This window comes from Tamandua tetradactyla, chromosome X, assembly GCF_023851605.1.
Source record: "Tamandua tetradactyla isolate mTamTet1 chromosome X, mTamTet1.pri, whole genome shotgun sequence".
NCBI lineage: Eukaryota > Metazoa > Chordata > Mammalia > Pilosa > Myrmecophagidae > Tamandua > Tamandua tetradactyla.
In genome coordinates, this window is record NC_135353.1 from 75,777,286 (window position 1) to 75,921,464 (window position 144,179).

A 144,179-nucleotide genomic window follows, 5' to 3' on the forward strand; every position below is an offset into this window, starting at 1 on the left:
CCTTAGAATTGTAAACTAGCAACTTACAAAATTCCCCTTTTTAAAAGCAATTCTGATTCTGGTATATTGCATTCTGGCGTCTAGCAAACTAGAACACCATCCCCCTAAGAATTGTCCTATGTGTGTGTGTATGTACTACAATGTAATAAAAATTACCTTATGTAACAGAATTTGCATCATAAAAACTGTTACCATAAATTCATTTCTATAAAATGGTTTCACCTAAACTTAGAGAAATGTCACTGTCTTATTCCCATTGCTGACACTGGCTGGATCCCTCAGGCTAGTAATATCCTTTGAGATGTTCTGAGCTTTCAGAACAACTAGCGCCTGGTTAGGCTCAACAAACACTATCTAATTATGCTAATGATTTTCAGTGACATCACTCATTATTGTAAAGAAAGAAAGAAAAAGAAGAAAGAACTTTAGAGAATAAAACAAATCAGGAAATCCTGGCAATGTGATTTCCTAAAAATCCTGGCATAAGGAAATGGTTTGACATGGTAATCAAGATTAGAGTTGATTTGCAAATTGGCAAGAGGCAGGATGGTAGACACACACACTCACTGGCCTGTTCTAGTCCACCTACCCATGCTACACAATAGCTATGTGTGAGATCATCTCCTTCTTCTAGGCTTCTATTTCCTCTCTTTTAAGATGGGGAGAGTGGGCTAAATTATCTTTAAATCCCTTCCATTTTGAACATTCTACACTGATTTTAAAAACAGGATATTGCAAAGAGGAAGCTTGTGAATCTTTGTGGGTGATTCATCCCTCTGAGTTAATAATCCAGTGCATCAAATTAGCACTTTGTTAATGCTAACCCTCTCACTTGTATAAATGAATATGCCACATAGTAAAGATGGAATAAAAAAACTGGAATCTATTACTGATTCTTCATAAAAGCAGGAACAGATGACTTGCTTCACCCCAACATTTAAACATGTCTGAGGTATTATTACCTAATGAATCCTATAAACTTCAACTAGGTCAAGTCAATAGAGTTTCTTCCTAGATTCTGTCCTGCCTCTTTCTGTATCACTTCTCAATCCATAAAGGAATTGAATCTCACATATTTTATGCAGTTTTAGCTGATATACCTTGATTATTTCTTTCCCTAGAGGACTAAAATGATGGAATTTCAGGTATTATATGATTAAAGATCGTAAGAATAGGGCCTCTTTTCAATCATACCACTAATACCTACCCTGGGCTGCCTAAACTTGCTACTTCTTTAAGCATCCTCTGCCTGTTAGAAATAATGATTGTGGAAGAGTCATTAACTCAGTGTGACCTCAGGCAATTCATTCTAGACTTCTGAGCCTCTGTTTTCTCCTCTGACAAATGAATCAGGTGATAATTTCCAAATTAACTAGTTAATTTTTATACCTTATTTACACATAGTTTGGCATTTTAAAGCCAAATGACAGCAGGGGAGGTATCTTATAATTACATAGGTAAATGTTTGTGCATAGGATCCATGAATAGATAAGTCTATGTAAATCCTAAAAGAGCAATTTCTGACATGTTATAAGCTATGTAAATTTCAGGAGACTATGGATACTGCTTATATGTCATTACTGCACAGGGAGAGAAAGTAATCCACTTATCTTTATTATTACTGCAGCTGTACCCTCCAAAGTGCAAGTGAGAGGGACAGATTTAGAATCTGAATGTGAGACACTCAATACTGAAAGTCTTGGCGGATAAGCCCCAAAGGGCCTGCAATTATTCTTCTGTAAACACTTTCATAAAGTTATTAGATATCCTTTTTCAAAAAGAATGTCTGACAAGGGACACAGCATGTGGTTCAACTCCAGTCATGAATTTGATGTAAGGTTTTCAGAAAATCCACATCAAAGGGCAATATGAGTCTACTTATCAGCTTGCTAGTTTTCTTTTTTTTTTTTTTTTTCCATTGGTCCATAGCATCAAAGAACCGACAGTGCCACCAACTATCAAATCAAAACTACCCCTGATCACTTGTCCCTCCTTACCCCAATTAGTTGTCCCTGGTGGTACTGTGGTACTGTTGATGCCTTCCTGTTAACTATTGGCCATAGCATGCATTTTTAGTTTTCCCTCATATCCCTCTAATATTGACTCTTTGTCCAATATGGAGCCTTTGAAATAGTTCATGTGAGATTTTATTTATAACTAGATTTAATCAGTGGGACACATGGCACTGTATGTTCCTTTTCAATCATATTCACCTTCAATGTGGTGATGTCACTTATAACCCCGCTAATTAGTTACCACTACTTCTATCCCTTCTCTTGCATTTAAGTTCAACTTCGTTAGTAGCCTTTTTCCCATCTCTAACTTTTTTGTACCTGTAGGTCTGCTATATTCTAGTGTAACCTCTGAGATCACCTTTACCAGAGTCATAATAGTGAAATTATGCAGTATCTGTCCTTTTGTGTCATGTGTCAATATGGATGAACCTTGAGAACATAAAGCTGAGTGAAATAAGCTAGCTTTCTTATTTCTACCTAATGCATGTGGTTAATCCCTTGCTTTACTTGGGAACTGCTGGGCAAAATTAAAGATGCCTTCAAACAGAAAGTCCCACTTCCATTGATAGGTTTTGGACATTCAATTTGTTTTGGTGATAATGCCTTAAAAATAATACCATAATAAAATAAGTGCATAAAGATGACAAAGAATTTATAGATAAGAACAAAATATTTTAGAAGAATAACTCTTCCTTGCTATTTATCTATTACTAATAATTGAAAAACAATTAGAGAATATGTAGATGAGGAAACTCTAATATATGAAATAGGAATAACTCATCTTAACACCATCCACAAAACTGAAAAGCAAATGAAAAACTAAGGAAACTATATGTAAAGTATAACCCTAGACTAGGGTTGCTATCTTCAACATAAAAAAAAAAAGTCTCAGTCATTAATGACATAAAGATGAACAAGCCAGGCAAAAATAGGCAAAAGATAGGAAAGAACAATACAAAAAGGAAAAATAAATGGTCAATAAATATAGGAAATAAGTGATAGTGACACTAAGATCGTGTCTTATTAAAGCAACAAATAACATTTTTTATCCATTGAATTTGCAAAGCATTTTAAGAAACAATAGTACTCTCTTCTTAAAGGTACAAGAAAATGGGCACTCACTAATGATTTGTGGGAACAAGAGTAGGTGAAGCCTTTTTGAAGAAAATCCATCAATATTTATCAAAAGCGGTAGAATTTTGCATGTCTTTTCTTCTTAATAATTACACTTATAGGGCTTATACTAAGGAAATGATGTATGTGCACTGAGGTATTATTGCAAGAATACTTTACAGTGATATTTATAACATTAAAAATAACAGCAAACTTACTATCCATGATAGAGAATTCATTAAATAATTACTGTCCATCAATACAAAAGGAACATTATGCAATCATTAAATATGATGCTGAAGAAAAATATTTAATGGTGTGGGAAATATTTATGATATTGCTCTAGTTTGCTAGTTGCTGGAATGCAATATATCAGAAATGGAATGGCTTCTAAAAAGGGAAATTTAATAAGTTGTTAGTTTATAGTTCTAAGGCTGAGAAAATGTCTCAATTACAGCAAGTCAATAGAAATGTCCAATCTAAGACATCTAGGGAAAGATACCTTGGTTCAAGAAGGCTGATGAAGTTCAGGGTTTCTCTCTCAAGTGGAAAGGCACATGGCAAACACAGTCAGGGTTTTTTCTCTCATCTGGAAAGGCATGTGGCAAACACAGGGTCATCTGTTATCTTGGCTTCCTCTCCTGGCTTCCTGTTTCATGAAGCTCCCCGGGAGGCATTTTCCTTCCTCATCTCCAAATGTCGCTGGCTTGTAGACTTTGCTTCTTGTGACTGTGTCATTCTTTGCTCTCTCAGAATCTCTTGCATTCTCCAAAACATTTCCTCTTTTATATGATTCTGGTAAACTAATCAAGACCCATCCAAATGGGCTTAACAACCACTCTTGATTAAATCACATCTCCAGGGGGGTGATCTAATTACAGTTTTAAACATAGGGATTAGAAGAAATGGCTGTCTTTAAAAAATGGGATTAAGATTAAAACATGAATTTTCTAGAGTACACACATCATTTCAAACCAGCATAGATACATTATTAAATGAAAGATCATAATATTTGGTGTCATGTGATTGTGCTGAACTGATTAGTGCTCCCCCATACCCACTTAGAACCCGTGAATGTGGCCTTATTTGGAAATTGGGTCTTTGCAAATGTAATCAAGTTAAGATGAGGTCATAATGAATTAGAGTGGACCTTGAATCCACTATGACTTTTATCTTTATAAGAAGAATGAGACTTAGATGCAAGGATACACAGACACAGAGGAGAGACAGTCATTTGAAGATGGAGGCAGTAATTGGATCTATGTTGCACAAGCTAAGGAGCACCAACAATTATCTGCAACCCATCGAAGCTAGCAAAGGCAGGGAAGGATTCTTCCAAAAAGCCTTTAGAGAGAGCCTGGTCCTGATGATACCTTGATTTCAGACTTCAAGTTCCAGAATCATGAAAGAATATATTTCATTGTTTTAAGCCACCCAGTTTGTGGTACTTTGTTTGGCAACCCTGGAAAACCAATACAGAACTCTCATTTTTAATAACAGAAAATGTGTACATTACACACATGTGCATGTCTTCACCCACAATTCTTGGAGAATATCTACCAAAAAGAAAGGATAGGGGCAGACCACGGTGGCTCATCAGGTAAGAATGCTTGCCTGCCAAGCCCGAGGACCCGGGTTCGATTCCTGGTGCTTGCCCATGTAAAAAAAAAAAAGAAAGGACAGTTAACATGGAGTAGTAAGAGTGCATGCAATATTTATACTTTAAATTGAGTGTCATTTTAGAATTAAAACTTTTAAATATGTATTTTATAACATATGTTAAAACCACTGCACAATAAATGAAATAAATGAAAATTATTAAATTAAAACCAATTCTCTAAACTCACTGTTAAATTTATTAATGTATGGAGCAGACTTGCAGATATTAATTAGGGAAAAAATATAAAGAAAAAATTAAAAACATCTATCCCAAAACATAACCACTGTTAATATTTTGATATATATATTTTTTAGATAGAAAAACATAGATATGATATTTTTATGAATTTTTCTGTACATTTACATTTTAAGCTGTCTTTCCATTAGACTATATATATATAAATCAAATGCATATATAGTCAAATATATATATATATATAGAGAGAGAGAGAGTCAAGAAATGTATGGCCTCATATTATTCTATTATACTCTTTTTTAATTTTATCAATCCCCATTACCATCATTTTTTATTAACTATTAAGAAGAAAACTTGTGATGACCATCCTTATGGATTAATATTTGAATATCATTCTGAATTTTTTCTTAGAATAAATTCCTAACTTTGGAATGACTGCTTTGAGGTACCTGTTAGGTACCTAGGGATTGAATCACAATCCCACACAAGACATGTTCAAGTCTTATCAGAGTTCCTGTGGATAAGCATCTTTGAATATTTTAAAGTGAGTCAGAATGTGGGCTCATTTGTGATTAGGATTCTCAAAGATCCTATTTAAGTGAGGCCAGACTGAATCAGGGTGGGCCTTTATCCATATTACTGGATTCTTTCTAAAGATAGGAAATTTAGACACTGACTGAGAAGCCAGAAGTCAGAGAAAAAAGCAGAAGGAGACTGAGGACATTGACATGTGGTAGAGAACTGCCATCACTAGAATGCTACTGACTCTAGGAAAAAGCATTGCCTTACTGATATCCTGTTTTTTAAGCTCTTATCTCTGAACTGTGAGCCAATAAATACTTTTTGTTTAGACTAAACCACTGTGCAGTATTTGTCATAGAAGCTCTGGAAAACAAAGACAGTATCTAATAAGCCTTGCCAAATTCTCTTTGAGAAAAATCCTACCAATCAACACTTACACTTTAATTGTATCACATTTAATTGTTTCTCCACACCCTTGTAAACATTGCAGATGAACATGCTTATAAATTCTTTGGCTAGTTGAATAGTGACCTTGAACCATTTTTTTCTTTCATCATTTTCCCATACGTGTCTTTTGTTCTTTGTCTTGTTGGGGTACAAGCATTATTCTTATTGATTGATAAAACATACTATATTGAAACTATATATCAATCAGGACTAGCATTAGTATTACTCAGAAGAAAATTGGGTGAATTGTGCTGGATATTTGACTAAGGCATAAACCCCTGGAATAGATGATTTGGAGTGAATATCCACCTCAGCATTTTGAATTTCTGTACTTTTGTTGTCTTCTATAGTACCTTCATTTCTTGAACTAAGGTTAAAGTATTAATGGTAATATTCTTCATTCTTTTTTTATTTTACAAATTTTGCATGTTTTACTTTCTTTTTGAAATACTTTATTGTATTTTCCCAGATATTTTTGTAATCTACCTCCTTATCTAATCTTCTAATGTTTGATGTTAAAAAGGACATTGATGTTTCTGTTAAATACACTGGGCATCAAAATCCAGAGAGAACATGCTGATGTAGATGGGGACATTTAAATGTTCATTGTGTGGAATGCTTATCATAGTACACCAAGAGAAAGATACATTTACCAGATGAGAATTGAGAGAACTGATTGTTCCAAATTCTGGATTAAGGTTAATTTGCAAACCTGTTTTTCTTATCTTTCATGATAATAACTTTACTTATAAAGAGATGGTGGTGAGAACTGAACTGAAGAGAGCCATAAGTAATGAAATGTTTATATAAATTTTTTGAAAGCTTTACTCTTTGAACTGAGCTGTGACATTGCATCTGCTACTTAATACTGCTGCTTTAAAATTAACCTGACAGCTCTTCACATGTTTTTAAGCTAGACTGTCCTGAGTCTTTAGGATGCTATACCAGAGTTCTCACGGGGGCTATGATAACTGAAGAAAGTTGAGTACTAGATTAGTTGTCATATATTTGTAAGTTCATAATGACTTTCATCATGTATCCTGAAAAGAGTCTGATTCTTTTTCCAGATACAGGTAAGAACTCTCTACCAGAAAGAATCATTTGAGAATGAATTCATAGATAAAGCTCAGAGCTGATATGTGATCTAAATAACAATGTCATTTATCCTTTTATAAGTAGCAAGGCGACTCCATTTACCATCTCATCTTAATGAATAAATGACCAATAACAAAAATGAGCTAAAGGAGATCCCATGATTGCTGATATGCATTACTGTGCTGGGAGGGTGACGTGTTCTGACTTCCAGGGAGAAGACATGGAAGCTTGTGTTTGAGACCTCCCCAGTCCTTGCCCTAAGTGTCTCTTCTTTTGTCTTCTTATTTGTTTGTTTTTACTATAATAAGCCTATAATCCAAGGGATTGATCCAACTCTCTTGTCAGCCATGTTATCAGAATATTTATTTCCCTTTCTGAGACTCCTCTGTGCTCAGTAATTGGCTTCTTCAGTTCAGTTAAATGGACGCTTTCAAACGAAAATGATCTGATAAATGACACAGGACATCCTCTTCACAATGCGGGACAGTAGAATTTCAAACAATATTTCTTTCCTATAAGATGCAAGTGATGGACTCTAGTCCTCAGGTCTTGACAAAGCTGTTGTCACAGTGGAAAGAAACTGAATTTCCAAGTTGAAACCTATTACCAAAATGTCATCCATTTGTAGGAATACTGGGGTCATAGCACTCATTTTGACGAAATACTGGAAAGGAACAGGAAGAAAATGTAAATTTTAATGAAAATACTTGAATATTAATTATATGTATTTAAAAAGGGCACAGAACATGCTTATAAAGCAATGTACAATCCCAAATCTCAGTTATATAATTTTTAGGTAGATAAAGAAATGTGTTAATTAAATAAGATCAATACCTAGTGAGTAAAAGAAAGAGAAAAAGAAAGGACAGAGAAGGAGAGAGAACAGATTGGTAAATAAATATAAGTTTCATTGCTAATGCATTTTATTGTTTAAGAAACACTTTTCATAAGCCCTAAGAAAGGGAGAGAAGAAATACAGCAACTGATGAAAGTGTAGAGGTTTAGACATAAATAATTTAGAATCCTGGCCTTTAGCTGATTCTCTGACCTTGGAAAAATTACTCCAATCATCTGAGCCTAAGTATCGTTATTTAAATAATGAAAAATATCAAGCCTATGAACCAGATTTGCTGTGGCATTAAATGAAATAATTACTGGAAAATTCTAAGCACAAGCCCTAAGAGAAGTATTAGGTAGTAAATGATACTGTTACTCAAATTAACCTTATTATTATCTCAATTTATTCCCTTTACAATGCATTTGGGTAGATGTTATTATTATTATGTTTTTTTTTTTTTTTTGCAAATGAGGAACCTGAAGGAAAGGAAATGTAGCTGTCTTATCAAAATTCACTATAGATCTGCAAATGTTGAGATGTGAATTCATGACTCCTGACCTCCAAAACCCTGGTCTTTTTATTTCATAATTCTTTTGCATGGAGGATGGATGGATAAATGAATGAATTGATGATTAATGGATGGATGGAGACCTAAAAAGAGAGCAGTAATAGAGATCTAGTCTCATGCTATAAGGACAACCAAGATACTAACCTAAACAGAGTGATCCAATTTTTAGGTTATTGGGATGATGTTATGTAAGTTTGTTGATCTCATCAGTTTTAAAATATCTGAAGCATCAGCCTTGAAATTCAACTTCATATACCTGTAAATAAAGTGGAGGCATGTACGTTGTGCTTAGGTAGACATATTTAACTTATGTAAGTGATGTTGAACCTTTTACCAGTAGTAGGGTAATCAGACAGTAATTCCAAGTATACTGTATGACCACTATTGGCCAGCTGGAAAGATACTTTATTTCCATAAAGAGTACCAAGAACTGTTACATCAGAAATTCCATCATCTTTGACAACAAGGAAGTCAAATTGAGTTTCCACATCAAAATAATTGCCAATGAGGTGAATTCTAATTCCTGGCTCAGGAATAACCAAACAAATACAGTTTATATTGTTGTCATATACCTCTGGATAATTTGAGAGAGAATAATACTTGATGGTGCAGTAAAGTTGAAGAAACATGAAACTGCAGATGAATATTTTCAAACACTTTTGCAGGTATTCAATGTATTAACAACATGGAACTGGTAATTAACAACTTAGAAAAGAAATCCAAAAGTGCAAACATCTATGACTGTTTAACTATTTTTAAATTGGTAATTCTGGACCATGAAATTTTCTCTTGCCCTAAATTGTAAAAATAATATTTACTATCTTATATAGCAAAACCAGAGCTTATATATAAATATGTAGTTTCTTTTCAGGGACAGCCTTACAGGTAAATGTAACAGTCATCTACCTATGCCATAGGATTTAATAAAAGAGGTTAGAAAAGTCCTTGTTTTGCCATGGGCTTTTCATTCTGTTTTCCTACCTGGTCTGAAATTTACTCTTTTAGAATATCTTGAAAGTAAATAATAGGAGGAATATATTAAAGGCCTACTTTTTAAAGGAAATATGTAGAAGTCACGGGATGTTGAGCTAATAGTTCATGAATGTCCTCATTTTACAGAGGGAGGAACTAAAGTCCAGAGAAGAAAGTGAATTGTCTAAGGCCACACCAAATGGGCATGTAACCTGTGTGGGAGGTTGAGATAGCCAGAGAAAGTTCTAACCATTCTCAAGAAAATAGTAAAAATTCATCATACATCAGCTCCCAGAAGTTTATTGGAATGTCTAGTTTCTTCCTCAAAGGAGAAAAAAAAATTCTTAAAATAGAAAAGGAAAGTCTTAAAGATATGATCCTTCTCTGATCAAGATGGTGGAATGAAACAATTCAGGGTTCTGTCCTCCCACAGAAACTTTGAACAACAGCAAGAAGGTGCAGAAACATCTTTCTCAAAACTCCAGACAAAGTTAAAGCATGGTAGTGATAGGGTAAGAACTGATTCAAGAAAAGTCTACTTAAAAGTATTAGGAAATCATGGCACCCTGACTGGCCCCTCATCCACCACTCACTGGTTTAGTGCAGAGTGACCATGCTCTTAGTGCCGGTCCCTCATTCAATTTCCAGAAGGAGCAAAGTAACATTTATGCATATACTGGGAGCATGTATGTGTGGTCCAATCTCTCTGGTAGTGGTCTGAGGGATTTGCTGCCCCTGAACTTACCCTACATGTAGAAAACATAAAACTTTCTTACAGAAACCTGTGGGAGAACAGTCAAATTGCACAACCTGGGGCAAGGGATGATTAGTTGTAGGATCTAAAGTGCAGCACCCAGGATCATGAAGAAACCATTTCCTCTGAAAGAAGGGACATTCATGTCTGCACAAGTAGAGGAATTCCTAGGGCCACTGTTCATGCCCAAGAGAAGATTCCTGTGGGGAGAAGAGCTGGGAGGTGCATATGCTTTAGTCTGGAGCTATTTCCTGAATTCACTGTATAGATAAGCCCTTGCACAGGTCAATCAGCAAAGACTGGGAAATGTGTTTTCCTTTTTTTCCTTCTTCCTTTATTTTTAGTTAGCCCTTGGCATTCAAGGAATATGCTGTCATAACACCAGCTGTGTAGAAGCTTAAGGAACAGATGCTTCAAAGTCTAAGATTGAGTGATAACATTAAAATATTACAATGCCCAGGTTTCAGCAAAAAGTTACAAAATGTACAAAGAAACATAAGCAATTGTCCAGGCAAAGGAGAAAATAAAAGTATTAGAAACCACCACTGAGAAGAACCAGACCTGGGATATTCCAAGACTGTTTAAATTTTATGCTCAAGGAGCTGAAGAAAAACATGGGAAAAAAACTAAGGAAATCAGAAAAATGATAGCTGAACACAAAGACAATATCAATAAAGAGATAGAAATTATGAAAAAAAAAATCAGGCAGAGCTGAAGTAACAGAAATGTAAAATCCCTTAGAGGGGTTCCGTAGCAGATTGAAGTTGGCAGAAGAAAGAATCAGAGAGTTTCAAGACAGGAAAATTGAAATAATTGGTCTGAAGAGAACAAAGAGAAAAGAAAAAAATAAAAGTGAACAGAGCCTGAAGAACCTGTGTGACAGCAGGAAGAGAACCAATATATGCTTTGTTAGAGTCCTAGAAAGAGAAGAAAGAAGGAATGGGGCAGAGAGAAAAGTCAAAGAAACAATGGCTGAAAACTTTCCAAATTTAAGGAAAGACATGAATATATACAACCAAGACAGTCAACAAACTCCAAACCAGAAAAAGCCAAATAGAATCAAACATGACATATTATAATCAAGCTGTTGAATTTCAAAGATAAAGAGAGAAATCTGAAAGCCACAAGAGAGAAACAAATGTAACATACAAAGCAGCCTTAATAAGATTAATTGCTGATTTCTCTTTGGAAAGCATGGAAGAAGTCACTATAATGACATTTAAAGCGGTGGAAGCAGAAAAAAAAGTGCCAACCAAGAATTCTATATTGGGCAAAACTGTCTTTCTAAAATGAGGAGACTAAGATATTCCTAGATAAACAAAAGTTGAGGGAGATTGTCACCAATAGGTTAGCCCTAAAAGAGATGCTAAAGAAAGTTCTTCAGGTTGGAAGGAAAAGACACTAGCTAATAGCTGGAAACCATATGATGAAATAAAGATCTCCAGTGAGGGTAGCTACATGGGTAAATATAAATGTCAGTACTATTGGATTTGTGGTTTATAACTCCACTTTTTTACTTCCTACAGGATATAAAGGCAAATGCACAAAATGGAATGATAAATTAGTGGGTTTGGACTCATAATTTATGAACATGTAATTTTTGATAAGGACTATATAAAGGTGGGGGGAGAGATGGGTTTAGGAACATATGTGTATAATTTTGAAGTTAAGTTATTTTCAAAGCAAATGAATTTATTATAGATTTAGGAAGTAAAATTTAAGCCTCTGGTAACCACAATGGTAATACTGAAGAACATGTCAACTCATAGAGACAGAAATTTGATACACGTTGCCAGAAGTACCAGGTGTTCTAGTTTGCTAGCTGTAGAATGCAATATATCAGAAATGGCTTTTTTAAAAGGAGAATTTAATAAGTTACAAGTTTACAATTCTAAGGCCATGAAAATGTCCCAATTAAAGCAAGTCTATAGAAATATCCAATCTAAGGCATCCAGGGAAAGACACCTTGATTCAAGAAAGTGGATGGGGTTCAGGGTTTCTCTCTCAAGTGGAAAGGCACATGGCAGAAATGGTCAAAGGTTCTTTCTCATCTGGAAAGGCACATGGCAAACATGGTGTCATCTGCTAGTTTTCTCTCTCAGCTTCCTGTTTCATGAAGCTTCCCAGGAGGCATTTTCCTTCTTCATTTCCAAAGGTCTCTGGCTGGTGGACTCTCTGTTTCTCGTGGCTATGTCATTCTCTGCTCTCTCAGAGTCTTGGGGCTTTCTATTTTGTTGGCTAGCTTTTTCCAAAGTGCTTCTTCTTTTAAAGGATTAGAGTAAAACCAATCAAGACCCACCTGGAATAGGTGGAGACATGTCTCCACTTAATCAAATTTAATACCCACATCTGATTGAGTCACATCTCCGTGAAGATAAGCTGATTAAAGTTTCCAGCATACAGTACTGAATAGGGATTAGAAGAATCCATTGCTCCCACAAGGTTGATTAGGATTAAAACATGGCTTTTCTAGGGTACATAAACCTTTTCAAACTGGCACACCAGGCAAGGAGAATGGAAGGTTAATGCACAATGGGTATATCATTTTTGTTTGAAGAAGTGGAAAAGTTTTAGTAATGGAAGGTGGTAAGGGTACTTCAGTATTGTGAATATGATTAATCTCATTGAATGACATGCTTGAGAGTGGTTGAAATGGAAAATTTATGCTGTTTATATGTTCCCAAAGTGAAAAAAAGAAAGAAAGTAAGAGCTACTAAAAAGACAATGACAATTAAATGCAATATATGATCCTGGATGGAATCTAGTAAGGGAGGAGAACAGGCTCAAAGGCATGGATAAAAAAAATCAGAATATAGACTGTAAGCCTTATACCAATCTTAAGTTTCTTATACTTAACAACTGTACCTGTGATTGCCAAATAAGTGAATATCCTTGTTCTTAAAAGTGCACATGGCAGTGTTGACTTCAATGAGCATGATGTATACAACTTATACTCAAGTGTTCAGAAAATGAATATGCAAATAAATTTATAAATAGCGAATGGATAGATGGACAGATGGTTGAAAGATTGAAAGAATGATATGGCAAATGAGGATGCACAGTTGGTTCAGTGATAGAATGTTTGCCTTTCATGCGGGAGATCAGAGTTAGATATCTGGACCGTGCAGCCACCCCCCCGCCCCCCCCAAAAAACAGAGCCAGAATGATATGGCGAAATGTGACAAAATGTTAAAATTCATGGATCTGGGTATGGGCGGGTAGGGGTATGTGAGAGTTCTCTGTATGAGGTTTGTGTTAGTTTGAAAACATTTCATTTTTAAAAAAATACCTGTTAGCTGTAAATTACCAATACAAAGCAAAGATATATTGAAATGTTTTTCTTGGAAGGTAAAAAGGAGAAAAAAATGAAATGATGCTGAGTACACTTGAAGGCAAGGCAGCGAAAATTATTACATCACAATTGACAGTTTATCTACAAATTTTTAAAATATTATACTTTTTAAAATAAAAACATTTAGGGAGGGCCATGGTGGCTCAGCAGGCAGAGTTCTTGACTGCCATGCTGGAGACCCAGGTTTAATTTCTGGTGCTTGCCCATGTAAAAATAAATAAATAAATAAAAACAAAAATAAAAACTTTTAAAGATATGCTTTAGGAAAAAAAATAGATGAGAAAAGAGACAACTGTATTTCAAAGAATTGGTTAGAGTGTAAACTTGGAGATACATAATGCAGCCTCAGGAAGAGTTTATTACAGCAAGGGAATTATCATATAAGGTACCAATTGAAGTGAAAGGTGATGGGATCAAACATTGTCAGCTTTACAATGTTGTCTAACCCTCTGATCCACATAAAGGAGAACAGGAAGTATATGTATAATTATTTTCCTCAGCTGAAAAAGGATTATTGCTACTGATTTAAAGATGCAGATGAATTTAGGGTAATATGTGGAGAGGGTTCAATTCCATTTCATTTCATACTTGAGTCATTCTCTTCCACTAACGAATTAGGTAGTGAAGCTCACACATTGATTATTCACGTTTGCATTTAATCTAAAAATGAAAACAAATGCAAGAAAACATTTCTCAAAAGAATTTGATGGAGTAAATTAAAGTCGTTTTCAGCTTTAACTCTTGAATGTCCTTGTTTTTATGAAGTTGTCAGAACTTTAATATACAATTTTAATACAGATTTGGCCGACTAGAAAAATATTTTAAATCTGCAGAAACATAGATCAAAGGACAGTAAAAATGCATCCCTTAATTTAATGAGGCTTTAACTTAAAGTAAAAGGAATATATATCAAAACCTTTATTCACTGATTATTCAAGTTCAGTTTAGGGGTAACATTCTGTAGCTTTACATGAATCCATAGTCTATGGTATAATACATAAGAGAAAATACCTGTTTGTAGTAAAAAATATCTATATGTCTTCAAAAGAATTTTGGATTGCTAAAACTATCCATTTGTGTTGTGTTTATAGTTTTCATAATGTCTCCCCTTGGAAAGAAGATTGTCACTTTCTTTTGCCCACACCAATGGGTTCTTTAACAGAGGCCCGTACCATTGATTCAACTGTCTGATAAAATTCAAAATTCCTTTCAGTCTCATTTTTTTCCACAACATATTTAAACGAGCTGCCTCATTTCCTTCTTACTTCTAGTCACCCAATATCTGAAAGATTGCTACCTTTCTATCTTATTCACCATTTAATTTACCCAATATAGGGATTTCAGGTATCACTTCTTTGCAGTCAACTCTTCTGTGACCCTTACATCCTGCTTACACTCCAGATCACTATCTCCAAATGTAAGATCCACAGGTACAACTGGATATTCTACTTGTACTTTCAACATATATCCTTCTTAAACTACTCTTTCTGACTTTCCTTTTAGAGTTAACAGTAAAACCTCTTTACAATTACTCAGGCTTGAATAACACATCACCCACCCTAAACTCCTTTCACTCTGGGCCTTCACATGCATTCAATTTCCAAGTGCTCTTGATTCTCTTTCTCAATCTGCAGCATCAATCTCCTCCTGTTTCCATTGCTAACATTTTGGTTAATTCTCTCATTATTTTCCATCGTGGGCTACTCTAATAGCCTTTTAATTGGTCTGTCACCACTTATTCCTCTTCACTACATTGCCTGCTTCACATATTGTCGAAGTACCCCTTAAAGGAATTCTGATCAAGACATTACCATGGTCAAAGCCTTCAACATCTTCTCTTTGCCAGCAAATAAAGTACTGACTCCTGACTTTGGCATTTAAGGTCTTCTATGATATAGTACCAAACTTCATCTGTTATCATTTCTCTGTATTAAACCCATGCTCCTATGAAATTATGCTACTGACTTTTTGAAAATGACCTATGTTGTATCACTTGCCTTTGTTCATGCTGTGCTTTCTAGCTGGGCTTTTCTTTTCTCTCCATGTAAAAATACTAGCCATTCTCCAAGGTAGATTTTAAATTGATTTCTTCCTTGAAGTCTTTGTTTTAAAGTACTAAACTTGTAATTCTAAAAGAATACTTCAGGAAACAGCGTGGAGAAAGGGTAGACCAACATTATGAAATTGATGTAACCTGTTTGATGACTTGGAGAAATAATATTTGGGGGCCACATAAAGAAATACATGAATGAATTCAGAGCTAAAGGATAAACTTGACCAGGATGGCTTATGTCAGGTATGGCATTCAACCTGTCTCTCTTTTTATCTATGATAGAAACTATATAACATTTTATTTGACCTTAGACTGGGGCATAATTATTCCTAGGAACTTCACCCAAGAAATATGAAACTAATTGGCCTCCTCTGGACTGTGCATTTCCTATTCCCTGCCTGTCCACATGTTTTAAAACCCCAATTGCATTCAGACCTTAGTTCTGTTATGAAACATTTTTCTCTATTCTGTACTATGTATTATAGTGTGTATTTTTCTTGTTTTCCCCTACTGGGCTATAAGATCTCTGAAGAAAAACACAGTCTCTCCAGTGACAGCCCTAGAATTTCTTTACAGGAGGAAGAATTGATGCCAATAAAAAAAAGATAAGTACAATTTTTGCTATTTTTTTTTTCCATTTTAAGTAGTATGGATCTCTTCAACAATTCTCTGGTACTTTGAATTACATACCTGAGTTTAGACATGCTCTTAATCTTAAACCACATCCCTGTGAGTATCAACCCATTGTAAGTAAGATCATTTCAAGATGTTAGTTTTTGTTAAGATATAGCCTATCTGGATGAGGGTGGGTCTTAATCTGGAATGCAGGTGTCCTTTATAAGCAGAAGAAATTCAGACATAGTAGGAAAGCCATAGGGAGGAGCCAGAAGCCAGAAGCCAACACAATCGAGAATAGAAAAGAAAGAGACACCGGCATGTGATGTGGGGTAAAGATACATGCCAAAGAGCCCTAAGGATTGCCAGTAGCCAGCCCCAGAAAGTTACAGACTTTGGAGAGAAAGCATCGTCTTGCTGATGCCTTGATTTTTTACTTATCCTAGCCTCAAAACTGTGAACCAATAAATCCCTGTTATTTAAACCAATCCTTTTTGTGGTAATTGTTTTGGAAACCTGGTAAACTAAGATAAGTTCTCAGATATTTCTGTGTGTGAATGAGATTGATTGAGCAAAGAACATATTCAGAGTAGAAATAATGTTGACATTTATGGTTTACTTTAGATACATTTGTAATTTCCAAAGTATAAATTGAAATTACTCTTTGTTCCTGAAACAATTAAGATCTCTTGGCAATGAAATAGTAAAAAATCTTCATTTCACTTATGTTAATATTTATAGAAAACCTCAACACTCTGTTCTCATGATTTTGGTAATATAACTAGATATGAATAATGTTTTGCTACCATTGCATCAGCTTTGAAACTATAGGATTTTACCATCCTAATGGGGTTCATCTCAATAAAGATTTAAGGAAATAATTTTGCTGTCATTTTGGACATCTTATCATCATCTACTCAAAATATGGCACTAAAATGATGTTTACTTTATACTCATTTACTTTTGGAAGAAATATGAAAAACAAAAGTTTTTGAGAAAAATGGATAATATCTAATGTTTTTTAGCAGATTGTCAACATTTTACCTGCTTCTGAAATAAATTTATGTAGCTAGCTACTATCATATTTATTATATAGGACCTCATAATGTAGCTAAACTATGAAAATATTTTCTTCAGTAATTATCAGTCTGTTTCCCTGTGTGCATGCTTTTTTTCTTAAGTAATTATGTAAATTGGTTCATATAACAAGAACTCTAGAGACAGAGAGGCCTTCAGATGTAATTCATAATCTCTAGCTCCGCTTTGTAATTTCCTTATCTCTAGTCTTCTCTGGTTCAATGAATGTTCAGATTGATATTGAAATGGCTATCATATCCAGCAAAGTCTCTGGGCCTCCTATCTAGTCAAAATAATGTTCAGAAGGAATGAGATGTGTATAGTTTTTATTGTTTTGTTTTGCTTATTTGTTTGTTTTGAAGAGATCCAAGGGAACTGGTTTCTCATTACCTGAGCCAAGTGTGTTATGCAAGCTTTGGTTAAACAAATATACAAACTCATTTCTAAATGAAGGACTTTGCCATTTTTCATTGTCTCTACATATAGGGAATCTATGACCCACTTTCATATCCTGTTTAATGTATTATAAGGTAAATAATTTCTTCTTTATATCTTAATCTTATCTTGATGCCTTTTCAGACTATATTTTCCTCATCAGCCTTTTTGAAAAAGAAGTGACAGTGTCTTTATAATAAATCAAAATAAAAAAGAAAACATGACTGTGTATATGTGATGGTGAGCAATTGTTTAAAATGTGAAGAGAACAATAGGTATTCTATGTCTAATGCCATGTAAACAACTTATTTTCAACATTTAGATATGTCTTTCCTTGGTGAAGAGACTGTAATTCCATTTGCAGTTCTTCCAAACTTCTGTCAATTTATCTAGGCCACATGATTTTATATAGACCAATAAAATACATATATTATGTATTTTATATCAGACACATATATTAGAATCTTCATTCTGTCACTTACTACTAATGTGACATTGATTAGATTACTTCAACTTTCTGTACCACAGTTTTCTCACCAATAAAATTGACATAATAATTCTTATCTCATAACTCTTTTGTTATTCAGTAAATGTTAATTCCTTCTCTTTATCATTCACACTTTTCTGTGTCCTTTCCATTTTTTCCCAATGAAGTCTTAAAAAAATAGTACCGATAACTCTGCAATAATATCTTTCAGTGACACATACACCTTAGAATGTGTGTCATCAGCCTTTCAAATATCCTAAACTATCCTCTTTTCTATTTCTGTTTGAATTTCCAACCTCTCATTAGAAGTCAATCTATTAACCATGCCCTTTAAATAGAAATGGGCAGTTTTATAGTTTTATTTTCATTTGTTTTGCGTAGTTAAAAACTATACACTTCTTACTGTTTGCTATTTTACTTATACAAAATGCATTTCCTTATCAGTTTAAATTTGCATTCTTTTTTCAAAACATTTTACATTTGGTCTCCTCTAAACTAATTTTTACTTTGCCATTCTCATTTATTTTCCATGACTTTGAGGAAATGATATGCCAAAATAGCATTTTGATTTTTTATAGTGGAAATAAAAATCTTTGCTGCAGAACTGTACTAATTACTCTCATCCCCATTTCATGTTAGAGTAATCCAGATAGGCAACTAATAGGTGGTATTGCAATATTATAGAATATGTCCCTTCATTTAGAACTGATTCAACTAAGACTATTAAAATTAATTTTTAACTGATAAAGAAAACTGTAAGGTGGCTAGAATCACAGATGTCAAGGTAGCATTGATGTTAGGAATGCATATATTTTTAAATGACTAGAAGTGGTGGATTACAGATCACTTCAAGAATGCTATAATGAAACATTGCTGTATTTACTTTAGAAGAATATTATTAGCATAGCAATTTTCTAAGAGTAATATTCTCCTAAATTGTCTCAAAAGTTTCAGATAACTCTTCTAATTTTATGGGAAATTGTCATCAAAATTGCATAAACACATATTAATGTCCCAGACATGATAAATACTTTTTAATGAATAAACATTATGTTAAAAGGAGTTATATCTTATTTGAAACTGATATAATGAGTTATGGAGCATTTCAACTCAATACAATGAGTAATGAAAACTTTCAACAGCAATGATGATTGACTATGTCATTAAAATGTATTGAAATTTTAAAAGAGAGACACTAAAATCATCACAGGCACACATTCAGAGTCTACAAGAATAAATCTTGAATTATTTTCCATGCTCTGGCAGAGCAAGAGACAGACGCTACTTGCACAAATTGTTCAGTAGAATCTTAAAAGGAGTACAGCATCTGAATAATTTATTTCCCTATAGTTGTCCAATATTGTTCTACAAAGTGGTATACCTGATGAAATTAACCCATTGTAACTCAACATGTTAATGGTCTACAGTTAATTTTGACTAAATTGTGTGGTACCATTTATTTTTCATTAACACTATAGATTTGCTTTGGCTTTTTAAGATCATTAATGACTGAATATAAAATTGTAGTTATAAAGTAATAAAAATTGGGAAAAGAAACTCTACTATAAAATAACAGTACATTATATCAATTTCAATGATAGGATCAACTAATAAAAACTTTTGCTTACTATAATGAAATTTCTTATATTTATAAGGACAACATTTTTTCCAATTTTAGGATTTTTTTCTAATCTCCCCCTGCTTTTTTATATGGGGTTTTAAATGTTTTGTTCTTCCCTTAATATATATGTGATAAGTGTTTCAATGTTGCTGATGGCTGTGTCTTTGCACTAAGTAATGTTATTTTGAAAAATTACAGTATCACTAATATTATTCAATTTCTTTTAAAATCGCCTTCTTGAATCAGAGTTAAAAATTTATATGACCTCCTCCACATTAGTAGGTCAAGTGAAAATAAAAAGTTCTACCCAAAGATGACAAATTAACATTAATTTCATGTTTTGTTAACTTCCATAAGATTCATTGAAAGGATGCTTAGCTGATATTCTCTCATAGTTGATAGCAGTTAGTTGTTGGAAAAGACTTTTCACAAGAAATCAGTTCACATATTGAAAACTACCTGCTTTGGCACTGGTGAGAATTTCACCCAAAACTAGGAGAGTTTCATACCTGAAATTTTATAACTGATCTGATTGTGCCTATTTTATAGTTGCCAATTCAACTCAATGGTTTCATCTGTTTCTTGAAATCTCTCAGAGTTGCATAGATAAATTCCACCTAACTGAAAGTCACTTTTTCTGTATACAGATGTAAATCAGTTTGATTTAATAGCACTGAAACAAATATGGTAATTGTCAAAGAGATAAGTATTTCTCATGGGATTAAAAATATGATGTCAGGCGAGGAAACATAGTCATCAATCAAGATTTTGAAAGATGTTGTCTTGGGGTAGCCAAGAAGGTTAGTTGTTAGTAATGTCATTGTTTAGTTTTTAATTTTATTTTTTTGTGGTGGTAACACACAATCATAAAACATAAAATGTGATATTGAAGCTATTTCTAAGTGGAAAACTCAGTGACATTAATTACATTTACAATGTTGTGGTGCCATCAATACCATTCAGTACCAATACTCTGAAATTAACTATAGAAACTCTGTACCTGTTGAGCGATGACTCCCAATTGTCCTCCTCCCAGCCCCTGACAGTTTTTAATCTACTTTCTGACTGTGTGAATTTGCTTATACTATATATTTCATATAAATGGGATATATTAGTCAGGATTCTCTAGGGAAACAGAACCAAAAAGAGATATCTACAAACAGTATGAGATTTTATAAAAATGTCTCATGCAGCTCTGGGGATGCATGAGTACAAATTCCATAGGGCAGGCTACAAGCTGGCACTCTGATTAAGGTCTTCAATAAATTCCCCGAGAGAGGCTGGCTGGCTGAAGTTGAGATGAAAATTATCTTTTCTAACTGCCAAAGCTATCCCCTCCCCCTTAAAAGACTTCAACTGATTAAATAAAATGCCTCTCATTGCAGAAGACACTCATCTTCATCAAAGTCCATGAAAGGTCCTCACAGCAATAAATAGGCCATTGCTGGTTTGACCAGATTACTGGGTACCATCACCTGGCCAAGCTGATGCATGAATGTAACTATAACAATCCATCACTTATCAACTTGGCAGCTGTACACATCACCTTAAGCCATGCTCAATCACTAAATAAAAAATAGTAACAGACATATTTTTCACCTAACAATATTCAACTGTACTGCATATAACACGAGATGCATTAAATCTCCCCAGAACAGGGTGCAAGTCCTTGGATAATATTCACACTTAAAATTCCTATCCTATAACTTAAATAATATAACCTGAACAATTCAACTTATATCATATGATAATGGGATATGATAGAAAAGAAGGCAAAGATATTTGCTTTATGTACAAATACAAACATTCTTATAACAAAACAAGGAAGAAACATTCATACCATTACGGTCCTCATTTCAGTTCTGGTCATGAAGTCATAGTTCATATTTACCACCAACTTCTTCCACTACTATTCCATGTTCCCTTTACCCTCAGCAACTCATGTTTTTTTGCCTGGTGGTATGAAACAAACCTTCATTTCTGAAGTTTCTGTGCCATTGGCATTCCTGCTTGATATGGTTGTTACAGTTTTTCATTGATTTTTTATTACGGGGCATGTTAGTGTTAAGAGATGCCTTAGGGGATCTCCTGTATTCCAGGAAAACTATTGTTTACCTCTATTGTACAGATGCAGTCCTATGTCCCCTTGGTAATCAGGTTCAATCACCCCAGCCAGTAGAGTAATCTCCTTCTTTGTCTGTTGATTCAGATGCATGGGAAACCGAAAGTGGCCAGGTGGCACTCTTAACTTCCAGTTCAATGGAATCATTGTGGTGTCACCTGGTAGGAGCACTTCTTTTGAAGCTAAGACCTGTAGACCAGCAGAGCTTAAGGTTGAGGGACAGGAAGCAAAGATTTTTCTAGTGGATCACTAGAGGTGATGCTGAGTGGTGCCACTCCAATTTCCACCCCTTGATTCCTGGATAAATGAATCCTGGCTATGAGAGGAACAGCATAGAGTGGATGCTAATTCAGAGCATATGCAGCCTCCTTGAAAATATTGCCCCAACGCTGCAAGGTAGTACCACCTGGTTGGCACTGTAATTGAGTCTTCAAAAATTCATTCCAATGTTCTACCAACTCAGCTGCCTCTGAATGATGGGGAACATGCTATGAACAGAGAATTCCATGAGCAAGTGCCCATTCCCACACATCATTTGCTGTGAAGTGGGTTCCTTGATCAGAGGCTATGTGGTGTGGAATACCATGATGGTGGAGAAGGCATTATGTAAGCCCATGAGTGGTAGTTTTTGCAGAAGCACTGCATGCAGAGAAAGGGAACCCATATCCACAGTATTTATTATAGATAGAACAAATTGCTGCTCCTTCCATGATGGAAGTGTTCCAATATAATCAATCTGCCACCAGGTAGCAGGCTGATCACCTTGAAGAATGATGCCACACTGGGGACTAAGTGTGGCTCTCTGCTGCTGGCAAATTTGGCACTCAGCAGTGGCTGTAGTTAGGTCAGTCTTGGTGACTGGAAGTTATGTTGCTGAGCTTATGCATAACCTCGTTTCCTACCACCATGCCCACTTTGTTCATGAGCCCATTGTGCAATGGCAGGAGTAACTGAGGAAAGAGGCTGACTGGTATCCATAAAATGGGTCATCATATCTACTTGATTATTAAAACCTTCCTCTGCTGAAATCACCGTTTGCTGACAATTCACATGGGATGCAAATATCCTCATGTTTTTTGCCCACTCAGAAAGGTATATCCACAAAATTCTTCTCCAGACTTCTTTGTCACCAGTTTTCCAATCATGTTCTTCCAAGTCCCTGACCAGCCTGCCAAACAATTAGCCACAACCCATAAATCCATATAAAAATTCACACCTGGACATCTCTCCTTCCAAACAAAATGAACAACCAAGTGCACTGCTCCAAGTTCTGCTCACTGAGAAGATTTACCCTCACCACTATCCTTCAGGGACATCCATGAAAGGGGCTGCACTACTGCAGCTGTCCACCATTGGGTGGTACCTGCATATCATGTAGAACCTTATGTAAACCAAGCCTGAGCTTTTACTTCCTCAATCAACTAACTATAAGGAACTCTCCAAGACACCATAAATCTGGGCTGGGAAGGAGAAGGTAATGTGGAAGTAGGTGGTGCCATGGCATTTAAGTCACTTCCTCATATAATTTTCTTGTGGCTTTAGGACCCGCTCCAGCCCTATCTCATACATATTTCTTCTATTTTATGATGGAGTGCTTCCGCGCATGCCCAACTTCATTGTTTGGTGGATCAGACAACATCTACCTCAAGACAGGCAACTTAGGTCTCATGGTAACTTGGTGGCCCATAGTTAAGTGTTCAGTGTCTTAAAAGGCCCTCTAGCAGGTCAAAAGTTTTTCCTGAAAAGGAATGTAGTTATCTTCAAGGATGTTAATGTTTTATTCCAAAATCCTAAGGGTCTGCATCTTAATTCTCCTATAGGGACCTGCCAAATGCACCAGACAGCATCCCTATTTGCCACTGACACTTCCAGCACCATTGGATCTGTCGACCATATGGCCCAAGTGGCAGAGCAGCTTGTACAGCAGCCTGGACCTATCACAAAGCTTACTAGTGCTCCAGTTCTCACTCAAAACTAGCAGCTATTCTGGTCACTCAGTAAATGGGCTGGAATGGCATAGCCAAATGAAGGATATTTTGTCTCCAAAAATACAAAAAATCCAACTAGGCATTGTGCCATTTTTCTGGTCATATGAGTGGCCAGATGCAACAACTTATCCTTCACCTTAGAAGGGATATCACAACATGCCCCATTTCACTGGACACCTAGAAATTTCACTGAGGTGGAAAGCCCCTGTATTTTTGTTGGATTTATCTCACATCCTCTGACATGCAAATGCCTTAGAATAAGTCTAGATTAGTTGCTACTTCTTATTCACTAGATCCAATGAACATGATATCATCAGTATAATGGACCAGTGCGATGTCTTGAGGGAGGGAGACACAAGCCTTCAGCTGATTAAATTAAATATCTCTCATTGTGGAAGACACTTCCCTTAGCCAACTGCAGATATAATAGCCATAGATGCAGCCAGCATACTGATGGTTTAAGTCCACAAAATGCTCTTTCAGCAAAAGATAGACCAGTGCTTTCTTGAGCAGACAACTGGGCACCATCACCTGGCTAAATTGACACATGTACCTACATCACATGGGATCATACAATACTTTTCTTACCTTTTGCATCTGTTTATTTTTAACTCCATATAACGGTTTCAAGGCTCATCCATGTAATAGCATGTATTTATGTGGTCCATTTTTAGTTAATTTTTGTATATGATATGAAGTAGAGAGCCCATTTCATTGTTCTCAATGTGGATATCCAGTTGTCCTAGCACCATTTGTTGAAGAGACCCTTCTTTTCCCAAATGGCATCCTTGTTGAAAATCAATTGACCATAGATGCATGAGTTTATTCCTCAGTTTTATTTCAGCGAATACATATATACATATTTCCTTATGCCAGTACCACACTGTTTTGATTACTTTAGCTGTGAAACAAGTTTTAAAATCAAGAACTGAGTTCTACAACTTTATTCTTTTTTAAGATTGTTTTGGCTATTGGGACTCCTTACAATTCCTTATGAATTTGATAATTGGCTTTTCCATTTCTGCACAAAAGGCTACTGGAATTTTGAAAGGGGTTTCTTTAATCTGTAGTTCACTATGGCTAGTATTAACATTTTAGCAATATTAATTCTTCCACTTTATGAAAGCAAGATATCTTTCCACTTATTAAGTTCTTCAATTTCTTTCATCAATGCTTTGTAGTTTTTAGTATACAAGTCTTTCACATCCTTGCTTAAATTTATTCCTAGATATTTTACTTTCTTTACATACTATTGTAAATGGAACTGTTTTTCCTGTTTCCTTTTTCTGATTGCTCCTTGCTGGTGAATAGAAAAACAAGTGATTGTTTTGTGCTGGTCTCAGAACCCTGTAATTTTGCTGAAATTGTTTATTAGCTATAAAACTTTCTTGTGGATTCTTTAGGACTTTCTCTAAATAAGATCATGTAGTCTGCAAATAGAGATAGTTTTGCTTCTTCCTTTCCAATGTGTAGTGGAATATGTATTTATTTTTCTTCCCTAATTGCTGTAGGTAGACCTTACAATAGGCTGTTCAATAGCAGTGGTGAAAACAGTCAGCACTGTCTTGTTTCTGTTTGTGTTGTGGTTTTAACTGGTCAGCTTTTGCTCTTTCTCATGTTTCCCAGTTCCCTACTTTTACTTTTCACATATTTGATGTCATATGACATGATTATACTTCTATATTAATTAATGATTCTTCAATAATTTTCAAAAATATGTTTATATTTATCTTCTACTATTATTTTCAGGCACCAAATTAGTGTACAAAAAGCACTCCCTATGAGACTCATTGGTAATGATTGGTTTTTAAGATGACTAATTTTTAATATGCTCAGTAATAATTCCAAACACTAATCTTTCACACTATCTTGAACTATGGCACTAAGTCCTTCTTTCATAAAAAGATATTTGTCACAAACCTACTAATAATCATTGAAAATTCTTAATTTTTATGTAAATATAATACTTGTTTATATGGAAATTACCTTTTAAAAAGGCTATTTAATTTTATTTTTATTAATGAAAAAAATTAACTAACACAACATTTAGAAATCATTCCATTCTACATATGCAGTCAGTAATTCTTAATATCATCACGTAGATGTATGATCATCATTTCTTAGTACATATGCATCAATTTAGAAAAAGAAATAGCAAGACAACAGAAAAAGAAATAATATGATAATATAGAGAAAAAATAAAAATAAAAGGGCCGCGGTGGCTCAGCGGGCAAAGTGCTTGCCTGCTATGCCGGAGGACCTCGGTTCGATTCCCGGCCCCAGCCCATGTAACAAAAACGGAGAAACAGAATACAATAAAACAAGAAAATGTTTAAAAGATGTTTCCCTTTCTTCCTTCCTTCCTTCCTTCTATCCTTCCTTCCTTCTCTCTGTCTTAAAAAAAAAAAAAAAATAAAATAAAAAAAAATAAAAATAAAAATAAAAAATACAAAAATATATAAGAAAAAAAAACTATAGCTCAGATGCAGCTTCATTCAGTGTTTTAACATAATTACATTACAATTAGGTAGTATTGTGCTGTCCATTTTTTTTTTTTAGAAATCATACCATTCTACATATGCAATCAGTAATTCTTAACATCATCACATAGATAAGGCTATTTAATTTTAAGAATCTTGTTTAGAATATTTAAATATACCTGAGTTATTGACTTCTTTCAAACACAAGTCTGAAGTTCAAAAAAATAGCATTTTGAAAATAATGTTCTCTTTATCAACCCAGGCCCATATAGGATAACCTTAGTGAATGATGAAGGGGAAATTTAGCTTCCATATTACCTTTGTTGAGAATTCCATCAATTATTCTTATCCTCTTGCTATATTGTTCCACCATATATTTGATTAGAACTTTTTCTTCAGTGCCAAATTATTTGTTGACTCTTTTCCCCCAAGTGTAGTTCAAGTAATAGATAGGAAATTTCTATGTGATGAAAGTATATTCATTCATTTTATTCTCCCAGTGTGATTGCTTTATTGTTCTCTATTTTATTTTATCTGACAAACATTTATCAGCACCTATCTTCATACTAGCATCACCCATGGATATTGTGTTGGTATGACTCCAGACTCACGTGGAGGTCGATATCCATGATAACAATGCTTAGGATACAGTACAAACAACACCAAATTTCAATAGAAAATTATCCTTCCTGAACTACAAATCTTTACCAAAGTATCTATGACTAACAAAGCCTCAATATTTCTTCATGGTCATTAGTCATTTATGCAACTTGAGGCAAGACGAAGTTCGAATGCCAATGCATCCTCAAGTTGTTTGTTAATTTCTGTGTCATCATGTGCTAAAGAACTGGCAATTAAAGGGTCAACATCAGGCTCTGTAGAATCAAACATTTCCAAGGATGTTGCACTTTAAGTCAACATTTACTTTAAGAAAAACAAGGTGAAATAAAATCTTGACATGGATTCTAGTATTGGACATCATCTGACTAATATAGTCAAATTTCAATTATCCAAATGGAATTAATTTTGACAAACTAATAATCGGTTGAGTGGGAGAACCAAAAAATGCTTAATGTAAATATTCACATCTTGGAAAATGAACTCATTTAAATGATTGGTTTGGGGTAAACAAAACTCCAATGAATGATAGTCACTTGTAGATTTCAGTTCAAAAGAAGAGAGATGTTTTTTAAAACTACATTTGTATCATGCTCTCGGAATTTTCTTTGGTAATAAACTGAAGTTGTTATAGTCTTTAGGGAAATGTGAAAACTAATACCATCTCATCTGCTATTGTACGAATTGATTAATATAAAAATTGTCATAGGGTGATGAAAAGTATTCTTATGAGCAAAACAGCCAATATCTCTTTAAGACTTGCAGTTATTTGCACATTTCATGCAAGTAAATTTTAATTTTTCAATAAGGGAGTCAACTATTTAAAGTGATGCTGAAACACATTGATTCACCAAATTAGATATAACACTTGGTGATTAAAGTTACCAAGAGTATAAGATCTCATGCCCTAGATAACACATTAAGTGTTTTTTATTATTATTGCATGATAATTCCTTCAGTTTTTTCTTTTAAGTAACTCTCTGTGGCCTAAGTAAATGATAGTTTCCCATGCATGTTTTAATAGTTTTCAGAAAAGAGGTTTCTGAACAAAGGCCATTGAATATGGAATACTATTTCTATAGCACATTTCTCTAGTTGGCCAGTTAATTACAAGGTGTAAAGGTTTTTTAAAAGTCACTAGAAAAAAAAGACAGTTATGGCTCATTGTTCCCATCTTTAACTGACTCTAATAATGCAAGTAGGTGTATATCATTAATTCCTTTTCAATATTATTAAGATAAAATGTATATTGACTGTTCAAACCTGTCATTAAATACATGGTATGAACTTGTTTTTATTTTTATCAGTTCTGTATCAGGGGAATTTTAAAAAATATGTCTGTGGTAGTTAGATTCAGTTGTCAAGTTGGCCAGGTGAAGGTACCTAGTTCTATCACTGTGGACATGAGCCAATGGTACATGAATCTCATCTGTTGCTAATTACACCTGTAGTCGGCTAAAAAGCATGCCTGCTGTGATGAATGATGTTTGATTTAATTGGCTGGTGCTTAAATCAGAGAGCTCAACGTACCACAGCCCAAGCAGCTCGGCATACCTCATCTCAGTACTCACAGCTCAGCCCAGGCCTTTGGAGATGCAGAAAGAAATCACCCAGGGGAAAGTTGTTGAAACCCAGAGGCCTGGAAAAAGGCCAGCAGAGACCATCCTGTGCCTTCCCACATATGAAAGAACCTCAGTTGAAAGTTAGCTGCCTTTCGTCTGAAGAATTACTGAAATAAATCTCCTTTTATTAAAAGCCAATCTGTCTCTGGTGTGTTGAGGCTAGAAAACTAGAACAATGTCTATAAGCATTTTTTGGCTATTGCTTAAGAGGATATTTAAAGCTATAGAACATGTATTAACACAGTGATAAGTACCAAAATATTTAGATTTGGATGATTAAAGATATAGGATCAGAATGACATAAAGATTGATTTATTTCCCCTTCCTGTATATCTGTTCTTGGAAGCAGATAATCAAATTTTTATAACAAGTTTTGGAACCTTGTTCCCCCATAAATACATTTCTAGGGTAAGTCTTAAAAATGACTGGACATGTATTTGCTAGTCTTATAACTTCTATTACATCGATTGGCGAGATATTGATTTTCTCTCAAGCAAAGTAAATTAATTTCAAACATTGTACCGCCATGGCAGGTTTTAAGTTAAATTTGAATATGGATATTCCAGAATCTTATTTATTTAGTCATCTGGATCCAGAGTTAAATTAAAGTACTTATGTTGGAATTTACAAATTGGGGCCTTTTCTAGACTTAGTATTATCATACATACACAACATAAAATAGCAAATATAGAGTGCATGAATTATAGTATATTTGAGAAATATTTCAAGAATGAATAACAATCATATACTTGGCACACATCTACATAATAAATGATTCATGCAAGCTTAGACTTTTTCTTAATCAGTTGGCATATGTAACCATTCGGGTAGATTCACTTGTAAATCATTAGTTATGAGACATATTACTACAATTTAGGTTGATATTTGCTTTCCAGCTAATAACTCAAATTTCAAGAGATATCAACTGAGAAGTCCATGTACTTATCAGAATTACATCTTTTGCATTACAGAAATGGCTCTAACCCATTAAGAAGTGTTTGAAATTTGTAAACAAAACAAAACAAAAAACTTTCCCAGAGCCTCAGCTGATATTTTCCCTGACCTAGTGGGCTGGATACTTTCCCTTTGGGCTTACTACTGATAATACAAGTATAGACCTCTCACTTCATTAGCATGGATAAGGGCTTTATTTCCCCACTCTTTATAAGAAACAAGAATATAGAGATCTTCTAAAGCAGTAGGAAGCTCTCCTTTTCAACAAAAAAAAAACAACAAATTTGAATTCTTATATAACGATATCACTTTCAAAAGCATATCAATCATGAATGCACATTATGAAGAAATCTTTAAAAATAGTTTTGATAGGTTTGATGTGTTTAAAATATATATATGCAAAAGTTTGAAACAGCAGCAGGCGGTAAATGTACGGAAACAGACAAAACTTTCCAGAAGGTGATGAAGCTGGAAAACAGCACCCTTCACATGAAAGATAATACAGGACTCAGAGGCTATCTAACATAATAATAATAAATAATAGTAGCAATAATAATAGTGATGGTAAACTTTTATGTAGCATTTATTAAGTAGCAGACCCTGGTTCTAAGTGCTTTGTATCTCTAACTAACTTAATCTTCACAGCAATCTATTAAGTTACTACAGTCATTAACTCCACTTTATAGATGATGAAATTGAGGTACAGAAAGGTTGAATTTTGCCCATAATCCAGCAACTAATAAGTAATATAGGTAAGAAAGTTCAAGAGTCTGTGCTTGGTTCAAGTCTCAGATTTCTACTTAATATAGTGTGTCTCTAAACAAGTCATTTAAATATGTAAAATATACCTCAATAAAGTTGCTAAAAATATATTTAAAGTAAGTGGTTAGAATTTCCTATCAGTTAAATAGAATTATGAATGACTACCACACAGGGTTTATACTATTGCTGTTAACATCATCATCATCATCATCATCATCATTACTATATACAAAAGTTTTATCAGCACAAAACTCCTCACAGGACTCTGGCTAAAACAGAGGTTAACAGAGGCAGTTAATATTATGGCATCATGTCAGGCTCTCAATTGACTGGGAGGCAAACTGGATAGCAACTTTATGCTCTAAGTGTTAACATGAGAGAGCCTCAAACAAAGGCACACATTCTGCTGCAGCTTGAATAACTCTGTTTAGATACTTGTAAGTTGAGCAACATCACTATTAGAAACTGTATTGTCCTAATTACTCTGGTTCAAATTTACTGGGCATTATAACAACAAAGAGACAAAAACAACAGCCTGGAAATGAGTTAAGATAGTGACAATGTAAGTGTCTGTATGGTTTTGTTACGTATTAGAATTAGAATTACACACAAGTCATTTTCTAAGCAATATCCAGTGAAATGAAGTTTGATTAAGGATTAAAAAGCATATTAACATGAGGCATCTTATTGGAAGGATGAAAATGTTCTAAAACAAATTTGTGGTGATGATTGCTCTACTCTGTAAAGTTGCTAGAAATATTTGAATTGTACACCAGAAATGGGTGAATTTTATGATACGTAAAATAAACCTCAATAATGTTGCTAAAATTATATTTAAACAAGTGGTTAGAATTTATGCTTATTATTTGTATAATTTGTGAAAGAAGAAGAATAAGAGCTGAAATTCATTAAGTACATAATATGTGCTAATCACTCTGCCAAGTGCTTTGCTAAGTTTCCCATTTTCATACTCACAACACATTATTTGGGAAGCATTATCTACCTGCATTTTACGAATGAGGAAACTGAAGCATGAAAAAGTTGAGTTACTTACCTAAGGCCATTAAGAGACAAATATTGACAAATGAGGTCTTTAAAAACATTATGATATGATGAGAAGAACTTGAACACTGAAGTCAATGTAAATTTTGTCTTATAGAGAGTTGTCTTTTAAAATCTTACTGACAATTTTGTGTTAAAGAATATTTTGATATAAATCTTCTAAAACTACAAGACATTGAGTAGCAATATCTGACAACGTCTGATGAAGTTAAAATGAGTATCATGGTCCATCATACTGGAAAAGTTTCTGGAGACATAAAAATCAATTTAAGTTATACTATTGGGAAAAGTTTGGGGGAGAAGAATGGAGATACACAAGAAAACATTCAATCTGGAGTGACATTGAAGTGAAAGTTGTTATGATGTATTTTAAATACCAGATCATTACTGTGAATGTGGTTGGTTTTCTCTTCTTTTCTTTGTTGCCATTTATCAGTCTATATTCAGCTTAGTATTGGTGACCCCTTGCCTCTTGGCTCTCTTCTTTTTCTTAATAAACAGTTTTAAGTTTTTATTGTGAAAATTTTCTAACATATGAAAATAGCATTATAGAATGAACACTCATTTACTCATATCCTAGAATCAACAACATTCAAGAGTTTGTGATATCTGCTTTATCTATCCTCCTTTACTCTTTTTATAATGATTTTTAGGAATAGTGATGTTAGGCTAAAATTAGAATGTAATACATATACTTAATTACATTTATATGCTACATATTAGCTTTACATAGACTGTATTTATAATATACAATGATATATGTGTATATATATATATATATATATATATATATATATATATTCTAAATAATAGAACTGACCTCTTCCTGTTCAAGAGGTATTTTAGCCATTATATGTCTCAAAGTCTAAGTATGCTTTATTGGTTTCATATTCTTCTTGTGTTAGTGCATAATGCATCGTTTCTTTATATTGTCATCCAAGTATTCTCTGTGGTCTTACTCTGGTTTCTTAATTGTCCTATGTAGTCACTTTGCCATATATTATCCCCTATATACAACTTTTGTGACACTGTGCCAATTTTCCCCTCAAAACCCATTCTTATTTTATAAGCACCTAGCCACTAAGCTTGAGACAACATTTGCCAGTTTCTTTTAACTGCTAGATGTGGTCATATAAGTTCGGGCAAATTGGATGTGAATGGCTCATCTCTACTTGATAACCATGTTGCTTCTCTGGATTTTGTTTTTCTACCCTTTTCCACATGCTGGATTATAAACATAGAAGCAACCTAGGTTTGATAATGCACATGTGAGCAACACTCTGAAGGATGGCCAAGCAGAAAGATTGAAGGAATTTGGGGCCATCAATGATTTTGTATAGCAGAATTGAAAATCCAGTTGAAACCTGGAGATTGCTATGTGAGAGAAAAGTTAACTATCTTATTTAAGCCATGTATTTTAGGATCTCTTTGTTACAGTAGGTTAAACTTTACCCTAAATATCACACTGGTATAACATGTTATGATAGAAAGATGGGAATGGCTTTGCAGGTCAGTCAGCCTTAGGAATTCTAATTCTAATATCTACCTTATATGTGAAATTGTTAAATTATTTAAACTCATCTCCTCATATGCAAAACAGTAGTAGCAATACCTACTCATGGAGTTGTTATGAGAGAATGAATGTATATCATCTTCATGGGGTCCAAAATTCAGTGTGGTGCTACGTGTTCTTTCACAGCCCTTTAATCACACTAATATTTTTCACTTTATTATTGAATTGATTTTTCTCATTCACTATTTCCCTTACTGGCATCAACCCTACCTATTTTTAAAATTTAATTAACCGAATCAACCTCCAATATTGACCACCATTTTTTAAAAAATTTTAAAATAAAGATTGACATATACAGGGTTGTTTTCATAATATAAACAGCTGGTAAGAGAAAATCATTTTAACAGACATTTTGATATTTTTGTCATGGCCATGTTGGCTCAATGTACAAATAAATACATCTTTTGGGATGAAATGACCAGTCACATAAATGTTTGTATTAATACAAGCCTTGACTCACCAGTTCTTATAATATTCTGGTCTTGTGATAGAAAATGTGGTTAATCCCTGAAGTGTTTGCAAGATTTCATGATTATGATTTGTGTCTAGGCTCAAATAATGAAATTGGCTGAGGAACAAAATGACTCAATAAAAATTAGTTATAAAGTTGTCTATAAAGACGGATTAAACCCGGAGTTGTCGGAAACTATGAACAATGCTTTATTCAGTAAATTTCAGTCTATGCTTAAGAACAATCACAGAATCATTATTATTGCTTTATTTTCAAATCATAAATAGTTGTGAAATGAACACAGCAATTGGTTGAAAATTATAACTACGAAATTGGTATCCAGAAACATACCTCAAAACTAAACTAGATTACATTTGGGATTTCTTATGTGAGCCTTAAAAGCAATAATTTAGGGGCTCCTCAAGCTCAGTAGAGTCACATAGGGATATGTTGGTGAAAAAATACACCCTTGGAAAATTTTCTCGTACTACACAGATATCTACTTAGAGAGAGGCAAATGGGTAAATGATACATCAATATTCTTTGCTGCTAATGAAAATGTGAATGATTTAATGTTTTCAGTACTTACAGCTCATTCCAATTAAGCAAACAAGCAGAGCAATGAGATGGAAGAAGACTTTCCTATATCTTGCTATCAACAATGCTTACTATCTGTAAGGAATTTTCCTCCCCAGATATTTAAAGAAATTGCATTATGAGTTATTTTCTATGAAATAGGATTAAATTTGTTCTAGATGTAACACTCTTGATTTTCCCTGCCAGGGAGTGCAGCAGTTTGGTATGTCATGCATTAGTGCTCACTACAGACCATCAAGCTCATTTCATTCATGACAAAAGCTGGAATTAAACCTAGTTCTCCAGAGATATGATGCTTATGCAGTAATGTGATTTATTTTTCCTTTGAAGCTACCATGTATATTGCTACAGCAGCTTTTCTTTTTGCTGCTAAATCCTAGTTATTTATTTTTGTTTGTTTGTTTCAGAAGTAAAGAAGAAAATATTTTTACACTTGTTCTGTTTATAGAAAGAAGTTTTTGTTTGGCATAGGGTCAGACTTGTACTGAACCCTAGCAGGCATAAACAAGCCACTTCATCATGTCTCCCCTCTTTATGACCTGATGCTCTGGTTCTGACTCCTTCATCTCTAATTTAGCAGCCATTTATATAATGCTGAAAAATAATATGTAGTCCCAATAGTCAGGAAGCTTCAAACTGTAATTTTTATGTCAAGAGGTTGCCATTTTTATAGCTCATTTGAGATTCCAAACCATTGCTTTTATATGTAGTTTCAAGATGACCAAGAAAGGTGAAATCAGGTAGTCCAGGGTTGGGAGCATTCTTGATTTTTACTAATAAAGGATGAAGGATAAATGACTGCTTTCCATATTTCAGTTTATGTTAATTTAAACCAAAACTAACATATTTGTTAAGTCCTTTCCTCTAGGAAAACATTTTTCTTAATTATTGGCACATAAGAAAAAATGTACTTTAAAAACTTTGTGCAGGTAGCAGTTCCCAGCAGAAAGACCAAGGTCATTTACAATTACATTAATTGTCTCTGAAGTTGTTGGTCAAAGATACTGGCTACCTATTTGAATTTCACAATTGAGAGGAAGACTTTGAATACTATAATTTTAGAAAATGATGTTTCAAGCTAAGAAATATAATTAGACTTACTATAGTATTAATAGTCATATTGTGGTCTCCCTGACATTCTAAAACATTCTTATGCTACTAAGAGTGTCAGTTCATGTTGCCTCTCAAAGACTAAATTAGGCTTGATTTTGGTTTTGGGGAGGGCAATTTTTTCCCTTGGCATAATGCTTCAGCATGAAAGTGTTTAGCAGGATATGTTTGTTGAGAGAAATTTCAGGTATATACTGGCATAACCATCAGTCACCTTGTTAAGTAGCATTTAATTTATAAGCCCCATATCAGTACATCCGTGCATTTTGACTGGCTCTCTAATGGAACCTGGGGGCTAGAACTACTAGAGGAATACAGTAATCAGATTTTATTCATATGAAATTTTCTAATTTTCCCATGGCACTGGGTTAGTTCTGTGCCAATCAACAGCAATGATTTTATTTGGTCATTTGTTAGACAAAACACTCAAACTAATATAACTAAAAATATTATGACAATAAATGATGCATTTTAATAAATATTTAATCTTAGGAACTTTAAGCATACAGTGAAATTCATTCTAATAATATTCTTGATATGTGTAATATCTTTCTACATGTTAGAGCACTTAATGGATTCAGAATATGCAGCAGGATACATTTCTCCCCATTTTCCTTTAAACATGTAAACTAAGGTAAACAGATACAGTTTCCTCAAAGTCACAATTCCAGCTGGAGAATGTAACTGTAATTGGAGAGTGGACATAGTTTTTAATTTGCCATATAGTTGTTGTTTACCTGGATGAAGTGATACTTACCATTCTCCCATATATTTCAAAGTGGTAAAGAAAACTTGAGTGTCTTCATTGACTGATGGCTGACCATGGGCATATCTAAAATGCTGGTCATCTCACCATAGAGAATTGCTGAATTCTAGTTTGGTGAGCTGAAGATGAAGAGTGAAATTAACTGATTTTTGATATATCCTGACTTCTCTGTTTCTTATGATTAAAAACCACGTGCAACCCTAACTGTGAGGGAAAATATAAACAATGATGAATGATACCCAATGTTAACAAGGATATGAGAAAATGGCTACTCTCAATCACTGTTAAGAGTGTAAAATGATTAAATATTTTTGGAAGGCAATTAGCAAACTGTAAAAAAATTTTAAAGGCGTATACTATTTTCACCTCTGGATTTCTATTTTAAATAATCTATCAGAAACTTTTCTTTCTGGCACTAGGATGAATTAAATAACATGTGAGGTAACTCTCTTACTGTTGAAAAAAACTAGACCCTGCATAAAGTATGACATTTGCTGAATTCCTTGGAACACAGGGAGTGTGGAAAATTTCCATGGCATTAAAAAAAAGTCAGCTAAGGACAGAATGGTGAGCAGAAAGCAAATCAAAAAGCATGATTAAACTAATGGCAAATGCTGAAAACCATATTTCAGGTTGAAATGGGGCTATCAGAAGCTGGAATTCTAGGGTGAAGTGTGGACACCTGAATGAAAGATAGGAATGTTCCATGTTGTTAGCACCCCATGGCAAAAACAATGTCTCTTTGTAGGAAAACATCCAGGACATACAAAAATGAAGAAAAAGACAACTCTAATCCCACTACTAAAGATCATAAAATACACAAAGAAACAAACCATCCTGAGTTAGATACATCAAGAAAAAAATATCAAAAAGAAAATCCAAAGAAAATTCTCATAGAATAAAAAAAGAGAAGAAGGATGAACTTATGGAAGACAGGATAGGTCACAGAACTGAAAGGTGTAATGAAAAAGGGGCAGTGAATGAGAGGGGGATAAAAACAATTCATAGGAGTTGGGAGAAAATTATGCACAAACACAAACAGAACAGATAAAAATTCTGGAAGAAGGGACAAAGGAATCACATCTTTCTCCTGGAGATGAGAAAACTGCACCCCAAAATTCAATCTTACAATAATGGGATACTCAGATGGAAAAATAAGGATATGTGACACCACCATAGAGCATACAGAAAAATAAAATTCAATCTTAAATCTAGTACCACATATCCAGTGCAAGAATCAAATGCAGAAAACCTGAATTGTTAAACATGGGCCCATCTAAAATTCCAGAATAAAATGGACTAAGTGTCAAAAAAAGCTTTAACAAAAAGGCAACCAATAATAAAGCACTGGGTAAGAGGAAGAAACAGACCTTCAGAAGTAAACCCATTAAAATAATCAGATGCCAAGACAGCAGCAAAGCATTTTTTCATACTAAGAAATGGAAAGATATTGTCCAATCTAGGGAACAAATTAAAACATCAGAGGAGACACAGAATGTGGAAGAATTAATCAAAGTGAAAACAAATTTCATAAATCAATTCAAGGAGTTGAAGGAAATATGGATAGAAATAAAATAATGGTGCACATAAAGCCAAAGGATGCTATGAAGACAATGTATGTACAAAAGAAGAATTGGACAGTTTAAAAAGAAATATAACAGAAAGTATGGGGATAAAAGTGCGATAATGGAGATTAAAAATGCATTAGAGGCATACAACAGCATATTTGAATATGGGGAAGATAGAATCAGTGAACTAAAAGACAAGACAATAGAAAACATACAGCCAGAAAATAGAAAGAGAAAAAATAGTAAAAAAAAAAAAAAAATGAGCAGTGTCTCAGGGATTTGAATGACAGCATAAAACACAAATATATATGCATCATGGGTATCCCAGAATGGGAAGAGAAAGAAAAAGTGGCAGAAGGAATATTTGGGGAAAATTATGACCAAATATTTCTGAACTCTTATGAAAGATATAAATATAAATGCCCAAGAAGCATAACGTAATCCAAACAGAATAATCCTAATAAGCACACTCCAAGAAATTTACTAATAGGAATGTCAAATGCCAAATATGAGAGAATTCTGAAAGCAGCAAGAGAGAATCAGTTTGTCACATACAAAGGATACACAATAAGATGAAGTCTTGATTTCTCATCAGAAATCATGGAGGTAAGAAAGCAGTGGCATGATAAATTTAAAGTTCTGAAAGAGAAAGACTGCTGGCCCAAATTCTTTATCTAGAAAACTGTCCTTCAAAAATGAAGGAGAGTCTAAAATATTCACAAATAAACAGAAACCAAGACTGTGTGCCACCAAAAGACCTGTCCTACAAGAATTGTTAAATGGATTTCTTCCAGTTAAAAGGAAAAGACAAGAAATAATGCCTTGAAGCAGTGTGAAGAAATGAAGATCTTCAGTAAAGGCAAGTAAATGTGTAAATGCATTCCTAATAGCAACATATCCTAAATATACAATATCTAATAGTAACATAGCCTCAATATATAACTCTGCTCATTAATTCCTATAAAAGTGAAAATACAACTGAACAAAAGGTCACTTTTCTTAATAATGGACATACAAAATAGAAAGAATTAATGTGAGAAAACAACATAAAGAAGGGGAAACAGAGATATGGGAGGAGGGAACATGCATGTTATTGAAGTTAATATGGTATATTTTCAAATTATTTTTATAGATGTAGTTTTGTAATATAAAGCCTAAGGAAACCACAAAAAAGTAGTTAATATGTATACCAAAATGGATATGCAAAAGGGAGCAATCAGATACAGAACAGAAGATTAATTTTATGGAAAAGGAGGCTACAATAAAGGAAATGAGAGAAAAATTATATGATACATAAAAGCCAAAAGACAAAATGGCTGAAATAAGAACTTCCCTTACATTAGTAATATTGAATGTTAATGGATTAAACTCCCCAGCAAAAAAGCGCAGGTACATAGATTGGATACGAAAGTAGGACCCAACTATAGGTTGTTTGCAAGAGACTCACATTGCATCCAAAGACACAAATATGTTGAAAGAGAAAGGATGGAAAAAGAAAATCCAAGTAAATAGTAAACGAAAGACAGAAGGGGTAGCTCTCTTATCAGGTATGCTAATATCAGACAAAAAAAGACTTTAAACTAAAATCTGTTAAAAGACACAAAGAAGGACACTATATATTAATAAAAGGTCAATCAATCAGAAGAAATAACAATCATAAATATTTATGCACCTAACCAGTGCCTAAAAATATATGGTGCAAACTCTGTCAAAATTGAAGGGAGCAATAGACATTTCTACAATAATAGTGTGAGACTTCAATACAACACTCTCATTAATAGATAGAAAATTTAGACAGAAGATCAATAGGAAATAGAGAATTTGAATAATATGATAAATGAACTAGACCTAACAGATATATACAAAACATTGCACCCCCAAAGAGCAGAATGTACATTCTTCCTAAGTGCACATGGATTACTCTCCAGGGTATACCATGCGCTGGGTCACAAAAAGTCCTAATGAATTTTAAAATATTGGAATTATTAAAAGCATCTTCTCTGACTGTAATGGAATGAAACTGAAGATCAATAACAGGGAGAGAAGAGGAAAATCCACAAATATATGAAAGTTGAATACCACACTCTTAAGCAATGGGTCAAAGAAGAAATTACAAGGGAGATCGCTAAATAATTTGAGATGTACGAAAATGAGATAACAGCATATCAAAACTTATGGGTTGTGGTGAAGACAGTGCTGTAAGGGAAATTTATAGGTTTAAATGCTGTCATTAAGAAAAGAAAAAAGGCATGACTTCTGAGAAGATGGTGGATAGGATAGGCTGAGTTCACCCCTGCTCCATGGAACAACTAGAGAAGTGACAGAAAAATGACCAAGACATCAGTTTCAGGGTGTGAGTAATCTGATAGGGGTTTCTAAACTATATTGGGAATTCTTGGATGAGAAAGCAGAGGAATTGGAAGAGAGAGAACGGATTGCGTGTACTTGGGTGTGACTTCACTAGGGACAAGAGGCCAAACACAGGAAAGTGCCTGCCCCTGTACCTAGCTTGAAATATCAGCTCTCAGCTACATAGCCTAGAGCTCCCTTGGAAACCCAGAAACCAGAAAATGTTCATTTCCTGTTCTTAGAGACCATCCAGCTATTGCACAGAGCTTACTATTTCCCTGTCCATACAGAGAGTGGGAGCCCTCAGGAGTGCATTTGTGGGGAGGCAGGGACAAGGAAGCAAGCCATGCCATGCCTCATGCCCCAGAACACCTGCACCCCATGACCCAGCATCCTGTGTACCATCTTGCACTGAATTCTGTGCCTACATGCCCCCATATGACCCCTGTGCCATACACCAGACCCCTGCACCACACTCTGCTCCTTGCCGCACACCTGGGACCCCATGCTGCACCACACAATTCCACACCACATTTTACCCATTGCCCCACACTCATGCACCCCACATCACATCCTGCACCATCCGCAAGCCCTGTAAGCCCTACCCCATGCCCTGTACCTCTTGTACCTCAGCCTGTGTCCACCATGCCATGTCCATGCCCCCACACCCCATGGCCTATAACCCACCCCATGTCCTTGTACCATGCCCCACACCCCTGACCCCTTCACCCCATGTCCCCACAGCCTTCCCCCCACCATGTAGGCATTGGAAATACCCAGTCCCACAACCCAAAGACATTCCAAGTAACAGACTAGGGCCAGCCAGCCCATCAGGCCCACAGTCAGAATTGCCAATGAGGTGAACACTGCCCACCCCCAGCCCTGGGGTTGGTGGCTTTCAGCACACACTGATGCCAGTGCACCTTACTAGAAATACACTGGGTCTCTACCCAGCTCAGCTGACTGCCACAGTCAGGAAGAGGCAGGCCTGAGGAGAAGAGAAGGTCCAAGAGTGCCATCTGTTGGGAAGAAACAGAAAGTGCTGTTAAGCAAATAGCACATCTTTGTAGCTTTAAACAGACCCTCATGTAGAGTTGCAGCTTTTGCATGAGGTTTGGGCCTCAGTTTGGTGGAGAATTACTAAACCAAGCACAAAGGGAGACCTTTAACACAAAAACTATCAAATACAAAACCTTAGACAACTGATGGAAATCAACTTTCAAATTAACCATATAAAGATAATAAAATGCCTCAAAGCCAATAAAAAATCAAAAAGCATATGAAGATACAGGAAGCTATGACCTAGTCAAATGACAAAATTAAAACACTGGAAGAGACAGAATTTGGAACAACTAATCAAAAGCGTTCATAAAATCTCCTAAATAAACTCAATTTCGTTTAGCTAATGGCATAATGGATATCAAGAAGACATTAGTAGAGCATAAAGAAGAATTTGAAGGAATAAGTAGAAAAATAGCAGACATCACAGAGATGAAAGATATTATAGATCAAATTAAAAATATGCTAGAAACACCCAATAGCAGATTTGAAGAGTCAGAAGATAGAATAAGTGAATTAGAGTACAGGACAATTGAAAATGAATGCAAATAAAAATTGGTAAAAAGAGATAGAAAAATTGAATTTGGATCTCAGTGAAATGAAGACAACATAAAACACACAAATATAAGAATCATCAGTGTCCCAGAAGGAGACGAGAAGAGTAAAGGACTAAGAAATCTATTTGAAGAGAAAATGTGGGGAAACCTCTCAACCGTTATAAAAAACACAAATGTGCAAATAAAATAAGTCCAACAAACCCCAATAGAATAAGTCCAAATAGGCCTACTCCAAGACATATACTAATCAGGCTGACAAATGACTAAGTGAAGCAGAAAGTCCTGAAATTAGCAAGAGAAAAATGAGAGAATTTGTCAATAAGGGACCAACTCCACAAGAAATATTAAAGGGATTTTGTCAGCTGAATAAAGACAAGAGAAGGAGGTCAGGAGGAAAGTGCAAAACTGAAGAGTAATGGTAACTTAAAGGATAAAAAGAGGGAGTGGGAAGTGAATATGTAGATCTGAACAAATAAAAGCCATAGGGTACTATAGTAAATTCAAGAATGCCTTTGCAGTAATTATTTTGAATGTTAACAGAATAAACTCATTACTTTAAAGATACAGATTGGAAGAATGGATTAAGAAATATGATCCATCTATATGCTGCTTACAAAAGACTCATCTTAGATCCAAGGATACAAATAGATTGAAAGTGAAAGGTTGGAAAAGATGTTGCATGCAAATTGTAACCAAAAAAAGCAGTCATGGTTATACTATCAGACCAAGGAGACTTTAAATGTAAAGTTGTCATAAGAACCAAGGAAGGTCATTACATATTAATAAAAGGGGCAATTCACTAAAAAAAAAAAAATCCCTAAATGTTTTTTTTTTTATCCTTTTCAAGGAATTCCAATGTACATAAGGCAAACATTGGCAAAACTGAAGGGAAGAATAGATGTTTCAACAATAGTGGGAGACTTCAATACACCTCTCTCCTATATAGATAAAACAACAGACAGAAGATCAATAACAAAATCGAGAACTTAATTTAATAAATTAATTTGAGCTAATAGATATATAGATCATCACACCTCAAAACACCAGGTTATACATTCTTCTCTAGTGCTCAAGAAAAATTCCCCCAGGATTGATCATATGCTGGGGCACAAAACAGGTCTTTATAAATTTAGGAAACATTGAAATTATTCAAATCACTTTCTCTGATCACAACCGAATGAAGCTGGAAATCAATTACCACCAAAGAATCAGAACTTTCATAAATATATTGAGATAAAATAACACACTCATAAACAATCACTGGGTCAAAGAAGAAATTGGTAAATAGCTGAAGATGAATTAAAGTGAGAATACAACATATCAGAATTTATGCAATGTGGCAAAAGCAGTGCTGAGAGGAAAATTCATTGCCTTATATGCCCATGCTTAATAGAATAAAGAGAAGAAAATGAGGACTTAATTGCCCATCTGGAGGAACTAGAAAAAGAACAGTAACTGAACACAAATTTAAGCAGAAGAAGAGAAATAACATGGATTAAAGCAGAAATCAATGAATTGGAGAACAAAAATACAATAAAAAGAATCAATACAAGCATAAGTTGGTTCTTTGAGAAAATCAATATTATTGATGGATCCCTATCTGGGCTGACAAAGAAAAAAGAGAGAGGATGCAAATAAACAAAATCAGAAAAGAGAGGGAGATATTACCACACACCCTGAAGAAATAAATAAAAAGCATAAGAGGATACCATGCACAACTAAATGACAACAAACTAGACAACTTAGATGAAATGGAAAAATTCCTAGAAACACAAAAACAACGAACACTGACTCAAGAAGAAACAGATGATCTCAACAAAACCAATCACAAGTAAAAAGATTCAATTAGTCAGCAAATTCTTCCTAGAAAGAAAAGCCCAGGGCAGATAGCTTCACAGGTTATTTTATGAATTCCAAAAAGAATTAATACCAATCCTGTTCAAAAACTTTCAAAAAATTGAAAGAAAAGGAACACTATCTAACACATTTTATGAAGCTAATATCACTTTAATACCAAAACCAAGTAAAGATGCTATAAGAAAGGAAAACTACAAGCCGATCTCCCTAATGGATTTAAATAGAAAATTCTCAATAAGCTACAAGCAAACTGAATCCAATTACATATTAAAAGAATTATAAACCATGACCAAGTGCTGTTTATGTGAGTAAAGCAAGGGTGGATCAACACAACAAAATCAATGTAATTTTTAACAAATCAAAAGAGAAAATCCTATTATAATCTCCATTGATGCTGCAAAAGTGGTCAACAAAGTTCAGCATCCTCTTTTGATAAAAACATTTCAAAAGGTAGGAATTAAAGAATTTTTTCTCAATATGCTAAAGGGTATATATGGAAAATTCTGTAGCCAGCATCATACTCAATGGTGATAGAATGAAAACTTTCCCCCTATGATTGGAAATGAGACAGGAATGCCCTCTGTTACTACTTTTATTCAACACTGTACTATAGATCTAGCTAGAGCAATCAGACAGGAAAATGAAATAAAAGGCATCCAAATCTGAAAGAAAGCAGTAAAATTTTCATCTTTTGTAGATTACATGATACTATATTACAGGATACATCATCCTACAAAATCTATGACAAAGATTCTTGAACTGATAAACAAATTCAGCAAAGTGGTGGAATATGAGATTCATGTTCAAAAGTCAATAAAGTTTCCATACACAGGCAATGACCCAACTGAAGGGAAAATTACATTCAAAATAGCAACTAAAAGAATCAAATATCTAGCAATAAACTTAACCAGGGATAGAAAGGGACTGTACATAGAAAACTAAAAAATATTGTTAAAAGAAATCAAAGATCTAAATAGGTTGAAAAGCATTCCTTGTTCATGAATAAGAAGGTCAAATGTAGTTAACATGTCAATTCTACCCAAATTGATCTACTGATTCAATACAATGCCAATCAAAATTCACAACCAACTTTGAAGACTTAGTAAAGCTAGTTCATTTGTAAGGAAAGAGACCTCGAATAGCTAGATATCCAAACAAACAAAAAAAAAAACAGAGTGGAAGAACTTATACTTCATGATTTTAAAGCTTATTATAAAGCTACAGTGACCAAAACAGCATGGTACTGACACAAAGATAGAAATATTGACCAAAGGAATCTATCCAAGAGTAAGGAGATAGACAGCAAAATCTATGGTTAATTGATCCTTGACAAGATCCCCAAATCCACTGACCAGGGAGAGAAGAATTCTTTCAATAAATGGACATGGCAGAACTGGGTATCAGTAGCCAAAAGAAAGAAAGAGGGCCCTTATCTTATACCCTATACAAAAATTACCTCAAATTCATCAAATACCTAAATATCAGAGCCATTAACATAAAATTCATAAAAAATATAAGTAAACATCTTCAATACCTAGTAATAAGAGCTTCTTAAACTTTACACCCAAAGCACAAGTAACCAAAGAAAAAATAGACAAATGGGAACTCCTCAAAATCAAATGTTTCTGTGCCTCAAAGGAGTTTGTCAACAAGGTGAAGAGGCTGCCAACTCAATGGGAGAAAATATTTGGAAATCACATATCAGATAAAAGTTTGATGTCTTGTATACGTAAAGAAATCATGCAACTTAACAAGAAAGAAAAAACATACAATGTAATTATAAAATGACCTGAAGATAAGAATAGACATTCTTCCAAAGAGCAAATACAGATGGTTAAAATCACATGAAAAGATGCTCATTTTCATTAGCTGTAATGGTAGTTCAGATCAAGACTACCAGGAGTTATCACTTCATACCTATAAGAATGACTGCTATTAAGCAAACAAGAAACCACACATTTGGGAGAGGACGTGGAGAAATTGGAACACTGATTTACTGCTGTTAGGAATGTATAATGTACAGCCACAATGGGAGGCAGTTTGGTGATTCCTTAGAACTAAATGTCGAGTTACCCTATGACCTGGCAATCCCATTACTCAATATATGCCCAGAAGAGCTGAAAGCAGTGACACCAAGAAATATTTGCACACCAGTGTTCATAGCAGCATTATTCAAAATTGCCAAAGATGAAAACAATCCAAGTGCCCATCAACAGAAGAGTGGATAAGCAGAATGTATGTAAAAAATTGATGGAATACTGTGCAGCAGTAAGATGAAATGATGTTCAGAAGTGTATGTAAAAATGAATGAACCTCAAGCAGATAATGCTGAATGGAATAAGCCAGACACAAAAGGATAGATACTGTTTAATTTTGCTATTGTGACTTTGGTAAAGGTAAACTCAGAGACTTATAATGTAGAATGTAAGGGACCTAGAGATACATAGAAGCTAGAGATGGGTGAACAGTTAGCTAATTAAGTTGAACTTAAATATAAAGGAACAGACAGAATTGAAGGCAGTTCACTAGTGGGATTAGAAATAATATTGCCATATTAAAGATAAATATGATTGAAAGGGATTGTATAGAGCCATGTACCATACCAATTAACCCTTCAAATAAAGTAAATTCTTGCATGAACTGTTTCAAAAGTATGATTCTTGTACAAAGAGTTAATAAGAGAGGTATAAGAGGAAAACTACTATTATACTTTGGTATATATTTAACAGGAAGCTATCAACAGTATCCCAGAAATACCAGGGTTAAATAATTGAGGGAAAGAGCAAGAGTTAAGGGAAGGTTTGGATACTCTGTTTGGTAAGGGTTTGTTTATCTGTAATTTTTCTCTTTGGAGCAATGAAAATTGTCTAAATTTGAGATTGTTGATTGTTCAAATAAATGAAGATAATGTGAGGCATGTATTGCTTGCTTTGGACTTTATTCATCATGCAGATGTTGAATGACAAACTGATGTATACGTATGATGAAACATTGCGGGACTACCAAAAGATATGAAGTCATGAGGCATGCAAAAAGGTGAATGGACCTTGGGGAAATTATGTGGTGCAAAATAAGTCAGAAACAAAAGAAGAAATATTCTACGGTTTCTTTTAGAAAATACTTATAGGGAAATTGGGGTCTAGATTGTAAGCTCTTATAGCAGTCACATTTATTCCAGAGCTGTAAATGTTATTTCTAGATTTTGAGATGCTGTGTGATAATTGTATAAAGTGGTATCTCCCTGGAACTTTAGGTACTCCCCGTGCGATACCTACAACCCAGAGTTTAAGCTCTACGGCGCTGAAAGTCAGCATTGCTACCTACAACAATTGCTAAAGTTTTCAAAAAAAGGGATCATATTTCAATTAGAAATAAAAATGAAGCTGATTGTGACATGGAGGCACGGAGCAGTGGAGCCCGTGGGAGTACATGGATGGGTACACAGGACTAGGAAGTAAGCCAGACTGCATTCCTTGGGTGCACTACCCTCACCAGTACAGCCCTGTGACCGGCAACTCACCCCACACCCCTGAACCCCTTCACCTGCTCCCATTGCCCATGCTCCAAGCACCCCCCACTCCACAAGCCCCCAGTGTACATACCTGCCCTACACCCCCACCCCAAGTGCAGCCAACCTACCTCTCCTACACCCCTTCCTGTTCCCTGCAAGTGGTTTCCAGTGCATAAAGGCTGTGGGCATTAACCTCCATATTCCCCCCACCCATAGTGTCACACAGCCTCACCCCACCCACCCTGAACTCTCCTAGGCCCATGCATGTGCACAGGCCCCAATCATGTTATTCAGCTCTGGGAACTGCACATTACAGTAGTCCTAGAACCATGCATGTGCACAGCCCTCAGCCTCAATTCCCGGCTCTGAGAAAGTGCCAACTTGCAGAGCCAAGTCACATCTATTCCAATCCATGTATGCATAATGCCAACCTTCTGGCACAGCTCTGTACATATGCACAAAGGGCCCCATGCCTTAGACTAGAGCACACCAGGGTTATGCCCCCCCCAGGCCAGTGCACCCACACAGCTGCATCCTCCCTGGCCACTGGGCACCCATGTTCACAAACACCAGTGCAATATCTCCAACCTGCACACCTACCAGCCCTGAAAAAAATCACCAAACTGACCCATGTCCTACTCTCTGCTTTACAGCCATCCCAAAAACACAAGGCCTTTGACTACTGAAAGAAATCAACTCCCAAAATAAATCAGTCAAGATACTTACATGTGACAAAGGTAGCAGGATATAACTAAACATATCACAATACAGACAGATATAGCCCTGCCTAATGACCAAATTAAAATACCTGAGGAGTTACAGACATTGAAACAACTAATAAAAGATTTCATACAATTCTACTTAATAAAATAAGCATGATAGCAAATGACATAAAGAAGATCAAGAAGACAGTAGACAAGCACAAAGAGGAATTTGAAAGAATAAATAGAAAAATAGCAGAAATCACAGAATTAAAGACTCTGCTGACTAAATTTAAAAACATGCTAGAGGCATATAACACCAGATTTGAAGAGATAAAAGAAAGAATAAGTGATGTAGAGGACAGGATAATTGACTTCAAAGACTCAAAACAGCAAATGGCAGAATAGATGGAGAAAAATGAATGGGAACTCAGGGAAATGATAGACAAAGCAAAGTGCACTAATATAAGAATCATTGGTGTCCCAGAAGAAGAAGAGAGAAATAAAGGACTAGGAAGAGAAGTTGAGGATATAATGGGGGGAAACTTCCCAACCCTCATAAAGGACATAAATATTGAAGTCAAAGAAACCCAAAGAACTCCAAACAGAATAAATCCAATAAGCCTTCCTCATGGCACATACTAATCAGTCTGTCAAATGTTGAAGAGAAGCAGAAAATCCTGAAAGCAACAAAAGAAAAACAATCTACTACATACAAAGGAAATAAAATAAAAGTGAGTTCAGACTACTTAACTAGCACCCTGGAGTTGAGAAGGCAGTGGTATGATACAGTCAAGATCCTGAAAGAGAAAGACTTCCAGCCAAGAATTCTGTACCCAGCCAAATTGTCCTTTAAAATTCAAGGACTGATTAAAGCTTTCACAGTTAATGAAGTTCTAAAAGAATTTGTTGACAAGAGACTGGCCCTACAAAAAATACTAAAAGAAGTTCTGTCAGATGGAAAAAACAAAAAGACAGGAGAAGGAGGTCTGGAGGAGGGCACAGAATTGAAGAGTAACACTAAGGGTAATTTAAAGAATACAAAAAGAAAGATTGAAAAGAATATATAGATACTTACAATAAAGAATACAGGGAACCGGGAGATAAATAGAAGTTAGAGATGGGTGAACCTTTTGCTAATGAGTTTGAACTCCAATGTAAGGGAATAGATAAGAGTGAAGGTGATTCTCTAGTGGGTCTAGAAATAATATTACCATATTGAAGATAAATAAGATTGAAAGGGGTTGTATAAACCTATGTGCCCCACTGACTCACACTAGAAATATGAATGAGTTCTGGTAAGAATTACTTAAAAAAAAAAAGATCCTTGTATAAAGAGTGCTTAAGTCCAGGGGAAAACTGCTATTGCATGCTATGAGCTATATTCAAAAGGAAACTATCAGCAATACCATAGAAACAACAGAGGTAAATAATTGGGTGAGGGACAAGAGTTAGGAGGCTTAAATCCCTTATTTGGTGAGGGTGTGTTTACTGGTTTTCTGTCTTTTTGGAACAATGAAATTATCTAAATTTGAAAGTTTTGATAGACTGTGGACTTTGGGCCCTCTGTATGATGCCCAATGAGTGCAGGTGACTGAAGGATGCACTGATGGAGAAGTAGAATGGTGAACAGTGGTGTATACTTGAGAACAAAAGCTGTGCAGCTACAAAAAGGAACAATGTCATGAGGCATGAAATGATGTGAATGAACATATGGGACATTTGGTGAGATGGAATAAGTCAGAAATAAAAAAACAACAATGGTATGGTCACCTTTAGAAAATGCTTATAAGAAAACAGGGGCCTAAGCTTTTAGAGCGAACACATTAAGTCCAGAGTGGTGATTATTATTTCTGGATTTTGAGAGGCTGTTTTACATATATAACCTGATATTTAGAGATCAGAATGAAGCTGAACTGTTTGAGGTTAAAGTAATTCAGAACATAGGGGTAAGGAAGACAGTGTCTATATTTTAGAACCACATATACTCTTTGAGACCAATGGAAGAAAGGGTCATGTGATCTGGAACTGAAATTTTCTGTGGAGTATAATCTAATTCAACCTATCTGTATAGCTCATTTGAACAACTGAAACACAGTACAGAATGAGAAAGAGGTCCTTCAACCAAAAGGGGGAAGAGTGAAATGAGACAAAGTGTCAATGGCTGAGAGATTCCAAACAGAGTCAAGAGGTTATCCTGGAGGTTATTCTTATGCATTAAGTAGATATAACTTTGTTGTTCAAGATGTAGTGGAGAGGCTGGAGGGAACTGCCTGAAAATGTAGAGATGTGTTCCAGTAGCCATGTTTCTTGATGATGATTGAACAATGTCACAATGTGACTCTGTGATTGTGAAAACCTTGTGTCTGATGGGAAATTCATTTTGTACATATGTTACCATTTTTTGAGAAAGAGACTAAAGAGACAATGATAATTATATACAATATATGATCCTAGACTGGATCTAATAATGAAGAAAATGCCAAAAGGACATTATTGGAACAACCAAAAAAATTGGAATATAGACAGTGCTTTACATCAATGTTGTTAACTTGAACTTAATAACTGTACTTATAGTTACATAATTGAATATCTTTGTTACATAATTGAATATTCTTGTTCTGAGTAAATATGCATGGAAATATTAACTGTCCCAAGGAGCATAATGTATGCAATCTACTCTCAAATGTTTAGAAAATGACAGAAAGTTAAGTAGGTAGGTAAGTAGAATGATAGAATGATATAATAAATGTCACAAAACTTTACAAATTGATAAATCAGGTATCTACATAGGGTTATATTGAAATTATCTGTATTGATTTTATATTGTTTTTGCAATTTTCCTGTAAGTTTGAAATTATTACAAAATAAGTTTTTTAAAATTAAAAAAAGAATCAAATATCTAGGAATAAATTTAACCAAGGATATTAAGAACTTATACACAAAGAATGATCAAACTTTATTAAAAGAAATAAAATAAGGTCTAAATAAATGGTAGGACATTCTGTGTCCATGATTTGAAAGACTAAATATTATTAAGATATCAACTCTACCCCAGATAATTTATAGATATAATGCAATTCCTCCCACCAAAATTCTAAAAGCCTATTTGCACAAATGGAAAAGCTAATTATCAACTTTATTTGGAAGGGGAAGGGGCCCAGAATAGACAAAAACCATCTTGAAAAAGAACGAAGTTTGCAAACCACATGTCCAAATTTTAAAACTTATTATAAAGCCATGGTGGTCAAAACAGCATGGTACTTTCACAAGGATAGGTATATAAACCAATAGAATCGAATTGAAAGTTCAGAAATAGACTCCAACATCTATGGTCTATTGATTTTTTTTTTTGCATGGGCAGGCACTGTGAATCGATCCCAGGTCTCTGGCATGGCAGGCAAGAATTCTGCCACTTAGCCACCATCACACTGCCCTCTATTGACTTTTTAAAATGTTTTTATTGTTAAAAGATTTATATAACATGCATGCAAAGAAAAGTGTAATAGTGGAATGGTAACCCACAATGAACTCTGAAATCTGTTCTATATGTCCTTGTTGAAGTGTACCTTGAAAATCATTGCTTTCACTTTCTTTTCTTTCTTTCTGTTAACTTTTGACAAGGCTGCTAAGTCCACTGTATTGGGAAAGAATGATCACTTCAACAAATTGTGCTGGAAAATTGGATATCTTCATGCAAAATAATGAAGAAGGACTGGTATCCCATGCCATATAGAAAAAATAAATTTATTAACGTTAGTTCACATTAATGAGACCATACCATACAGTATTTGTCCTTTCATTCCTGGCTAACTTCACTTGGCATAATGTTCTAAAGTTTCATCCACGTTGTGACATGCTTCATGTCTTTACTGTATCTTACATACGTGTAATAGTCCATCATATGTATATACCACAGTTTGTTTAGCCACTCATCCATTGATGGAGTTCTCAGATGTTTCCACCTTGTGGCAATCATAAATAATGATGCTATAAACATTGGTGTGCAAATGTCCATTTGTGTCCTTGCCTTCATTTCCTCTGAATATATACCTAGTAATGGGAATGCTGGATCATGTTGCAATACTATACTTAGACTCCTGAGGAAATGCCAAACTGCCTTCCAGAGTGATTGTACCATTTTATATTCCAACCACAGTGAATAAATGTGAATCTTTCTCCACATTTTCTCCAGTTTGTCATTTTCCCTTTGTTTCTTTGTTTTTTATAAGGGCCATTCTAGTGGGCATTAGCTGATATCTCATTGTTGTTTGCATTTGGATTTTCCTACTAGCCAATGGAATTGACCATCTTTTCATGTACATTTTAGCCATTTGTATTTCTTCTCAGAAGTGTCTGTTCACATCTTTTGCCCATTTTTACTTGAGGTTTCTTTTTGTTGTTGAATTGAAGAATCTCTTTATATATTCTGGATGCTAAACCCTTATCTGTTACATGGGTTCCAAATATTGTTTCCCATTGCATAGGCTGCCTTTTTATTTTCATGACAAAGTTTTTTGACGTGCAAAAGTTTTTAATTTGGATGAGATTCCATTTATCTATTTTTTTCAATGCTCATGCTTTGGGTGTAAGATCTAAGAAGCTGTCTCCTATTACAAGATTTATAAGATATTTCCCTATATTGTTTTCTAAAAGTTTTATGTTCTTAGCTTTAATGTCTAAGTCTTTGATCCATTTTGAGTTATTTTTTAGTAAGGTGTGAGATAGGGATCCTTTTTCATTCTTTTCAACATGAACAACCAATTATCCAAATATCTTTTATTAGAGAGGCTGCTCTATTCCAGGTGGGTTGGCATAACCACCTTATGAAAGATCAGTTCTTAATAGATGAAAGGCTCTATATCTGAACACTCAATTGAATTCCATTGATCAGTATATCTATTTTTATGCCAGTACCATGCTATTTTGTCCATGGTAGCTTTGTAATATGCTTTAAAGTCAGATAGTGTGAGACCACCCACTGCATTTTTCTTTCTCAAGATATTTTTAATTATTTGATGTACACTGCCCTTCCAAATAATTTTGGTTATTGGTTTTCCTATGTCTGAAAAGTAAATTTTTTGGATTTTGATCGGTATTGCATTGAATCTGCAAATCAATTTGGATACATCATAACTATATTTAGTCTTCTAGTCTGTGAACAGGGTCTGTATTTCCATTTATTTAGGTCTTCCCAGATATCTTTTAGCAATTTCTTGTAGTTTCCTGAGTATAGGTCTTTTGTGTCCTTAGTTAAGTTTATTCTTAAATATTTTATTCTTTTTGTTGCTGTTGTAAATGGAATTTTTTCTTGATTTCTTCCTCAGATTGCTGATCACTAAAGCATAGAAACACTACTGATTTGAAGGCATTGGTCTTCTGTTCTGCCACTTTGCTGTAAACATTAGCTCTAGTACTTTGCTGTAGATTTTTTGGGATTTTAGAGATATAGTACATCAGCTGAAAAAAGTGAGAGTGTTAATTTCTTCCTTTCCAATTTGGATGTCTTTTATTTCTTTTTTCCCATCTAATTGTTCTGGTTAGAATTTCGAGCACAATGTTGAATAACAATGGTGACAGCAGGCATCTTTGTCTTGTTCTTGATCTTAGAGGGAAAGCTTTCCATCTTTCCCTATTGAGATTGATGTTGAGTGAACTTTGAGAACTGATGCTAAGAGAACAGGATATCAGGAGATAAAAATAGTTTACAGATCAGACATTTTGTGCTGAAGGAATAAAGATTGTGCAACAGGATAGATAGTAAAAATTCAGAAATGGATAGTACTATACTACCTGATTGTAACACAATGATATTGGTACACTGAATATAGCTGAACATGAATATGATTGAGAGAGAAGGGCTGGGGGCATGTATGAACTAGAAGGAAACATAGAGGATAAAGAATGAGGCTGTATAACTTAGGAATGCCTCTAGTGGTTGATGATGTGGATGAAATTTACAGATAAACAAACGTTTTTGCATGAGGGAGAATAAATTAATGTCAATGTTGAAAGATGTTGAAAATGTATGGCATACAGGAAAAAGTATGATCAATGCAAGGTAGGGTCTATAGTCAACAGTAACATTGTAATATGCTTTCACTGAATATAAGAAAGGCATTAATTAAGCCAAAAGTAAATGCCAACAGCCAGGGGGCATGGGAGAGCAGTATGGATTATTTGTGGAATAAAAAGAAATATCTTCAAATAGATTATAGTTGCAAAAGCATGTCTATTTACTTAGGCTGGTTTGTATGGTGTGTGACTAGACAGTTTAAAAATGGACAGAGAGAAACAAGTGCTAGAGAAAATGTGGAGAGAGAAATACACCTGTTGACTGTTCATGAGCCCTTTCAGAGTGCAGTGTGGTGGTTCCACAGAAGGCTAGCTGTGGGGTTGCCATACAATCCTGAAACCCTGTTTCTCAGTATATACCTGGAGGGACTGAGAGTAAGGTCACAAATGAACATTTACACACTGATATTTATGGTGGCAGTGTTCATGATTCACATTGGATGGAGGTGGCCTAAGTGTTCAATGACTGAGGAATGGAAGGGGAAACTACGGTGCTCACGTACAATGGACTACTGAGTGTCTACAAGAAGGAATAAAGTTGTGAGACATGCAACTAGATGAATGAACCTTAAAGACTGTATGTTGAATGAAATCTCAGAAACAAAAAGATGAAAACTATCATACCTCACTCATATGGACTAGCTGTAATACAAAACACAGTGAATTGAAGTTGAGAGCATGAGTTACCAGGTTGGGGCCTGTGCTGGTTTGAATCTATGGTGGACCCCAGAAAAGTCATGTCCTTTAATTCTCATTCAATATTGCTGGGTGGGAATATTTTGATTGTTCCCATGGAGATGTGACCGACCCAATTGTGGGTGGTAACTTTTGATTAGATGATTTCCATGGAGGTATGCTTCCACCCATTGAAGGTGGAGTTGCTTGCTGGAATCCTTTAAAAGAGGAAACATTTTGGAGAGAGTCCCTTTTGTAGAGCCATGAGAAAACCAGCAGATGCTTCCATGTTTGCCATGTGCCCTTCCAGCTGAGAGAGAAACACCGAACTTTATCAGCCTTCTTGAACCGAGGTATCTTACCCTGGATGCTTTAAATTGAACATTTCTATAGACTTGTTTTAATTGGGACATTTTTCCAGCCTTAGAACTGTAAACTAGCAACTTATTAAATTCCCCATTTTAAAAGCCATTCCATTTCTGGTATATTGCATTCTGGCAGCTAGCAAACTAGAACAGGGCCTATTATTAAGGTTCCTACATTGTAGGCTCTTACAGCAGTCCCATATATTCAGGTGTAACTGTTATTTCTAAAGTGTGAGATATTGAGCTGTTTGTATATAATTTGTTCATTCCCAGAAACTTTGGACATTTATGTGACTCCTGAGACACAGAGTTAGAGCTCTGAAAATTTGAAAGTCAGCAGTACCACATTCAGGAACTGTTTAAATAGTTGAAAAAGGTATCAGATTTTGATTAGGAATATGAATGAAACTGATCTCTGTAGGTCTGTGGTAGATCAGAATACAGGGTACAGGATGATATCATCCATATTTTAAAACTTCAAATTCTTTGTGAGACTAAAGGGAGAGATATTTAGTTGGTGCAAAATTAATATTTTGGGTAGCACATTAACCTAATTTGATTTGTATGGTCCGTTTAGTTGAACACCATAAGTACATGGAATCTTCATTAGGGCGTGAGATCTTGTTGGATTTTCCAGCTTAGTGTGATGTCCCAATATATCCCTGAGTAATTTGGGCAGTAAATAAAATATTTGCAAAGTTCCCTTCGGGGACTGGGGAGAAAGGAGGAAATATTCTCTTCATCATTTGTAGAATTTATGATATTCTCACAAGCAGTGGGTATAACCAAATCAAGAGGTTGAGCCCACAGTCTTGAGGTTTGCCACTATGAAACTAATTCCTGCAAAGAATAAGCTAAGCTTATTTAAAATTAGGCCTAAGAGTCTTCCCCAGAGAACCTCTTTTGTTGCTCAGATGTGACTTTTGTAAGTCAACTTGGTAGGTGAACACACTCCCCTCCCCCTTATATGGGACATGAATGCCAAGGGTTTAAAAGTTCTTGGCAACATGGTAAAGAACTCCCATGCTTTGCCAGGACCTGGCCTCATGAGATTGAGAAAGTCTTCTTGACAAAACATGGGAAGAAAGAGATGAGACAAAATAAAGTTTCAGAGTCTGAGAGATTTAAAACAGAGTTAAGAGATTTTTTTGGAGGTTACTCTTATGCATTATATAGATATCCCTGTTTATTTTATGGTGTATTGGAATGGCTCAAGTAATGTACCTGGAACCAGTTGAGCTGTGTTCCAGTAGCCTTGATTCTTGAATGCAATTTTATAATGATAAAACTTTTACAATGTGACCTTGTGATTGTGATAATCTTGTGTTTGATGCTCCTTTCATCCAGGGTGTGGACAGATGAGTAAAAAAATATGGATATAAATAAATTCATAATAGGGGGATAAGGGGTAAAATAAATTGGGAAGATTGAAATACTAGTGGTCAATGAGAGGGAGTGCAAAAGGGTATGGGATGTGTGAGTTTTTTCTTTTTTCTTTTTATTTCATTTTCTGTAGTGATATAAATGTTCTAAAAATGATCATAATGATAAATACACAACTACATGATGATATTGGGAGCCATTGATTGTAGACCATGTACGGATTGTATGTATGTGAAGATTTGTCAATGAAAACAATAAAAAATAATAAAGTCACAAGCCAATCTCAAAAAAAAGAAATAAAAAAAGTAAATTCAAATAATCAAAGTCCCAAATATAAGAACAAGGACTATAAACCTACTAGAGAAAATGAAAGGAAGCCTCCCCAGGATTTTGTGTTAGGCAATGGTTTCTTAGACTTCGCAACCAAAGCCCAAGCAACAAAAGGAAAAACAGATATATGGGACATCATCAAAATTAAAATGTAAGCCTAGCTTGACTTTATCATAAATGTGAAATGACACCCTACTCAATGATTGAAAACATTTGGAAACCACGTATTCAACAATGGTTTAATATCCAGATATATAAAGAAATCTTACAACTCAACAAAAGACAATTACCTAATAGAAAAATGGGTAAAAGACTTGACCAAACATTTCTACCAAGAGGATATACAAATGGCTAAAAAGCACATGAAAAATGTTCAACATTATAAGCTCTCAGGGAAATGCAAATCAAACCACAAAAGAGATGTCATTTCACACCCACTAGCACAGCTTCTATTTAAAGGAGAAAAAAAAACAGAAAAGTACAAGTGTTGCAGAGAAATAAGAGTGCTCATTCATTTCTGGTTGGAATATGATATGGTGTGGTGGTTGTGGAAGACAGTTTGGTGGTTTCTCAGAAAGTTAAAAATAGAATTACCATATTACTTGGCAATCCCAGTTCTAGGAATTTTCCCCAAATTACTGAAAGCAGGGACTCAAACTTGTATTTGCACATTGAGTTTCATAATGCCATTCTTCACAATTGCCAAAGGATAGAAGCCACCCAAGCTTTTAAATTAACCAAAAGTGGTACATACATACAAAGAGAATATTATTCAGCATTAGAAAGGAATGACATTCTGATACATGCAATAACAGGGATGAACCTTGGAGACATCATGTTGAGTGAAATTCACAATACACAAATGGATAAATGGTTTATGATCTCACTAATACAAAATAATTAGAATAAGCAAACTCATAGATTCAAAATCTAGAACATAGGTTACCAAGGGATGGATTGGCAATAGGCAATGACGATTTATTCTTTAATTAGACAGCATTTCTATGTAGGTTGATTGCCAAATATTAGTAAAGAATGGTGGTGATGGTATCACAACATTGTGAATTTAATTGATAGCACTAAATTATATATGTGAATGTAGTTAAAAGGGGGAAATTTTAGGTTGTATATATGTTACTAGATTACAATTTAAAAATGAAAATTATACACAGCTGAAGTTCCAGGGAATGGCCAGGTTATATCCCATGAGTTCCATGTCTCAGAATGTAGAAATAACAGTTACAACTCAAGAATAAGTCTGACTGTTTTAAGAGTTTATAATATAGGAACTTTTGAAATTAGCCTTCACCTGATAACCTTCCATTCATCAGTTGATATACACTTAGGCCACCTCCATCTATGACAAATTGTGGATACTGCAGCAATACCATTGTGCAAATGTCCATTCATGTCCCTGCTTTCAGTTCTTCCAAGTTTATAACATAAAGAGGTTGCAAGATCATATAACAACCCTATACTTAGCTTCCTGTAGAATCAATCAATCTTGTTAAACTTTCTCAACTCTTCAGCAACAAATGTCCAATATCTACCCTCTGATTTTCTGATAACCTGTGTTCTCAACTTTCACTCTCAAAGCTTGCTCATTAATGTTAGTTTGCATTAGTGAGATGATACAGTATTTTTCCTTTTATATCTGGCTAATTTTACTCAACACAGTGTCTTCAAGGTTCATTCACATTGGCACATGCATCGTGACTTTAATCTGTAACCTCAATGATGGTCTTCATCACTACACCCTTCTCTAAGCTTCTCTCTCATGTCTTTTCCTATCTGATTGTAGTGTTCACTTTAGTATTTCTTGTAGAGCAGGTCTCTTTTTCAGAAACTCAGGGTCCATTTCTCTGAAACTATTTTAAAATTTCACTCATTTTTGAAGGACAGTTTTGTCAGATATAGAATTCTTGGTTGGTAATTTTTCTCTTTCAGTATCTTAGATATATCATACTATTGCCTTTTTGCCTCCATGGTTTCTTATGAGAAATCCACACAGTGCTTATCAAGCTTTCTTTGTATGTGATGGATCACTTTTCTCTTGATGCTTTAAGAATTCCTTCTTTCTCTTTGAAATTTGAAAATTTGATTAGTAAGTGCCTTGGAGTAGGTCCATTGGGATCCATTTTTTTTGGCGTACACTGCATTTCTTTAATCTGTAATTTTACGTCTTTCATAAGAGATGGGAAATTTTAAATGATTATTTTCTTTCTGTTTCTTTTCCTTTCTCTTTTCCTTCTGGGATACCCGAAGCATATATATTAATGGACTTCATATTTTCGTTCAAATTCTGAGACCCTGCTCATATTTTTCCATTCCTTTCCCTATCTATTCTTTTCTGTATATGATTTCAGATGCTCGGTCCTCTAGTTCACTAATCCTTTCTTCTGCCTTTTCAATCAGCTATTATAAGTCTCCATTGTGTTTTTCATCCTTTTTATTGTGCCTTTCATGCCCATAAGTTCTGCTACTTGTTTTTCCAAGATTTTGAGTTCTTCTTTATGGTCACCCAATGTCTTCCTTATATCCTTCAATTATTTTGCCATATCTTCCCTCAAATCATTGAATTGATTTTTCACTTGATTTTCCATGTTTGTTTGAACATCTTTAATGAGTTGCTTCAAATCCTGTACCTCATTTGAAGTGTTAATTTCTTCCTTTGACTGGGCCATATATTCATTTTCACTGGTATGACTCATGCATTTTTGCTGGCATCTAGGCATCTGATTTCCTTGATCAATATATTCTGGAGGTTGTTTTCACTGTTTTTACCCAGGTCTTTCTTATTGGTTGGCTTTATTGTCTATCTGTCCTTTGGGATTCATTTTAACTTATTCTAGGTATCTCACATAACTTCTGTTTAATTGATCAGAATTTTTCAGCTCTTATTTTGCTTGTTCTTGCCCTGTTTATATGGAAACTTTTACTTGAGGAGGGTCTCCCCAAGTATGATTGATCCTTCCAAGCAGATTTTCCCAGACACAACAAGCCTAAGTCCCAGGAGGAAATGTGTAATCAGTACCAGGTTTCCATGAGGATGAGGATGAGACTGAGCAGGTTGTGAGACTTTCCTGTGAAGCATCTTAATTCTGTGTTTTTCTTATCCTACCACACGGTTGGTGCTTGTCAGCTCATAGCTCCCCACTGGTGGAAAGTGATGTGGTGCCTTTAATTCTCAGCACATGTTGTCCCTCTAGGAGTGTGGTTGAGACAGAGGATGATGTAGAAGAAGGTGGGCTTAAACCGTTTCTGTTTTCTAGCCTCTGGATTCTGAATTCTCTCAACAAAAGCCACCACTTGAGCTGGGCCCTATTCACCCTTTTTGGGGTGAAGATACTCCCTTTAGGGAATTACCTCCCTCACTTGATGAGTTACTTTGTCTTTCAGACATATCTTAATTCTGTCCTTGCCTATGTCAGTGCTGACAATTTAAAATTCCTGAGGCTTTCTTTAATGAGCTATTTAGAATAGTTTTTTAAAAAGAAATTGCTACTCAGAGTCAGTTCCCATTCCCCAAATTTAACCAGTGAGGAGCCAGAGTTGGCACTGAGTTTTATGTACACCATTTCTTGTGGCACAGCCATTTTCCAGTATTCTGAACTTGGGTAACTGCAAAAGTATCCTTTTATTTTTTCGATCAACCCCATCTTCTCTCTGCTAGGAGAACCCTCAGGTATCCTTTTCTGCTTGCTCTGGGTTTATCTGTGCTGGAAGTTTGTATTCAGCACTGCAAATTTGTTAATTAAAGCAAGAGTTGGAGCTTGGTTGAAATACCTTCCCTTGTTCCTAATAAAGAATGCTTATTTTTCTCACAGGGGAAGTTTCTCCAACACAGTCTGCCATGCCAGGCTTGGTCCCACAGCCTCTGATGACCATCAATATGCATTTTGTTCTTATGAACTTACCTACTCTCTATATATCATATTAATTGAATCATATAATATAAGATTTTGTTGACTGACTTCTTTCTCCTAGCATAATACTTTTTAAGTTCATCCATGTTGCATGTGGAGAGAGAGTTAGGTGGTGTCAGGGTGATATGGACAAAGGGCTGGATGAAGGAATAGTTATCTTGTACATGTGTAGCTCCTAATCATGCTGAAACATTCTTCTACACACAACACATGTTCAAAAATCATGTCTAAATCCATTCCAGGGGCAGAGAGTTTACAATTTTAATGAACAAATGTGACTCTGGTTCAACATTTTATTTAATTGTGCATTTTATTTAATTGTGCCAGCTTGAATCAGTTTTCTCGGTTAAGGGGAAAATCAGGATCTTGTAGCTAGCTTTAGAATTATGATTATCTTCTGATAGGGTATAGAGTCTTGTGTTCAGGACCAAGCAGGTGCTGAGCTAGGAACTGGAAATTCCTAATTTAGAGAGGTGGTAGTTTCTAAGTGGTTGCACACAGAAAAAATATTAGTATCCAGAATATATAAATTACTCAAACAAATCAATAAAAGACAAACAGATCAACAGAAAACCAGACAGTGCATGAATAATTATTTCACATAATAGAAAAAGCAAAAGCCCATGAACATATTAAAAAGTGTTGTAGTTTCATTAGGAATCAGAGAAATTCATATTATTAACAAAATCAAATATACCCAGAAAACTGTCAAAAATTTAAGAAGTATGATAAATTTAAGAATTGTGATGATATCAAGAAACAGAGGAATCATAATGCTTATGTTTTAATACTTGGCTTATGAAGACTTAAATGTGTACATTCTGGAAACCAATTTTTCACTGCCTTGGAAATGTGAACATAAACATGTTATATGATCCAGCAATGAAGGAGAATGGATTAATGCAATGCAAAAGAGTAAGAAATTGAAATGTTTTATAAGACAGACAATGAATGAAACGTGATAGACAGAACAACATATATAACTTAATATAATATTGATGAAAAAGCAAGTTGAAGACTACAGATAATAAAATAAAAATTTATTAAAGTAAAAAATTTGCAAAATCAAATATATTATGATCCTGCAATCCCATATTTACATGTATACTTGGAGGAACTGCGAGCAGGGACAAGAAAGGATTTTGTAAACTGGTGTCTATAGCTGCATTGCTCAGGAATTGCAATGGATAGAGGTGATTCAAGGGTACATTGACTGAGGAATGGAATGGGGAACTATGCTGTGTGCATATAATGGAATATTGAGCAGCTGCAAGAAGGAATGACATCCTGAGGCATGCAACTAGGTGAGTGAACCTTGAGGGTAATATGTTGAATGGAATAAGCCAGAAACAAAATGACAAATAGTATTATGCTTCACTAATATGGACTAATTATAATGTGAAAATGCTGATAATTGAATTCAAAACAAAAGTTATGAAGTGAAGTCCATTGTAAAAGTTCCTAGATTGTAAACTCTTTCAGCAGTCAAAAACATTCTGCAGTTGTAACTGTTACTTCTAAACTCTGTGATGCTAAACTTTTTGTATATAAATTGGTCATTCCAGGGAACTTTGAGGTTTGTGTGGCACTTGACACTCAGAGCTAGAGTTCTGCAGCTATGAATGTCAGCATTACCCCATACAGCAACTGTAAAAAACACTGAAAAAGTGATGACTTTAATTAAAGATATGAATGAAGTGGATCCAGGTAAGAATAGGGAAAAGCAGATTAAAAAGTAAAAGATGATAGTGACTGCATTTTAAAACTTCAACTTCTCTATGAGACCAAAGGAAAAGATGCTCATTTGGTGCAAAATTTCTATTTTCAGAAGGACACTATCTAACCTAACTTGTATGGTCAGTTTATTTGAACACCATAACTATATGGAACTATGAATAAGGAGTGAGAACCTGTTGGTTTTTACAGTCAGTGAATGCCAGACACATGCCAGAGTAATCCAGGAAGAAAATAAAGCATGTACAAAGTCCCCTTGAAGAACTGGGGAAAAAGTTGGAAATATTATACTTCCTCACCTGGGGAAGTCCTGATATTCTTGCATTCATCATCACAATAGAGTTTTGAACATTTTTATTGCTCCCCAAAAATATGTAAAAACAAAAGTGAAAAAGAACACCCAAAATTGATTGGTCAGGCCCTAAACCTTTAGGCTTGCCATTATTAAACATATCCCTGCAAGGGAGAAGCTAAACCTCTTCATGATTTTGCCTAAGAGTCACCCTCAGAGCTTTTGTTGCTTATATATGGATTCTCTCTCTAAGCCAAGTTTTCAAGTAATCTCACTGTCCTCCCCCATATGTGGGACAGGACTCCCAGGGGTGTAAATCACCCTGGCAATGTGGGACATGACTCCAGAGGTGAGCCTGGCCCTGGCAACCTGGGATTGAGAAAGCCTTTTTGATCAAAATCAGGAAGAGAAATTAAACAATATAAACTTTCAGTGGCTGAGAGATTTCAAATACAGCCAAGATGTCATTCTCAAGGTTATTCTTAGGTAGTATATAAATATCACCTTTCAGTTTTTGGTGTATTGGAGTAATTAGAGAAAATACATGAAACTGTTGAACATAATCCAATACTATTTATTCTTGAAGATTGAATTACTGTAGTGCTTTTAAGATTTGACTATGTGATTGTGAAAACCTCATGACCAACATTCCTTTTATTCTATGTATGGACAGATGAATAAGAAAAAATAGATAAGTAATATGGGAGAAGAGGACATGTGATATTTTGGGTGTTCTTTTTCACTTTTGTTTTTACATATTTTTGGGGAGTAATAAAAATGTTCAAAACTCTATTGTGATGATGAATGCATATCTATAATGAGGTAGTTCATAAGTTTAACCTCAGTATTATTGTTGTATAACTTTATGAATTTGTGTGTATCACCCTGTGCATTTATATGTATCACTTTGTGCATTTTTGTGTATCACTTTATGAATTTATGTACTCTAAAAAAGGTGGTGAAACAAAATGTCTGCTGCATCTGCAGGTCCAGGGCTGCCTGCATTTCTGACAAAAGAAATCAGCTAAGGGTCAGAGAGTAACTCCCACCTTCAAGTTCTGTTTCTGTACTTTTTCAGAGTATACAGCTTATTCCCATAGTAACTTCCACCCTGTTTGCTAGCCTATATAATTTGGAGACAAAGAATGTTTGGGGCTCAGACTTTGGGCAGGAGTCCTCTGAGTCTGCTGCAGCAAAAGAAGTCTTGTCTACTTCTCAGAGGCTCTGGTGCTGTGTTCAGAGTTCTCCCTACTTCAATGCCATGATATTATGAACTACTGACTGTACAACTTGGATGATTATTTAGTTTGTGAACATATGTCTCAATAAAATTGCATTAGAGTCAAATATATTGCATAGGCATTCAAGAATAAGAGACAAAAAGGAAAAATTTTTTTAAAAAAGGAAAATTCAAAAGATTCAGCAAACTCTAAGTGGACATAGGCAGTAGAAACAGGAGAATGTGATAAGAAAGAAGCACACAGAGAAAATCAAAAGAATGGAAATGCCTTACTTCTGAAAGTTGGGTGATGGATTCATGGTTATTCATTTTATTATTGTGCTTCATATCTTGCATATGTTACAGTTATTTTACTCATATCAAATAATACATGGTAAATTTAATGATTAATATAAAGCATTGGTTATACAAAAGTTATTTCATAACCACGCAAAGACATGTGTCAAGGGGAGTTTGTTACAATATTGTTTTTCATAGCAACACATTGGAAACAACCCAAATATTCTTATTAGGAAAGTAATTAAATAAGTATAGTTCATATAAAATGCAGTACTTTGCATTAATTAAAAAGCATGTGGTGCTGGAGACCCAGGTTTAATTCCTGATGCCTGCCCATGCAAAAAAACAGAAACAAAAACAAAAAAAATGATGGGGGCCATTTATATTTTCTGTTATAGAAATTTATCTCTGATATACTATCTGATAAAAAAGAAAGTGCCAGGGACAGTGTATAATATTTCATTTTTGTGAGGAAGAGCATATGCATGTGCTTACATATATATAGACATATTTGTAAGTATATAAAAAAAGTGTTAAGGAATCAAATCTAATGTTATTGATATTGTTTCTTAATAGTATGCATGAGAGGAAGATAAATATACTTTTACATTTTCTGGGTTGTACTTCTTCACTGTTGGATTTTTTTATATTGATTTTTTATAAAAGGAAAATAATTTTAATTAGAATTAAATACAAAAAACCTCTCTGTCTGACCCTCATCTCTAACTTAGGCCTTGAAAATCCAAGAATACCCCACTTTACTTTTTGAAAAGGTAATTCAGGCACTATCTGTCCTGTAATAAGGGACTCTCCACTATGGCTTGGCAGGCAATGGAGTCTTTGGCTGGGATTTGGTGAAGAGGAAGTGCATCAGAGAAAGTACCTGTGAATATAAAAGTCACTGTGAACTAATGTTTCTTATCTCAGGGTTTGCCTGAATATCACAATAAATGAAAATGCATTCTTCTCATGAACAAGAAGTTCCCTGATTTTTTAAAATTATTTTTTCCTCTCTTATTGACAGCTTTCTTTGTTTATCCTCTTTTATCTATTCTATCAAAAACAAGGTCAGTTGAATACCCTGTAACTGTGGTCCTACCAATATTTTGTACTATGCATGATCATGCTTACCAGAGCAGTGCTCCTCCATTCCTCATACCTTTTCTGATAGCCTAATAGGCTCATAGACTACAATAATCAGTTGGATCCAAGCAACAATATTAAGATACATTTGTTTTATAAAGACTTTGCCTGGACTTTATTCAGTCAGATGACATTTTTGCTTTAAAAGCTGTTGGGAAAAAGGCTTGTATTTACCTCCCTAATAGTTCTAGTAGCCATTTTCTATACTGAGGGAAGAGAGAATCAAGACAATTCCATGCTGATTTTTCTGACTGCTGTACTTCTTGTCCATTATAATCCAAAAGGTTTCTTTCTCAGGTTTTTCTTCTCTTACACCTCCCTGCAACCCTTCAATAGGGCCCTTTGCCTAAAAGATTAAGAAAAACATTCCTGCTGTAAATCAAAGCTCAAAGCTGTCCACTTTCATTTTTAAAAAGTGTATTATAACATTGGAAGAATCACAATAGCAGTATATATCAAACAGCATAAAAAATCTCAAGCTGAGAGCATAGCAGAAATTTTAAGTCTGCTCTTAGAAACTGAGCCATATATATATATATATATATATCAATAGTCACCAAGTTGTGAATTTTAACAAAAAAGTGGAGAAAATAGTAATATTGTAAAATAATTTGTAATGTAAGAATATAGAACAGTTTAAAAGGCAATGTGCTGTTTAAATAAGATCTGAAGAAAAGTGGAAATTAACTATGACATTGAAATAATAATTGGATGACTAAATAGACCCATAAAGATATTTAACCATGAGATGATGGGGCAATGTGCAGCAGAGAAGAATATATCTGTAGCTTATGCTTTTTCTGGTATATTTTCTAAAATGTCCCTTACTGACATTCAATCCTCTTCAGCATGCTTTGTACCTCCTCCTCCTCATCTTCCTCTCTCCATCACTACCTTCTCTGTTTCTTTTTTAATTGCTTACCTGCTAAAAATTCACTTTCTCTTTTCCCATTTCTCAAAGTAATTCCACAGTTGGATCTGTCAACTTACCTGAAGGGCCTTTGGTCATGATTTCCCACATGTGGCTTTCTCTTTGACTCTCTTCCACTTTTTTAGGCTTCTTTCACTTTCCCATTTCTTTGGTAACTGCCTTGGACTACAAAGTAGTGTGAAAAATGAATCATTTTATGTTTGAAAATATATTTTTGGCTTAAAATAATGGGGCTGTCCTGGTAGAAAAAGAAATTTAAGTACAAGATAGTCATCATTGGTTTCTAAGCTTTAGCCAAACAAGGGCCAGAGGGCAGGTGTCTTCCTATGCAAATTAATGTCAGTAGAAGTTTAGACAAAATGTTTGGCTATCATCCTATACAGCACCAGACTGTGTTATCCTTTGTCCTAGGCTCCTGTGATTACAACCATGGGAGGTTGTCACATTGAAGCATATGCAGAACAAAGCATAAATAAGATTTTTTAAATTATGTGAGGGAGTTCCAGTAAGATATCAGAATAGGATAGATTGAGTTCAGCCCTTCTCCAAGGAACAGTAAGAGAAGGATGGGAGGATAACTGAGACAGCAATTCCAAAGTACAAGTGACCTGTAACAGTCTTCTGTACCACGTAGGGTGCTTCTGGTTGCAAAAGCTGAGGAACTGAAAAATAGAGAACCAGAGACCATCTGGCTGGTACAAACGGCCTAATGTGGAAGGCCAGAGCCCCCAGGAGTGCATGGATGGGGAGACAGGAACTAGGAAGTAAGCTGAGCTAGATTTCTTGAACTTGCTACTTTCAACAATGCAGCCCCACAACCCACAACTCACCTCATACCCCATGCATGTGAACCCCTTCACCTGTCCCCACTCCTTGTGCTCCAAGCACCCCAGCTTCACCAAACCCTTGTGTGCATACCCACCCCACACCTCCACCCCAAGTGTAGCCTACCCCACCTCTCCTGTGCCCCTCCCAAGCAGTACCTTCCCCTCTCTGCTCCCTGAACACGTTCACCAGTGCATAAAATTGCAGGTCCTTACCTCCATAACCAGGTTACAAATGACCCTAGCTCATACAGTTGCACAGCCCCCTCTACTCATCCTGAACTCTGTGCATGGGTGCATCAGTTTACAGCACTCCTAGACCCACACATGTGCACAGCCCCCAGTCAAGCCCCCCAGGTCTGGGGAAGTGCTGACATGTGCAGCCAGGTCACATCTGATCCCAACCCATGCAGACATAAGGCTGAAAAACTGCCATGGCTCTGCGCATGTGCACAAAAGGCCCCATGTCCTAGACCAGGGCACACCAAGGCCACACCCCTAATATCCATCTACTAGCACAGCCACATCCTTCCCCACCACTATAAGCCCACATTCACAGGCACCAGCATAACATCCCCAGCCTGTGCCTATACATGTGCTCCAACACACCACCACACTGTTATGCTTCACCCCATGCTGTGCATCCTGCTACACATTTATCCCACAAACACAAGGCCTTATACTATTGGAGGAAATCAACTTCCAAAGTAAATCAGTCAAGATATTTACATGCAGTAAAAGCAACAGAAGATCACTAAGCATATCACAGTGCAGAGAGACATAGCCCAGCTCTAATGACCAAATTAAAACACCAGAGGAGATACAGATATAGGAACAACTAATCAAAGATGTTCATATAACTCTACTACATAAAATAAATTTCTACTGTGTAGAAATATGTTTCTATTAGAGACTGCCTGTTGTCAAAAAACTGAAAACTGAGAAATTAGTTTATAATTTAAATGATTTTGGCCAAAATATTTTCATCCTTTGAGAAATCTGTTCCTTAACAGGTTAAACTGTCTGTTTCCTCTATGGTTGCTTAAGAATTGTTGTTAGAAGACATCAAATCCCCTGCAGTGTTAGCTCCTAGACTACTGACAATTAATAACAGTGAACTGTTTACCAATGCAGTAGTTGAAGTGTTCCCCATTTTGTCACTTAGTCATTTGCAAAGTAAAAATGCCATTGGTTAATAAATATTAGGATCATTGTTGGGAATAGATTGCTAGCTGTTAAAATCTCCAGAGGTTGATCCATGCCACCTGATAGAAAGCTGAAATTATTTCTTGGAGTACCGAGGCTTATTTTCTTAACCCAATTTGCTTCTATTAGAAAGTCACAATATTGTAACCTTCAGGCCAATAACATATTTGAACTAGAGGTGAGTTCTAATCTCATCTGACAGTATAAATCTATGTTTGTTGGACTTTTCCAGTTTGGGAAAGCAGCTGAGGAAGATTAAAAGTTTTAAACTTGGCCTTATGAACTCAGATCCTTGTAATTGAATAAAAATAAGCAGGATCTTCCTTATGATGGATTTAACTAAGGCCATGTCTACATGATTCCAAAACCAAAGGTTAGGTTAGTAAGTTAAATCAAACATCTAGTAAATTTAGCAGTAGTGAAGAAAAAGAAAGAAAGAAGATACTTATTTTTTGTAGCCCCCAAACAGTTTGACAGATTTTTTTTCTTTTTTACTTTGAATTTCCCTTGTGTAAAGAAAATGAAAGGCCATAATTCTTAATCTTGGTTGTGTAACCAAGAATTTCAGGAGCTGTCAAAAAATTCTTAAAGTAAAATTACCTTTAATTCCATTCAAATCACAAAAATATGCCACATAGAAGAGTTCTTGGAAGTCATGAACTCAAGTACTTAAAAAAGTGTCAGGATTTCAAAGAAGATCAGGAATAGATGACTCAGTCAACACTATTATATGGTTACTTCATCTCTTTTGATGGGTAAATTTTTCCTAAAAATTTAAAACAATGATAACAAAGATTGTTCTTTTAAGGAGTTGATCATTTCCTTAAAATTTGTTTGATACGCTGTTGTTGTTGTTGTTGATAACATTTCAAAAAGGGTCCACTCAATATTTGGTGGGGACTTGAAAAGAATTCTAATTAGCAGTTACGTTTCCACACATAGATAGGTATTTCTATAGTGAAAGCAACTGCATTAGGGCACATTTGGTTGCAAGTGAAATTGACTTAAATGACTAATAATGATGAAGTTAATGATACGTTTTAAAGCACTTTTGACTCACAGAACAGAAATGTTCAGAGGTATCTAGCTATAAATAAGGCTAAATTAGAGGCTTAAACATTTTCATCAGTACACAGTCTCCTTCCATCTCTTGGCTCAGATGTTATCTGTACTTATTGTAGAGAGTTATCTCTGTGCTGCATGTCTCTATGCAAGCAGACTCTCCTTCTTTCATAGTGATAGTCCTTGGTTTATACATACAAGCTAGCACCCTAGCATGAAGAAGTGGCCCTACAAAAATCCTGGAGCTCACTCTTATTTATCTTGAGTCATGTACATAGCAGTAAACAAATCCAAGTGACATTAGACAGGCATGAGTTATACTCAAATCTCACATACCAGGAGTGGGGAAGGGTTAGCTCCATTCAAACCCCAGAATTGAAAATATGGGAGAGGGTTTGGTCTCTTCCAAAAATTGAGAATAATATTAAAAGAAAGAAGATACAAGGATGATGCTGCTGGACTGGCAAACAAAAAAGAAAGCATGTTTAATTCAACAATAAACCATACTTATTCATTCTATATGTAATCCTTTACATGCATGCAAAATTGTATGTAATTCAGGAAAAGGGCATAATAGAAGCTGGGTCAAAATGGCTGCATAGTGAGATGCGGAATTTAATTCATCCTCCAGAGCAGCTAGTAAACAACCAGGAATGGTACAGAACAACTTCTGGGGGAACATCAATGATTGAACACACAGCATACACCAGTCTGGAACAGGTGGAATGGCTAAGAACCCACACAGAACTGTAAGTTCCCCAAGTAAGTCTTACACCCCTTCCCCATGGGCACTTCAGACTGTTACCCCAAGGAGAAAGAAAATAGACTTGAAACAAAACCTTAACTCAATCAAGCACCATTTGTGGAATTAATCAACAAATTCTGACTACTAAAAACAGGCCGCAGCACAGATAAACTTGGAATAAGCATTGGAACTAGGAGTTTTTGCCTAGGCAGAGAGGGGGTGGGGCTGATTGAAAAAAAAAGAGGCTTTTTGAGTTGGTCAGCACAAAATATAGGAAAAGGGCTGGACCCCAAGAAAAGGGGACACATAGGACCTGGAGATACATAGAGTCATGTCCCAATTTAAGCTCTTGATTGGCAAACATGAGGGGTGGGGGTCCAGCTCTGAAAAGACTTTTCACTTTTTTTTTTTACTTCTTAATAGCTAATTAGATAGAACTGCAAGCACTCTTGACTCCAGCACTGCCACAAGCAAGGGTAAAACTAAGGCATGTCTAAGAGGCAAAGTAACTGGTCAGGTGAAAGGGGTTAATTCCCTAAAGGGCATATTTTCCCCAAGAAAAGGGAGCTGGGGCCCAGTTGAAGTGGAAACCATCCTTCAAGGAATTCAGAGACCAGGGTTTGGGAAACAGAAACAAAGTCTGACAACTACCTCACCTCAATCTCAACTGCACCCCTGGCAAGGAGAGCCTGTTGAAATTAAAGGCACCACATCACTTTAAGCTGGAAGGAAGCTGTGGGCAGACAAGCACCACATGCTGGGCAGGATAGAAAAGCACTGCTGGGCCACACCTTTAGGGAAAACTGATGTTGGCTACTCTCTCTTCCTGAGACATGGGCATGAATGGTCTGGGAAAATCTGACTGGGTCTAAAATAACTGAGGAAAACCTCCTCAAAAAATACTTCATATAGTCAAGGCAAGAAACAGAAAACAAGATCTGAAAAATTCTGATCAGTTAAACAGAACCCATGCTAGAGGTCTAGAATAAGTTGAACTGAATGTCAAAGAACAGATAGAGAACAAAGCCACCCAGCAAAAAACAGTAGAAAAAAAGAAAGTGAAAACAACCTCCAGAATAAACTAATTAAGAAAATCAATTGCCTAGATGTCAGCAAAAAATAATGAGTCATATTAGGTAAATCAAAGATATGACACAAAGGAACAAACCAACACTTGAAATGAGATACAGAAGTTGAAGCAACTAATTCAGAATGTTTGAACACACATGCAAAATCTCAACAGAATCAAATCAATGATTTGAGGGAGGATGTAAAGAAGACATTGAGTGAACATAAGCCACTCAAAAGTTTGAAACACAAATTGCAGAATGTATGGGAGTGAAAGACATAATAGAAGATATGAAAAAGAACAATGGAAACCTCAAATAAGTTTGAAGAGGTAGAAGAAAGCCTTATTGAATTAGTGGACAAGACATCTGAAATCTGACACACAAAATGAAATATAGGGAAACAAATGGAAAAATATGATCATGGTCCAAGGGAACTGAATGACATGAGGCACATGAATATACGTGTCAGCAATGAAAAGATAAATATTATCATGCCCCATTCATATGGACTAACTATAATATAAAAACTTGGTTAACTGAAGTTGAGAACATGGATTATCAGGTTAGGGACTATTATAATGGGTCCTAGATTGTAAGCTCTTGCAGCAGTCACATATATTCAGGAGTTGTAACTGTTATTTCTAAATTTTGAGATATTGAGCTGCTTGTTTATAACCTGATCATTCCCAGAAACTTCAGTTATTTGTGTGAGAGCTGGGACTCAGAGCTAGAGCTCTGAAGCTAAGATAGTCAGCTGTACCACATACAGGGACTGTTTAAAAAGTTGAAAAACTGATCAGACTTCAAGTAGAGATGTAAATGAAGGTGATCCGGATAAGAGTAAGGAAAATCAGAATACAGGTAAAAGATGATATTATCTATATTTTAAAACTTCAACTTTTATGTTAGACCAAAGGGAGAGATGTTTATTTGGTGCAAAATTTAGAGTTTTGTTAGTGCACTTTGTAATTTAACCTGTATGGTCAATTTAGTTGAGAACTATAAGTACCTGAAATCTTGAACATGGCATGAGGTTTAGTTGGTTTGTCCAAGTTAGTGTGATTCCCTGGTACATCCCAGAATAATCTGAGTAGTGAATAAAGAAATATTTGCCAAGTTCCTTTGGGGGACTAGGAGAAAGAAGGAAATATTCAACCTCACCATTTGGGGAATTTCTGATATTCTTATAAGCACTGGGGACAACCAAATCAATAGACCAAGCCCTCGATCTTGGGGTTCACCACTATGAAACATATTCTTGCAGAGGATAGGCTAACCCTACTTGAAATTAGGCCTGAGTCACCCCCAGAGAAACTCTTTTGTTGTTCAGGTATGGTCTCTCTCTCTAAGCCAACTCAGCATGTGAACCTATTGCCCTCTGTCCTAATAGGACATGTCTCCCAGGGGTATACATCTTCTTGGCAATCTGAGACAGAAATCCTGGGATGAGCTGGGACCTAGCACCAAGGGATTGAGAAAACCTTCTTGACTAAAAGGGGAAAGAGAGAATGAGACAAAATAAAATTTCAGTGACTGATAGATTTTTAAACAGAGTTGAGAGGTTGTCCAGGATATTATTCTTATGCATTACAAAAATCTCTTTTTAGTTTATGGTTTATTGGAGTGGCTGGAGGGAAGTGCCGGAAACTGTTGAGCTGTGTGCCAGTAACCTTGGTTCCTGAAGATGATTGTATAAAGTTATATATTTTAAAATATGACTGTGTGATTGTGAAAACCTTGTGTCTGATGCTCCTTTTATTCAGAGTTTGAACATATGAGTAAAGAAAATATGGAGAAAAAATAAATAAATAATATGGGAGACAAAGGGCAAAATAAATTGATAAGGAGTATGGTATGTATGAGTTTTTTTTTCTTTTTCCTCTTTATTCCTCTTTCTGACGTCATGCAAATGTTCTAAAAAATGATCATGGTGATAAATACACAACTATGAGATGCTATTGTGAGTCCAGGACCCTCAGGTGTGCAAGGGCAAGGAGACAGGGACAAGGAAGTAAGCCCCATTCCTTGAAAACATTCCCTTCATGTGTGCCACTCCCACCCCTTGACCCACACCCCATGCAATTGAACCTGTCAGCACCCACCATGGTCCATGCACCCCTGCCCTGCCAACACTCCCCATGCGTCCCCACCCCACGCTCCCACCTCCCCACACCATGAAGTCTCTCAAGCCTGTCCCAGCCCTACCCACTTCTCCCGAGCAAGTGTATAGTCTCTCCCTGCCCCTTCCAAGATGTGTGCACCCCCATCCAGCCCCTCAACTCCCACCTCCCCCTCCCCAAATCCTGTGGGCTGTCACCTGTCCATCCTTGCTGTTGGCCCTTACCTTCATACCTGGGCCACACCAGCACCCAGCCCATACAGTTGTGCAAAACTGCCCCATCTTCCAAACTCTGAGCATGTGCACATCAGCATGAGACTCCCCAGACTCGTGCATGCACATGCACCACTCATTTCACTTCCCTTTGCTCTGAGTAAGCAGTGATCTGCACATCTGGCCCACACCAGACCCCAGCCCAAGTGGGTAAAATCCGGTCTGCTTCCACTGAACTCTGCCCACCTGCACAACAAGGCACTGTCTCCTAGCAAGTGCAGGGCCCTACCCCCCAGACTCATGCACACACACAGCCACATCCTCCCTGCCAGGCACCCACATATCGTATATGTGTACTGACCTTTTGACCCCTGCACCCCATGCACCCTGCCCTTCACACATGCACACTCTTGACCCTCTCCCCACCACAAGTGCCATTCTCCCATACCCGGAAGGTGCTCTTGTGCACATCTGTGCCACTTAGCCCGCACTTTGCCAAGTGCACACACTTGCCTCACATCCCCTGCACATGCACACTGGTGCCAGTGCACTGCCCAATAGACATCATCCACCCCTACAGACATCCCATAACCTCTGTGACCTATGCCCACCCCTACACACTATTGCAACCACATCCCAACCCCCCTGGACCACTCCCCTGTGCAAAGACATACTTGTGTCCTGCCCTCCCTGTGCCCTGACTTCTACGCCCTCTATCCCACACTCTGATACCCATGACCCACATGCCTTACGTGCCCACCAGCATCCTGCCCACATACCAGCCCAAGCATATTCACACAGTGCCCCCATCTGCCTCCCAACATGCCCTGCCTCTGTGTCCTCCACACCACAGCATATTCTTGTGTTCCAAGGCCTGCCTGAGCTGCACCTCTCCCTCATGTACCCCACACAACAGGTCTACAACCCCACAACCTACATCCCATGCTTACTGGCACCAGTGTAGCATCCCCGACCTGTGCATGTACTTGCATCTCAGCCAGTCACCACACTATTGTGCCCCTTCCCACACTCCACATTCTTCTCCACACTTGTCACACAAATACAAATCTTTAGACTACTAAAGGAAATTAACATCCAAAGTAACCTTATCAAGATATTTACATGCAGTGAAGACAACAGAAGATCACCAACCACATGAAGACATAGACAGATGTAGCCCAGTTCAATGATCAAATTAAAGCACACACAGACTTTGGAACAACTAATTGAAGGCATTCATTGAAATCTACAAAATTTAATCAGTGGGATGGCTAATGACATAAAGGAGATCAAGAAAACACTAGAAGAGCATGAAGGGGAATTTGAAAGAATAAATAGAAAAATAGTGGGTGTCACAGAGTTTAAAGATGCTGTAGATCAAATAAAAAATATAGTAGGGAAACACAAATGCAGATTTGAAGAGACAGAAGAAAGAATAAGCAAACTAAAGGAGAGGACAACTGATTTTAAACACATAAAAGAGTAAATGACAAAAAAGATGGAGAAATTTGAATTGGATCTCAGGGAAATGATGGACAAAACAAAGTGCATAATTATAAGAATCATGTATTTAAAAAGAGTAAATGACAAAAAAGATGGAGAAATTTGAATTGGATCTCAGGAAAATGATGGACAAAGCAAAGTGCATAATTATAAGAATCATGTATTTATCTCAGAAGGAGAAGAAAAGAGTAAAGGGCTAGGAAGATTAATGGAGGATATAATGGGGGAAAACTTCCCAAACTTTATAAAATACATAAATATGCAAATCAAAGATGCCAACAAACTTCAGAAAGAATAAATCCAAATAGGCCTTCCCCAAGACGCATACTAATTAGTCTGTCAAATGTTGAAGAAAAGCAGGAAATCCTGAAGGCAGCAAAAAAAAAAAGAGTCTACCATGTACAAGGGAAATTGTATAAATCTGAATTTGTGCTACTCAACTCGCACTATGGAGGCAGTAATGCAGTGTTATGATATGTATAAGCTCCTGAAAGAGAAAGACATCTACCCAAGAATTCTGTACTCCACCAAACAGACCTTCAAAACTGAGGGAGAGATTAAAATTTTGACAGATGAACAAAGGTTGAGAGAATATATTAACCAGAGATTGGCCCTACAAGAAAAATACTAAAGGTAGTTCTGTCAGCTAAAAAAAAAAAAAAAAGACAAGAGAGGGAGTTCTGGAGGATGGCACAGAATCAAAGAGTACCATTAAGGGTAACATTAAGGGCACAAAGAAGAGGAGGAAAAAGAATATATAGATATGAGAAATAAAATCCAGATAATAAGATGTTAGATTCAAGAAATGCCTTTACAGTAATGACTTTGAATGCTAACTACTAAACTTACCAATTAAAAGATAAAATTTGCAGAATGGATTAAGAAATATAATCCAGCTATATGCTGCTTACAAGAGACTCATATTAGACACAAAGCCACAAATAGATTGAAAGTGAAAGGATGGAAATAGATGTTCCATGCAAGCTTTAAAAGAAAACAGGAGTAACTATATTAATATCAGACAGAAAAGACTTTAAATGTAAAGATATCATAAGAGACAAAGTAGAACACTATATATTAGTAAAAGGGACAATAAACCAAGAAGATACAACAATCATAAATGTTTATGCTCCCACTCAAGAAGCTTCAAAGTACATGAGAAAGACATTGGCAAAATTAAAGGGAATGATAGATGTTTCAACAATAATAGTAAGAGACTTCAATACAACACTCTACTCTATAGGTAGAAAAACCAGACAGAGGATCAACAAAGAAAAAGAGAACTTAATCAATTTGATAACTGCATTAGACCAAACGGACATAAATAGGTCATTACACCCCCATAATACCAGGATATACATTCTTCTCTAGTGCTTATGGAATATTCTCCAGGGTAGATTATATGCTGGGGCACAAAACAGGTTGTTATAAATTTTAAAACATTGAAATCACTCAAAGCATTTTTTCTGATCACCAAGGAATGAAGGTGGAAATCAATCACCTCCAAAACTTTCACAAATATATGGAGATTAAATAACCACTCTTAAACAATGAGTCGGTCAAAGAAAGAATTGGTAGAGAAATCAGTAACTATCTGGATATGAATGAAAAGAAGAATACAACATATCAGAACTCATGGGTTACATATAAGGTTGTGCTGAGAGGGAAACGTTTTGCCCTACATCCCTATGATAAAAAAGAGGAAAGAACAAAATTGAGGATGTAACATCTCATCTGGAGGAACTTGAGAAAGAACAGCAAAGTAACCCCAAAGCAAATGGAAGAAGAGAAATAACAAAAATTAAAGCAGAGTCAAATGATTGAAAGAACAAAAGAATAATGGAAAAAAATCAATAAAACAAAAAATTGGTTCTTTGATAAAATCAATAAACTTGATTGGCCACTAACAAGGCTGATAAAGAGGAAAAGAAAGAGGATGCAAATAATAAAATAAAAAATGAGACAGGGGTCTTTACCAGAGACCCAGAAGAAATAATAAAAAAAAAATACTTGTAATAGAATGAACAACTATATACTAACAATCTAGATAGCGTAAATGAAATGGGCAATTTCTTGGAAACACACAAAGAAGCTACACTGACTCAAGAAGAAATCAAAGATCTCAACAAACCAATCACAAGAGATTCAATTAGTCATCAAAAATCTTCCTACAAAGGAAAGTCCAGGGGCAGATGGCTTCACAGGGGAATTTTATCAAACAATCCAAAAAGAACTAGCACCGATCTTGCTCAAACTTTCCCAAAACATTGAAGAAAAAGAACACTACCAAATTTATTTTGTGATGCTAGCATCACTTTAATACCAAAAATCATGTAATGATGCTACAAGAAAAGACAACTACAGCCCAATCTCCCTAATGAAGGTAAATGCAAAAAAATTATCAAAATATCAGCAAAGAGAATCCAACAGCACAATAAAAGAATTATACACCACGACCAAGTGGGGTTTATACCAGGAATGCAAGGGTGTTTCAACACTAGAACATCAGTTAATATAATACAACACATTTACAAATCAAAAGGGAAAAATCATATGATCATCTCAATTGATACTGAAAAAGCATTCAACAAAATTCAACCTCTTTTTCTGATAATAACACTTCAAAATGTAGAAATCAAAGGTAAATTCCTCAATATGATAAAGGGCATATATGAAAACACATAGCCAGCATTGTACTCAACGATAAGAAACTGAAAGTTTTCCCTCTAAGATCGGGAATGAGACAAGGATGCCCTCTGTCACCATTATTATTCAACATTGTTCTAGAAATACTTGCTAGAGCTATCAGGCAGGAAAAAGAAATAAAAGGCATCTAAATTGGAAAGGAAGAAGTAAAACTTTCCTTAACTGCAGATGACAAGATACCGTACTTGAAAAATCCTGAGAAATCTACAACAAAATTATTTAAGCTAATAAGCAAATTCAGCAAGATGGCAGGTTTTAAAATTAATGTGTAAAAACCAGTAATGCTTCTGCACACAAGCAATGACATCACTGAGGAGTCAGTTAAGGAAAAAATTTCATTCAAAATAATATAAACAATCAAGTATTTAGGAATGACCTTAAACAGGGATGTAAAGGATTTGTACACAGAAAACTATATAACATGGCTAGAAGAATTCAAAGAAGATCTAAATAGGTGGAAAGATATTCCCTGCTCATGGATAGGAGAATTAAATGTAGTTAAGATGTCAATTCTCCCCAAAATTGATCTACAAATTCAACACAGTACCAATCAAAATTCCAACAACCCAGTTTGAAGGCTTGGAAAAGCTACTTATCAAATTCATCTGGAAAGGAAAAGACCCCAAATACCTAAAAGATTTCTAAAAAAGAAGGAAGATAGTGGGTGGATTAACAAACCCCAATTTCCAAACTTATTATAAAGCCACAATGGTCAAAAGAGCATGGCACTGGCACAAAGTCAGAAGTATTGACCAATGGAATCAAATTGAGAGAGCACAGAAATAGACCACCAAATCCATGGTAAACAGTTATTTGACAAGGCCCCTAAATTCACTGAATGGGGACAAAATATTCTTTTAAATTAATGGGCATGGGAGAACTGTATATCCACACTGGAAGAATGAAAGAGGACCCTCACCTTACACTGTAAACAAAAATTAACTGAAAATGGATCAAACACCTAAATAGAAGAACCAGCACCATAAAGCTCCTAGAAGAAAATGTTGAGAAACATCATTAAGGCCTAGTAGTAGGAGGTAGCTTCCTAAATTTTAGAGCCAAAGAACAAGCAACAAAAGAAAAAATAGGTAAGTGGGATGTCCTCAAAATCTAATAATTTTGTGCCTGAAAAGACTTTGCCAAAATGTGGAGGAGGCACTCCACTCAATGAGAGAAAATATTTGGAAATAATATATTGGATAAAGGTTTGATATCTGGTATACATAAAGAAATCATACAACTCAACAACAGCAACAACAAAAAAAACAAGCAACAGAATTGTAAAATGGGCCGAAGATATGAATAGACATTTTCCTGAAGAACAAATACAGATGGCTAAAAAGCACATGAAGAGATGCTCATTCTCATTAGTTATAAGGGAAATGAAGATCAAGACCACAATGAGATACAACTCACACCTATAAGAATGGCAGCTACTTCACAAACAGGAAATTACAAATGTTGAAGGGCATGTGGAGAAATTAGGACATTTATGCATTGCTGGTGGGAATGTATAATGGTACAGCTGCTATGAAAGACAGTCTGGTGTTTCCTTAGCAAACTAAATATCGAGTTGTCCTATGACCTGGCAATACCACTATTCATTATATACCCAGAAAAGCTGAAAACAGTGACACAAACAGAGATTTGCACACCAATATTCATAGCAGCATTATTCACAATTGCCAAAAGAGAGGAATACCCCAATGCCCATGAACAGATGAGTGGATTGACAAAATGTGGTATATACATATGATGGAATATTATGCAGCAGTAAGATGAAATATATCTTGAAGCACATGATAAGATGGATGAACCTTGAGGACATACTGCTTAGTGAAATAAGGCAGACATAAAAAGATAGATATTATATGATTCCACTTTTATGACCATGATAAAGGTAAAATCAGAGGCTTATAATACAGAATATAGGGGACCTAGAGATAAATGAAATCTTCAGATGGGTGAACAGTTAGCTAATGAGGTTCCACTTAAATGTAAGAGAATAGACAGAAGTGAAGGTGGTTCATTAGAGGGCCTATAAGTAATATTACCTTATTGAAGGTGAACATGACTGAAAGGCATTTTATAGACCCATGTGTCACACTGATTAATACTGCAAATATAAATAGGTTCTTGCATGAACTACTGCAAGGTGTGAATCTTGTACAAAGAGTGTATGATTTTGAGGTGTAGGGGGAAAACTGTTATTGATTGTTATGGGCTATGATTAACAGGAAAACATCAACAATACTGCAGCAATGACAGGGGTACAAAATAGGGAGAAGGACAAGAGTTAGGGGTAGTTATGGATTTTTGATTTGGTGAGGGTGTGCTTATTTGTCATCTTTCTTTTAGGAATGGTGAAGTTATCTAAAATTGAGAGTGTTGACGGACTGTTGACTCAGGATATTATACATGAAGCCCAGTAAATGGAGATGGCTGAAAGATGCACTGACTGAGGAGTACATTGGTCAATGATGGTGTATATATATGATGGGACATTATGCTGCTACAAAAAGGAACAAATTTTTGAGGGATGATATGACATAAGTGAAGTGTGGGACATTTAGTGGGGCAAAATAAGTCAGAAACAAAAGAGCAAATTTTGTGTGATCTCATTTAGAAAATACTTATAAGAGAGCTGCGGCCTAGATTGTAAGTTCTTACAGCAGTCACATTTAGTCCAGAGTGGTAATTGTTATTTCTAGATTTTGAGAGGCTATGTTATATATGTATAACCTGGTATTCAGAGATAAGAATGAAACCGATCAGGTTGGTATTAAGGTAATTCAGAATGCAAGGATAAGGAAGACATTGTACTTTAGAACTTCACATACTATTTGAGACCAAAGGAAGAAAGGATTATTTTGTCCATAAACTAAATTTTCTGCAACACATAATCTAACTTAATCTGTCTGGATAGATCATTTAAATAAACCAAACACAGAGAGCCCTGAATAAGAATGAGAGCCTTTAATCCTTTATAGCTTAAAGTAATGCCCAGATATATTCCAGAATATATTAAGCAGATAATCAAAAAGTATTGGCATCATTTCCTTGACTGACAGGAAAAAAAATATGAAGCTTTTAAACTTTACCACTGGCGAAACCCCAGACACTCTGTCATACATGAGGGACACCCAAATCAATAGGCCAAGCCCTTGATCTTGAGGTTTACTCTTGTGAAGCTTATGTATGTAGCAGAGAAGCTTAGCCTACCTCTAGGTATGCCTAAGAGTCATGTCTGGAGGACCTCTTTTGTTGCTCAGATGTGGTCTCACTCTCTGTAAGTGAAACCATTGCCCTCTTCCCTACATGGGACATGGTATCCAAGGTTGAAAGCCTCCCTGGCAGTATGGGAGATGATTTCCAGGGATAACCCTGTCCCTGGCACCTTGGGAATAACAATGCCATCGTGACTGGGGTGGGGCACACCAAAGGAGAGACCACACAAGTCAAAGCAATTTGCAAGCCAATTAGGAGTCATTATTAGCCAGCCCGCAACTGCCTCAGAAACCTAAGAAGGAACATTCAGAGAGCAGCCCGGAGAAATTCTCAAGGGGGGCTTTTTAAGGTAAAAACCACAAGCATATCCACAGAAGCAGGAAAAAGGGCATTATCTTTTACAACCACATCTTGGTTTGCAGCTGTAAGCAAGCAAGCTCATCTACAGAAGCAGAGGAATGCCATTTGCTCTTGCACAATACATTCCATTCTTTTAATTTCTTAACAATGACTATTGTTCAATTTTTAACTCTTGGGAACTTTCCGCCCTGGATCTTGTGACTCCGGATACCTTCTTCTTGCTAGGGCCTGATTTATTGCTCCTGATTTATTACTCCTGACCCCCCATAATGATCAAAATAGGGAAAAGAAGTGCAACAAATAAAGTATCAGTGGCTGAGAGATTTCAAATAGAGTAAAGAGGCTACTCTGCAGGTCACTCATGCAAGCTTCAGTTAGACATTGCTACCTATCATAAGTTTCCAAGCCCTAACCAAAACCATCCCTGCCAATCCTAAGAATACCTAATGCATTAAATAAGATTCTACAAAGGTTCCATGCACTACGGTAACTTTGCAGAAACCTACAACCTCCAGATGGGTCCCTGAACCAGATAAATCCTGAAATGCCCAGTGTCTCCAGAACATCAACTTGTTCCATTCCCCTACCCCATATTATCTACAACCCCGTTCCAACATGAAAAAATTAGAATGAGAATAGCCCAAATACCCCTACAGAGTGGGAGAATGATCACATTTTATGGTGAAATTATACAGAGAAAGTAGGATTTAACAAATTAATATGATTCCTAAACCATTATATTGATATTTCTTTTAGTCTCCAGTACCTTAGAGCAGCTAGAAGTAAAAACCTAAAAATCTGGAATTATAACCCATATCAAACTCTGAAATCTTGCTAAAATTAATTGTTTTGTTATACTTTGAAATTTATGGCTTTTTCTATACATGTTATTTTTCAAAAACAATTTTGAAAAAGAAAAGGAGAAGATAAGATGCAATAAACGAGTATGACTGCTGAATCATTATATTGATATTTCTTTTGGTCTCCAGTGTCTTGGAGTAGCTAGAAGGAAAAAGAAAAAAGAATAGTGGATCTCTAACTCATACCAAACTTTAAAATTTGTTCTATAACTACTTGTTAAAATGTACTTGGAAATTTATTGCTTTTTTGTACATGTTATAGTTCACAATAAAAAAATTAATAAATAAAAATTTTGAAAAGAGAAAAGAAAAACCTCATACATATCATACCCCTTACAGCTCTCTCTCATTGACCACTAATATTTCCATCTATCTCATTTATTTAACCCATTATCTCCCCTATTATTATTTTTATCCATATGTTTTTACTCATTTGTCAATACCCTGAAGAAATATAGCATCAGACATAAGGTTTTCACCAGTACACAATCATACAACAATAGATTTGAAGAGGCAGAAGGTAAGAGCAGTGAATTAGAGGAAATGACATTTGGAGTCCAACACAGTAAAGAAAATATAGAGAAATGAATGGAAAAATATGAGTACATTTGTAAGAAATTGAATTACCAGAGGACAAGCATGAATATATGTGTTGTGAGAGTCCCAGAAGGAAGTGAGAAAAGTCCGATCAATGCAATCTAAGGCCTATAGTCAACATTAACATTGCAATATGCTTCCACTGAATGTCAATAAGTAGGGGACATGGGGGGAGGGGTATGGATTCTTTGTGGAAGAAAAGGAAACTTCTTCATATAGATTATGGTAAAAACATATATACTTACTCAGTTTGGATTGAATGATGTGTGAATAAAATTGTTTAAAAATGAAAAGAGAGAAAAAAGTGTTAGAGAAAATGTGGAGAAAGGGATGTACCTATTCACTATTGGTATGAAAGCTGAGAGTTGCAATCCCACCAGAAAGTAGCATGGTGGTTCCACAGGTGGCTACGGATGGGGTTGCCATATGAACTTGCAGCCTCATTGCTAGGTATATACCTGGGGGAATTAAGCATGGGACCAGGAATGGACATCTGCACACTGGTGTTTATGAAAGCAGTGTTCACCATTCGCAAAAGATTGAGGTGGCCTAAGGGTACAAAAACTAAGGAAAGGAAGGGGAAACTCTGGTGTATACATACAATGGACTACTGAGCAGCCACAAGAAGAAATGATGTTGTGAGGCATGCAACTAGATGAAAGAATCTTAAGAACTGTATGTTGAATGAAATGTCAGAAACAAAAAGACAAATATTATCATACCTTACTCATATGGACTAACTATAACATACAAACTCAGAGAATTGTATTTGAGAGCCTGGGTTATCAGTCTGGAGCCTATTGTTAAGGGTCCTAGATTGTAAGCTCTTACAGCAGTCACATATATTGTATGTGTTGTAACTGATATTTTAAAATTCTGAGATACTGAGCTATTTGTATATAACCTGGTCATTCCCTGAAACTTCAGGTATTTATGTGACACCTGAGACTCAGAGTTAGAGCACTGAAGCTATGAAAGTAAGCATTACCCCATTCAGTAACTGTTAAGAAAAAGCTGAAAAGATGATCGGACTTCAAGTAGAGATATGAATGAAGCTGATCTAGAAAGGTCTAAGATAAATCAGAATACAGGGTAAAGGATGATATGACCCATATTGTCAAACTTCAACCTTTGACTGAGACCGAAGAGAGAGATGTTTATTTGATACAGAATTTATACTTTGAGTAGCATATTATCTAATTAATTTGTTTATCAGTTTACTTGAGCACCATAGTTAAATGGAATCTTGAAGAAGGTGTGAAATCTTGTTGGTTTGTACGGATTAGTGTTCTGCCCCAGTATATCCCAGAGTAATTTGGGCAGAGAACAAAAATTATTTGCATCCTCCCCATGGCAGACTAGGGAGAAAGAAGGAGATACTCAATTTCTCCATGTGGGGAATTCTTGATATTGTCACAAGCAGTGGGGATAGTCAATTCAATAAGCTGAGCCCTCATTCTTGGGGTTCGCCCCTATGAAGCTTATTACTGCAAAGGAGAAGCAAAGCCTACTGATAATTATGCCTAAGAGTCACCCCCAGAGAACCTCTTTTGTGACTTGGATGTGGCCTTTCTCTCTAAGGTAACTTGGCAGGTGAACACACTACCCTCCCCCCTATGTGGGATATAACTCTCAGGGATGTAACTTTCCCTGGAAATGTGGGACCTGACTCCCACTAAATAAACTGGGACCCAGCCTGAGAATGCAAAATCCTTCTTGACCAAAATGGGGAAGAAAGAAGTGAGACAAAGTAAAGTCTCAGTGGCTGAGAGATTTCAAACAGATTAAGAGGTTTTCTTGGAGGTTATTCTTATACAGTATATAGGTATCCCTTTTTAGTTAATTGTGTTGGAGTGGATAGAGGGAAGTACCTGAAAACTGTTGAACTGTGTTCCAGTAGCCTTGATTCTTGAAGAGGTCTGTATAAATATATAGCCTTCACAGTGTGACTGTGTGGTTGTGAAAATGTTGTGTCTGATGCTCCTTTGATCCAGGGTGTGGACAGATGAGTAAAATAAAATCAGAATAAAAAATAAATAAATAATATGAGAGATAAAGGGTAAAAATTGGGGAAATTGAAATACTGTTAGTCAATGAGAGGGAGGGGTAAGGGGTATGCGTGGTATGAGTTTTTATTATTTTATTTATTTTTCTGAAATGATACAAATATTCTAAAAATGATCATGGTGAAGAGTACACAACTATGTTGATATTGTGAGCCATTGATTGTATAATATTGTTGGACTGTATGTGTGTGGAAAATTTTCAATAAAAATAATTTTAAAAGTATATAGAATTCAAATAAAATAATCTTAAATATTTATCAAGTAATTGGTATATAACAGGCACTGAGGTTGTCCAATTTCTCTTCCAGAATCTGTGAGGAATATGACAGGAAGCCTTGATGGTGTTGAGAGCAGATATCTATTGAAGCTGGTGACCCTAAACAGACAAATTTGCAAGAAAGAGCCTGTAAAGTTTCCTGAGGCAAAGGTGCACAGAAGAAAAGAAAGATATATTATAGACCCCAAACTCAGTTCAGACAATGTTATGCCCTTTTATACATTTTTTATGCAAATTTTCACAACAAATCAATAAGCTAGTTAGAAAGAATTTAAGTCAGGGCTTTATTTTTTTATTTTTAAGCAATTTTATTCACACATCATACAATTCAACCAAAGTGTATAGACATGCCTTCACCACTATAATCTATATGAAGATATTTCCTTTTCTTCCACAAATAATCCATACTCTTCCCCCATGCCCCCGACTGTTGACATTTAGTTTTGGCATACTGTTTTTGTTACATTCAGTGGAAGCATATTACAATGTTGCTGTTGACTATAGACCCTAATTTGCATTGATTATATTCCCCTCCCCCATGCCATCTATTTTCAACACCTGCAATATTGACATTCATTTGTTCTCCCCTATGAAAAAATGTTTTTTTAATTACATTTCATCACCATTATTGTCCACTCTAGGCATTCCTAAAGTATACCATCTCAGACTTAAACCAGGATTTGAACTCAAGTCCAGGTATCCCCAAGCTTGTGCTTTTTCCACTACATTATTTAGCATTCATGATTAATATTGTGCTTGCCTTGAACAATTTTATATAAATGGATAAGAAGTTATACTTGATATTTAAAAGTTGGGATGTTTGAACATAATCTAGGATGTAAGAAATAAATCATGCCTTGAAATACTGAATCTGACAATAGTAAAATCAATATTCTATGTTGGAAGCAGAGCACAGTGGATTTTTTCTCTCATTTTACAAGAGTGTTGGCAGTTCTAACCACATTAACATCCTAGAGCATACTTTATTTTTTCATTCCACCTCTTTGATTTCAAGATAACTGTACCATGGAAATTAAATATTGTTCTCCTCATTGATGCCACCTATAATGAAAACTAGCTTTGAAAACTATTTTCAGTAATGTTCCTTTACCATAGAAGTTTATGCTTAAGAATATCTCATTGAAGAACAAATCACAGTAAAGCACAGAAATATTGAACAGGCCCATTGCAACTAGGTAACTCCATCATACACAAAATCATACAGTATTTATAAAATAAAATCTCAGAGTTATTCCAGAGTATATACCTAAGACAACAGACAGGGTTTTTCAATTATTTTAGACTTGAAATGGTTCCTCCAATACATTAACAATTCATTCACTAACAAAATTTTAGTGCCAGCAATAACATTTTTTGAGTATTAAGTGAATCTTTTCATTACAGTCATTTATAATATTTGTCTTTCTGTACTTGGAGGTTTAGGTTATATGAGTGGCACCGAATAGTTTTCTGTGGTTGAAGTTTGTCAGCATTTTCATAATCAGCATTTCCTTTTTCCCTCTTAGCTATTTCACAACTGTTCTAAATTGCATCTGGCTAAAACTTGGCATCTAAATTGCCAGTTTAGATAGAATTCTTTCTCAAAGAAAATCCCTGAGTCAGTCTAATGAGCTGAATTGTATAGATAGTGCAGTCATTTTTAGGTAGCTCTCATCTCTATTTTTAAACTCAGCTATAACCAAAACATTGACATAAGTATAATATATAAAGCATTGTTGATGAGAAGACTGTTTACATTAATTTCCTAATGAGTTTTCTCAACTGATGCCAGGAATCTTGGAATCTTTGTTTACAACTGTATTAGTCAAGGTTCTCTAGATAAACAAAACCAGCAGGAGATACCTGTAAATATGAGATTTTATAAAGGTGTCTCACACAACCATGAGAATGGAAGAGCCCAAAATCTGTAGGGCAGGCTGTGAAGCTGGCAGCTGCAATAAAAGGTCTGGATGAACTCCACAGGAGAGGCTCGCTGGATGAGGAAGCAGTGAAAAAAATCTCTCTTCTTCTTAAAAATCTGCAGCTGATTGAATTACCTCTTTTGTGGGAGACATGCATTAGCTGATCTCAGATGTAATCAGACATAGTTGCAATCAACTGACTGATGATTTAATACACCAGTCTTCTAGTTAATCAACCAGCCATGAAATAAGAGGCCTGTGCTTGCCTGACCAGACAACTGGGTGTCATCAATTGGCCAAGTTGACACCAGAAATTAACCATCACAACATCCTAAGATGAAATCAGTTCATTTCAGCAAAGTTGTGGTGAAAGTATATTTCATTTTTTAATTGTGTCTGGCATAACTCACCTAGTTTAATATTTTCTTAAGTGTTATAGTTTATACTAAAACTTTTCATTTGAACGTTGACTCAGGCTGCCTTGCTATAGTAAAAGTAGAACAGAATTTATGCATTGTAGGCTTCCTCTGATGATTTGTGTGACAAATACTGTCTAACAATTCTGGAAAAATCCATTTTGATACTACTTCCCCAATTAGATCTGTTAAATGGTCTTTGAATGAATGAATCTGATTTCAGTTTTACACCTAGACACATTGTTAAACTAATGTCTTAAAGTAGAGTAAACTACAGTACCATTAACAATAATTTCTGAGAAGTGTTTTTTATCAAGTTCTCTTGCTATAAGCAAATTAAATTGTAATTGTTTTGTTGACATTCAGTGTAACTTGATTATCCTCTAACTACTCAATAATTTGGGGGAATTCTGTTCATTCAGTCTGAACAGTTGCAGATGTCTTGTATATATTTAAGGAAACTACATTATTAGCATAAGTTCTGAGACCATCTTTGAATATGTGCACATATTTGGAGGCACCTGAGGGAAAATATGTTGTATTACTTCAAAAACTATGTACTGAGTCTCCTTGTTATCATATGCAAGACTCAAAGGTAGGATTCTCTGATGGATATAAAGTGATAAGACAACACACACCTTCAAGGAAATTGTTATCTACCATGAGAAATAATGTCTATGCAAAATCTTAATAAAGCAAGTCAATATAAGATAAAGATCAGCTATGAATATATTACAATCCCTGAGCAAGGCTCGGGTCTTTCACTTCTGCTTTATTTCTAAAATAAACCATGCAAATATACTTAGTCTCTGAATGCAATAATCCATACTTTTTGGTACTATTTGATGAACTCCAATAAATCAGACCAACTGACAATGACCCATAATATAGTGGATCAAATGAACCAACTTCAGTTACAAACCTAACAGTTGTCAATTCTTCTGTAAGCTTGGTCAGTAATTCTTAAAACACTATAATTTTAAAATAGCCAGATTAATACCAAGGCTATCTAGCTGCTATTAAATTGTTGCCACTGTGACTTTATTGTTGTCAAGATCTGCATTTCCAAAATGACAATTAGATTTAAAAGTGAACTATTACCTCTTTCAGCACAGGACCTTTGGGAGCGTTATTCTTTAAGTACAGATAACTTACTTGAATGGAGAGAGAGAAGATTGAAAGGGTGGTGAGGCATTAACCAGTATAGCCTAAAGTCCTTGCACCAAACACCATAAAATAATGTCATTTGAGAGAGTTTTCAAGTCTAGACTCTCGCTCAGTGGGAAAGTTGATGTTTTAAATGAAGATTTCCTTCAAGAGAAACAAAGAATCAGGACATAGAGGATTACAATCCTGGCCATTTATGGAAATTATTTTCAGGTGAAAAGGGAAATAAACACATTTGCTCTATAAACAATTTCCCTGCAATGTTTAAATGGAAACATCCTTTGTTCTTTCAGACTTTCTATAAAATAATCATTATCTTCCAATGCTTCATTTTAATGACTAATAAATATTGTATACTTCTTCACAAACACTGATTTCTTTTTGCTAGAATTTTATTGTAAGGGTAACTAAATCATATCACTTATGATTTAGCTATCAATTGACACACTTCTTAAAAGAATTAGCCAATCATTTTTATGCACTTGAATCTTTCATAATCTTCATCAATATCCTTTAATAAATTTCTTAGAAATGCTAAATCTCTGCCATTCAAACTGGGATATGCAATGGTATACACGAGGATACTAATAGCTTTAGAAATCATATCTAAATAGGAAATGTATTTTTAAAGAGCTCATTTTATTCAGTGTTAAACATTTCTTATATTATAACAAACAAGGATATATTTTGGGATAAAGTGCAAAGTTCACCTGATTGTTTAGGTCAAACGTATGATTTAAAATAAATTCTCACCCTACAACAGCTCTTTACCCACCTCACCCTACTCTTACCTTCACCTTGCTGGATCCATCATCCTTTCCTGCTTTTTATAATGGTACTTTGATGGAAACACCAAAAAATTGTAATTGGGGGGCAGAAAAAAATCTTAATTCATGGTATAAACTTAACTCACTACTATGCTTCAGAAATAGTCTCTTGTTCAATTATGGAGTAATAATATCTAAATAGTGGTAATGTAGTCCTAGGATAGTAATCATAATATCTCCTGTTGAAGTCATTTGAATAGGCTCAGAAAAAGAAATCGTGTTCCATTCACAGGAAGCCATGAAAAAGAAAGGTTAAGTATGGAGCTGAAAGAATTGAAGACAGGAGTCTTTTGGTTTAACTGTATTCACAGAGCACCTTGCTACTGAGATGTCAGAACAATAAAATGAACATAAATACTGACTGAGCTTGGTGTCTTTTACTGGCCCCAGGCTAGAGGATATTCCTAATTTAAGTCTGTTATTAAACAGGCACAGGTCCTTTCAGGTAACTGTCACAAACACCTTACCTATAAATGAAGCATCCTCACATATGTTTCATACAGGAGGAAACATTCTCATGAATGATAAGTAATTTGCTCATGATCATACAGCTAGAATTCATTCCCCTTTCACACTCTACTGCCCTTCTTTGGTTTCACATTGTTTGGGGATTTTGTTTTCCCCGTGGTTTCTTAGATGTCCTGATACCGCTCCACCTGGTGGTTGAGGAATTTTAACCAGGAAGCAATTTTCAGAGTTCCAGTTTTAACCACAAGAACTTTTTCATTCATACTCCTATGAGGGACTGAATCACTTTTCTATGCACTGAAAAATTATGAGGAATGTGAATTTATGCCTTCTCGGCTGTAAACACCAATTTAGTACGGTGTTAAACAATATTTTTAGTTGTTTTTTTAGAATGTCACAATTACATTTGGAAAAGGTACAATAGATATATTAATCTGAATTAATTATTGGAGTCTTTTATATTCTGCAGGAAATTTTTCACTACTTGATTGTGCACCTAACTGGCAAGAAAATTCAAGTATGCTTCTTAATCTTTAGTGCAGATTTGTTTCCAATTTTCACAAAAGGAATGGCTTCAGTTTTTAAGAAAGGACTCCATTAAGGCATATAACAATTGCAGTTAAATGTCTCTCAAAATAATGAATTTTGCTTGATTTGCTTGATATTTTCCACAGTACTTAGCTATATTTAAATAGGCTAATTTTTCTTCAGTATCCTGATTTTTCTCTTAGTCATTCAAATTTATTCTTGTCATTTGATAATGTTGTAAAAATGAAATCATACAAAAAAAATGAAAGCATTCTAGAGTGGTGATACTTCACTGTCAAGTATTTTACATTTAAAATTGCTCTCTTTGTAACAGAAAAAAATGTCTTGGCAGAGATAGAAAATGATTACATATAACAGGGATCTTATGGTAGCATAAATTGCACAAACTTACAATAACAAAGAAATCAATGACACACTATTGAAGTATAAACAACAAGAGAAGGATCTTATGTTTAATGGTCTGACCTACTTGCTTCCCAAAGATACTTGTGCAGCAAATGGCACTGTAAGAACATTTAGAAAACTTTTCTTCCTTCTAATAGTTACATTGTTTTTAAATTTACTCAAGAAAATATAATCATCTAAACATGAAAAAAACATTTGAAGATAAATAAGATTGATTCCAAGTCACAGTTTTAAAAAGTCTTCCATTTGCTTAACTTTTTAAAGTGTGGAAGACTGAATTTGTATATAATGTCAAAAATATAAAATAGATAATAATTAGAAATCCATGCCCTAACGAAAGCTCACATTTTCAGCTAAGATTTTTAGTCAACATTTGTTGCTATTTTTAAAGTGTATCTTTCTTACTTTACAATATGCATATTAGCAAAAAAAATAATAAATACCCATAATCTTATATTTTGAGGTCATTATTGTCTCATTATTATTTTGATACATAGACTTTCAGATATTTTTGTATTTTTTGCATGACAAAACATCACATAAGATCATATTTTTCATACTATTTTACTTGCTTTTTAAATTTAATCATGAGCCATAATGATCATTTATGCTATTAAATATTTTCAACTAAATCACTTTTAATAACCACATATTATTCCATTCCATTTTTTATATGTTCCAAAATGTTTCTAATCAAGCCGTTCTGAGGCATCTAAGATTTTTCTCATTTTTCACTGTAATCAATAATACTTCAATGAATATTTGTTATGTACATTTTTCTGCACTTATCTGTTTATTTTTATGATCAATTTCTATAAGTGTAGCTCTGAGTCAAAGAATATGAGTAATCATAAGACTTTGAAAACGTATTTTCAAATCTCACTCTAAAAAAGCCGTATGGATTCAAACCCTTACCAGCAATTTGAGAGAGTAGCTTTTTTCTATCTGTTCATCAACATTGGAATATTACTTTCAAAATGTCAAATAACACTATCAATTTTTTACATATTAATTTATTAGAGAACAGGCATGCAATATATGCCTCAATAAAAATCTATTACCTAGAGTAAATAAAAAGCTAATACCTAGTGAACAACAACATGGAGTCACATATAGAAAGTTGTAAGGAATAATTCACCTTGCTATGCTTAAGCCAATCCAACATTAACTAAAATTCATGAGTTAAGGGGAAAATAGTATGGACTTGGAAGCTTCCAAGAGTCTCACTTCCCACTGGGTCATTTACTAGGTGGCTTAGTATTGCCTGTACACAAATTACCTATTCCAGAAAGGATGGCTGCAGCAGTTTAAAGTTGAAGATTTCTGCTTTTGCATTGTTTATAAAGTTTTTCTACAGAGTGCCTAACATACTTGCCAAATATCCTTGAGGGGATCATTGTGACTTACATATTTTTTAATAGTATCTCTCTGTAAAAAAAAATTCTGTGTGATTTAAAAAAATAAATAAAGGCTACAAAACCTTGTTGTAGGAATTTATCCTGCAATTGATTATGAATCATTTAGATAACTCAGACAAATATTAGCCAGTACCTGAATGTAGGTGATGCTTATAAATTCAATCTTATACAAATATATTCAAGTTGAAGATTGCCATTTTTATATGCCTAAATTTAGGAAGCTACTTAATTCAATACTTTCAATAATTCGTTGGTGTTAAACTCTCCTTGCCTTTACCTAGAATATTTTTATCTTCTATATTGGACTATTACCTGAGGACACCATACATTTTCAAGCAGTAGATGTTAATGACAATTTACCACTTTCTGTTGCCAATGAATATTTTGGTCTGTGCAGATTAGAATTCTTCCAGCTTTTACACTTACTGCCAAAGAAAAAGAAATACTTCCCCTTCAGATCAATCTATAATCTGTTGCATGTCTGAGTATGCTTTCTATTGTCTTGAATTGTATCTCACTAAGCAAACCCCAAAAAGACAAACAAAGAAAATAGAAAGAAAAGGAAGGAAGGAAAAACAATGACATTTTCACAATTTAAAAGCACAGAAAAATGTGTCCTTCATGCATTTTAACATATCTCTCAGCTGAATGATTTCTTTTTGTTTGGCCTTTCAATTTCACTAGGTTTTGTGTAAAAGAACAAAAACATGGTAATATCCAATGTTTCTAGGGTCAGGTATGAAGCTGAGTGCTAGTAACACTCAATGTTGAGAAGTACTTTTCAGTGGAGAAGCTGGAGGAGAATTTTGTCTTAATGTCTTAATCAAGCAAGACTGCAGTGCTATTTCCAATCTATTTTCACACTTATTTTGTCCAAATCATCCTATTTTCAGTTTAGATGAAATAATCACATTTTCATGTCAAATCTCTCTGTGGCACAAACCCTACATTAACCCTCAGATCATGTCAATGCTATCAAGTAACTAGAAAATATAAACTCTTCAAGACATCTAAAATCTTCAAAGTCCTAGGTATCTAAAGTAACTTCTTCCTCCAACAATGGAGTTTGCAATCCTAAAACATCATTTTTCATCACTTTTCATCTATGTTATTAATAATATTTTTAGTCATAGTAAACAAAATATCACGTGTGATTCTTCTGTGGTGTATTATTTGCCTATTTCTGTGTAACAAATCACCCCAAAATGTCATGGCTTAAAAGAACAATCATTTTTTTATCTCACATTTTCTGTGACTCAGGAATACAAGTGTTGCTTGGTTGAGTGTCACTGATTCAATGTCTCTCACAAGGCTGCAATGTAGTTTTCATCAAGAGCTGCTGTCATCCTCAAGGTTTTACTGGGGGAGGAAAAAGATCCAAGTGTTCTCCCATAGCTGCTGGTAGGCCTTTCAAGATCCACTTGCAAGCTCATTCATGTAGCTTTCAGCAGGCCTCAGGTCCTCTCTGGCTGTTGGCTGGAGATGTCAGTTCTCAGCATGTGGTATCTCAATTAAGCAACTCGAAACAGGGCAACTGTCTTCCCTCAGAGAGAGTAAACTGGAGAGGGAACTCAAGCTTGGGGCTCTTTGTAAGTGACACTATGTCACTTTTGCTGTATTCCTTTGTTTAAAAGTGAGTCACTAGCTGACAACAACACTCAAGGGGAGGGAATGGCACACGGGTGTGAAAGCCAGGAGGCAGGAATCATTGGGGGTCATCTTAGAGGCTGCCCACTACAAATGACTAAATTGTTATCACAAGATGAAAGAGCTTCAGACACTCTCTAGAGCTAACTGATTGTCATATCCACATTTATGGATATTTAAGAGCACCCATCTCATAATTATCAAAAATATTTTTATTTTGTCAACTTTAGTATTCCAATACTAATTATACATAATTCTAAATTGGTTTGTTCTCCTAGTATAAAATATTTTGAACCGTCTTTCTGAATCTTTTGAATAAATAAAGCCTGAGTTTTCAAGAATTTCTTATTGACAGAAATTTTATCATACATTAACAAAACTGAAATCCTTCAGTCCTATAAGGATGCCACATCCTAGAGAGAGCTCTTTCAGGCTTTGAATTTACCAATGAGGTTAATCAGAGTCAGCAAATTGGCCTGAGCTAAAGTTTTAATTAGTTGAGAAAAGCAAAGTTAAGAAAGTTATTTATTTTTGGTTAAAATCTTACTTTTCATGGCAACAAATCATGAACATAATCTGGAGTTTTGGGAATTTTGTGTACTTTGCAAGACGAGGAACTCACCCAACTTTCCATATATATATATATATATATATATATATATATATTTTTTTTTTTTTTCCTTTTCTGCATGAGCAGGCACCGGAAGTCAAACCCGGGTCTCCAGCATGGCACGTGAGAACTCTGCCACTGAGCCAACCATTGTATGGCCCTCCATATAGTTTTAAAATGCTTTTCAAATTATTGTTTCATGCCAAGTAGTTGGAACATGCATGATTTTCTCTTCTTTCCTCCAAGAGTAACAGTAGACATGAATATACAATTCATATAAATGCACCTTGGAGTCCAAGTAATCCTATTTAATAAACTCAACTGTCTCCTTACTGAGGCTTAAGACAACCAGTTTCAATAATTTTGCACAAATGATGTCTTGTATAATATTGCAGACAAGTAGTTTCAAGCCTTGTTGAATGGATGTAACTTTTTAGCAGTTTAATTTATCCTATCTCTTAATGCTGCATACAGGTTTAATTGTTTGGCTCATAATTACCCAAGTTTTGCTTTCTGGAAAGGTACTCTGTGCTTACATATTTGCATTTACTCCTAAAATCTTTTGTTTCTGTGATTCAGTCAAGCTCCTTTTGCTGGTGATTAAGCATACTGCTAAAATTTCCATTGACATGTTTTCCTGGGTATATGTTTTAGTTTGGTGACTATTAAAAGCTTGTCTTATCTGTGTATATAATATTTAAAGATTTGTTAAGAAAAATTATGTTGGCTGACAATGTTGTGACAAATGTGAATGTCAGTGTTAGAAAGGATGAAAATATTTACCTTTGAAATGACAAACCTTGATAAATGAGAATATCAGACCTGGTAATGAGGTTTATGAATGAAAAATAAAAATGACCCGTAGGAGAAAAAATGAACAACAAATGCACCTATCCCACACAGCTTGAAGCTTTTGCTGCTAAATCAATAACAAGCAAGGCACATATAAAAATAACATGCTGCATAATAATGATCAAGATTGATGAGGAAACTTACCAAGTGATTAAGGTAAAAATGTCATTATCGTAGAGTTAAGGCATTATTCAGAAAGAGTGAAATAATGGGAAATTGTTATAGTAAGGCAAAAAAAAGAGAAATTAAAGAAATTCAAACTCTGATAAATAAAGATGTGTTGGCAAGAATTGAATATCAACCCAGGGTTTAGTAGATAAGAGTAAGCTATGATCAATTAGAAGTTGTTTAATCTAGTAAAATAGTATTTAGGTGGAAGCTTAGCACTACAATATCAAAGGACAAATGACTGCTAGTGATGCATGAGGCTAATGCTGCACATAGCTCTTTCGCATTTTCTTTACCCCAGTTTGCAAGAGATAAAAGTCATATTTCAGAGATTTCTGCCAAAGAACACGAAATGTTAAAACAAAGGTGACTATATCTGTGCAAAATCAGGCAGCAACACAAATAAAATAATTAAATGTTGGTAAAGTTCAATTCTTAGAGAAACAAATTCTCTTACTGAAGTTGCAATGGGTTCAAAGTGGCCAGCCCTTAATGAAACAGGTGGCCTTTGAAGTGGCATGCCTTGGTCAGGGTTGAAGCATTAAATCTTCATAGAGAGCTTTACTCTTGGGTAGTGAATAAGGTTTCTTCAAATAAAGCCAGACCTATTAAATTTTAATAATTAAAATTTGACCGCGAATCCCCCCTGGTCTATAGAATGACTGCTCACATCTTCCAATTATGACTTAAGGTATTTAGAACCTTGAGAATGGGAAATATAGGTTGGTACCTAAGAGCATAGTTTCTACCAGTAAACAACCTAGCTTCAAATCCTGTCTCTGCCGCTGAGTATCTGTGTCACTTTGGCAGTGTTACTTAAATTCTCAAAGCCCCCATTTCCTGACCTGAAAATGAGGATAGTGTTATAGATAAATCCTAGGGTTGTTGGAAGGATAAATTAAAGAATATGAGTAAAACACTTAGCATTTAGTGTTTTCCACACCTTAATGGTACCAAACTGATGCAATCATTGAAATAATTAAGAATATAATACAAGTGAAGCACTTAGCACAGTACCTGGTTCAATGTAGTATTGCTCAATAAATGTCAGTTATAATCACAGTAATAATTTTATTGACATAATATTTATAATCATTGGAAATAACATGGATATGAGGGACAATGCTAGACACAAAGAATGTTCAAATTTAACTTTTTAAATGGCAGAAGTATTAAATACATAGTTATTGTTGTAGAAGTGTCAAATATCACAGAAATGTATTAGATAAAAATTGTAATGTGTACCCTTGAGCCACTTAAGCCACTGCTTCCTATTCTGAGAAGTAACCACAGTTATCACTTCCTATTTTATATACAAACATTTCCCTAATCACAGATTTGTAAGTTATTTCCATTTTTCTCTACTACAAAAAATGCTGCATTTAAAATCCACATAAATGGCTCTTTGTTAACATATGCAAATACTTATCTAGGATACAAACCTAGAAAGGGAATTTCTGGACTGAAAAGCATGCATATTTACATTTTGATAGATACCACAAAATTTGCTTTCAAAAGTGGTTGTTCCAATTTATCCTCCCATCAGCAGTGCACCATAGTATCTACTCCTGCCCCCCCCCCCACATACACATACACTGTCTTGATATTGCTGGAACACTGGACATCTTCTCCTGCTATTTCTACCTCTCAGACTCCTTATTTTTCGACTCCTTGGTGGGAAAATTGTACGTCCTCATTTTGCTCTGCATTTCTCTAAATTTTCATGAGATTAAACCTATTTCCATATGTTTATTGGTAATTTGTATGTTTTTTTTCATGAACTATCTGTTGCTATCCTGTCAGTTTAATTTTTTGACTTTTCTTCAATCCATATTTTTAGCACATTCGAACTTTCTCTGTTATAAATAACGTAACATTTTTCCCAGTTGTCCTTTGGAGTCCATATATTTGAGTTTTTGTGCACTAATATCTGCCCATATCTTTCTTTTATAACTTCTAGATTTTGTATCTTGACTATGAAAATACTCTCCATTTCCAAGATTTTATTTAAAAAGTATTTCCCATGATTTTCTCCTAATACTTTCAAAAATGTTCCTCCATGTGAAATTTTGTATTACATCCTAAAATTAGTTCAAATTGTGGTGTGATCACTGGCTATAATTATTATTTGCCGTGTATATCTAAAAACAGCCAAATATCTTTTATTAAGGTGTCCATATTTTCCCCGTTGACTTGAAATGCCATTTTAGCATGTACTAAATCCCCAAAACTAAATGTGTCTGTTTCTGACCCCTCTATTTTTTGTTCTGATATACTATCTATCCCTGAGCTAATATTGCATGTATTTAATTATTATAACAGTATTTGGCATGTTTTAAATATCCATTGGAATAAAGCTCCCTATCATTTTTTTCCATTTTAACCATTCTTGTGCATTTTCTTTCCCATAAATATTAAAATGAGTTTTTCAATACCATAAAGATCCTCTTGTGATTTTGATTCAGGTGGTATTGTGTGTCATATATTAAAATGTGGAAACAATATTTATGCTATTCATCTAAGAAAATAGATTATCTCTTCATTCATTACAGTTTTAAGTACATTTTTTCATTCATCTATTATCTACTCATTCTTTTTATAAACTCTTTATAGTAGTCATGTATAAACAACCCAAAGTTTCCCACTTTAACCACTTTCAAATGTACAATTCAGTGTTATTAATTAAATTCACAATATTTTGCTACTATCACTAGCATTCATTATCTTTTCATCACCTTAGATTTCAGTAAATTTGAATAGTTTATTTTCATGTAGTCTTACACATATTTTCTTAATTTTATTCCTTGACATTGAAAATATGTACTTCAATTGTGAGTATGATAAATTTATTCCTTTCTCCAACTAACTAATCTGTCTAGTTTGTGAATGGTTGTGTACATTCTACTGAATTTTTAGTTGCTTCCCTTTAATTTTCTGCATTGATGAACATATGATCTGTGAAGGATGGGGCAGAGCTTTTCCTTCTTTTTTTTGTGTTAGATGCCATGTGTTGACTTGCATGGCTTGCATAACATCTATTTTAACTTCCTTTTACCTTCCAAGAATGGCACCAAAAACTTTTTTTCCAGTATCTCTTAGAGCTAAACTTCTGTATAAATAAGGTGCTCTCACATCCCACATTGCTTTGGAAAAAAAAACTATATATATAGAGAGAGGTTGATGGAAGTAATCCATTTGTCTGGTACATATTGTAATAGATGCCTCATGGTTGTGCATGCAGGTTCAAAGTTGGTGGCTTTCTGATAGGAAGGCAACTTTCTGATATAAGGGCTTTGTGATGACAGAGACAGTAGCCTCCTTTCTGCGCTAGTTCTGTGATGTGTTTTTAAGAGTTACTCCTGATAGATTCTGTTTCTTCAGCTCCCTTGATGATTAATAAATGCATTTTGTTTAATCTACCTACTACAATTTTTGTGGTCTAAAAATAATAAAACTTGACTGATATGCTTTTCAATATTTAAAATGGATCAGTTTTTTTTTTACTTATTGCAATGGATAGCAATTCAAGAATAACATTGAAATATTAGCAATTGAAGAACAATGTTGAAATATTAGCAATAATATTATGTATTTTATCTTATTCATGATTTCAATTCAAATATATTATACTTCGCCATTGAAAATAATGTATGCTGTGGTTTTATATACTACACTGCTTATCACGTTATGGAAATCTCTTCTTAGTTTTCTAGGAAGAATATTTATTTATTTATTTATTTATTTTTTTCATGAGCAGTTTTCTTTAATATGGCAGCATGACATAGCAGAGAGACACAGGCTAGGATTTTGGCAGAACTGTACCAAAATCCAGGCTTTACCACTCGCTTTGCATTTAATATAACAAGATTAAGAACTTGAACTTCAGTTTCTTTAAATGTAAAATAGAGATGAGGATCCCTAACTTAACAGTTACCGAGGACAATTAATTAAAAAAAAAAGAAAAGAAAAGAAAAATCTAGAAATGTCCTGGTACATAGTAAATAAATATACAATTAATTTTATTTATGTAATGCCTGTAAATCACTAGAAAGGTATATTAAGTTTTCATATACTGTGCAATGTTGTGAAGTTCCTTTTGTCTGTGTTAATGATATGGTAATTGTCTTAAGGGCTGTTCTGATGACATGTAGTTTATGCTGAGATGTGTCAACAGATCTGAATGTGGAAGTGAATGACTAATGTGTGCTAGCTCCAAGATCGATGAAATGATTTTGATCGATCAGGAGATTTTAAGTGGGGGAAAAAGAAAACAGTGGACAGATGTTCCTGTGACAGCTCAATGAGGCTGGGTTATATAAGCCAACTACAGGAGCCCCTTCTAAATTCTAAGGTGGCAAACTAGATCTCCATGTGAATGACTTAACTAAGTAGGGTGATTTCACCTCCAGCTTATGATGCAGCAGGCCTGAATTCATTGGTAGCTTCTGCCTAACCAGTGACCCACTGGCAACATTTTCTCTTGAGAGAACTAAAGTGTTAGTTAACCAGTTGACTAGCTGATTATAGAATTAACCCATTCAAGTTCAGTTTTACTGATACATTACTGTTCATTTTTATGATTCATAAACAAACCATTACCCATGAACTCTTATTTTGGAAAATAATTCACATTAGATGAAATACCTAGGAGTGTATTTTGCTGAAAAAAAGAAAAAGATTTCATAACCACTACTGATTTTAGGACAAGTGCATGGGTATTCAAGCTACTTAAGACTTCTTAGAAATATCTTCTAATTCCACCCTTCTTACTTTCAAGTACAGAATATCTTAACTTTATAAACATTACACTACCTAGTTAAAGCATCTCTGAATGATTCTTTTTTTTTTTTTTTAACATGGGCAGGCACTGGGAATTGAACTCAGGTCCTCTGGCATGGCAGGCAAGTGTTCTTGCCTGCTGAGCCACTGTGGCCCGCCCTCTGAATGATTCTTTTTTTTTTTTTTTTAATTAATTAAAAAAAGAATTAACAAAACAATTAGAAATCATTCCAATCTACATGTACAATCAGTAATTCTTAATAACATCACATAGTTGCATATTCATCATTTCTTAGTACATTTGCATTGATTTAGAAAAAGAAATAAAAAGACAACAGAATAAGAATTAAAGCAATAATAGAAAGAAAAAAAAACAAAAAAAACAAAAACAAAAAACCTATACCTCACATGCAGCTTCATTCAGTGTTTTAACATAATTGCATTACAATTGGGTAGTATTGTGCTGTCCATTTCTGAGTTTTTATATCCAGTCCCGTTGTACAGTCTGTATCCCTTCATCTCCAATTATTCCTTCTCTTTTTTTTTTTTTTTAATTAACGGAAAAAAAGAAATTAACCCAACATTTAAAGATCATACCATTCTACACATGCAATCATTAATTCTTAACATCATCACATAGATGCATGATCATCATTTCTTACTACATTTGCATTGGTTTAGAAGAACTAGCAACATAACCGAAAAAGATATAGAATGTTAATATAGAGAAAAAAATAAAAGTAATAATAGTAAAATCAAAACAAAACAAAACAAAACAAAACAAAAACCTATAGCTCAGATGCAGCTTCATTCAGTGTTTTAACATGATTACTTTACAATTAGGTATTATTGTGCTGTCCATTTTTGAGTTTTTGTATCTAGTCCTGTTGCACAGTCTGTATCCCTTCAGCTTCAATTACCCATTGTCTTACCCTGTTTCTAACTCCTGCTGAACTCTGTTACCAATGACATATTTCAAGTTTATTCTCGAATGTCCGTTCACATCAGTGGGACCATACAGTATTTGTCCTTTAGTTTTTGGCTGGATTCACTCAGCATAATATTCTCTAGGTCCATCCATGTTATTACGTGGTTCATAAGTTTATCTTGTCTTAAAGCTGCATAATATTTCATCGTATGTATATACCACAGTTTGTTTAGCCACTCTTCTGTTGATGGAGATTTTGGCTGTTTCCATCTCTTTGCAATTGTAAATAATGCTGCTATAAACATTGGTGTGCAAATGTCCGTTTGTGTCTTTGCCCTTAAGTCCTTTGAGTAGATACCTAGCAATGGTGTTGCTGGGTCGTATGGCAATTCTATATTCAGCTTTTTGAGGAACCGCCAAACTGCCTTCCACAGTGGTTGCACCCTTTGACATTCCCACCAACAGTGGATAAGTGTGCCTCTTTCTCCGCATCCTCTCCAGCACTTGTCATTTTCTGTTTTGTTGATAATGGCCACTCTGGTGGGTGTGAGATGATATCTCATTGTGGTTTTGATTTGCATTTCTCTAATGGCCAGGGACATTGAGCATCTCTTCATGTGCCTCTTGGCCATCCGTATTTCCTCTTCTGAGAGGTGTCTGTTCAAGTCTTTTTCCCATTTTGTAATTGGGTTGGCTGTCTTTTTGTTGTTGAGATGAACAATCTCTTTATAAATTCTGGATACTAGACCTTTATCAGATATATCATTTCCAAATATTGTCTCCCATTGTGAAGGCTGTCTTTCTACTTTCTTGATGAAGTTCTTTGATGCACAAAAGTGTTTAATTTTGAGGAGTTCCCATTTATTTATTTCCTTCTTCAGTGCTCTTGCTTTAGGTTTAAGGTCCATAAAACCGCCTCCAGTTGTAAGATCCATAAGATATCTCCCAACATTTTCCTCTAACTGTTTTATGGTCTTAGACCTAATGTTTAGATCTTTGATCCATTTTGAGTTAACTTTTATATAGGGTGTGAGAGATGGGTCTTCTTTCATTCTTTTGCATATGGATATCCAGTTCTCTAGGCACCATTTATTGAAGAGACTGCTCTGTCCCAGGTGAGTTGGCTTGACTGCCTTATCAAAGATCAAATGTCCATAGATGAGAGGGTCTATATCTGAGCACTCTATTCGATTCCATTGGTCGATATATCTATCTTTATGCCAATACCATGCTGTTTTGACCACTGTGGCTTCATAATATGCCTTAAAGTCAGGCAGCGCGAGACCTCCAGCTTCGTTTTTTTTCCTCAAGATGTTTTTAGCAATTCGGGGCACCCTGCCCTTCCAGATAAATTTGCTTATTGGTTTTTCTATTTCTGAAAAATAAGTTGTTGGGATTTTGATTGGTATTGCATTGAACCTGTAAATCAATTTAGGTAGGATTGACATCTTAACTATATTTAGTCTTCCAATCCATGAACACGGTATGCCCTTCCATCTATTTAGGTCTTCTGTGATTTCTTTTAGCAGTTTTTTGTAGTTTTCTTTATATAGGTTTTTTGTCTCTTTAGTTAAATTTATTCCTAGGTATTTTATTCTTTTAGTTGCAATTGTAAATGGGATTCGTTTCTTGATTTCCCCCTCAGCTTGTTCATTACTAGTGTATAGAAATGCTACAGATTTTTGAATGTTGATCTTGTAACCTGCTACTTTGCTGTACTCATTTATTAGCTCTAGTAGTTTTGTTGTTGATTTTTCCGGGTTTTCGACGTATAGTATCATATCGTCTGCAAACAGTGATAGTTTTACTTCTTCCTTTCCAATTTTGATGCCTTGTATTTCTTTTTCTTGTCTAATTGCTCTGGCTAGAACCTCCAACACAATGTTGAATAATAGTGGTGATAGTGGACATCCTTGTCTTGTTCCTGATCTTAGGGGGAAAGTTTTCAATTTTTCCCCATTGAGGATGATATTAGCTGTGGGTTTTTCATATATTCCCTCTATCATTTTAAGGAAGTTCCCTTGTATTCCTATCTTTTGAAGTGTTTTCAACAGGAAAGGATGTTGAATCTTGTCGAATGCCTTCTCTGCATCAATTGAGATGATCATGTGATTTTTCTGCTTTGATTTGTTGATATGGTGTATTACATTAATTGATTTTCTTATGTTGAACCATCCTTGCATACCTGGGATGAATCCTACTTGGTCATGATGTATAATTCTTTTAATGTGTTGTTGGATACGATTTGCTAGAATTTTATTGAGGATTTTTGCATCTGTATTCATTAGAGAGATTGGTCTGTAGTTTTCTTTTTTTGTAGTATCTTTGCCTGGTTTTGGTATGAGGGTGATGTTGGCTTCATAGAATGAATTAGGTAGTTTTCCCTCCACTTCGATTTTTGGAAGAGTTTGAAGAGAATTGGTACTAATTCTTTCTGGAACGTTTGGTAGAATTCACATGTGAAGCCATCTGGTCCTGGACTTTTCTTTTTAGGAAGCTTTTGAATGACTAATTCAATTTCTTTACTTGTGATTGGTTTGTTGAGGTCATCTATGTCTTCTTGAGTCAAAGTTGGTTGTTCATGTCTTTCCAGGAACCCGTCCATTTCCTCTAAATTGTTGTATTTATTAGCGTAAAGTTGTTCATAGTATCCTGTTATTACCTCCTTTATTTCTGTGAGGTCAGTAGTTATGTCTCCTCTTCCATTTCTGATCTTATTTATTTGCATCCTCTCTCTTCTTCTTTTTGTCAATCTTGCTAAGGGCCCATCAATCTTATTGATTTTCTCATAGAACCAACTTCTGGCCTTATTGATTTTCTCTATTGTTTTCATGTTTTCAATTTCATTTATTTGTGCTCTAATCTTTGTTATTTCTTTCCTTTTGCTTGCTTTGGGGTTAGCTTGCTGTTCTTTCTCCAGTTCTTCCAAATGGATAGTTAATTCCTGAATTTTTGCCTTTTCTTCTTTTCTGATATAGGCATTTAGAGCAATAAATTTCCCTCTTAGCACTGCCTTTGCTGCGTCCCATAAGTTTTGATATGTTGTGTTTTCATTTTCATTCGCCTCGAGGTATTTGCTAATTTCTCTTGCAATTTCTTCTTTGACCCAGTCGTTGTTTAGGAGTGTGTTGTTGAGCCTCCACGTATTTGTGAATTTTCTGGCACTCTGCCTATTATTGATTTCCAACATCATTCCTTTATGGTCCGAGAAAGTGTTGTGTAAGATTTCAATCTTTTTAAATTTGTTAAGACTTGCTTTGTGACCCAGCATATGGTCTATCTTTGAGAATGATCCATGAGCACTTGAGAAAAAGGTGTATCCTGCTGTTGTGGGATGTAATGTCCTATAAATGTCTATTAAGTCTAGTTCATTTATAGTAATATTCAGATTCTCTATTTCTTTGTTGATCCTCTGTCTAGATGTTCTGTCCCTTGATGAGAGTGGTGAGTTGAAGTCTCCAACTATTATGGTATATGAGTCTATTTCCCTTTTCAGTGTTTGCAGTATATTCCTCACGTATTTTGGGGCATTCTGATTCGGTGCGTAAATATTTATGATTGTTATGTCTTCTTGTTTAATTGTTCCTTTTATTAGTATATAGTGTCCTTCTTTGTCTCTTTTAACTGTTTTACATTTGAAGTCTAATTTGTTGGATATTAGTATAGCCACTCCTGCTCTTTTCTGGTTGTTATTTGCATGAAATATCTTTTCCCAACCTTTCACTTTCAACCTATGTTTATCTTTGGGTCTAAGATGTGTTTCCTGTAGACAGCATATAGAAGGATCCTGTTTTTTAATCCATTCTGCCAATCTATGTCTTTTGATAGGGGAATTCAGTCCATTGACATTTAGTGTTATTACTGTTTGGATAATATTTTCCTCTAACATTTTGCCTTTTGTATTATATATATCATATCTGATTTTCCTTCTTTCTACACTCTTTTCCATATCTCTCTCTTCTGTCTTTTTGTATCTGACTCTAGTGCTCCCTTTAGTATTTCTTGCAGAGCTGGTCTCTTGGTCACAAATTCTTTCAGTGACTTTTTGTCTGAGAATGTTTTAATTTCTCCCTCATTTTTGAAGGATAATTTTGCTGGATATAGGAATCTTTGTTGGCAGTTTTTCTCTTTTAGTATTTTAAATATATCATCCCACTGTCTTCTAGCTTCCATGGTTTCTGCTGAGAAATCTACACAAAGTCTTATTGGGTTTCCCTTGTATGTAATGGATTGTTTTTCTCTTGCTGCTTTCAAGATCTTCTCTTTCTCTTTGACCTCTGACATTCTAACTAGTAAGTGTCTTGGAGAACGCCTATTTGGGTCTAATCTCTTTGGGGTGCACTGCACTTCTTGGATCTGTAATTTTAGGTCTTTCATAAGAGTTGGGAAATTTTCAGTGATAATTTCTTCCATTAGTTTTTCTCCTCCTTTTCCCTTCTCTTCTCCTTCTGGGACACCCACAACACGTATATTTGTGCGGTTCATATTGTCCTTGAGTTCCCTGATACCCTGTTCAAATTTTTCCATTCTTTTCCCTATAGTTTCTGTTTCTTTTTGGAATTCAGATGTTCCATCCTCCAAATCACTAATTCTATCTTCTGTCTCTTTAAATCTATCATTGTAGCTATCCATTATTTTTTCTATGTTTGCTACTTTATCCTTCACTTCCATAAGTTCTGCGATTTGTTTTTTCAGTTTTTCTATTTCTTCTTTATGTTCAGCCCATGTCCTCTTCATGTCCTCCCTCAATTTATCGATTTCATTTTTGAAGAGGTTTTCCATTTCTGTTCGTATATTCAGCATTAGTTGTCTCAGCTCTTGTGTCTCATTTGAGCTATTGGTTTGTTCCTTTGACTGAGCCATATTCTCAATCTTTTGAGCGTGGACAGTTATCTTCTGCTGCTGGCGTCTGGGCATTTATTCAGATTTCTCTTGGTGTTGGACCCAGCAAGGTTGTAATATTTTTCTGTGAAATCTCTGGGTTCTGTTTTTCTTATCCTGCCCAGTAGGTGGCGCTCGTGGCACACGTTTGTCTGCGGGTCCCACCAGTAAAAGGTGCTGTGGGACCTTGCCGTCCTGGGGGTTCGCTAGCCGAAGCGGCTTGAGCCGGCCCGGGGTCCGAACGCAGGGAGGGTGTCCGAACGCAGGGAGGGTGTCGGAATGCAGGGAGGGTTGCTGGTCGCCGCAGCCAGGGAAAGAGCCTGTCCGAATTTCCTAGTCGGCCCTGGGCAACAAGTGTGGCGGGAGGGCGCCAGCGGCAGCGGCCCGCCCGAGAGAGTGCACGTTCCCCGGGAGTCACGGGGTCACCGTTCTCCGCGGCTTGGGGGTTTCCGATCCAATTCTCTCAGTTGGTCCGGGGGCTGCGCGTGGTGTGGGCGCCAGTCGCCTTGGTTTCAGGGGACCACCTCTCCAATTCTCCCAGCCGGCCCGGGAAGGGGAAAGGGAGTAACTCCGGCCGCTTGCCACCCCGCCCGGTAAGGCCCGCGCGCCTCGGCGATCTCACCCGAGCTGCTTCTCTCAGCCAGCCAGCCGTTCCAGGATGGGGTACGCTGTCTTTTTTATCTCTGTTGTGGCTTTGGGCGCTTTCTGTATCGTTTCTACTCCCCTAGTAGGTGTCCTGGAGAAGAAACTAAGATCCGCGCGTCTTACTAAGCCGCCATCTTCCAGGAAGTCCAAGAATATTTATTTTAAAATCAAAGATGAGTATTGAGATTTAAAACTTTCTCTGTGTCTGTTAAAATACTGAAGTAATTATATAGTTTTTGTTTTTGTTAATCTGTTTAACATATATTTCTTGATGTTGTGTCATCATTGCTGTTTGAAGATAAACATTAATAGCTTATATTATACATACTTTTAATGCACAGCTTGATTGTATTTACTATTTAAAAATTAGTAATTAAAAACTGTATACATAATGATATTACAAAAATGTTTTGCTGACAGGGAAAAATAATTTTTTCCTGGAGATGGTACAATGAAAAAATCATGCATAGGAGCAGTATTTACAGGCAGCATACTGTTTTCTATAGCAGAGGACAGAAATGGTGGCTTGAAGCCCAGACGTTACCATGCCATCCACTCCACACATTAGAACCTCTTATTGGGAGATGTTAAAAGAAAACCCAACTATTTAAAATGATATTCGAAATTCTGTTTTAAAAGCGTGGTAAGTCTACCTACAATCAAAGGGGTGTCTAAAACTTAGAATTCAAAAGCATGGGTACTCATCTAGTGAAGAGGCCCTCTGGTCTTAAGTTTTGAATATCATGACAAATATATTTCCCCACAATTAGGTAGGAAAATTACCTAGGGAATTAAAATAGTGTTGCAATGTGGATAAAAATATAGCAATGACTAATGCAGTAGCAACTAGTATGAAGAATAACGATACTGGCAAAACAAATCCTATAAGGAACCATTTTATCAATAAAGCATAATGACATCCCTGAAACTATCAGTTATTTTCTTCTGATATCTGAGATCATAAAAATATGAAAGAGGCTTAACTAAAAAATCAGTGAGACACAAAAATATAAAGAGAGTACCTATATGTTCTAGTTTGTTAGCTGCCAGAATGAGATATACTAGAAACAGAATGACTTTTAAAAATGGAAATTTATTAACTTGCAAGTTTACAGTTCTAAGACCATGAGAATGTACAAATTAAAACAAGTTGATAAAAATCTCCAAATAAAGGCATTAACAAGAGGGTACCTTCACTCAGGAAGGGCTGATGAAGTTCAGGCTCTCTCTCAACTGGAAAGGCATATGGCAAACACAGCCTTTTTGTGTGTGTGTGTCTGTTAGCCTTCTCTCCAGGCTTCTTGTTTCATGAAAGTCCCACAGGGGTGTGTTCCTTTATCATCTCCAGAGGTCTCTGGCCATGGAGGCTCTTGTGGTTCGCATGGCTCTGCTGATCTCTTCCAAATTTTTTTCCCTCTTTTAAAGGATTCCAGTAAACTAATCAAGACCTGCCTGGAATAGGTGGAATTACATCTCCCCCTAATCCAAGTTTAATACCTACAATTGGGTGAGTCACACCTCTGTGGATATAATCTAATCAAGAGATTTCCACGTTGTTTATTGAATAGGGATTAAGAGGAATGGTTGCTCCCACAGATTGGATCACGATCCCAATGTGGCTGTCCTAGGGCACATAATCCTTTCAAACTGGCATATTACATCTTCTGGACCCAAAAAAGACATGTTTCTCCCACATACAAATACATTCATTCCATCACAATATCACAAATTCTTAAACCATTTCAGTAACAATACAAAAACAGTACAAAGTCAGAAACAGTGCAAAGTCTCATCAAAGTCAGCTACAGGCATGATGTGTCCTAAGGCAAATTATTCCTCTAGTTCTGGACATGTAAAAGTCAGAACAAGTTATCTTCTGTCAACATACAAAGGAGGGAATGTCTTAAGGTACATATTCCCATTTTCATAGGTAGAAATTGGAAGGAACCCTTGGGGCACCAGATCTAAACAATTTCGAAAACCTGCATTGCAAAGTCCATGATATTTCAAAGTCTGAGAGTCATTTATCTTCAGGGCTTTAGAAAGCAGCAATCACACCCTTTCCAAGGGCCTATGCAATGGCTTGGCTCTCTCTGAATGCAAATGGAGAGACCACGATTTACTCAGCTTCACCCTCTCCAAGCATCAGGACCACACCAGGGCTCTCTGCCATATCTAGGACACATGCTCAACCCCACCATTTGGTGGCAGCCAGTCTCTTCTCAATCCACAAGGAGTGTACTCCACACCCTCCAAGACTTGAGACAGCATAATTCTTCAACTGCAAAGAGGTGGAAGGCCCATCTTCTGTCTTTGCGGCAAACTTACCCTCTCCATGTGCTTGGGTGTTTCCACAATCCTGGCACAAGGCTTCTTGACTTCAGACCTCAGCCACCATGGTTCTGTCTCTGAAGACATTTTGCCTTCACTTTGTCCCTTTTCTGAGACCCCCAGTTTAAACTGGCAGTGGCTCCATTTATACAGGTCCCACAGCACTCTTGTTGGCTTTCTATGTAAAAAGCAAGGATAGTGCCCATCAGGAAGCAGAAGTTTCCACAAATCCTTCCTGGATAACTAAATTTCTAACTCTGGCTTTTTCTGAAATGGATGATTGGATACATATTTGGCCAAATTCTCATGTGGAGCACCTTTCTCTGGAGTCTCCTTTCCTGGAGGCCCAGAATTTTCCAGAACATCCATTTCTGGTTTCTTTGTACCCAAGAGTTCATTCTCAGCTTATTTCTTTCCTGTTGCATTTCACTGTATGCTGCAAGGAGAAACCAAACTTCACTCTCCAGATTTCATTTGAAAGTCTCTTCTGATAAATAATCAAGTTTATGGCTTTTAAAATCTGCCTTCCAGTCGAAGTTACTTGTCAATTTTGCCAGGTTATCTGCCATTTTAAAACAAGGATCATCTTCCTTCCAGTTTGCAAAAGCACATACCTCATTTCTGTCTAGAGCCTTGTCAGAGGTATCTTTAGAGTCTGCATTTCAACCGATAGTCTCTTCAAATCATTCTAGGCCTTCTCTGTCAAGCTCCTCACAACTCCTCCAAAATCTTACCCTTACCCATTTAAAAAGGGATTCCAACATGTTTGGTATTTGCAAGCCACAGTACCACCCCACTTCTCTGGTACGAAAATCTGTTCTAATTTGCTAGCTGCCAGAATGTGATATACCAGAAATGGAATGACTTTTAAAAAGGAGAATTTGTTAACGTGAAAATTTATCAATCTCAGGCAGTGAGAATGTACAAATTAAAGCATGTCTATAAAAATGTCCAAATAAAGGCACCAACAAGTGGTTACCTTCACTCAAGAATGGCTAATGACATTCAGGATTACTCTCTCAACTAGAAAGTCACATGGTGAACACAGTGATGCCTGATAGCTTTGTCTCCAGGCTTCATGTTCCATGAAGCTCCCCCAGGGGCTTTCTCCTTCATCTCCAAAGATCTCTGAGTATGTGGGATCTCATGGTTCTCATGGCTCTCTTGCTGTCAAGCTTTTTCCAAAGTGCTTCCTCTTTTAAAGGATTCCAATGAACTAATCAAGACCTACCTGGAATGGGTGAAATCACGTCTCCCTCTAATCCAAGGTTAATACCCACAATTGGGTGAGTGACACCTCCATGAAGATAGTTTAATCAAGAGATTGTAACTTACATTACTGAATAGGGATTAAAAGAAAAGGTTGCTCCCACAAGATTGGATCAGGATTAAGTCATGGCTTTTCTAGGGTATAAAATCCTTTCAAACTAGCACACAGTATGCTTGATTTGACTGAAGATACTGATTGAAGTCTCCTTGGATTGCCAAAATTCATCATGCAAAGATCAAAGTGGATCTAAAGAATATTAAAGGACAATTGAACTCTTAATGCTCAGGAGAAATTAGGTCTCACAGGTTTGTAATATTTTCCCTTTCTGGTACTTGAATACAACAATCTAAGGAATCTTCCAACTTTTCTTACATGTGTTTATTGATTAAATGACTCTCATTTTAAGATCAAACACTTTTCTATCCTGCCAGGTATGATTTTTTTTGGATATTAGTTGTACAAACTGTGAGATCCAATCAAAATGAATAATAGATTCTTACAATTTTGTAAAAGGAAACTGAAGATGTTAATATGTACTAACTATCACATTATCAATTATGAACAATTTTAAAGGCTGCCCCTTGCCTTCATAAGATGATGACCGCAAGTTCTGAATTGGAAAGAGTAACAATGAGCTTTCTTTTTTTGAGTGATATATGCATGTGCATCCATGTGTGTATGGACTTGTAAGTGAAACTTAATCATTAAAAAAGCCTATAGGAAATCAGAATTTCATATCCTTGTGTACTTTGTCCTAGGTTTTCCTTTTTAAATTATATATCTTTGTATTAATGTCTTCATTAATCTTTGAAAACATAGATCAGGAGTAGAAACATTTTACGTGTACAGGGCAAGATAGGAAATATTTTCATCTTTGTGGGTCATTCCGTTTCAGAAGCAATTATCAACAGTCATTGCAGCCTGAAAGCAGCCATAGACAATACATAAACAAATGAGTATGACTGTGTTTCAGTGAAACATATTTTTTTAAAAATAGGTGCAATGTAAGACTGGTACAATGACGAGACATATAGGCCAATGGAATAGAATTGAGAACACAGTCAGAAAAATCCATGGCCAATTCACAAGGGAGCTAAGCCAACTTAATGACAGAAGTGGAGTCTCTTCAATAAATGGGCTGCGAAAACAGGACATTCATGTGTAAAATAATAAAAGTGAACCCTTCTTCCACATGACAATTAACTCAAAATAGATCAAAGACCTAAATATAATAGCTAAAACTATAAATTTATTAGGAGAAAATGTAGGGAAATATCTTCTGGGCCTTGTATTAGGCTATGAGTTGTTACACTACCTGGAAAGCAAAAGCAACAACAGTAAACTTGATAAGTGAGACTTCATTATAATAAAAAAATTGGGGGCAACTAAGGTCATTATTAAGAAAGTTCAAGGACAGTCAACAGAGTAGCTATATATTTGGAAATCCTATACCTGTGCAGAGTTTAATATCTGGAATACATAAGGAACTTCTAAAATGAAGAACTAAAAGGCAAACAACACAAGTGAAAAATGTACAAATGAATAGAATAAACATTTTCCAAAAAGAGATATACAAATGGTCAATGAACACATGAAAAGATACTCAATGTCATTAACCACTGGAGAAATGAATATCAAATCCACAATAAGTTATCTCTTCACACCCACAAAATGGCTGTTAATGAAAAAATATAAAATAAAATAACAAGTGTTAAAGAACACAGAGAAATGGGAATTCTCATACATTTTATGAGGTGCAACTATTATGGAAAAAAGTTTTGTGGCTCCTTAAAAGTTAAAACTAGAACTACCATAGGGCACAGAAATCCCACTTTCAGTTATATAAAGGTATACCTAAAAGATATCACAGATTCAGTTCCAGATAACCACACTAAAGCAAATATAGTAATAAAGCTAATCACAGGATTTTTAAAATTTCCCAGTGTATATAAAAATTATGTATAGACTATTGTAGACTATTAAGTGTGCTATATCATTCTGTTTGAAAAATAAAGTACATACCTTAATTAAAATGTACTTAATTAAAATGTACATAGAGACATGAAGTGAACACATGCTGTTGAAAAAAGTGGCTCCAATAGAATTGCTCAATGGAGGGTTGAAACAAACATTCAACTTGTAAAAAATGCAATATCTATGAAGTACAATAAAGGGAAGAGCAATAAAATGAGGTTTGATTCAACCCCAAAGAACTGAAAGCAGGGATTCAGGCAGATATTTGTACACCAATGTTCATATGAAAATTATTCACAATAATCAAGAAGTGGAAGCAAATCAAATTATCCACTAGCAGATGAATAGACAAACCCAATTTGATTTAAACCACACACACAAACACAAACAAATACAGGAATATTAATTAACCTTAAAATGGAATGAATATCTGATACATGTTACTGCATGGAGAAACATGAAAGACTTTGTGTTGTCTGAAATAAATCAGACACAAAGAGACAGATATTGTATGATTCTACTTATTTGAAATAAATAGAATGCATTAATTCACAGATGCATAAAATAAAGAACAGGATACCAGGGGTGGGCAAGGTGGGAGAGGAATGGGAGGTTAATGCATAATGTGGGCAGGGTATCTGTTTACAATGTTGAGAAAGTTCTAGTAATGGATGGTGGTTAGGGTAGTACATACATTGTGAATGTGATTTATTGTTCTGAAGGATATACTTGGAAGTAGTTGAGAAGGGGAAGTTTATCATGTATATGTGTGTGTATATATATATATATTCCTATAAAGACCAATTAAAGAGATAATGACAAAATCCTGGTTTAGCTCTAATAATGAAAGAGAAAAGGCACAAAAGAACATTACTGAACATATGAAAAATGAAATTATATACTATAAGCTTTATATCAGTGTTAAATTCCTTGAATTTGATAAATGCATTTAAGGTAGTTACATAAGTGAATATCATCACTCTAAGGAAATGTATAAGGAAGTATTATATGTACAATTAGCATTTTGTATACAACCTCAGCAAGCACTTCAGTTGGCCATGGTTCTATGCCTGGTGGAGTGACCCAAACTTTCATTTCTGAAGTTTCAGACCCATTGGTAGTCCTGCCTGGATTGAGTTGTTGCAGTTTTCCACTGATTTTAATCACACGGCATGGTAGTACTAAAAGTCCCTAGGATATCTCATATATTCGAAGAAAACTCTTCTTTACCTCCATTGTGTAGTTGCAGTCCTACTTCCCCCTGATGGTCAGGGTCAATCACTGCAGCAATAATGTAATTCCCTTTTTGGATAATCCAGGGGTATAAGTAGCCCAAAGTGACCAGGTGGCAGCCTTAGATTCCAGTTCAATGGAATCATTATTGTTTCTCCTGGTGGAAGCTAAAACCTGTAGACCAGCAGAGCTCAGGGTTGCAGGGACAGGAAGCAAAAATTTTCCTAGTGGAACACTAGGGGTAATAGTGAGTGGTATCGCTTCCATTTTCATCCCTTGATTCCTGGACCCGTGGACCCTGGCTATTAGAGAAACAGCACCATACAGTGGACACTGATTCAGAGCATATACAGCTTCATGGAGAACATTGCCCCAGCCCTTCAAGTTATTGCCAACTAGTTGGCACCATAATTGAGTTTTCAAAAGGCCATTCCACCATTCTATCAATCCAGCTGCTTAGAATTCCATGGGTATATGCCCATTTCTGCACTTCATTTGCTGTGAAATGTGTTCCTTGATCAGAAGCAATGCTGGGTGGAATACCATGACAATGGATAATGCATTCTATAAGTCCACGGATGGTAGTTTTGGCAGAAGCATTGCCAAAGAAAGCAAACCCATATCCAGAGTATGTGTCTATTCCAGTTAGAAAAAAAATTGCTGCCCCTTCAATGTAGGGAATGGTCCAATGTAATCAACATGCCACCATGTAGCTGGCTGGTCACCTTGGGGAATGGTGCCATATTGGGGGCTGAGTGTGGATCTCTGCTGCTGGCAGATTGGGCACTCAGCAGTGGCTGTAGCCAAGTCAGCCTTGGTGAGTGGAAATCCATGTTGCTGAGCCTGTGCATAACCTCCATCACTACTACCATGACCACTTTGTTCATGAGCCCATTGAGCAATGACAGGAGTTGCTGGGGAAAGGGGCTGACTGGTATCCATAGAATGGGTCATCTTATCCATTTGATTACTAAAACTTTCCTCTGCTGAAGTTACCCTCAGGTGCCCATTCACATGGGACATAAATATATTCATGTTTTTAGCCCACTCAGAAAGATCTATCCACATATTTCTTCCCCAGAACTCTTTGGCACCAATATTCAAATTACAGTCTTTCCAAGTCCCTGACCATCCAGTCAAACAATTAACAACAATCCATGAGTCAGTTTACAAATGCACCTCTGACCAGTTCTCCTTCCAAGCAAAATGAACAACTAGGTGTACTGCTTGAAGTTCTGCTCACTGGGAGAATTTCCCCTCACAGCTGTTCTTCAAGAACACCCCAGAAAGGGGTTGAAGTGCTGCAGCTGTCCACTTTCGGGTGATACCCGCATATTGTGTTAAACCATCTGTAAACCAGGTCTGAGTTTTCTCTTCCTCAGTCAATTCACTGTAAGGCACTCCCCAAGAGGCCATAGCTCTAGTCTGGGAAAGAAAAGGTAATATGGCAGTGGTGGAGACCATGTGCATTTGGGCCATTTCCTCATATAACTTACTTGTACCTTCAGGACCTGCTCTGGCCCACTCTCGTATATACCATTTCCATTTTACAATAGAGTGCTGCTGTGCACACCCATCTTTATGACTTGGTGAGTCGAACAACACCCAGCTCATGATAGGCAACTCAGTCCTCATGTTAACTTGGTGGCACATGGTTAAGCATTCAGTCTCTACTAAGACTTGGTAGCAGGCCAAAAGCTGTTTCTCAAAAGGAAAGTGGTTACCCGCAGTAGATAGTAAGGTTTTGCTACAAAATCCTAAGGGTCTGTGTTGTGATTCTCCTATAGGGGCCTGCCAAAGGCTCCAGAGAGCATCTCTATTTTCCACTGACACTTCCAGCACCATTGGATCTGCTGGATCATATGGCCCAAGTGGCACAGCAGCTTGTGCAGCAGCATGGACCTGTCGCAGAGCCTCCTCTTCTTCAGGTCCCCACTCAAAATTAGCAGCTTCTCTGGTCAATCGATAAATGGGCCAGTGTAGCACACCCAAATGAGGAATATGTTGTCACCAAAATCCAAAGAGACCAAATAGGCATTGTGTCTCTTTTTTGGTCATAGGAAGAGCCAGATGCACCAACTAATCCTTCACTTTAGAAGGGATATCTCGACATGCCCCACACCACTGGACACCTAGAAATTTCACTGAGATTCTTGTTGGATTTATCTCCCATCCTCTGACATTCAAGTGCCTTACCAGTAAGACTAGAGTAGTTGCTACTTCTTGCTCACTAGGTCCAATCAACATGATATCATCAATATAATGGACCAGTGTGATATCTTGTGAGAGGGTAAAACAATCAAGGTCCCTGTGGACGAGATTATGACATAGGCCTGGAGAGTTGATATACCCTTGAGGTAGGACAGTGAAAGTATATTGCTGACCTTGCCAGCTGAAAGCAAACTGTTTCTGGTGGTCCTTAATAATAACTATTGAGGAAAAAGCATTTGCCAGATCAATAGCTGCATACCAGGTCCCAGGGACGGTATTGATTTACTCAAGCAATGATACCATATCTGGAACAGCAGCTGCAATTGGAATTACTGCCTGGTTGAGTCTATGATAATCCACTGTCATCCTCCAAGACCCATCTGTTTTCTGCACAGGCCAAATAGGAGAGCTGAATGAGGATATGGTGGGAATCACCACGCTTGCATCCTTCAAGTCCTCAAATGTGACAGTAATCTCTGAAATCCCTCCAGGAATCCAGTACTGCTTTTGATTTACTATTTTGTTTGGTAGGGGTAGTTCTAGTGGCTTCCACTTGGCCTTTCCCACTATAATAACCCTCACTGCATTAGTTAGAGAGCCAATGTGGAAATTCTGCCAGTTGCTCAGTATGTCTATTCCAATTATACATTCTGGAACTGGGGAATTGACTGCAGAATGGGTCTGAAGGCCCACTGGACCCACTGTGAGATGGACCTGAACTAAAACTCCATTGATCACCTGGCCTCCATAAGCCCCTACTCTGACTGGTGGACCAGAGTGATGTTTTGGGTACCCTGGAATTAATGTCACTTCTGAACCAATGTCTAATAATTCCTGAAATATCTGATCATTTCCTTTTCCCCAAAGCACAGTTACCCTGATAAAAGGCCATCGGTGTCCTTGGGGAAGGCTTGGAGGGAGATTAACAGTATAAATTTGTGGCTGTGTAACAGGGTTCTCTGCCTAAGGGACCTGGCCTCCCCTTCATTCAAGGGACTGTGGGTCTGTAAACTGTCTCAAGTATGGAAATTGATTAAGGGGCCATGACTCTGTGTTTCTGTAATTTGGGTTAGACTTCTGTTCACTTGACCTAGAACTCTTTTGTTTATACAGGTCAAACAAGAATTTAGTAGACTGCCCTTCCATTATATTTCTAGGTACCCCATGATTTACTAGCCAATGCTACAAATCTCTGTGACTCATATAATTTTGATTCCTGCTTTGACTTTGCTGACTATTATAATAGCCACGTTTATCCTCTCTTTGGTGAGTAAGTGCTGCCACCTGGCTTCTGCCAACTCGGAATCCCATCATCCCTGTTTTAGTTTGCTAGCTGCTGGAATGCAACACACCAGAGATGGATTGGCTTTTAATGAATGGGGCTTTATTTTGTTAGTTCTTCAGAGGAAAGGCAGCTAACTTTCCACTGAGGTTCTTTCTTACATGGGAAGGCACAGGATGGTCTCTCCTGGCCTTCTCTCCAGGCCTCTGGATTCCAACAACTTTTCCTGGGGTGATTTCTTTCTGCATCTGCAAAGGCCTGGGCTGAGCTGCGAGTACTGAGATGACATATGCCAAGCTCCTTGGGATGTGCTACATTGTGCTCTCTCATTTAAGCACCAGCCAATTAAGTAAAACATCATTCATTGTATCAGGCATGCCTCCTAGCCAAGTGCAGATTTAATTAGTAACAGATGAGGTTCACATACCATTGGCTCATGTCCCCAGCAACAAAACTAGGTGCCTTCACCTGACCAAGTTGACAACTAAATTTAACTACCACAATCCCCATTGTGTTTAAGGATTCCAGCTCAGTGACAGTAGTTTCCACAGTAATATCTGACCACAGTAATATCAGAGAAGTGCAACTACAGAGCTCTTCAGGGATGATGGCTCTAGTCTCACAAATTTATTTCTCACTGTTCTGGTAAAAGGTGCATCCTCTGGACATTCCTAGGGTTTAAGAGCAAGTTTTGCATATAAATCCACTCTAACATTCCAATCTCTTTAAGCCTCTTGATCCCCTCATCTACATTATACCAGGGCAGTTCTGGCATTTCAGCCTCAGGTAATGTTGGCCACCTTCTGAGCCATGTTTCAACCAACCATCCAAACAAACTGTTAATACCTTCTCTAACCACTCAAGCTGTAACATTGAATGCAGAATCTGTTTAGTGGGCCCATATCAATAAATTCAGCCTGATCCAGCCTTACATTCCTCTCACTATTATCCCACACCCTTAAAATCCATTGCCACACATATTTACCTGATTTCTGTCTATATAAACTGAAAACTCACACAGTCCTTTTGAAGTATAACGTACCTCTTCATGTGTGATACTTTGTATCTCACCTTTTGCGGCCTTTTGAGACTTTAGTCTAGCTGTATGCCTGGAAGAAATGAGAGGTGGGGGGGGGCTGTGTCATGAAAAGAATTAGAAATATATTCCAAGCCATTTGCTTCAAGGCCTTCATTTGTAGTTTCATCGGTGAAACAGGATTAATCACTCTAGGGCTAATCTCTTCAGGAGGAGGTTGAGTGGCCAACTCCTCAAGGCAGGCTGGAGTTGGGGCAGCTATGTCCTCAGGGCAGACTACTATAGGGTTATCTAGAGAAGACTCAGTATGACCTAAGGTTTCAATCTCACCCTCAACATCATTATCAATCCAAATGTCACAATCCCATTTTTCAGGGTTGCACTCCTTTCCAACCAATGCCCTCACTTTAACAACAGACATCACGCAACATTGAGGTTTCAGTTTATGTTGTAATGTTGCTACTATGACAATAAGATTCTGAGTCTGATTTTCAGTGATCTTAAGTCTATGGCTACAGGAAGTAAGATTTTCTTTCAGGATACTCACAGAAACTTCTACATCTGTCAGACAGCGTTTAAGTTTCTCATTTGGAGCCTTAAGCCTTTCACTCCTTAATGTAGCCAATGTATCTAACAACAACAAGCCAACATCTCTATACCTCTTATTTCCACCAAACTCTGTAAAGGTGTCAAAAATATTATTTTCCAGAGCCTGGCTTCGTACAAACAAGTGAAGAATTAGGGAAATTGGATGGTAATATTTTGACTATCTCTTTTGCCAACTCAGTCCATGGATTGGGAGTGTCATTCTGATTATGGGAATCAGAGTTCTTAGTGCCTTTGAGTCCAGTCAGAGTAGTAAAGCATTCATAAAAACCCATTTTTATGATTCTGTTTCTTAAGACGCATTCCTGGTACCAAATTTTATTAGTTAGGGTTTTCTAGAGAAACAGAATCAACAGGAAACACTTGCAAATATAAAATTTATAAAAGTGCCTCACATATTCATAGGAATGCAGAGTCCAAAGCATGCAGGGAAGGCTGTGAAGCTGATGATTCCAATGGAGGGTCTGGATGAACTTCACAGGAGAGTCTCGCCAGTCAAAGCAGGAAGAGAGACTGTCTCTTCTGAATCCTCCTTAAAAGGCTTCCAGTGATTAGATTAAGCATCATTCATTGCAGAAGACACTCCCCTTGGCTGATTATAAATGGAATCAGCTGTGGATGCAGTTGACATGATCATGATTTAATTCTAGGAAATGTCCTCATCACAACAGACAGACCAACACTTGCCTAACCAGACAAACAGGTACCACCACTTGGCCAAGTTGACACATGAACCTGACCATGACAGATGGCTTCCACGGAGTTGTGTCTCCACACATTAAAGGTGGTGTTGCTTACTGGAGCACTTTAAGAGAGAATCATTTTGGAAAGAACTACCGAGTCCATTCAGCTAGAAACCTTTGGAGATAAAGAAGGAAAATGACCCTGGGTGAGCTTCATGAAACAAGAAGCCAGGAGAGAAAGCAAGCAGAAATCACCATGTTCACCATGTGCCTTTCAGTTGAAAGAAAAACCCTGAGCATCACTTGTCTTCTTGAACCAAGGTATCTTTCCCTGAATGCCTCAGCTTGAACATTTCTATAGACTTGCCTTAATTAGGACAATTTCATTGCCTTAGAACTATAAAATTGCAACTTAATAAATTCCCCTTTTAAAAGGCCACCATTTCTGGTATACTGCATTCTGGCAGTTAGCAGACTAGAAGATTTTGGTACCAGAGGAGTGGGGTGCTGCTGCAGTTTGCAAATACCAAACATGTTGGAATGGCTTTTTAAATGGATGAATGGAAGATTCTGGAAAAGTTGTGAAACACTTGATAGAGAAGACCCAAAATGTTTTGAAGAGACTGTTGGTAGAAACATGTCTAGTGAGGCATTAGACAGAAATGAGGCATGTGTTATTGCAAACTGGAAGGAAGGTAATCCTTGTTTTAAAATGGCAGGTAAGCTGGCAAGATTGACTAGTGGTTTGGCTGGAAGGCAGATTTTAAAAGCCATGAACTTGGATATTTAGTAGAAGAGATTTTCAAATTAAATGTGTGAAGTGCAGCATGTTTTCTCTTCACAGCTTATAGTGAAATGTGACAGTAAAGAGATAAGCCAAAAAGCTGAACACTTGAGTATAAAGAAACTAGTTGATTATCTGGAAAATTCAGAGCATCCAAGAGAGGAGACCCCAGAGAATGGTTCCCCATGCAAGGAATTAACCATATGTGGAACCAGCCAGCCATTTCATAAAAAGCCAGGATTAGAAATTGGGTTATCCAGGAAGGATTTGTAGAAACTCCTGCTTTCTGATGGGTGCTATCCTTGCTTGTTACATAGAAAGCCAACAAGAGTGCTGTGGGACCTGTATAAAATGAACCACTGACAGTCTCAACTGGAGGGCTCAGAAAAGGGAAAATGTAAAGGTAAAATAACTTCAGAAGCAGAGCTATGGAATCTAAAGTCTGAAGTCAAGAAACCTCAAGCCAGGAGAGCAGACCCAGCCAGGAACTTGGAGAGGGTGAATTTGACCTGAAGACAGAGGATGGGCCTTCACCTCGATACAGTGGAAGAGTTGTGGAACCTCAAGCCTTGCAGAGAGTAGAGCACGTTCTTTGGGAACTGGGGAGACCCTGGCTGCTCCCACATGGAGGGGTTGAGCATATGCCTCAGAGATGACAAAGAGCCTGGGTGTGTACCTGATGCTTGGAGAGGGTGAAACCAAGAAAATGATGGTCTCCCCAATGTTCCTCAAAGGTGCATTTGGAAAGAGGTAGGCCCCTGCCTAGGCCCTTGGAAAAGATGTGACTGCTACTTTCTAAAGCCCTGAAGATAAATGACTCCAAATAAACTTTAAAATCTAATGGAAGGCGGGCCACGTTGGCTCAGCAGGTAAGAATGCTTGCCTGCCAAGCCCGAGGACCCGGGTTCGATTCCTGGTGCCTGCCCATGTAAAAAAAAAAAATCTAATGGAGCTTTTCCTGCAAGTTTTTTAAACTACTTGGGTCCAGTGACCCCTCTGTTCCTTCCATTTTTTTCCCCTATGGAAATTGGGGTATTTATCTTATCACTGTCCCTCCTTTGTATGTTGGCTGCAAATAACTTTTTCTGAGTTCTAAAGGTCCAGAGCCTGAGGATAATTTTGCCTTAGGACAAACCATGCCTGTAACTGACTTTGAGATTTTGTACTGTGTTCTAGTTTGCTAGCTGCCAGAATCAATATATCAGAAGTGGAAAGGCTTTTAAAAAGGTGAATTTAATAAGTTGGTAGTTTACAGTTCTAAGGCCAAGAAAATGTCCCAATTAAAGCAAGTCTATAGAAATGTCCAATAAAAGGTATCCAGGGAAAGATACCTTGGTTCAAGAAGGCTGATGAAGTTCAGGGTTTCTCTTTCAAGTGGAAGGGCACATGGTAAACATAGTCAGAGTTTCTCTCTCATATAGAAAGGCACATGGTGAACATGGTCAGGGTTCCTCTCTCATCTAGAAGGGCACATGGTGAACACAGCATCATCTGCTAGCTTCTTCTCCTGGCTTCCTGTTTCATGAAGCTCCCCAGGAGACATTCTCCTTCTTCATCTCCAAAGGTCACTGGCTGGTGGACTCAGCTTCTCACGGATATTTTGTTCTTCTCTGCTCTCTACAAATCTCTTTCATTCTCCAAAATGTTTCCTCTTTTATAGGACTCCAGAAACTTATCAAGATCCACCCAAATGGGAGATGATCTGATTATAGTTTCAAAACAACAGTATTGAATAGGGATTTTTCTGCTTTTATGAAATGGGATTTAGATTAAAACATGGCTTTTCTAGGGGATATGCATCCTTTCAAACCAGCACATACTGTTTCTAACTTTGTATTGCATTTGTACTATTACTGAAATGCTTTAAAGTTTTCTGATATTGTTATGAAATGAATGTATTTTGCATTTGAAAAGAACATATCTTTTTGGTGTCCTAATGATGGAATGTGCTGGTTTAAGTTTGTAGTGAACCTCAGAAAAACCATGTCCTTTAATCCTCAATCAGTATTACTGGCTGGGAGCTTTTTGATTGTTCCCATGGAGATGTGACCCACCCAGTTGTGTGTGGTAATTTTTGTTAGATGGCATCCATGAAGTTGTGTCTCCATTCATTCAAGATGGGGTTGCTTACTGGAGCCCTTTAAGAGAGAATCATTTTGGAAATAGCTACAGAGCGTGTGCAGCCAGAAACCTTTGGATATGAACAAGAAAAACACCTCCAGGGGAACTTCATGAAAAAAGAAGCTGGGAGAGAACCATGCAGACATTACCATGTTCACCATGTGCCTTTACAGTTGAGAGAGAAACCCTGAACATCATTCATCTTCTTGAACCAAGATATCTTTTTATGGATGCCTTAGATTGAACATTTATATAGAATTGCTTTAATTGGGAAAATTTCATGGATTTAGATCTATAAATTCACAACTTAATAAATTATCCTTTTAAAAAGTCATTCTGTTTCTGGTATATTGCCTTCTGGCAGCTAGCAGACTAGAACAGCAATCTATCAAAACTTATGGGATGCAGAAAATGCAGTGTTAAGAGGGATATTTAAAACCTTAAATGCCTACATTAAAAAGGAAGACAGAAAGCTTTCCCTCTCAGGTCTGGAACAAGACAAGGATGCCCACTGTCACCACTGCTATTCAAAAATGTTCAGAAAGTTCTAGCTGAGCAGTCAGGCAAGAAAAAAGAAATAAGACATCCAAAATGAAAAGGAAGAAGTCAAACTTTCAGTGTTTGCAAATGTCATGATTCTTTATTTTAACCTCCTCCCAAAATGTTCAACAAAGCTACTAGAGCTAATAAATGAGTCCAGCGGTGACAGAATACAAGATCAACAGACAAAATTCAGTAGTGTTTCTGTACAGTAGTAATGAGCAATCTGAAGAAGAAATCAAGAAAAAAATTCCAGTTACAATACAACATTAATTTCCAACTAAAATATGCTAATATTTAGAAACAAATCTAACCTAAGGATGTAAAGGACTTTTACACAGAAAACTATGAAACATTCCTAAAAGTAGTCAAGGAATTACCACATAAATAGAAGGACATGCCATGTTCATTAATTGGAAGACTAAAGATCATTAATATGTTAATTCCACACAAATGCATTTACAGACTCAGCACAATCCCACTCAAACTTCCAACCACATATTTTTCAGAAATTGAATACAAACAATCATCAAATTTATTTGGAAGGGTAAGGGACCCCAAATAGTCAAAAACCTCTTGACAAAGAAGAAAAAAGTTGGAGCACTCACATTTCCTGACTTTAAAGCATATTACAAAACTACAGTAGTCAAAGAAACATGTATTGGCATAAAGGTAAATATACTGATCAATGGAGTCAAATTGAGACTTCAGAAATAGACTCTCACATCTGCAGTCAATTGATTTTTGACAAGGCTTCCAAATCCACTCAAATGGGATTGAACATTCTCTTCAGCAAATGATGCTGGGAGAACTGGATGTCCATATTCAAAGAATGAAAGCAGAACTCTATCTCCCATCTTATATTTTAAAAAGTAACTCAAAATGGAGCAGAGACCCTAATATAAAAGCTAGAACTAAAACTTCTGAAAGAAGATGTAGGAAATCATCTTCAAGATATCATGGTAAGCAATTGTTTCTCAGACTTTACACCCAAAGCACAAGCAATGAAAAAAAATAGATAAATGGGACCTCCGCAAAATGAAATACTTTATGCTTCAGCATATTTTCTCAAGAAAGTGAAGAGGCAGTCTATTCAATGGGAGAGTATAATTGGAAACCAAATATCCTATCAGGGTTTAATATCCAGAATATATAAAGAAATCCTAAAATTCAAAAATGATATAAAACAAGCACCTCTATTAAAAATGGGCAAAAGATTTGAATAGACACTTTCTCTAATAAGATATTTAAATTGCTAAAAAGCACATGAAAAGATGTTCAACATCACTAGCTGTTATGGAAATGCTAATGAAAACAGCAATCAGATATCATTTCACACCTTCTAGAATCATCACTATTAAAAAAAAACAAGAAAACTACAAGTGCTGGAGAGGATGTGGAGAAACAGGCATAATTATTCACTGCCGGTAGGAATGTAGAATGGTGCAATCCCTGATGAATACACTTTTACAGTTCCTCAAGAAGCTAGATATAGAACTGCCATATGAGTTAGCAATCCCTCTTCTAGGTATACATACTCAAAATAAATGAAAGTAGGGATGCAAACAAACATTTGCACCCTGATGTTCATAGTAGCAATATTCACAATTGACAAAAGTTTGAAACAAACCTAGTATCCATCAACTGGTGAATGAAAAAACAAAATGTGGTATATACATAGGATGAAATATTATTCAGCTGTAAGAAGGAATGAAGTCCTAATGTAAGCAATGACATGGACAATATGCTTAGTGAAATAAGCCAGACACAAAAGGACTAATATTGTCAGCTGTAACTTATATGAACTAATTATAATCAGCAAATTCCTGAAGTTAAAATGAATTGTATAGGTTACTAGGAGGTAGAATGGAGAGCACTAATGCAAATTATGGAATATAGTTAACAGTAGTATTGCAATGCTTAATTTGTAAAAAACATATCAGTTCATTGTAAATGTTTGGAAATGGATAGAGGTTATGGTAGCACATAACTGTAAGTTTAATTAGCAGTGTTGAATTTTGGGTGTGATTATGGCTGAAAAATACAATATAATTCTACTTGCATTTACAATTATTAATATAGTTACATTTACCAGATGTCTTCATTTCTATATGCTACTTTGATCCACCATCTAATGTCCTTTTCTGTCAGTCCAAAGACCTACCTATGGCATTGTCTTTAGGTCAGGTCTAGTGGTGATGAACTTCCTCAGTTTTCTTTATTCTGGATTGTCTTAATTTCTCCTTCATTTTTGAAAGAAAATCTCACCAGTTATAAAATTATTGGTTGGGGGCGGGCCACAGTGACTCAGCAGGCAGGAATGCTTGCCTGCGATGCCAGAGGACCCGGGTTCGATTTCCGGTGCCTGCCCATGTAAAAAAATAAAATTATTGGTTGGCAATTGCTTCCTTTTGGCACTTTATTTCATACCACTACCTTCTTACTCCTATAATTTCTCCTGAAAAAAGTCACAATCTTTTAAAACCACTTTTGTTCACATCATACAATCCATTCTAAATGTACATTCCATGGTTCTTGGCATGGTCACACAGTTATGCATCACTACCATGATCAACTTTCAAACATTGTCATTGATCAAAAAAAAATCCCATACCCCTTAAAACCCTCTATTATTGACACTTAGCATTGTTATAGTACCTTTTTTAATTGGTGAAAGCATATTACAATGTTACTGTTAACACTGTTAACACCCTTTTATAGTGATGTACTCTTGTTCTATTTCATGTAAGAACTTTCTTATATTTGTATGATTAAACAAAGTAATCATCCACAAAAGTTTTCACCATTATGCAGTCTTATGTTTTATACTTTAGCTTTCCTTTTCACACATGACCCTTGACTTTTCCTTTCAACCATACTCATACTCCTTGGCACTTAATCTTAATGGAATGCCATTGTATAAATCTAATTGCTTTTCTGTTGCAGCTTTCAGGTCTCTCTTTTTGTCTTTTGCATTGTGTGCTGGTTTGAAAGGAAGTATGCCCTCTAAGAATAGCCATGTTTTAATATAAATCCCATTTCTTAACGGTAGAATAATCCCTATTCAATGCTGTATATTTGAAACTGTGATGAGATCATCTCCCTAGCTGATGTGATTTAGTCAAGAATGGTTGTTAAACTGGATTAGGGGATGACATGTCTCCACCCATTTGAGTAGGTCTTGATTAGTTTCTGAAGTCCTATAAAAGACGAAAGATTTTGGAGAATGAGAGATTCAGAGAGAATCAGAGAGAGCAGAGAATGCTGCAGAACCACGAAGCAGAGAGTCCATTGAAGATGAAGAAGGAAAATGCCTCCTGGGGAGCTTCATGAAACCAGAAGCCAGAAGAGTAAGCTAGCAGATGATGCCGTATTCGCCATGTGCCCTTCCAGCTGAGAGAGAGAAGCCCTAACTGTGTTCGCCATGTGCCTTCTCACTTGAGAGAGAAACCCTGAACTCCATCGGCCTTCTTGAACCAAGGTATCTTTTCCCTGGATGCCTTTGATTGGACATTTCTATAGACTTGTTTTAATTGGGATATTCTCTTGGCCTTAGAACTGTAAACTAGCAACTCATTAAATTCCCCTTTTTAAAAGCCATTCTGTTTCTGGTATATTGCATTCCAGCAGCTAGCAAACTAGAACACATTGGAATGCTTGATTACTATGTGTCAGTATGCATCTCTTTGATTTTATCTTATTTTGGGTTCACTGGGCTTCTTAATGTACATATTCATGTCTTTCATTAAAGCTGGAAAGCTTTCTGATATTATTTCTCTGAATATTTCTTCAGCTATTTTCTCTTTTTGTTCTTTTGAAACTCCCATTATGCATGGATTTGATGTGCTTGATGGTGTCACATGGGTCTCTTAGGGTCTATTTACTCTTTTATTTTTTCTTTCTATTCCTCCATCTGAATAACTTCATTTGTCTTGTATTCAGAATCTGTAATTCTTTTTCTTCTAGCTCCAATATCCTGTTGAAACCCTCTAAGAATTTTTTCATTTTAGTTACCATTTTCTTCAACTGCAGTATTTCATTTGGAGCCTACTGAGAATCTCCAAAATATTCCTATATTGTTTATTAATTGTTTTGCTCATATCATTTAGTTATTTTTCTGTGTTTTATTTTAGCTCCTTGAGCATATTGAGGATCATTTTTTAAAAACTATCTGTCTTGTAAGTAAAAACTATGGTCCTCTTCAATGATGAATTCTGGATTTTTATCTTGCTCTTTTGGCTGGGCCATCATTTCCTGTTTCTTTGTTTGCCCTGTAACCTTTTGCTGCATAAGTTTTAACTTTTTAAGCATTAACTTAGATTTAGTCTGCTAGCTTTCTGTTATTGAAGTTTGTATACAGCTAGTGATATGACTGCATGTGCCCATTTAACTTGAGTAATTTGCCACATAAGAATGTGTGGAGAGAACAAATGATAGTCCAGAAGGAAGGGGCTCTTATTTCTATTTGTTCTCCTGTATATAATGATAAATATCTAATCTGATGGAAGAATCACAATAAAAATATAATAACAAATAAGCGATTAAATTTTGCTCCCTTATCCTTTTACTCTATATAGAGTTTCATAAGGGCATTATGTAGGAGGCTTTGTTTGGTTTTGTTTTGTTCTTCATGATATTTAGTTCATCTGAGCTAGTAGTTTCTGAAACATATTGATGTCATACCAATGTGAAGAGTAAGGAATTATAGAAATATCAGGGCCTAAAACACATGTTGTGGTGCTTTTATGGCTGACTGTAGTCATAACATCATAGGATGATGGAATCTTAAGAGCAGGATCCTCTCTAGCAATTATGGATTTATTTTAAAGAAGGGTAAGCTTCTAAGAATGGAGAAATATTTCTGAGGTGATTTGAAGCTGTTATGTGCCCCAGGGAAAAACCTTCTATTTTAATCCATTTCTGTGGGTGGCACCTTTTGATTAGGTTGTTTCTGTTGAAATGTGACCCACTCCATTCAAGGTTGGTCTTAATTCCCTTACTGGAGTCCTTTGTAAGAGGATAAAGGACACAGAGAAAGAGCCCAGAGATGAAATTAAGGGAAGCTCACAGAGAAAAGCCCTAGAGAAACTAAGGAGGACTTACAGGAAACTGAGGAGATGACACTGAAGCCAAAAGCTGAAAGCAGCATAACACAGGAGAGAAGGGCCAGCAGATTTCAGCCACGTGCCTTCCCATGTGATAGAGGTGTCTCAGATACAGGCAGCCTATCTTCAGAGTCCAGGTATCATCCTATTGGTGCCTTGAGTTTGACATTTTCATGGTCCCAAAATTGTAAATTGAGAACTAATATATTCCCATTGTTAAAAGTCAGTCAATTTCTGGTATATTGAATTACAGAAGCTTTAGCAAATCCAAAGAATTTCCTTCTCAATACCATCTGTTTTCTAACTTAGATCACATAACAATCTAAGTTAATGTGCTGGTTTGAAACTGTTATGTACCCCAGAAAAGCCATGTTCTTCTAATCCAATATTGTGGGGACAGACCAATTGTGGGTAAGACTTTTGGTTAGGTTGCTTCCATGGAGATGTGACCCCATCCATTCATGGTGAGTCTTAATCCACCAACTGTAGTCATTTAAGAGACTACATATTTGAGACAACACAGACTCTTAGAAAGGCAAAAGGAAATGCCCCAGGAGACACTGGAGGCTGAGCGAGTTCTTTGAAACCAGAAGTCTGGACAGAAAGACAGCAGATATTGCCATGTGCCTTCCCATGTGACAGAAAAACCCTAGATCTGACCGACTCTTTTTGAGTGAAGGTATCCTCTTGCTGATGCCTTACTTTGTACATTTTCATGACCTTATAATTGTAACTTAAAACTTAATAAATACCCTTTATAAAAGCCAATCCATTTCTGATATATTGCATTCTGGCAACTCTAGCAAACCAAAAGAGTTGATAATTTTTAAATGTGTCCCCAAATTATATTCCACTATTATATTGAAGGCTGTATTTGGTTTGTTTGGAGATTTGAGCAATTTCAGCAAGCTTCAGAGGGAATCTTCCTATTTAGAATTATATAATATACAGTTAATTTAAGGAAAAACATAATAATTGCTCAATGTATTATTTCAAATGGTTACTCAGAATTAAATGTATTGATTTTTAAATTATGAGTATTGATATTAAAATTACTTGGCTTATTATTGAAACCAATGTTGATCAATGTATACCAATTTATTTAATTGAGCTTCACTTTCATTAGAGAAACAAAAACACTACACAATAAAAATCTATGGTTTGATCCTTTTTTCTTTCTAGTTCCTGATCTTTCTCATTCTTGGCATTTTCTAGTACCTGAACTTATCTTCCTTTTTCTTTCAGGAAGAGCAAGAATCATGACAAAGAATGATATGATATAATCACAGACTGCTGCAGGGCAGAGAAAATGTGCATCAGCTTATCTCTTACATGACTAGTATTTACAATATCCTGAATTACTGTAGTATGCAAAGTATATCTTCATTGCTTTTACTTTATGTTTGTATATCTTTTTAGAAATTAATTTTATTGTGGCATAATTATATGGGATAAAGTTCACCCATTTTAAAAGTATTGCTTGATGAGTTTTGACAAACACAATAATGTGTAGCCACCACAACAATAATAGAATTTGTCCATGTTCTCATAATGTTTCCTCCTGCCCCTTGTCAATAAAATAACCCTGAAACTCAGCCTCTGGCCACCACTGATTTGATTTCTATTCCTATAGTTTTCCTTTTCCGGAAACTTATAGAAATGGAATCAAACAGCATAATGATCACACAGAATCACACAGAATAGTACTTTTGAAATTATCCATGTTATCGCAAGAATCAATGATTCGGCTCTTTTTACTACTGAGTAGTATTCCATTGTGTGGCCATACCACAATTTATATATCCATTCATTTTTGGTTATAATAAATGAGGTTACTATGATAATTTTAGTGAAATTTTTGTTCAGTTCTTATGCAGAAATACCTAGGAATGGAATGACTGTGCCATATGGTAGTTGTATGTTTAACTTTGTAAGTAACTGTCAAACAATTTGTAAAAGGGACTATAACAGTTTATATTTCAACAACCATTGGTGATAGATCCAGGTGCTCACACACACTGGGTAGTGTCCATTATTTTATTTTAATCATTTTAAGCAGACATAGTGGCATAACATTGTAGTTTTCATTTTTGTTTCCATAATTACACATTATTGGCATGCTTGCTTGCCATTTGTGGATATGTTTGTGTAAACATTTTGCTTATTTTTTAATCAGATTTTTGTCTTTATATTAGGTTGTATAAGATCTTTATATATTATTAATATAATTTCTTTATCAGATATATGTTTTGCAAATATTTCCTTCTGGTGTGTGCCTTGCCTTTTCCATTTTCATACCAGTGTTTTGGATAAGCAGTTGTTTTAAAAATTATGTTAATGAAGTCCAATGTATTATTTTTTCATTTATTTTTCATGCATTTTTCACCTAAGAAATCTTCATTAAACTCAAAGTAACAAACAATTTATTCTGATTTCTTCTCAAAATTTAATAATTTTAGCTGACATGATATGTAAAACTTGAGATTTTAATTTGAAGTCTACGATACATATTTGAGTTCATATGTGTATATAGAATGAGATGAAGTTGGAGATTTCATCACCATTTATTATAGATTGTCCTTTACACCTTTGAATAAAATGGCATCTTTTTGTAAAATCAGTTGACCACATATGTGTTGGTCTATTTCCAGTCTTTATTCTGATCCATTAATCTAAATGTCTATTTTTTCACCAATATCATACTATCTTGAATATGTATTTTATTACATATTTATAATATGTATTGAAATTTTAAGTCCCTGATATTTGCTCTTTTTTCACATTGTTTTGAAAATTGTAGATCCTTTGAATTTCCATACACATTTACAGAATGGTCTTGCCAATTTCTATGAAAAAATAGCTTGTTGAATTTTTTATCGGAATTTCATTGACTCTAAATCTCAATTTGGGGAAAATTTGACATCTGAACAATATGAAGTGTTGCAATTAATAAACATGGGACGTCTCATTTCCAGTGATTTCTCTCAGCAATGTTTTGTAGTTTTCAATTATAGGTCTTGCATATATTTTGTTAAGTGTATCCCTAAGTATATCATGTTTTTGATGCTACTATAGTGTTTCAAACTTTTTATCTTGAAATTGTACATTCACATATACAAAAATATAATTAATTTTTGCATTTTAACCTTCTATCCTGCAAAAGTAAGTAACATTTTTGTAGATTCCTTACACATTCTGCATATACAATTATGTTGTTGGTGGATAAAGACAGTACTATTTCTTCTTTCCAAATCGGTATGTTTTTTTCTTTTTTGCTTCATTAGACTGGCTAGTACCTCCCTAACAGTGGTGAATATAAATAGTGACAGTGAACTTCCTTAAATCTTTTCTTTGTTCCCAATCTAAGGAGATTTATTCCTTCATGATTAAATATGTGTTTTATCTGGTTAGTGAAGTTTCCCTCTCTTCCTAGTGTCTGTCCTTTATGATTAAATATGTGTTTTATCTATTTCATCCGGTTAGTGAAGTTTCCCTCTCTTCCTAGTATCTGAGTTTTGATCTGAGTTTACTCAACTTGCCATTATGTTTTAAAGGATTTTAGAATCCATGATCATGAGGGATATTAGTTTACAGCTTTCTTTCCTTGCATTGTCATCATTTGCTCTTGGTATTGTGGTAATTCTGGTCTCACAGAATGAGGTGTGGAGTGTTTGTTCCTCTTCTATTTTTCTAGAAGAGTTGTTAGATATTTGGTATATCTACTTTCTTAAATAATTGGCAGAATTCACTAGTTAAGCTATGTAGGGTGGAGTTTTCCTTGCTAGAAAGTTTTCATTTACTACAGTTTAATTTCTTTAACAGAATCATTAAAATTATTTCTTTTTAATGAGCTTTCATAGTTTAGAACTTTCCTTCAAAAATTTTGTGTTTATATCTGCAACTCGTGTAATTTATTGACACAAAACTTTTTAATGGTACCTTATTATCATAGTAACATCAGTAAGATCTCCAGTGATGTCCCCTCTTTCATTTCTATGTTTGTAATTTGTGTCTTCCTTTCTGTTTTCTTAACTTCTCTGGCTAGAGGTTTACCTACTTTATTTATCTTTTCAATCAACTTAGATTTCACTGATTGTATCTATTGTTTGACCATTTCCTATGCCATTGATTTCTATTTTTTCCTTTATTATTTCATTTTCTTCCAGCTTCCTTGGTTTTAATTTCCTTTTCTTTTTCTAGTCCCAACTTGAAAACCTACTTAATTAATATGCTACCTTTACTGTTTACCTATATGTATATTTGATAATAAAAATTTTCTTTAACAATATTTTAGCTACAAGCTAGAAATGCTAATATGATGTATTTTCATTTTTATTCTATTAAGAAGAAATTCTAATTTTGCTTGTAATTTGTTTTCACCCAGGTGTGTTACTTATAAGTCCATTTTTTCTTTTTTTTGTATGGGCAGGGACCAGGAATTGAACCCAGATCTCTAACATGTCAGGAGAGAACTCTGCCTGCTGGGCCACCATGGCCTGCCTTATAAGTCCATTTTTAATATCCAAATATTTGTGGCTCTTTCAAATATATCTTCATCCAATTTGTAAATCTATGCTTTTTAGAGTTTTAAGCCACTTATATTATCATTGTGGCTAGGTTCACATCTATCATCTTTCTATTTCTTTTCTATTTGTCTCATTTGTTGTTTTTTCTTTTTTCTTTTTTTTTTATAGTTTGTTGTCATGGTCAGGTTCATGTGTCAACTTGACTAGGTGGTGGTGCCTGTTTGTCTGGTTGGGCAGGTACCAACCTGTCGCTATGAGGATATTTCATAGAATTAAATCATGATCATGTCAACTGCATCTACAGCTGACTGCATTTGTAATCAGTCAAGGGAAGTGTCTTCTGCAATGTGTGATGCTTAATCTAATCATCGGGAGTCTTTTAAGGAGGATTCAGAACAGGCAATGTCTCTTTCTACTTTAGCTGGCAAGCCTCCCCTGTGGACTTCATCCAGACCCTTCATAGAAGTCATCAGCCTCACAGTCTGCCTTATGGATTTTAGACTCTGTGTTCCCATGGTTATGTGAAGCACTTTTATAAATTTTATATCTACATATATTTCCTGCTGATTCTCTTTCATTAAAGAACCCTAGCTAATACACTTGTTATTTAAAAAAATATTTTATCACCCATTTTTATTAGCTATGCCTCATTGCTTTAAATTATTAGTGCTTGTTCTAGTATTTACATCTGCATTTTATTATTTTGTTGTATCTTCACATAATAATATTCTTTAATACTGATTTTATTCCAATGCCTGGCAGAGTAACTGACATGCTGTGGGTGCTCAATAAATATTGATATTAAATTCCATGTGAATATGAGGGATGCAAATTCATTATCTCAGTGTTTCTTTCTCTCATCCCCTAAATACACTCTCCACAATGAGCTTTCCATTGCTGGCTCTATAAAGCTCTGAATATATAACCTTTGGTGAATCCTTGCTGAATTTCATACTTTTTTTTCTTTCTACAGTAGAGATTACTGGGCTAGTGTGAGGATTAAATTAATAAAGTATGTGAAAATGTCTGGGATATAATGGATGCCCAAATTATATTAGTTTCGTTGTTTTCAGACTCAATGGCTGACAGCCAAGAAGCATAGTCTTCTTCTTCTTATCTAAACTGTTTTAATATAGGTAAAGCTATAATTAAGGAGTTTTAAGCAATGGAATTTTAGGGAGAAAATGCTTTTAATTTTTCTTATTGCCTCCTCCTTCATCCTCTTCCCTGTGTCACCTAGAAAAAAATCATTCACTCAGCATTTATTAAGTATACACAATGTACTGCTGTCTTTGTATCAGGTATCTAATGTCAAAATAATTGCAAGTAGCAACATCAAAAGCAAATGTCCATATACCAATAAGAAATTATTTTTATACTTCTACAGAGTCTAAGCAGCAGCTCTAGTGATCTTTACTGCTTTGGTTGGATGGTCTTCTGCTCTTAACTGAACTTGGTCACATGTGTGGGAATTGGCTGACTGTTGGGTGATTTAGGAAGGCCTCACTTAGGGCAATTGGATTGATCCTGGGTCTCTTATTCTCCAGCAGGCTATCCTGGACATGCTCTCTTGGAAATGGCAAAGTGTAAGAACCAGTAAGCCAAATTTTTCAACATGTGATTGGCCAAAAATAGTCTGTATGACCAAGCCCAGAGACAGAGTGGGAAGATACTGCAATTTGACATATAACAGGTTTGTTTATCAAAAGAGATAAAGAATTTAGACCATTAAAATCATTCTGTCACACCCAGTGTTAGCTACCAGGGACATAAAGGGAGAGTGGAGCCATCCTTATTTTCAATGGGTGGGACTCAGAGTCTACAGGACTTGGGAGAGAGACATATAAACAAATAAGTGCAGATAAACTTTAAAGAAGTTCAAATAAAAATCCGCACATGGAGCAGTGATTGAAACATTAGAAGGGTGACACATTTCTTCTTGAAGGAGAGAGGAAACAACCATATATCACTGATTAAAATAAAAGTGAGAGAATAGCTTAAATACTATTCAATTCATTTTTAATAGTCTCAAATAATACTATGAGATATATGGACTGGTGAAAAATAAATATGATTTTCATATTTATTTTATAAGGATATATTCATCCATCCCAGAAGCAAAATTTTAGTTTTCATTTATGAAACATTTATTTTGTGCATTTACAGAGTTCTGGGATTCAAAAATATTAAAATATATGCTTACACTATTTTTGTCCTAGTCTCAAATTCAAGAAGTAATAAAAATAGCAAATGAGTTGTGGGGAAATGAAAATAAGGAACTACTTTTGGCTATATTATGTCACCAGTGTTTAAAATGAAAAGATTCAGACAGCAATAAATTCTTTGAAATATTAATATTGAGGAGATTTAGAGAATATTCATCATGTGATAATAAATATAGTCATTTTAGATCATCACTACTTATTGAAAATTCAGTTGGGCCTAGATTTATAGATTTAAAATTCTACTGAAAACTTACACATCCTCAATTTTTATCAGCCATACTTAATCCTTTAACTTGTTTCATGGCATTCTCAGTCACCATCAAATTACTAATTTATTTATGTTAATAACAAATTCAACAGAGTACCTCCACAAGTTAGTAAGAAAAACTATTAGTCCCTGTTATAAAGAACACTGTACTTTAAAGAGAATAAGTGTTCACCCAATTGTGGAGAAGAAAATAATTTATTCATGATCTTGCAAGAATGGGTGCCTACCCCAAAAATGGTGGTCAGTGCACTGAGCAACTAAAAACAGCAATATTTATTTAATCTGCAAGTAGCTCCCCTGTCCTCCACTGACTGGATACTCCAGAGGTTACAGTTTATTCAGATAATCTAACTAATTCAAATTTCTGACAGAAGGTTTCCACTTTTGCTTGTGCTTTCTATTTCAATGACCCAGGCCATTATTTATTTAAACTTGTCTCTATCTGTTTGGTGCCAATTCTAGGCTTACATCAGAGGTGCTCTCTTTCCCTGCCTGCAGCCTGAGTTGTTCTGTAGCCCTTTCCTGAGCCATCTTGTCTGAAAGCTAAACTTAATTTTCTAACAAATCCCCCTTTTTGTTTTTGAACTTCTATTTTTTTTTCATATTTCACTCTTTCTTCAAACTTTATAAGAACATTTTCACGCTTTCCATCATGGGAATCTTCCTTTTTAATGGGGTATCAAGTGTTTTGCTTGTACTAAATAGGCATTGGCTTGGTTAAGGCAACCTCAATGAGCCTCTGAACTAACCCTTGGGCACATGGGACAATGCAGCACCCAAGTGCTGTGAGTACCTAAGCTAAGATGGTTAAATAAGTTAACATGGACAGTGCCATCCCTTTCCATTTCCCAGACAAGACTTTTTTTAAACATCCCATAATGGGGGGTCATGAATGCCCGAATTTTTCATCAGTTCTTCAGATAAGGCCCTCAGATCTTGTAAAACTTTAGTGACAGTTCCATTTGGGGCTGTATTATTGGGGATAAATGTATAGAAACTAACCCCAACCATAAAGTTAATGCCTTCCTTTTTGGCTCATATCCTGTCTAGGGCCACCTATTCTCCCATGCCTTTTGGCTGGGAGCATCTAACTCTTTTGCTCTTCCTTCAACTGTATCCTTGTTGCAATTGATTTGATTAATCCAATTTACATTTTTGTTGATGGTGACCCATTAGGAATGGTCACCCAGAATAAGGATGACTTAAATTTTGAAGCTACTTAATACCTAGCCTTAAACTCATCTGGTATTTCCCTTGGCATCCCTATACTACCTAAATTAACTCAATCCTCCTCCTTTTCAAATACCAGGGTGAATGGGTTGGCCAATTGGACCAAAGCACAGGTCCCTTTCCCCTTCTTGGGTAAAACTGGTAGGAGGATGCCCTTTACACAATACCACCAAAGGCCTGCTTGTAATGTGGTTAAACTTGAGAAATTGCCAGTACTATCCTCACCTACATCCCATGCTTGGGCACATGAAACCAAGGTTCCAAGGTCTTGGAGCCCTTCTTCCCATCTAGAGAGACAGGCAGAGTGGTTTCCTAAACCAAGGTGAGAAGCCAGTATGGTCTTGACTTTTCCACCCCTGACTGGAGGGAAAAGAGAAGACAATGTACTACAGTTTTCACCAGAAATAGTATTCTGAAAAATGAGTACCATGCATTTGTGCTCCTTTTCATGTTCCTCTGTACCTATTTGAAAGGGCATGACAGGATCAGTGGGTCGGCTTATTGCACACACATAACTGTTGCTTTTGTTTAGACTCTGGACTGTATATATGATCCATTCTACCCAGGCATTTTTATCTCTGTACCCTGTCTCTACCCTTATGGTTTACTCCTTTTTTTTCTGTCTGTCCACCCAGACAACTTTGGAATTATTCTGAATTAGAGAACTAACCTTTAGCTGAGTGTCTTTAGGCACTACTGAAGAGTTAAATGGAGAGGGTGTTATTGGTGTTAGGGATAGGACTTGTATCCTCAACCTTCCTAGAGGGTCTTTTCCAGTGAGGTCTGTCCCCATCCCATATATTCTATGAACTATTATTTAATGCAGCTATGCTGCCACCCCCTCTAGATGTTTGCTTTCTTGATGGTTATCATCACCAGGATAAATCATTTTCAGGTCTGTGAAATTAATTTCATGTCCGTGGTTCATCCACGAATTTGGGTAGTGCATCATACATCATCCCAAGAGGAGAAGAGAGGCTTGCCTGTAACACCATCCTATTGATTCTGGACATGAGCATTTGCTTTTGCCATTTAATTGCCATTGATTTGTTAAATATTTGCAGTCTATTATTTGCCAAGCATCAGATGTTAGGCCTGGAGGATAGGACCCCTTTGGATATAACCTACCCCTGCAAATATTTAGAAAGCCTCTCTTACCCCAAACTACCTAGCCCAGTATCTCCTTCACCTTCCACCAGCTGCTTCCTTGCAGTTATTTCTCACTATTCAGCCTACACTCTCCAGCAAATTCATTCTTATGTAAACTCCCTTTATTTATTATTCTCCTTCCAGCATTTATAACCCTGCATGCCTAAGGCAGCACTGAAATTTTAAACTTTGCCAGTGGAAAGCTGCCAATTCCAAACTTAGCCCCCTATTTTGGAAAACTAGCCAATAGGGACCTGCTTAACCTTTGCCTCCCAATTCCCTAACCCTAAGCCTTAAAACCCTATCCCCCTCCACCACCACCACCACCTTGGGGCAGTTGTTTTTCTCATGAAATGCTGCCTAGGTAGCTCTGTTTTTCCCTGAAATAAAGCCTTTGCTTAAACTCTTTTGTCCCATATCCTTCTTGGTGAGTTTGCCTTTCATCAAACTGTACAGTTTGGGGCTTTAAACTTCAGTCATATTCATTACTAATTTAACAGGTCTTATTGCATCCCCAATTTGGAACATTATATGTAGCATAATTTTTCTCATTTTTAAATTGGGCCCCAGATCCCTCATCTGTCTTACTTGGGTAAGACTTCTCTTTGGTCAGGGTTGCTATTAACAATGTTAGATTAAAGTACTAATGTACTAAACCCCAAATCCAAAAAAAAACCCAAAACTTTTTCTCTCCCAACTATTGTCTCTTTAATGTAATTTTAAAGGGTTCAAAGTTGGAGTTATTTCCAGGATTCAGACTGTGTTGCTGGGTACATGTTGTCTGGCTTAGGTATTGGTCCTTTCATTTGGGTGTGGTGAGTCCGGCCTTTCTCTGCCATCTGGATGGTCATTACAGTTGTCAACATCCTTCCCAGTCCAGTTGGAGTTTGAACTCTTTCCACAATTTGTTGAGGACCCAACTGCCAGTTGGTGTTGATGGGCAGCAAATTCAAGAGGTGGGGCCTGGGCCAGCAAGCCAAAGTGCCTGAGGGATGACAGAGTAGAGGACAAAGCCAGTATATAATTATTAAGGAAGAAGTCCTTTGCAAAGTCAGCTACTGGCATGGTCTGTGCTAAGGCAAAACTCTCCTCTGGCTCTGGACCTGCAAAGCTCTGATCAAGTCATTTGCTGCCATCATACAAAGGAGGGATTACCATAGAATATATATTCACATTTACATAAGAAGAAATTGGAAGGAACACAGAGGTCAACAGACCCAAGCAGCCTTGAAAAACCTGCAGGGCATGCTCCACAGACTTCAAATTCTAAGAGTCATTTATCTTTGGGACCCCAGAAAGCAGCATTCCCACCCTTTCCAATGGCCCATGCTGCAGCCTGTCTCTCCCCAAATACAACCTCAGGGAATACTGGGGATACCACACCCCTCTTGTCTCCAGCCTCTCCAAGCATTGAAGCTGCACCTGAACTGTCTGCCATTTCAGGGCACATGCTCAGCCCCTCCATGTAGTGGCAGCCAGGCTCTCCCCAGTTCCCAAAGAATGTGCTCAACCCTCTCTCCAAGTCCTGTGGTAGCACTGCTCCTCAACTACAAGGTGCAAGGTCTATTCTCTGCCTTTGGGGCAAACTCACCCTCTCTAAGTGCTTAGGTGGGTCTCCTGTCTGGGCCCAAGGCCTTCTGACTTCAGGCCCTAGCCTCCATAGTTTTGCCTCCAAAGCCATTTTCCTTCAATTAGTCCCTTCCTTGACCTTCCCAGTCCTGGCTGGCAGTGCTGTAACACTCTCACTGCCCTTCTATGTAGCAGCTTTGGGTCATGCCCATTAGCTAGTCCCATGGGTTTTATTAGGTCCTTTCCCAACAAGATACTCTTCTGGAATGCATAGTAGGGGGCTTATAATATATTTATCATCACAATAGATATCAGTAGGTTTGAAAATGAGGACTTTAAATCTTTTTCTTTTACCCCTGAAACTGTGAGAGAGCTACCAAGATTTTGATTCCCTTTGTGATATGGGTTGCAGAAGATTGAGCTGCCCTAGTGTCCACCAAAAATGTAATTTCTCCCTGATATGGGCCCACTTTTAGATTTATTGAAGGCTCCCTGTGGGCTTTTGAGATGAGGAGGCTTTAACCTCCATAAATTTTAAAATTTTATTAGGGGTATCTCCCAACCTTCTTTCTTTAAATTCAGACATTCCCTTTTGAAATGACAAGGTTTCCCACAGTGATAACACCCTGCTGAGTCTTGTGCCCCCTAACTCCTTTATCCCCTTTGCACCAAACTGTTTCTCTATTTCTTGTCTCCTCCTTGCTTTCTCTGTAACCCTTTCTTGACCATGTGATTGACTGTATTCAAAATGATTTTAATTTGTTGTTTCTGCTTTCCTTTTCCCTTTTCACAACCCACTATAACCATTGGCATGGCAGGGGAAAACATCCAGCTAAATGACTTGGTTTCTGCACTTGGCAGGCAGCCTGGGAAACACATAGCCAGTGTTTGCATTTACCAATCCTTGGCACTGGTCCCTACCCCCAGAGGAGCCAGCAGCTGTGCAGTCCTGAGAGTCTGCGTGTGGGCCACTCATGGCAAAGTGGTTTGGGGCTTAGAGAAGGGAGCCAGGCAGGGGCAGAGCCCATGCCCTCAGGACCAACTGATGCAAGTTCAACTGCTATTCATATGGAACCCTTCATTTCAGTCTTCAAAGTTCTCATTTAAATATTTGTTATTGTCACCAAGATTTGCACCTGTAGTGTCTTCACCCAGATCAGTGCCCTAGGCTTCAAGTCTCACCACAGTGGCCCTCCTACTTATCTCGATGCAGCATCCACAGGGTTGGGGAATCTGGGTGGCACCATGAGGTTGAGGCATCCCATTCCACTCCCATCCCTCTCATGCACATCCTGACTGTAGGCTTAGGCCAGGTATGGACCTGACACTTCAGCATGATTCATTTTTACAGCCCTGACACTGAACAGTTTTGAACATCCCTCTCTCACCTGCTTCCCACCTCCCTCTTATACATTACCTCAAAGCAGACAAACAACAAACAAAACCCCATGCCTGTGCCAAAGAAGGAACAGGGATTCTTCATCTAAATTAAAAAGTGGAAGCAAAGAAAGGAATTCAATTGGGTCTTAAGGGCCACAATCACCAGTAAAGTTGAATACAGCAAAACATCACAACTAAAATGCACTCTGAGACTTTCTTAATAACCCTCCTAGTGGTTTATCCTCTCATCTATTTATTTTCTGGATTTTTTTCTGAATAACACCCTAATACCCCTTTACATTTTTGGATCACAGGACTATCAGGGTCTGTCCCTGAATATTTCCTTATTTGGTCCCTCAATTTTTACAGGTAAGCAGAGGGAATTTTGCTTAAGTTAATTCCTTTAAAACAAACATAACACCCAATAAGATTTTGCTGGAGAAGATGCAGCCTGAGTTGTTCTGCAGCCCTTTCCTGTGCTATCTTGTGTGAAAGCTAAACTGAATTTTCTTAGAGCCCCACAGTTGAAAATCAGAGTACAATGTACTTATCTTCTGTTGCTTAATGGCAAAGTCTACTTTTGTCCATCAGATGCTAAGAGAAGTTGTTGCTGGAAGTTGTTCCAAACTAAAAGATTAGAAACTCTAAAATAAAATGATGAAGTTCCAAAAACTACATATTAAATTTGAGACTTATCTAGTGATTGCTCTCCAAAGGGAGCAATATTTGTTTTCTACATGACAAATTCAACACCTAATACAATATAAACTGTCCTTTGTGTATTAATTGAAACTCACTGAATGATGCACTATTAAACATTTGGCCTTATTCCATGGCTTTAACTATTTAATATATGTACCATGTCCATCCAATACAACTGTTTAGTTCACCAAAGTGAAGACTATACATTATACAAATTTATATAATTTCCTTGTTTAAAATGAAAGGCAAAGGAAACAGTAATATTAAAGACAATATTGAGAAAAAGAAAAAACCTCCAACATATCATAACCCTATCGTAACATTTTTGCCTATTATTTTTTAAATTCATACTTATATATAAACTATCCTTTACATGTTTGAAATAATTAGGCCTGTCTAATTGTAAACTTTAAAAACTTGATATATAATAAATATTTCTATGTCACTATATAACATGCATAATTGTAAGTATTAATAGTGACACAATAGTGTCTCATAATGTTAATATACCATACTATTATTAAATAGGAATTAATTGGATAGTAACTGTTCTAGTTTGCTAGCTGCCAGAATGAAATATACCAGAAACAGTACAGCTTTTAAAAGAAGGAATTTCATAGTTCTAAGGCCATGAGAATGTCCAAACTAAAGCAGGTCTATAAAAATGTACTAATTAAAGTACCAACAAGAGGTTACCTCCACTCAAGAAAAGCTGATGAGGTTCAGGGCTTCTCTCTCAACTAGAAAGGAACATGGTAAGCGTGGTGATGTCTGCTGGCTTTCTCTCCAGGCTTCTTGTTTCATGAAGCTCTCCCAGGGATGTTTTCCTTTAACTTCAAAGGTCTCTAGCAGCATGGGCTCTCCATCATTCTGACTCTTTCTCCAAATGTTTACTATTTTAAAGAATTCCTGTCAACTAATCAAGACCCACCTGGAAAGGGTGGAGTCGCATCCCCTTCCAATTAATACCCATACTTGGGTGAGTCACATCTCCAATGAGATAATCTAATCAATTTTCCAACATTCCATCTTGAATAGATTTCAAAAGAAACAAACAGCTGCTCCAAAAGATTGGGCTAGGATCATAACATGGATTTTCTAGAGAACATAAATCCTTTCAAACTGGCACATTCCACCCTCTTCACCCTAAAAAAAACATGTTTTTTCATATACAAAATACATCCACTCCATCACAATATCAGGAATACTTAAACCATCTCAGTAACAATATAAATACAATACAAGGTTAAAACCAGTACAAAGTTTCATCAAAGTCTGTTAGAGTCAGTCTGTCCTAAGACAAAATTCTCCTCTGGCTCTGGACCTGTTAAACTCAGAACAAGTTATTTGCTGCCAACGTACAAAGGAGGGACAGTCAGAAGATACATATTCCCATTTCCATTGAGAGAAATTGGAAGGAACGCAGGGTTCACTGGACCCCAAAAGTTTCAAAAACCTCCAGGGCAAATTCCATTAGAGTCTGAGAGTCATTTGTCTTTGGGGCTTTAGAAAGCAGCAGTCCCACTCTTTCCAAGGGCCTGCACAGCAGCCTGTCTCTCTCTGAATGCAACCTTGGGGAACATTGGGGAGACCACCTTCTTCTCAGCTCCACCCTCTCCAAGCACTAGGGTCATACCTGGGCTTTCTGCCATTGCCAGGGCACACACCCAACCCCTCCATGTAGCAGTAGCCAGGCTCTCCCCAATCCCTGAGGAGTATGCTCCACCTTCTCCGAGGTCTGAGGTGGCATCACTTTTCCACTGCAATGAAATCCCATCCTCTGATTTCAGGGAAAACTCACCCTCCCCATGTGCTTGGGTCTGTTCTCCTGGTTCAAGTTTTCTTGATTCTAGACTTTAGCTTCCACAGTTCAGCTCTTAAGTTATATTTCCTCCAATGTGTCCCTTCTCAGTCCCTCTCAGTCCAGACTGGCAGCAGTTCTGTTTATACACATTCTGCAACACTCTTGTTGGATTTCTTTGTAGTAAACTTGGAATGTGCTCATCAGATATAAGGAATTTCCATAAACCCTTCTGGATAAATCCATCTCCAATCCAAGCTTTCTCTGAAATGGCTGACTGATTCCACATTTGACCAAATCCTCACATGGGACACAACCCTCTGTGGTCTCCCCTCCTGGAAGCCAAGAATTTTCTGTAACACCAATTTCTCATTTCTTTGTACTCAAGACTTCAGTTCTCAGCTTATCTCTTTCCTGTCACATTTCACTATAAGCTGTGAGGAGAAACCAGGCTGCAGTTTCTACATTTAATTTGGAAATCTTTTCTACTAATATCCAAGATCATGGCTTTTAAAATCTCCCTTCCATCCAAAGCCACTAGTCAATTTTGCCAGATTATCTGTCATTATAAAACAAGGATTACCTTCCTTCCAGTTTATAATAAGGCATGCCTCATTTCTTTCTAAGGCCTTATCAGAAGTATCTTTAGATACTTTAGAGTCCACACTTCTATTAAAAAATCTCTTCAAAGCATTCTAGGCCTTCTCTATCAAGTGCCTCAAAACTCCTCCAAAATATTCCTTTTATCCATGTAAAGAAAGCGTTCTAACATGTTTGCTATTTGCAAACCACAGCAACACCCCACTCCTGGTACCAAAATCTGTTCTAGTTTGCTAGGTGCTAGAATGCAATATACCAGAAACAGAACAGCTTTTAAAAGAGGGAATTTATTAAGTTACTAGTTTATAGTTCTAAGGCCATGAGAATGTCCAAATGAAGGCAAGGCTGTAAAAATGTCCAAATTAAGGTACCAACAAAAGGTTGCTTCACTCAAGAAAAGCCAATAAAGTTCAGAGTTTCTCCCTCAACTGGAAATCACATGGCAAACATGGTGATGCCTGCTGGCTTTCTTTCCAGGCTTCTTGTTTTATGAAGCTCTCTCTGGGGACGTTTTCTTCCTTCAGCCCCACAGGTCTTTGGCTGCATGTGCTCTGCATCATTCTGAAGCTTTCTCCAAATGCTTCTTCTTTTAAAGAATTCCAGTAAACTAATCAAGACCCCATGGAATGAGTGACGTCATTCACAGTTGGATGAGCCACAGCTCCATGGAGATAATCTAATCAAGTTTCCAACATGCAATACTGAATAGAGTTTAAAAGAAATGGCTTCTCTACAAAATTGGGTTAACATTAAAACATGGCTTTTCTAGGGCACATAAATCCTTTAAAACCAGCACAGTAATCAATAATTTTTTTTCTTTATTAGAGACATTGTGGGTTTGCAGAATAATCGTGTATAAAATAGAGGATTCCCATATGTCACCCTATTATTAACATCATACATTGTTGTGGAACACTTGTTACAAGTGATGATAGCACATATTTATAATCAAGACATCAACTATAGTCAATGGGTTAACTTAATTTTCACTGTTTGTGTAATTAGTCCAAGGATTATTTTTAAATGTGCATTCTAATACATTGTTTTTTTAGTTTGCTGAAGCTGCCAGAATGCAATATGCAAGCAATGGAATGGCTTTTAAAAAGGGGTATTTATTAATTTGCAATTTACAGTTC